This window comes from Poecilia formosa, unplaced genomic scaffold (genome assembly GCF_000485575.1).
Source record: "Poecilia formosa unplaced genomic scaffold, Poecilia_formosa-5.1.2 Scaffold154, whole genome shotgun sequence".
In the NCBI taxonomy this organism is placed as follows: domain Eukaryota; kingdom Metazoa; phylum Chordata; class Actinopteri; order Cyprinodontiformes; family Poeciliidae; genus Poecilia; species Poecilia formosa.
In genome coordinates, this window is record NW_006800093.1 from 737,887 (window position 1) to 879,101 (window position 141,215).

The 141,215-nt window shown below is 40.5% G+C and overlaps 8 protein-coding genes and 2 long non-coding RNA genes across 22 annotated transcripts in view; 3 read left to right on the forward strand and 7 right to left on the reverse strand.

The window, feature by feature from the left end:
- Positions 1-8,199: 8,199 nt before the first annotated feature.
- LOC103146253 (tetraspanin-11-like) lies at positions 8,200-18,042 on the reverse strand. Its single transcript, XM_016677340.1, has 7 exons — positions 18,011-18,042; positions 17,570-17,816; positions 14,309-14,383; positions 13,728-13,832; positions 13,151-13,309; positions 12,973-13,059; positions 8,200-9,188 (listed from the first exon to the last, which is right to left on the reverse strand). The coding sequence occupies exons 1-7, from the start codon at positions 18,040-18,042 to the stop codon at positions 9,129-9,131; spliced, it is 765 nt and encodes a 254-aa protein (XP_016532826.1). The 3' UTR covers positions 8,200-9,128.
- A 1,314-nt stretch (positions 18,043-19,356) lies between these two features.
- LOC103146209 (tetraspanin-11-like) lies at positions 19,357-30,366 on the reverse strand. 2 transcript variants are annotated; one of them, XM_016677383.1, is made up of 9 exons: positions 30,208-30,366; positions 30,062-30,096; positions 28,373-28,505; positions 26,532-26,723; positions 23,271-23,345; positions 22,690-22,794; positions 22,113-22,271; positions 21,935-22,021; positions 19,357-19,889 (listed from the first exon to the last, which is right to left on the reverse strand). In XM_016677383.1, exons 3-9 carry the CDS (start codon positions 28,457-28,459, stop codon positions 19,812-19,814), a joined length of 783 nt encoding a protein of 260 aa, XP_016532869.1. In that variant the 5' UTR covers positions 28,460-28,505; positions 30,062-30,096; positions 30,208-30,366; the 3' UTR covers positions 19,357-19,811. The 2 variants fall into 2 exon arrangements, with proteins under 2 accessions (XP_016532869.1, XP_007564091.1); XM_007564029.2 differs by lacking the exon at positions 30,062-30,096 and having other exon boundaries at positions 30,208-30,365.
- Positions 30,367-37,620: 7,254 nt separating this feature from the next.
- On the forward strand, positions 37,621-53,361 carry prmt8b (protein arginine methyltransferase 8b). Of its 2 annotated transcripts, none has more exons than XM_007564031.2 (10): positions 37,621-38,314; positions 39,715-39,939; positions 41,365-41,520; positions 43,372-43,435; positions 44,085-44,227; positions 44,548-44,635; positions 47,425-47,540; positions 49,800-49,950; positions 51,195-51,316; positions 51,852-53,361. In XM_007564031.2, exons 1-10 carry the CDS (start codon positions 38,246-38,248, stop codon positions 51,933-51,935), a joined length of 1,218 nt encoding a protein of 405 aa, XP_007564093.1. In that variant the 5' UTR covers positions 37,621-38,245; the 3' UTR covers positions 51,936-53,361. The 2 variants fall into 2 exon arrangements, with proteins under 2 accessions (XP_007564093.1, XP_016532838.1); XM_016677352.1 differs by lacking the exon at positions 37,621-38,314 and adding an exon at positions 39,084-39,212.
- Positions 52,674-64,284, reverse strand: cracr2ab (calcium release activated channel regulator 2Ab). Of its 7 annotated transcripts, none has more exons than XM_016677342.1 (18): positions 63,971-64,284; positions 63,258-63,340; positions 62,968-63,159; positions 61,875-61,986; positions 61,051-61,240; positions 60,810-60,974; positions 60,107-60,197; positions 59,669-59,764; positions 58,903-59,090; positions 58,729-58,800; positions 58,587-58,635; positions 58,419-58,501; positions 57,052-57,929; positions 55,872-55,953; positions 55,554-55,668; positions 54,467-54,568; positions 54,228-54,304; positions 52,674-54,105 (listed from the first exon to the last, which is right to left on the reverse strand). In XM_016677342.1, exons 3-18 carry the CDS (start codon positions 63,112-63,114, stop codon positions 54,018-54,020), a joined length of 2,535 nt encoding a protein of 844 aa, XP_016532828.1. In that variant the 5' UTR covers positions 63,115-63,159; positions 63,258-63,340; positions 63,971-64,284; the 3' UTR covers positions 52,674-54,017. The 7 variants fall into 7 exon arrangements, with proteins under 7 accessions (XP_016532828.1, XP_016532834.1, XP_016532832.1 ...); XM_016677348.1 differs by having other exon boundaries at positions 57,052-57,190; positions 57,278-57,836; positions 60,810-60,956; positions 62,968-63,340; XM_016677346.1 differs by having other exon boundaries at positions 57,052-57,190; positions 57,278-57,929; positions 60,810-60,956; positions 62,968-63,340.
- Positions 64,285-64,374: 90 nt separating this feature from the next.
- ccdc59 (coiled-coil domain containing 59) lies at positions 64,375-66,308 on the reverse strand. Its single transcript, XM_007564033.2, has 4 exons — positions 66,135-66,308; positions 65,292-65,622; positions 64,872-64,980; positions 64,375-64,790 (listed from the first exon to the last, which is right to left on the reverse strand). The coding sequence occupies exons 1-4, from the start codon at positions 66,280-66,282 to the stop codon at positions 64,626-64,628; spliced, it is 753 nt and encodes a 250-aa protein (XP_007564095.1). The 5' UTR covers positions 66,283-66,308; the 3' UTR covers positions 64,375-64,625.
- Positions 66,309-66,649: 341 nt separating this feature from the next.
- Positions 66,650-81,333, forward strand: mettl25 (methyltransferase like 25). Of its 4 annotated transcripts, none has more exons than XM_007564032.2 (12): positions 66,650-66,893; positions 67,489-67,659; positions 67,772-67,878; positions 68,030-68,590; positions 68,840-68,987; positions 72,682-72,779; positions 73,166-73,195; positions 73,713-73,786; positions 75,026-75,119; positions 75,467-75,541; positions 76,118-76,189; positions 78,318-81,333. In XM_007564032.2, exons 1-12 carry the CDS (start codon positions 66,677-66,679, stop codon positions 78,423-78,425), a joined length of 1,755 nt encoding a protein of 584 aa, XP_007564094.1. In that variant the 5' UTR covers positions 66,650-66,676; the 3' UTR covers positions 78,426-81,333. The 4 variants fall into 4 exon arrangements, 3 of the variants coding, with proteins under 3 accessions (XP_007564094.1, XP_016532836.1, XP_016532837.1); XM_016677350.1 differs by having other exon boundaries at positions 67,775-67,878; XR_001663612.1 differs by lacking the exon at positions 75,026-75,119 and having other exon boundaries at positions 78,318-78,337.
- Positions 69,651-72,675, reverse strand: LOC103146212 (uncharacterized). The gene is made up of 2 exons (XR_477095.2): positions 71,460-72,675; positions 69,651-70,235 (listed from the first exon to the last, which is right to left on the reverse strand). It is a non-coding gene; the product is annotated as an uncharacterized LOC103146212 (long non-coding RNA).
- Positions 81,334-86,175: 4,842 nt separating the features above from the next.
- tmtc2a (transmembrane O-mannosyltransferase targeting cadherins 2a) lies at positions 86,176-134,133 on the forward strand. Of its 2 annotated transcripts, none has more exons than XR_477096.2 (12): positions 86,176-86,643; positions 108,944-109,559; positions 118,388-119,216; positions 119,622-119,736; positions 120,372-120,457; positions 121,344-121,528; positions 121,673-121,751; positions 122,754-122,875; positions 124,471-124,552; positions 127,079-127,193; positions 130,359-130,418; positions 133,645-133,684. XR_477096.2 is itself a non-coding variant. In XM_007564034.2 (12 exons), the coding sequence occupies exons 1-12, from the start codon at positions 86,561-86,563 to the stop codon at positions 133,831-133,833; spliced, it is 2,565 nt and encodes an 854-aa protein (XP_007564096.1). In that variant the 5' UTR covers positions 86,181-86,560; the 3' UTR covers positions 133,834-134,133. The 2 variants fall into 2 exon arrangements, 1 of the variants encoding a protein (XP_007564096.1); XM_007564034.2 differs by having other exon boundaries at positions 86,181-86,643; positions 130,355-130,418; positions 133,645-134,133.
- Positions 134,134-134,242: 109 nt separating this feature from the next.
- LOC107837582 (uncharacterized) lies at positions 134,243-137,755 on the reverse strand. The gene is made up of 2 exons (XR_001663613.1): positions 135,731-137,755; positions 134,243-135,651 (listed from the first exon to the last, which is right to left on the reverse strand). It is a non-coding gene; the product is annotated as an uncharacterized LOC107837582 (long non-coding RNA).
- A 1,119-nt stretch (positions 137,756-138,874) lies between these two features.
- LOC103146218 (poly [ADP-ribose] polymerase 11-like) overlaps positions 138,875-141,215 on the reverse strand; it is a 3,190-nt gene continuing 849 nt past the window's right edge. The window contains exons 1-7 of the mRNA XM_007564037.2: positions 141,115-141,215; positions 140,928-141,039; positions 140,762-140,831; positions 140,600-140,663; positions 140,262-140,395; positions 139,972-140,123; positions 138,875-139,640 (exon numbers count right to left, since the gene is read on the reverse strand). The exon at positions 141,115-141,215 is cut by the window's right edge and continues 849 nt beyond it. Coding sequence (XP_007564099.2) covers positions 139,369-139,640; positions 139,972-140,123; positions 140,262-140,395; positions 140,600-140,663; positions 140,762-140,831; positions 140,928-141,039; positions 141,115-141,210 — 900 coding nt within the window. The 5' untranslated portion in view covers positions 141,211-141,215 and the 3' untranslated portion in view covers positions 138,875-139,368. The remainder of the gene's footprint in view (positions 139,641-139,971; positions 140,124-140,261; positions 140,396-140,599; positions 140,664-140,761; positions 140,832-140,927; positions 141,040-141,114) is intronic.

Below are 141,215 nucleotides of genomic sequence, written 5' to 3' on the forward strand. Positions count from 1 at the left end.
GCCAGAGTTACCAGAATTTCATTTCTGAATCCTATAAATGAATGATATACCCTGTAATATTTCCTCAGGCTCTCCTCCCCACCCCACTGTAAAAAAAAAAAAGAAAAAAAAGAAAAGAAAAGCAGTACAGAAAATGCAGGAACAGATGTTTAAAAATCACTTCATCTTGTAATCATTATTTGAAAATGCGTTCCACAGATGGGACACATCAGACACTCTGACCTACCACTACAACATCCAAAATCATGTTCAGAGGATAAATCTTGATTTATTGAGACGCGCTTTCGACTGAGCCAATGTTCAAAGAATTCCCAGACGCAAGGATTCTGATGCTTCCACAGCTGCACACCTTGAGCCTCGAACGCACCTCTCGTCTGCGGGAGAGAAAATTAAGCCTGACGCTCCAAGAGACGGATGCAAAGACCGCATCACCCCAACATGAAGCGACATGCATTGCTTATATTCCTAAACCCGAACAGTCGATATGCAAATGTACAGAATTTATCTCTGTACAGGCAAAGAAACAAGTGGGAAAAACTTCAACTGGACAGCTACAGAAAAGCAAAAGACAAAATGTTACACTTCGCCACATCATGGGGGAACTGAAAACATTTCCGACATCTACGGTAATTTTCTTATCCTTTTATTCATAAAAGACTTTGCAAAAGATATTTGCTAGAAATTACAAATGCATGTAAAAAAATTTTACCTAAAATTGTGCGTTGATAAAAAAAAAAAAAGAAATCGACATTGTCATGTTATTATCAATGTCAATTTCAAACTTATATAACACTTTTAAAAAACAGGCTTAAAACTAAACCGAGGTGCTGTACAAAAATGATAATGGGATAATAGAATAAGTTGATTATAGTCAACTCCATCACTTACATCAAATTGACATGTGCTTTGGATGTTCTCAAGAAAGAATCCATAGAGCTAACTTTTTAATACAAGTGCATTTCAACAAACAAGCTTAATTCTTCATTTAAAAATCGCAATCAATCAATCAATCAAATTTTATTTGTATAGCACATTTCAGCAGCAAGGCATTTCAAAGTGCTTTACATAATTAAAATAAAAACAGCATGTGAGAAAGAGAAAGAGATTTAAAAAACATAATTAAAACGTAAAATCACCGAAACAGCGAGAAAGAGAAAGACATTTTGAAAAAGATTAAAAAAAGATAAAAACATTTGAGGACTTCAGTTAAATGTCGTTTAACTGGGGCTCGTAAAAGGCCAATAAATACAGACAGATTTTGGACAAGTTGCCTTACGAATGTTACATGATCATGGGAAATTCAATAGGAATCTGTGTATTTGCATAGAACCAATTCACGGAAAATTTCATCTGAAAGAACTGTACAAGACCAACACATCTGAAATTCAATTACCGACATTCTAACTCGCCTTCATTCTTTAAAAAAAGAATGTGGTCAAACTAAGTTTGTTTTACCAACTTAGTAAAATATTTTCTATCTGCGAAAGCCTCGCTGTTTGAATTAAGTCGCTGCACATGCAGCAATCCATCCTCCTAAATAAGCATGTGGTTGATCGGTTGAGTGCACCTAGACGTTAGGTTTGCAGCAATACCTCACACTGTGCTGTGCAGGAAAAGCCTCCATTTAATCAGGAAGAAATTCAAAGCTGAACCAGGCTCACCGTGTGCAGGCACCTACTGTGATCGAACGGCGTTTTGAGATGACGGGACGAGTTCTGTGTCCAAAGCCATCAATAAAAAGTTGAGTGGAAGGAAAAGGTGAAACAAACAGCATGATCACATCAGGCTCTGGTGGATTGTAAACCAAACCAGATTTAAGAATTTCTCAAAGCATTTAATTAATGCTACTTTAATTTTCCAGTAGGAAACGTAACCCAAAAGAACCTCATCCCCACTGTAAAACATGGCGGGGGGACGTTGTCATGCTGCGGTGATGCTGTTCTTCAGCAGTAACAGGGAAACTAGCTAGAGTTCATGGGGAGATTGATGGAGCTAAAGGTAAAATCCAGGAAGACACAGTGTTACCAGCTGCAAGGGTCAAGCCACATGGACATGGCCCAGTCAAAGTCTTGACGTAAATTCTATTGCAAATGTGCGGCAAGAGTTGGAAAAGAACGTTCACAAGCGCTCTCCTTCCAGTAAAATTGAGGTTAGCTTATTTTGCAAATAAAGGGCAAAAATTTTGATTCCAACTGAGCAAAGACGGTGGAGACATAAACCTACAGCTTTCATTTCAGTAAATAAGATTTGACAAAGTGTTCACTTAACTTAAGACATTTGTGTGACGCACTTTTAACGTTTTAAAACCGCTCCACCTCACAACAACACACTGCTTTGTATTAGTCTGTCATGACGTGCAATGAAATCGGGGAACGAAATGACAAAACATCAAAAAGTTCAAAGGGTTATGAGAACTTAGACAACTCAACTTATCACTCTGAGCGTTATAATAGAGCGCCTTGTGTTTTTGAGTTTACTTCCTAAAACAGAAATGCTCAACACTGAGCTCAAATATCTTCAAGTCAAGGTCGCTCCCGTCTCACCAATGCCAACAATCTCACAGGAAGAAGTAGAGTTTCTTCTCACGCTACTTGGTTCCTGTGCCCCCTCATTTTTTATTTTTTTTTTTCTTGCGCATGATAAATACCTTCTCCCTCCAAATATCATAACCGCTTCTTCCTCCGTCTCTATTCATCTTCAGAGCATAAACAAACACGGGTTGACAGACTAATTTGTTTAGAAAGGTCTTATTCTTCCCAGTTTACGGAGACTGTTTAAACTGACATCGAATTTCTGCTTTTCTGGAAAACTGTCAGTCTTGTTCCTCCGGAAACGTAGATAGAGCTGGAATCATCTGGAAATCTGACAAACAAAGCACAAAGCACACATGTGCAACAGCTGTCGAGCAACCACACACGGCAAGCACGGGATGCAGACCCTCTCAAAATAACAATGTTCCTTGCTATATTTTGCAGATAAATGTTCCTAGATTATTCTGTATTATCGCCACTTCCTTTTTTTTTCCCCCACAGAAAATATTGCAAAACTTATTTTCCACACGTTAAGAACAATGACTTTACACCAAGTGTTAACAGATAAAAGCTGTTTAAAAAATAAATACCCAAAACATTTTCCAAATTAAAATTGCTCAAATGTCAAAAATTCTTGGGTATTTGAAATGCAATTTTATTAAAAAAAAACAAAAAAAAAAAAACACTGGCATATTAATATGCAACTTGCAAAAAAAATTAAATAAAATACATAAATGGAGATGAACCGGCGGGTGAATCCATTGATGGATGGACATTTGAGTGAATGGATAGATGAATGAAAGGGTAACATGTGGATGGACAGACGGAACAGCAGATGAATGAATGGAAGAGTATATGGACATACCGAAGAACCAAAACTATGGATGGATGCAATAACTAAAGAAAGAAGACAGGAATAGTCCATTTGCTCCTCTCATACTCATGCAGACCATGAAAATCAGGTGTCGTACTACGATTTTTTTTTTTTTTCCAAACTACGTAATAATAAAAAGACAAAGCAACGAACCCATACAGACACAATCAGTATATGTCAAACAGGCTACGATTTAAAAAAAAGGGTCCAGTATCCCCATTAAGCAAGAAGCACGACATTCCTCTGCATTTACAGATTTGCTGGCTACACATAGGCAACCAGAGTAATCATTTTCAGACCAATTCGTGATCCCACAGACTCTTCTCTATGATCATCGCTGGGAAGCAAATCAGTTAAGTACATTATAGAGTAAGCACACATGATCTCAAACCACAACTCACAGCCATCTATGTAGCACAAAGGACGTGTTACACAAACACCAAAGAGCAAACCTACACTGTGTTGAGATGCTAATTTAAAAGCCAGCTTTTTTTCTTTTTTTTTCTCAGAATGCATAACAGGAGTAATGAAGCACATCTTCTTTTGAACAGGGATCTCAACAGAGCCCCACTGAATCACTGGTTCACCAGAGAACCACCATGGTATGTGTTGTAGTGGCTCCAACATCACAGTTAAGCTGTGAAAACCTCCTGACCACCACCCCCCTCGCCGCACCCCACCCCCCCGACATCTGGTTGGCATCGCTCGACGCCCTCATCAATACGGCGCTCATCATCGTTATCAGACAGAGGACTCGTCATGAAACACTTTGTGAAGTTTGTTTGCCTCTGAACCCACTCTCCCATGGACGCAGACCCGCCCACACACAGTGAAACATACACATGCATATTCTAGAAAACCACAACTCTCTCAACTGCGGGGGAGCCGGGGAGTATGTTAGAAACACTGCGGTACTTGGGGTAGGCTTGCATTCTAAATTACTAACTCGTATTTAAATATCCCAATAAAACTCTGGGATTCGGCAGAGTCAATTCTGCCTCATTGGGAAACGTCTCTGGATTACTTGTGGAGTTATGCTTTCCTTACACTTAAAAACATTTTGAATTCCTCTTTCGGGCTTTTTTGTTTTGTACAATTTTGTTTAGTTTTTTTTTTCCTGTGGTTCTGATGTGTTGGTTGTTGATTAGCTAGGTTAGGAAAATCAAGAACATTCCAGAAACCACCACGGCTCAGGGCGGCCATAACTGCAAAAATACTAGAACGTGACATCTATTTTGGGGTTGAATAATAAAGAACAAACATACATTTTGCAAAAAGAGGATGGGTGTATTTTCCTATACTGACATTTGTGGTCAAAGATGTTAGAATAGCTCATCGTTTGCAACCCTAATGACAAGAAAAATACACCCTCACAATGTTATTGGTACTTTGTGTCACAGCGTTGTTGAAATTCAATACAATTATTCCACATTGAACCTTCTATTAAAACCTGCATTTTTAAGAATTGTGTCAATATCACATTACGTTAGTTGGATTTTTTTTTTATTGTTTTTGTCAAAGTTGAGAGCCGTTGTGGAAGGTCCAGACTGCAACTTGCAACCATTACAACTTTTTACTAGGCACTCTTTGTTCTGAATGGACAATAATCCCAAAAACACATTGAAATTCCTTCTCAATGAGGACAGCTTTAAGGTTTCAAATTATATTGATGCCGTGGTTTACATTTTCTGCATCTTGAGGAACAGTGCCGAGGTCATCTGAACAACTCCATCTCCTTTACGTCCCTTTTGATCCCTGCAGAGATCTCTCAAGCACATTAGTGGCCAGAGCTAACGTGTTGCAGGCCAGGGGCAAACTGGTCGAGAAGTGAGTCACAGTGTGGCGGTCAGTGAGATTTAAAGACCAAATCAAACACAGACCTGGTTTTGGTCTAGCCTGAACTGGACTTTGCGGTTTCTGGACTGCATAATAAAGTCCTTGGTACGTCGATGAGTCTGTGAAGGAGCGAGTGGCAAATGCAACGGTTGCAGGGCAGATAAATGGAAATTTGATCTAATTTTTCCAAAATCGCTCTTTTGTGTTTTTCCTTGAATTTCAAGCCGCCTTTGAACCGTTTAATATGTGGCAAACGTTATATGAATATTTACGTAAAGCTGGCTTCAGGCAGTGACCTAACCATATTTTCCCATTGCTCTCAAGGCATGTAAACAAGAACAATGGCCACAAAATTAATCAAATGACATCAAACAGATCTACAGACTCTGTTATAAGCTTCTCTTATACGAGAAAACGTGTTACAGAGGTTCTTTCTCGGCATATTATTCCACAGGCGCCCCAGCACTCAATCATCACGACTGAAGCCATGCCTCAGCACATATTGAATACAGGTGCAGGTACCAGGAACTGAAGAATGTTTTAAAATGCACCAAAAAAAAAGTATCATAACTCAATGGTGCTACAACAGGCTGACATGTCAAAGGCGCTCTTTGGTTTATCTGTATGTTGTCCTAGCTAAGAAAAATATACCGTCTCACCAATTAAAAACTATAGAACAAAGTGTACTTGAGCAACTTCTTCAGCTCTCCCAGTAAAATATCAGCCCTGCGGCGTCAGTGTGTTGAAAACAAGGAGGGTGTGCTGTGTGTACGCTTCTGATGCAAAGAGGCCCGCATTACATGGGAAGTGGTGAAATCTCCAGCTGCTCCCAATTCTCTTTCTGTTCTGTCTTGGCAGAGGGTACAGACCACATGCTAATGCGTACAGGCTCTCAGCTTGCTGTGTTTCTATCTTGTCAGTGGCTCTGAAGCGTAATATGAATGACATTCGCAGGAAACGGGTGACATCCTCCGACAGAAGATGAAGACAAAAGGGGACTGAAGCAGAAAATGCTGGAAAACATCCAGAATCTTTTAAAAGTGTGTCCCTTTTTTTTTGCTAAATGGGTGACAGTGACAGATGGCCCAGAACAGATACAGAGTCACGCAAGATATCTGGAGCCGGAAGGGAAAGAAGGAAGGAAAAGTTCCAATAATAGCAAGGTCAAAAGGCAAAAGCACAAGGCAAACAATGAGGATGCATCAAGTTTACTTTGTCTGAGAAAAGTCAATAACTGTCCTAAAAACCTTAGAAATGAATATCAATCATAGCGTTTCACACTGAATAATATGGCAAAAGTTTCATTATACAAATTTGCTGTAAAAAATAAAAAATTTAAAAAAAATCTTTAAAATGACAAAATAAAAATTGTATCTTGAAATTGTCAGCACACGCCAACAGGTTTCCTCACCTAAGGCAAAACATTCAGAATGATTTAAAACCGGTGATGGCTCGTCAGTAAATTTCCTTTATATTTTTTTAATATGTTTATGACCGTTTCATACATTCAGTTGTTCACATCTTTGGAAATTTTTTTTACATTTCAAATCACATTAAAGTCAAAAACATTGGTTCCTAATGGCCAAAAAAAAAAAAAAAAAAAAAAAGATGCTACCACCTTGTTTCACCATGGATGGTGTGGAGAGTTGGATAAAAAGCCATGCAGTGTTTGACATGTTGGTCAGAAATTCAGTTTTGGTCTTTATCTGAAAAGGCCAAAATTGAAACATGTGGAACCATCTTCCACATGTTTGCTACATCTCTGCCACAGCTGCAAACAGGAACGTTTAACGACTTTCTATTCAAGAGTGGCATGCATGTTCTACCTCATAAAATCCCAGTAAAAAAAAAAAACATCCAGGTATGTGGTTGTAACGGGTCAAAATGTGAAAAAAAAAGTTTAAAGCATTTCAGAAGGACTTACAAAATGTTCACAGCATTAAGTGTTAGGCAGGTTTGAGTAGGAAACAGAAAAAAAATTAGAATACAGCAAAAGCAAATTGCAGAAAACTAAATCAGCTGCAGAGCATGTTGATATTTCTTTTAGCATAGAAGAAAAAGGAAGATTTGCTTTCACAATAAAAGCCCCAATGGAAAGAAGTTACAGATTTACTATAACATTTGTAGCCAAACACTGTTTTCACAAAATAATCTGAGATATGAGGTGTAAAGATTATCCTCTTAGAGCTCAAGTCTCTAAGAGGATATTGCCATTGGTCAAGACACACAAACAGCAATCGCAAGATTTACAGAATCAACATCACTTTTTCGACAACTACTACGGTTTCAAAAAAGGCATAATAGTCCATACTAAAAGAACAAAAAATAAATAAATGAAAGGAAACAGGAGGTAGGACGGGGGGAAGTTTGCCTTGGTGCATGCAACATCTGGATGTTTGTTTTGCTGTATTGCACCAACTAAAACCAAGTAAACACATTTTAAAAAATAAAACAAAACCAGTGTATACAGTATGGATAGAGCAGAGAAGAGTTTTTAAAAAGAAAAACAAGAAGAGTTAAGGATTTCTATCACTTCTGAGAAGTGTTTTTACAATGAGATCAATCCATGCAAGGTGACAGATTAGGTGAAAAGGTGTTCTAAATTCAAACAAAAAGTCTTTGTCGCCCTCTAGTGGTTACAATGAAGACACTACTCAGACGAGAGGAAACAGGATTTTAATACCTTCTGAATTAACCCTGATAAATAAACTAATTATATTATTGTGCCAATTATTTTATTAACTACCTAACAGATATTTAAAAATATGCAATCATCTTTAAACCAGCAGTGGTGTTAACTTCTTTAAAAAGTTAATGCAACAATTTCTTTTTAACTTCATTTATAAGCTTCAAAACGATTATATTGGTCAAAAACTCAGCAGGAACTACATGCCAGAGTTTTACTAGTTCATTAGCAACAATACTGATAAATTAGTACCCTTAAATAAAATGCAACACTGGCAATGACAAACTCTTTTAATGAGATTAAATGATAATGATTACAACTACAGACAGTAACAATGAGGAACACGTTTCTAATTTAAAATACTCATATCTACCCCAGAAAGTATAACGATGACAAAAAAAAAAGATTAAATTAAATGAAACCCTTTTTTTTTTTGCTTTAATGTAAAAATGTAGATATCACAATAATTTCAAAATCAACATTTTATGAAATGAAACCAGATTACCATCCGTAATGTCTTTTTACAAAACCGTGGCTTGTTTTTAAATTGAGAGCTGCGTCCACTAGGTGGAGTTCTACCTTCAAAAATGTGTCAACATTTTTGCAAGAAATAACTTGCGGGCTGACTTTGGGAGTGTTGCAACTCTGACGAGTTAACTTTGATTAATCGTGTAAAACTCAGCATTGTAGTCTTGTTGGAAACATTTAGCTAACCACTCATAAATATACGCTTTACTATGTTGTGTTGTCAGATTTCCTTTAAAGCTTCAAGGCACTCGGCACATAATTATTCATCAACACAATCCTGTAAAAAAAAAAAAGGCACATTATGTTCCATGTCTTCATAAACAATGACAAGTGCAGCCAGTGTCTTTTATAAATGCTTGTTTGCTCTCAAAGACTGAGGATACTGTATTAAGAAGTAAGGGGGGTGAGGGGGTAAAGGCAAGTCTTTATTTTTGCATAAGTTACAGAAGGTAATCGTTCATCTCCATTTAAATCATGCATGTAAGCCAAATAAATATATCCTCTTTTCGTAGAACATAAGACTCAATGGCTTAATCAGTTTCTGACGGTGCTGCTTGTAAACTTCACTTATATTCTCTGATTGTTACTCCCAGGTCCAGATGTGGAAGTCGGGTGTCGGCAGGCTTTGCCACATCTGCATGTTACCGGTGGTTTTGTTGGGGTCTTGTACGCCTCAGTAAGGATCCATCTTAATCCTCCTGTGCAAGCAGCAGGTGAACACCATCCCACAGATCTGAAAACAGCAAGTGTTAAGTCAAATGCTCTCCATGGGAGACTGTGGGAAGATTTAAAGCTGTCGACTCCAGAGCAGTAAAGGGTTAAAAGGTGATGGTTGAAAGTATGAAGCTGGTTACTGTGGCAACAGGGGGATGGACCAAAGCAGTCATTACCGCAACATCAGCATGTGCGCACGAGCTTGCATAAAAAAAATAAATAATTTTTTTTTTTTTTTTAAATGAAGCCGGAGGTGGTGGGGAAGTGTGAATATGTATTCAGACACGAATATCTGCACTTTGATTGCTTCTTCGAAACCTTTAAGTAACTCGAGATATTCTGACTAAACTGCAACTTACAAGTTTGTGAAAATGAGATCCTAGTTTGCAGATTGAGCAGAAAGTTAAAATCAATCCATCGATCTTCTATACTAGCTTCTCTTTGCAAGATCATGGTGGGTCAGTGCCCATTTCGGGCGGCCGTTTGGCAGGCGGGGTACACCCTGGACAGGTCAACCGACCAGTCATGTCTTTGGACAGCACCAAAGTGCACAGAGAAAAGCTACACTTGGAAGAGGAATACGAAATTCTGTGCCGAAAGATCCTAGACCAAGATTTCCAGGGTTCTTCTTACTGAGGGGCAACAGTGCCACCGAGTGGGACACCGTATGTCCCTAGGTGCAAAAGTACTACACTAAATGACTATTACAGAAATAGTCTAAAACCAACGGTTGACATTTAAATCCTGATGATCAGGCAAGCCATTTTTGAGCCTCAAAGCCCTGAAAGTCAAGCAAGTCATGGATTGCCGTTTACATGGCATCTGTTTGTAGCAACTTTCAAATTCTGAGAGCAGAAATGCTTTACTTAAAAAACTTTTTTTAGGTGATCATTTTTCTGATCCAAATGGGCTCTAAAGCAGGGCATTTTGGATCATTTCTACTGGAATCCCTGACAAAACGACTCCACAAGATCATCATTGTACTTTCGTGATTTTGTGTTAGGCGCACCATAAGAGAGACGTCTGACATGCACTGACGTTCACAGCTACTTGTGTGATTTCATCCGTTTGCTGTGTTCAGGTAGATGTAAATTTGAGATAAAGGTGCACTGAGAGCAGCTGTAAAACACAAGTCAATACAATTCATGATGTGTAGAGTCAAACACGGTACATAGAAAAATCAATTCTATGAAAAAAATTAAAGTAAAAATCTCAGAATACTTAATTTGCTTCAGTTCATTTACTGTAGCTTTCCCCTTTCTGACAACAAAGGCATTTTAAAGCATTGAGCTGTGTGAAAACAGACAAACTACTTCCTATTAACTATGAGAATACACAATAGTCAGGTGTGCAGTTTTAACTAAGCCATTTACTGGCAGCCTTTTTTTTTCCCATGACTCCCCATTACAACAACATGTATTAGCAGCGTATTTTCGTATAAAGCCATGCAGATGCATGCTTTAAACAGCACAAAGACAAAAATATATAAAATAAAAAATAAAAAAAATAAAATAAATCAACAAAATGGATGTCATTCTGTGTGTATGCAGACTGCAGATTTTCTATCTGGCAAAGAGCATGCATGCCAACAAGGGCAAACATGCAGGCGAATATCCACACAGCACCTTCCAACCTTGTCTATCCATTTGATTAAAAGCACCACGGAGCTCTAGAGCCAAATTACAATGCACCAAAGTCCTCTTCCTCTTCCTTATAGAGCAGATAGATAAAGCAGGCTGTCAAGAGTGCCCCGGCGAGCTACAGTGAAACCAAACATACAAAAGAAAGACATTTGCAACGCACATAAGTCAGAATAATGTAATACAGTTGCTGGGTTAACATGAAACATAAAAAACAAAACAAAAAAAATTATGTTGCCATGTTAAGTAACAGACAAAAGGTTAGAGTGGATGAGAGATGACGTAAGGATGTGCCGCGAAGAAAAAAAACAATTTTTTGGAATGGAAAGGTTTGGATTAATAAACAGCAAAGTTCACACAAGTCCAACTCAAAAATCCATATTTCTAAACTTAAAGCAGTTCTGCAAACAATCTGGACAAATTCCACAAAACATAAAACAACAATGTTTTGAAGCAATTTTCTAAATTGTGCTCATTGAGTGACTAGGAAATCTTGTTACGCAATGGATCATTTTTACTAGCAGAAGGTTACTTAGAATACATTTTTTTGATCAGATCAAATTCAAATTTCATATTTGAAAAAAAAACAAACAAAAAAAAAAACGGTCAGACCCAAACAGGCATCACATACAGATATCATGTAGTAACATCTTCTTTGGCTCCAGTGTTTATAGATTTTCTCTAAGAGTTTGATGAAAAAAAAACACAGGTTGTAATATGGAAAAAGAAGTAAAATAATCCAACATTTAGGCAGCAGAAAATAAAAATCTGCTCACTCTGTGCTGTACATGGAAAATTATCAAATCAAATTTGTTTCCAAGTTCACCCCAATACAAAGGAACCCTGAGTATAGACTTGGAGCACGGCAGAGCACTTACCATGTCATTGCGAGAAAAATACATTTGTATTTTCTAGTGGAACAGTTACATACAAAAAATGACTGATAGTGAAGCATACGTTTTGATTGCGGACAAGTTGGATTTTTTATTTTTATTTTTTTTTAGCTCCGATTGCATACAGTGATAAATTTAAAGATAAAAAGTTTGCAGTGCTTTTTTTTTTTCTACACTACATTTTTCTTCTATACTAAAAAATTCTTTAGTACACATACTAAAGAATTCTGAAAAACCCGATGAATCGATCCCATATAAAGGGTTGCACATAGAATGTTCTTCATAATCAACCTCTTCTTTTTGCGCTCGGCACTGTCCATTTTGGTGCTTTTGGAATGAAACACTTTTTATGGCAACAGTAAATGGAAAGCTGAATTTTACTCATTTCGGAACGGAAATGAGTAAAATTCCATCGATAATGAAACATCTTATCTTTTGCCATTTCAAGTCTTCACTGCTTCGGATGCAATTCAGGCCTCGTATTTTTATGTTTGTTTTTTTTTGTTTTTTTTTCCATTACTGTTCTGATACTCAATTAAAACTGAGCAGACTGCAGAATGGGCCAGAAATTTTCTTTGAGAGCAAGAAAAAGGGCATGGTGGCCACAGACTAATAAGATGCTGCAGATCAACAGGAAAGCAGACAAGTTCCAAAAAACAAACAAAATACTACATAAGGTTTTTTTTTTATGTTCCTACTGACCACCAGCTTGAAAATCACTTCATCTTATAACAATAAAATGTAGCATTACTCTTCACCTTAAACATTTTTGTACACTAGAAAGTAAGCCTATTGGACAGAGAGTCCATCATTCATCAAAACAATAAAGCTCAAAGGATCCATTTGAGCACTTTTGAATGTTTTTTGTTGATGCTCTCATCAGAAGTGTTTTTGCATGGGGTAAACAGAATGCTATGGCAGATCAGAGTATATGCATCAAACAGCTTCACGGCGTTTAAAAGCAGGGCTCCATTTCAGCGTGGAACAAATAAAAAGGGGCCGATGATGAAGCAGACTCATCAGTGTAAAATGGAAAAACACTAATATACAAAGGTTTCTGACCTGCCATGTTAGATTTTCAGTAATGGAAAGATTAAAAGCCCGTCCACCAGCGTTGTGTAAGGTCTTTATTCAACAGAGGCCAGAGGCTCGTTATTTTAGACAATAAAGTCTGATTAAGGTCGATTTTTGTTGTTGTTGTTGTTGTTTCCGCGGACAGCAGTATTCCGCTTCTCTGCACAGCATTACCACACCGTCATGTTCTACTTACCTGAAGACAAGCCACACCAATTCCCACCGCTCCAATAACCAAGAGATGGTCAGCAAGGAACTGCTCCAGCTTAGTGATGCAACCACCCTGGAGAAGGTTAAAGAAGTCATTTACAAGAGAAGCCAATAAACAGTTAGGGTGGCACTCACCACCTTTCCATGAGGAGACGAACACTCACCTCCACTTTATAGATGTTGGACGGATGGTCCCTCCTGCCACAGTCGGCCGTGATGGTTTTACAGCAGCTGTCAGGCACCACCCTGCCCCCCGACCGCTCTGACCTAATGTACACACTCAGCGTCCAATCCTGAGAGTTGTTGCTGCCACAGCACTTGAACTGGAGAAGCAGAAAAATAAAGCAAGGGGTTGGCTGGTGTCGACCTAACGCATCGGAACATGAAAAACCGATTTAGGATAAAAATATATATGCATTTTTTTTTATTTATTTTTTTTTTTGGTGCAACTCATCTCCCAGCACCATAATTTTCTAGGTTTATATAATCCCTCCAATTGACAGCTAATCTTCTGCTTCATTAAGATTACACTGATTGAATTTCTGGATTGTGTTGGAACAATTACTTACGTCGACCACAACGACAGCCACAGAATCATGAGTTTTACAACGTCTTTAGGCAAAGTTTGAAGTTACATCCATGTAATTAACAGCAAGTGTACTTGGTTATGCTTGCTGACAGAGGAAGCAAGTGGAGACATAAACTCAACCACAGAGATTAACTTCCATATATCTCTCATACGTCTTGTTGCAGTCTGTCCACTGCGGATGTGATCGTCTCCTTCCCTGGCTGAGCATAATTCTCAGTCATTGTTTGGTTGAGGTGCTCCTTCAGTTCATCACTCAGCTATAAAAAAAAAAATATAAATACAAGGAGAAGAAGAAGAAGAGGCACAAAATGAGAGCAAAGAAGACACTTATTTTAATGAGTGTGTTCTATAGGTGATTTATTCTCAAACATGTTGAGCGTACCCAAAACGGCAAAATACTGAATCTTGGGGCAACAAGCACAAAGTTGTGGTTTTTTTTGTTTGTTTGTTTGCTTTTGTAACTAAAAAAAAATAGGATTAAGTTGAAGTCTACAATTTCCCTTGGATCTGACTGCATCTACAAGTGAAGATTCTGACAGCCATAATCAGAGATGATTCCTCTCCAATTAAAGAAAAAGAATTTTCTTTGAATTGACAAACAGAAAAATATTTTATTCTTGTGTTAATTACATGCCCCTAATCTGAAAACTCTTGAGTTTGTGCAGATATCTCTTTCGTAGTGCATTTCATTCCTGTACACCTTAAAGTTTCATCGTGAGCATTCAGAACTTACCCTCTGGTAGTAAACATAAGCCAGCACGCCAGCCACCAACTCAATCAAGAATATTAACAGCAGGAAGAAGAAATACTGAAAATTAGACAAAAGGAGAAGAGGGGGAAAAGAGAAATTTGATAAATTAGTCCCAGGATTTTAAAGCATCGAGACATTTTAGCGTCACAATCATCCACATAGTTGTCAACTGAACCAACTTCTCCGCAGCTCGAGCTGCTACAAATTGTGACGGCTCAATATAAACGTCCATCATCTGTCATTCGGTTGCATGCGTCACTTCTGACACAGATGGCAATGCTGCCGGAGAATAAGACGAGTAGGAATGCAGCCCGACAGCCTGTGGAATCTGATTTCTTTGGGGAATCGCGAAATGAGTCCTGCACGAATCCAACTGCAAATATACAACGTTTTCTTTTCAAATCCAAATAATGACTGTCATTTTGGTCACTAAAAGAACAAAAACATTCACACTGCTTGAAATATCAAATTAAAATTATTATATTTTAAAACCTGAACTTGTGAACAAAAACAAAAAGGCATCACATTGAAAGAAACTGTGCCGAACAAGTTATTGTCTATGTATGCCTAATGAGCAAGATAAAAACTGAACTTTTCTTGGGTCATATAATAAAGAAGACATTTATTTGTAAAATGGGCCCTGCACGTAACACAAGCACACAGAGCTAATTAGAGCCAGCTGTCAGAGCAGGACAAAGTGGTGTAACCACAGCTCTGCTGATGCCTCTCCAAAGCCCATTGTAGAGACAGACGTTAGCACAGCGGCCAACAAAATAACGCCAAACTACCGGTAGTAAACATCTGCAGGAATGCAACGGGAACTACTGGAGAACAACATGACCATTTTACCCAACTGTTCTCGTTTAGAATCAATTTGGCAAAATCAGGCAAATTCCACTTTACACTTCAGTGGGATGCAACTGTCAACGGATATTAAACAGCCTAGAGTTTCAAAAGAGAGTGTTTGGTGCGGATGACATCTGTGATTCTTTGTGAACTTGCGCTGGTTAACTGGTGGACTCGGGCTCATTAGACTCTCTGCATTGGTAATCATTTTTTCAGTGAAAGTGGATGAGCGATGCAGTGATTCAGAAAGAAACGTCACTTTATGGAACAAGCATTAACCAGACCGAGTGGCTCTTGGAGGAAACTGGTAGCTGAAGATTATGAAAAAGCTCTTTCGTGTGTACTATGGTGGCCAAATTTCTTAAAACCACATTTGGTATTGTGCAGCTACGCCTCAGATGATTTGCTTGAGCCTTACAGAGTGCAAGTAAAGACCTTTGAAGGCGAGAAAATTGATTTAAAAAAATATGAAGATAAAAATACAAAACAAAAACCGGGTTGCTCAGATGTTGTTCTATGTACTGACTGATTTCTACTCTCTGGTGTAACAAACCTGGGCAAAGGAAAAGACAAAAGTCACAGAAATAAACAAAAGTAAGCTGCCAGGTAAGGAGGGGCCAATATGTTTTCACACAACTGTGAACTGTAAATACTTAATTATCTTGCCTGTAGAAAATGGCACTTTGTTGCTGCAATGGTATCATTAACAGAAACCACAGTTTCTCTTGGTTACAAAAAAAAAGTCATTTTCTGTGAGAACAAAAATAGCAAACGCTACATCCAAGCATTATTCATTCCCCAATAAGCAGCGCATGGAGGCTGCTCATGTTAAAGCAAATAACACAACATATTCCTATAATCCTCTATACGTCTAACTCGTAACTCCTGCAAGCACCTTGCTCTCTTCATATTCCTGCATCCATCAACAGTTGATAGGCAGACCTATAAATAGACCTGCAGCAGAGAACATTCACCTCCCACCTGCTTCTGTCCCTGTGGGCCCCTTCCTTGTAAAATAATGAGGACAGTGAGAGCCTCGTCAGAGTCATTTGTTACCATCTTGTGACAGACCTTTAAAACAAGGTTGGCACAGAAGAGATCCGTGTTGTGCTCCTGCGCAGGTGTGATGTACCTATGCAGAAGCAGCACACATTTTTGTACAAGAGAGTGATGGTTTGGGTTGGAGGTGTTCACAGGGTAACGTAGGACCAATCAGCTGACGCATCAGAGGCAAATATCAATTACTGATGACCACCTTCTTCCTCCAATGACAAGTGGTAGAGTAGATACACTCTCCATCAGCATAAGAATAATAATTTTGGTTTTAACATCTCTTAAATCTTTATTAATCTTTTTTTCCATTTACATAAACTAATCTATATCCATGAATATACTGCCAAATCAGAAAATTAAACATCCAGCAGAAGGTTTTTAATGGCTACAATAAGTGTGCAGTAGTTCTGCATCTTGGCAAGAGACATTTACTCAGATACCGGTGGGAGTGCAAGTATAGATGTTTTTTTTCCATTTTTCCATTTTTTAGCGGCCTTACATTCGACAAACTCTGCATTAAGGACGTGATTATTTGGTTCTACAATTTATTAAACTCATTGGTGGCACAATTTCAAATTGTGCCACCAATTTGAAATTGGTGGCACAATTGTAGCAGATTCTACAATAGAATCTGCTTCAATATAAACGACATACCAAGTTTACTAATGATATTCATCTTTAACACCACCCATAAACTAAAACACACATTTCCCTTAGGAATTGTTTTACATTACGGATAAAAGCAAAGGACAAAAAAATTACATCTTCTGAGGCAGCAATATACTGTTGCATACGTTTCACGAGTGCAAATACGATGCATTTTAGCACAAGCATAAATGAGTGCAAATCAAGTTCACAAGTTACAATCTGTTCTCAAGCTGCTAAAAATGCTTAATAAGGTGGTCCATGTAGCAACTCTCATTGAATTTTAAAGTCAAATTCCTCCATTAAAGTCCCACAATGAATATAGAATTCCTGCTGACTGTGAGTTTATTCAAAACTCTGAACTGTACATATATTTCCAGTTTCTTATTATTCCATATGCATACGAGATAAACGTTGAGCTAATTATCCCCAAAAAAGGCCCACCCTCTTCTTTCCCTTCCTCTCATTCAAGTTTATGTCATCCCACATTTTGTCTGAGCTTTATATGATAGATTTCGCTAGGGAAAAAAAAGTAAATGTAAATGGTTTAAAAAAAAAAAAAGAAAGTGGACATTATTAAACAAGTTAGAAGCCACACAGAGTAGACATGAAAAACTAACCGATCCCCTCATATCATTGTGACTGGGAGGAAAGACTTGAACAGGAACTCTCATGAATGTCTTGTAACTCGTGTCTCACCGTGGAAAGGCAGCTTCTCTGTTCCCGGATAACAGCGCAGCAGCCCAAGAAGCCAGTAACAACCACTAGGCCGCCAGCCAGGATCAAGATATACGCTGAAACAGCAAAAGTGCTGGAGGCCAACAGACTAAGGTAGTCACTTTTCTCCACCAGGGTCCACACTCCTACACCCAAGACTGCAGCTCCACCCACCTGCAAGTGCAAAAAAAACAATGTAATCAGTGTTTCAAAAACGTGCCGCAAATAACTATACAAAAAAAAAAAAAAAAAAAAAGACCAGCATGATATAACAGCACTTTTTGTAGAAAAGTAAGAGTGCCATTGGATGAGTCAGAGGACAGCGGAAAAGTACAAAACGGGCCATAAATTAGGGCAGAGGAGAGAAAGGAGAGAGGAAACCTGAGGAGAAACATAGAAAAGTGGCACAAAAAAAAAAAACACCCACAGGAGAACTGAGAGTAAGGAAAGGGCATAATGACTACTTCCTTCCACACAATCATGAGTGAATGACCCAGGGAGGTTCTAGATCTGTTTTTCACATCTCAGGAGGTTCACAGGCTGACAAATAGGAAATGCCTCAGAAAGCATTTCACCGTCATCCTCCCTTCCTTTTTCAGTCTACAGCAAGATCTTCTTATTCACAGAAAGATATCGCAAGTTGAAGACACATTATTATGGTAAGGAACCCAGTCAGAAATAGCTTCACATCAAGAAAAAAGTACAATAAAAAGTACATTAAAATTTTCACCAAAAAATTGAAAGAAATCTGAAAAGTGTAGCATGCTTTTGCATTTATACCCTGCCACTTATCTAAAGATAATCAATCAATCAAATTTTATTTGTATAGCACATTTCAGCAGCAAGGCATTTCAAGGTGCTTTACATAATTAAAGAAAAAAATAAAAAACATTATGTGACATTAATAAGNGTTTGTGAAAATGAGATCCTAGTTTGCAGATTGAGCAGAAAGTTAAAATCAATCCATCGATCTTCTATACTAGCTTCTCTTTGCAAGATCATGGTGGGTCAGTGCCCATTTCGGGCGGCCGTTTGGCAGGCGGGGTACACCCTGGACAGGTCAACCGACCAGTCATGTCTTTGGACAGCACCAAAGTGCACAGAGAAAAGCTACACTTGGAAGAGGAATATGAAATTCTGTGCCGAAAGATCCTAGACCAAGATTTCCAGGGTTCTTCTTACTGAGGGGCAACAGTGCCACCGAGTGGGACACCGTATGTCCCTAGATGCAAAAGTACTACACGACTATTACAGAAATAGTCTAAAACCAACGGTTGACATTTAAATCCTGATGATCAGGCAAGCCATTTTTGAGCCTCAAAGCCCTGAAAGTCAAGCAAGTCATGGATTGCCGTTTACATGGCATCTGTTTGTAGCAACTTTCAAATTCTGAGAGCAGAAATGCTTTACTTAAAAAACTTTTTTTAGGTGATCATTTTTCTGATCCAAATGGGCTCTAAAGCAGGGCATTTTGGATCATTTCTACTGGAATCCCTGACAAAACGACTCCACAAGATCATCATTGTACTTTCGTGATTTTGTGTTAGGCGCACCATAAGAGAGACGTCTGACATGCACTGACGTTCACAGCTACTTGTGTGATTTCATCCGTTTGCTGTGTTCAGGTAGATGTAAATTTGAGATAAAGGTGCACTGAGAGCAGCTGTAAAACACAAGTCAATACAATTCATGATGTGTAGAGTCAAACACGGTACATAGAAAAATCAATTCTATGAAAAAAATTAAAGTAAAAATCTCAGAATACTTAATTTGCTTCAGTTCATTTACTGTAGCTTTCCCCTTTCTGACAACAAAGGCATTTTAAAGCATGGAGCTGTGTGAAAACAGACAAACTACTTCCTATTAACTATGAGAATACACAATAGTCAGGTGTGCAGTTTTAACTAAGCCATTTACTGGCAGCCTTTTTTTTTCCCATGACTCCCCATTACAACAACATGTATTAGCAGCGTATTTTCGTATAAAGCCATGCAGATGCATGCTTTAAACAGCACAAAGACAAAAATATATAAAATAAAAAATAAAAAAAATAAAATAAATCAACAAAATGGATGTCATTCTGTGTGTATGCAGACTGCAGATTTTCTATCTGGCAAAGAGCATGCATGCCAACAAGGGCAAACATGCAGGCGAATATCCACACAGCACCTTCCAACCTTGTCTATCCATTTGATTAAAAGCACCACGGAGCTCTAGAGCCAAATTACAATGCACCAAAGTCCTCTTCCTCTTCCTTATAGAGCAGATAGATAAAGCAGGCTGTCAAGAGTGCCCCGGCGAGCTACAGTGAAACCAAACATACAAAAGAAAGACATTTGCAACGCACATAAGTCAGAATAATGTAATACAGTTGCTGGGTTAACATGAAACATAAAAAACAAAACAAAAAAAATTATGTTGCCATGTTAAGTAACAGACAAAAGGTTAGAGTGGATGAGAGATGACGTAAGGATGTGCCGCGAAGAAAAAAAACAATTTTTTGGAATGGAAAGGTTTGGATTAATAAACAGCAAAGTTCACACAAGTCCAACTCAAAAATCCATATTTCTAAACTTAAAGCAGTTCTGCAAACAATCTGGACAAATTCCACAAAACATAAAACAACAATGTTTTGAAGCAATTTTCTAAATTGTGCTCATTGAGTGACTAGGAAATCTTGTTACGCAATGGATCATTTTTACTAGCAGAAGGTTACTTAGAATACATTTTTTTGATCAGATCAAATTCAAATTTCATATTTGAAAAAAAAACAAACAAAAAAAAAAACGGTCAGACCCAAACAGGCATCACATACAGATATCATGTAGTAACATCTTCTTTGGCTCCAGTGTTTATAGATTTTCTCTAAGAGTTTGATGAAAAAAAAACACAGGTTGTAATATGGAAAAAGAAGTAAAATAATCCAACATTTAGGCAGCAGAAAATAAAAATCTGCTCACTCTGTGCTGTACATGGAAAATTATCAAATCAAATTTGTTTCCAAGTTCACCCCAATACAAAGGAACCCTGAGTATAGACTTGGAGCACGGCAGAGCACTTACCATGTCATTGCGAGAAAAATACATTTGTATTTTCTAGTGGAACAGTTACATACAAAAAATGACTGATAGTGAAGCATACGTTTTGATTGCGGACAAGTTGGATTTTTTATTTTTATTTTTTTTTAGCTCCGATTGCATACAGTGATAAATTTAAAGATAAAAAGTTTGCAGTGCTTTTTTTTTTTCTACACTACATTTTTCTTCTATACTAAAAAATTCTTTAGTACACATACTAAAGAATTCTGAAAAACCCGATGAATCGATCCCATATAAAGGGTTGCACATAGAATGTTCTTCATAATCAACCTCTTCTTTTTGCGCTCGGCACTGTCCATTTTGGTGCTTTTGGAATGAAACACTTTTTATGGCAACAGTAAATGGAAAGCTGAATTTTACTCATTTCGGAACGGAAATGAGTAAAATTCCATCGATAATGAAACATCTTATCTTTTGCCATTTCAAGTCTTCACTGCTTCGGATGCAATTCAGGCCTCGTATTTTTATGTTTGTTTTTTTTTGTTTTTTTTTCCATTACTGTTCTGATACTCAATTAAAACTGAGCAGACTGCAGAATGGGCCAGAAATTTTCTTTGAGAGCAAGAAAAAGGGCATGGTGGCCACAGACTAATAAGATGCTGCAGATCAACAGGAAAGCAGACAAGTTCCAAAAAACAAACAAAATACTACATAAGGTTTTTTTTTTATGTTCCTACTGACCACCAGCTTGAAAATCACTTCATCTTATAACAATAAAATGTAGCATTACTCTTCACCTTAAACATTTTTGTACACTAGAAAGTAAGCCTATTGGACAGAGAGTCCATCATTCATCAAAACAATAAAGCTCAAAGGATCCATTTGAGCACTTTTGAATGTTTTTTGTTGATGCTCTCATCAGAAGTGTTTTTGCATGGGGTAAACAGAATGCTATGGCAGATCAGAGTATATGCATCAAACAGCTTCACGGCGTTTAAAAGCAGGGCTCCATTTCAGCGTGGAACAAATAAAAAGGGGCCGATGATGAAGCAGACTCATCAGTGTAAAATGGAAAAACACTAATATACAAAGGTTTCTGACCTGCCATGTTAGATTTTCAGTAATGGAAAGATTAAAAGCCCGTCCACCAGCGTTGTGTAAGGTCTTTATTCAACAGAGGCCAGAGGCTCGTTATTTTAGACAATAAAGTCTGATTAAGGTCGATTTTTGTTGTTGTTGTTGTTGTTTCCGCGGACAGCAGTATTCCGCTTCTCTGCACAGCATTACCACACCGTCATGTTCTACTTACCTGAAGACAAGCCACACCAATTCCCACCGCTCCAATAACCAAGAGATGGTCAGCAAGGAACTGCTCCAGCTTAGTGATGCAACCACCCTGGAGAAGGTTAAAGAAGTCATTTACAAGAGAAGCCAATAAACAGTTAGGGTGGCACTCACCACCTTTCCATGAGGAGACGAACACTCACCTCCACTTTATAGATGTTGGACGGATGGTCCCTCCTGCCACAGTCGGCCGTGATGGTTTTACAGCAGCTGTCAGGCACCACCCTGCCCCCCGACCGCTCTGACCTAATGTACACACTCAGCGTCCAATCCTGAGAGTTGTTGCTGCCACAGCACTTGAACTGGAGAAGCAGAAAAATAAAGCAAGGGGTTGGCTGGTGTCGACCTAACGCATCGGAACATGAAAAACCGATTTAGGATAAAAATATATATGCATTTTTTTTTATTTATTTTTTTTTTTGGTGCAACTCATCTCCCAGCACCATAATTTTCTAGGTTTATATAATCCCTCCAATTGACAGCTAATCTTCTGCTTCATTAAGATTACACTGATTGAATTTCTGGATTGTGTTGGAACAATTACTTACGTCGACCACAACGACAGCCACAGAATCATGAGTTTTACAACGTCTTTAGGCAAAGTTTGAAGTTACATCCATGTAATTAACAGCAAGTGTACTTGGTTATGCTTGCTGACAGAGGAAGCAAGTGGAGACATAAACTCAACCACAGAGATTAACTTCCATATATCTCTCATACGTCTTGTTGCAGTCTGTCCACTGCGGATGTGATCGTCTCCTTCCCTGGCTGAGCATAATTCTCAGTCATTGTTTGGTTGAGGTGCTCCTTCAGTTCATCACTCAGCTATAAAAAAAAAAATATAAATACAAGGAGAAGAAGAAGAAGAGGCACAAAATGAGAGCAAAGAAGACACTTATTTTAATGAGTGTGTTCTATAGGTGATTTATTCTCAAACATGTTGAGCGTACCCAAAACGGCAAAATACTGAATCTTGGGGCAACAAGCACAAAGTTGTGGTTTTTTTTGTTTGTTTGTTTGCTTTTGTAACTAAAAAAAAATAGGATTAAGTTGAAGTCTACAATTTCCCTTGGATCTGACTGCATCTACAAGTGAAGATTCTGACAGCCATAATCAGAGATGATTCCTCTCCAATTAAAGAAAAAGAATTTTCTTTGAATTGACAAACAGAAAAATATTTTATTCTTGTGTTAATTACATGCCCCTAATCTGAAAACTCTTGAGTTTGTGCAGATATCTCTTTCGTAGTGCATTTCATTCCTGTACACCTTAAAGTTTCATCGTGAGCATTCAGAACTTACCCTCTGGTAGTAAACATAAGCCAGCACGCCAGCCACCAACTCAATCAAGAATATTAACAGCAGGAAGAAGAAATACTGAAAATTAGACAAAAGGAGAAGAGGGGGAAAAGAGAAATTTGATAAATTAGTCCCAGGATTTTAAAGCATCGAGACATTTTAGCGTCACAATCATCCACATAGTTGTCAACTGAACCAACTTCTCCGCAGCTCGAGCTGCTACAAATTGTGACGGCTCAATATAAACGTCCATCATCTGTCATTCGGTTGCATGCGTCACTTCTGACACAGATGGCAATGCTGCCGGAGAATAAGACGAGTAGGAATGCAGCCCGACAGCCTGTGGAATCTGATTTCTTTGGGGAATCGCGAAATGAGTCCTGCACGAATCCAACTGCAAATATACAACGTTTTCTTTTCAAATCCAAATAATGACTGTCATTTTGGTCACTAAAAGAACAAAAACATTCACACTGCTTGAAATATCAAATTAAAATTATTATATTTTAAAACCTGAACTTGTGAACAAAAACAAAAAGGCATCACATTGAAAGAAACTGTGCCGAACAAGTTATTGTCTATGTATGCCTAATGAGCAAGATAAAAACTGAACTTTTCTTGGGTCATATAATAAAGAAGACATTTATTTGTAAAATGGGCCCTGCACGTAACACAAGCACACAGAGCTAATTAGAGCCAGCTGTCAGAGCAGGACAAAGTGGTGTAACCACAGCTCTGCTGATGCCTCTCCAAAGCCCATTGTAGAGACAGACGTTAGCACAGCGGCCAACAAAATAACGCCAAACTACCGGTAGTAAACATCTGCAGGAATGCAACGGGAACTACTGGAGAACAACATGACCATTTTACCCAACTGTTCTCGTTTAGAATCAATTTGGCAAAATCAGGCAAATTCCACTTTACACTTCAGTGGGATGCAACTGTCAACGGATATTAAACAGCCTAGAGTTTCAAAAGAGAGTGTTTGGTGCGGATGACATCTGTGATTCTTTGTGAACTTGCGCTGGTTAACTGGTGGACTCGGGCTCATTAGACTCTCTGCATTGGTAATCATTTTTTCAGTGAAAGTGGATGAGCGATGCAGTGATTCAGAAAGAAACGTCACTTTATGGAACAAGCATTAACCAGACCGAGTGGCTCTTGGAGGAAACTGGTAGCTGAAGATTATGAAAAAGCTCTTTCGTGTGTACTATGGTGGCCAAATTTCTTAAAACCACATTTGGTATTGTGCAGCTACGCCTCAGATGATTTGCTTGAGCCTTACAGAGTGCAAGTAAAGACCTTTGAAGGCGAGAAAATTGATTTAAAAAAATATGAAGATAAAAATACAAAACAAAAACCGGGTTGCTCAGATGTTGTTCTATGTACTGACTGATTTCTACTCTCTGGTGTAACAAACCTGGGCAAAGGAAAAGACAAAAGTCACAGAAATAAACAAAAGTAAGCTGCCAGGTAAGGAGGGGCCAATATGTTTTCACACAACTGTGAACTGTAAATACTTAATTATCTTGCCTGTAGAAAATGGCACTTTGTTGCTGCAATGGTATCATTAACAGAAACCACAGTTTCTCTTGGTTACAAAAAAAAAGTCATTTTCTGTGAGAACAAAAATAGCAAACGCTACATCCAAGCATTATTCATTCCCCAATAAGCAGCGCATGGAGGCTGCTCATGTTAAAGCAAATAACACAACATATTCCTATAATCCTCTATACGTCTAACTCGTAACTCCTGCAAGCACCTTGCTCTCTTCATATTCCTGCATCCATCAACAGTTGATAGGCAGACCTATAAATAGACCTGCAGCAGAGAACATTCACCTCCCACCTGCTTCTGTCCCTGTGGGCCCCTTCCTTGTAAAATAATGAGGACAGTGAGAGCCTCGTCAGAGTCATTTGTTACCATCTTGTGACAGACCTTTAAAACAAGGTTGGCACAGAAGAGATCCGTGTTGTGCTCCTGCGCAGGTGTGATGTACCTATGCAGAAGCAGCACACATTTTTGTACAAGAGAGTGATGGTTTGGGTTGGAGGTGTTCACAGGGTAACGTAGGACCAATCAGCTGACGCATCAGAGGCAAATATCAATTACTGATGACCACCTTCTTCCTCCAATGACAAGTGGTAGAGTAGATACACTCTCCATCAGCATAAGAATAATAATTTTGGTTTTAACATCTCTTAAATCTTTATTAATCTTTTTTTCCATTTACATAAACTAATCTATATCCATGAATATACTGCCAAATCAGAAAATTAAACATCCAGCAGAAGGTTTTTAATGGCTACAATAAGTGTGCAGTAGTTCTGCATCTTGGCAAGAGACATTTACTCAGATACCGGTGGGAGTGCAAGTATAGATGTTTTTTTTCCATTTTTCCATTTTTTAGCGGCCTTACATTCGACAAACTCTGCATTAAGGACGTGATTATTTGGTTCTACAATTTATTAAACTCATTGGTGGCACAATTTCAAATTGTGCCACCAATTTGAAATTGGTGGCACAATTGTAGCAGATTCTACAATAGAATCTGCTTCAATATAAACGACATACCAAGTTTACTAATGATATTCATCTTTAACACCACCCATAAACTAAAACACACATTTCCCTTAGGAATTGTTTTACATTACGGATAAAAGCAAAGGACAAAAAAATTACATCTTCTGAGGCAGCAATATACTGTTGCATACGTTTCACGAGTGCAAATACGATGCATTTTAGCACAAGCATAAATGAGTGCAAATCAAGTTCACAAGTTACAATCTGTTCTCAAGCTGCTAAAAATGCTTAATAAGGTGGTCCATGTAGCAACTCTCATTGAATTTTAAAGTCAAATTCCTCCATTAAAGTCCCACAATGAATATAGAATTCCTGCTGACTGTGAGTTTATTCAAAACTCTGAACTGTACATATATTTCCAGTTTCTTATTATTCCATATGCATACGAGATAAACGTTGAGCTAATTATCCCCAAAAAAGGCCCACCCTCTTCTTTCCCTTCCTCTCATTCAAGTTTATGTCATCCCACATTTTGTCTGAGCTTTATATGATAGATTTCGCTAGGGAAAAAAAAGTAAATGTAAATGGTTTAAAAAAAAAAAAAGAAAGTGGACATTATTAAACAAGTTAGAAGCCACACAGAGTAGACATGAAAAACTAACCGATCCCCTCATATCATTGTGACTGGGAGGAAAGACTTGAACAGGAACTCTCATGAATGTCTTGTAACTCGTGTCTCACCGTGGAAAGGCAGCTTCTCTGTTCCCGGATAACAGCGCAGCAGCCCAAGAAGCCAGTAACAACCACTAGGCCGCCAGCCAGGATCAAGATATACGCTGAAACAGCAAAAGTGCTGGAGGCCAACAGACTAAGGTAGTCACTTTTCTCCACCAGGGTCCACACTCCTACACCCAAGACTGCAGCTCCACCCACCTGCAAGTGCAAAAAAAACAATGTAATCAGTGTTTCAAAAACGTGCCGCAAATAACTATACAAAAAAAAAAAAAAAAAAAAAGACCAGCATGATATAACAGCACTTTTTGTAGAAAAGTAAGAGTGCCATTGGATGAGTCAGAGGACAGCGGAAAAGTACAAAACGGGCCATAAATTAGGGCAGAGGAGAGAAAGGAGAGAGGAAACCTGAGGAGAAACATAGAAAAGTGGCACAAAAAAAAAAAACACCCACAGGAGAACTGAGAGTAAGGAAAGGGCATAATGACTACTTCCTTCCACACAATCATGAGTGAATGACCCAGGGAGGTTCTAGATCTGTTTTTCACATCTCAGGAGGTTCACAGGCTGACAAATAGGAAATGCCTCAGAAAGCATTTCACCGTCATCCTCCCTTCCTTTTTCAGTCTACAGCAAGATCTTCTTATTCACAGAAAGATATCGCAAGTTGAAGACGCATTATTATGGTAAGGAACCCAGTCAGAAATAGCTTCACATCAAGAAAAAAGTACAATAAAAAGTACATTAAAATTTTCACCAAAAAATTGAAAGAAATCTGAAAAGTGTAGCATGCTTTTGCATTTATACCCTGCCACTTATCTAAAGATAATCAATCAATCAAATTTTATTTGTATAGCACATTTCAGCAGCAAGGCATTTCAAGGTGCTTTACATAATTAAAGAAAAAAATAAAAAACATTATGTGACATTAATAAGAAGATGAAAAGTAAAGACAAAAACATTAAAAACATGGAAGACATCAGAACCCGCACTCTAATCCTAATTTAGCCATAAGCAACTCTAAACAGGTGGGTTTTAAGTTGAGATTTAAAGGCTCTCAGTGTTTCAGCTGTTTTACAGTTTTCTGGAAGTTTGTTCCAAATTTGTGGTGCATAGAAACTGAAGGCTGCTTCTCCTCGTTTCGTTCTGGTTCTGGGGATACAGAGCAGAACCAGAAGATCTGAGGGGTCTAGACGGTTGGTACAGCAATAACAGATCTTTAATGTATTGTGGTGCTAAACCGTTCAGTGACTTATAAACTAACAACAGTATTTTAAAGTCTATTCTTTGAGCTACAGGGAGCCAGTGTAGGGGCTTTAAAACTGGTGTTATGTGCTCCATCTTCCTGGTTTTAGTGAGAACGCGAGCAGCAGCGTTCTGGATCAGCTGCAGCTGTTTTGATTGATTTGTTAGTCAGACCCAAAACAACTTTTGGCACCATTAAAAGCTGCAGATTGTTAGCGATGCAAAGACCGATTGCAATTATTATTATTATTTTTTTTTTTTTACTCAATTATCTTTGCAAAACAGCTCAAGCTCATAGTGCAATGGCTTTCTTCTTGCTACTTTCCCCTACAGGTCAGGCTTGAGCGTCATATAACTGTCCTGTCGGCAGATTTTTCTCAGCTGAAAACCATGCGTCCTTTTCCTTCTACCTCACAGTGATGCTCCAGTTCATGGTAATCTTTCGCTTGCATGCAAACCCCAAATAATCTAAATGATAACCTCACTTTAGGCTGACAATATGTACACTTTTCAAAACACGTTGTGGCTTTTTCTGGAGCTGTACAACCTGTTCTGTTATAGAAAATGCAGCATCATTTTGATCTTTCCTGTTGAAAGCCACCTACCCAAAAAAGAAAGTTAAACAGAAAGAGCAGGTACTTGAGGCAAACTGTCAACCAGTCTTCCTCGTCATCTTTATAAGCCATCGACATCTTCTTAGCTGTAGGTCGCTCCAGAGAACACCGACTTTATTCTCTCCTGTAAAAGAAAAGAAAAACAAACAATGGATGGAAAATGAGACATCGAAGTGTGGTTTTATAAATGGTTACATTTCTCCTAGGATCAACTTGTCACATATTGTAACTTGGTGCAGCTGATCTGGTCAGTTTGTGGCTTCTTCTGCACAAACATTTGAATTTGCATTTCAAACGCCGATTTATGAGGCACTGTTTACATGATCTTTAGCGCGTTTGACATGTTAACATGTTTTGTGCCGAGAAGCACAAAAGAGCAGCTTTGATTTGCTTTCCTCTTTCTTGCAGTATTCCCATATCACGGAAGGTATCTGATGCATTCATGAGCTCCAAGTAAACCAAGGGTAAAAAAAAATAATAATAAACACAAAATTTGCAGAATCATCTTTTGTTATGTCACAACATACGTCCCTTCATTATTCACAGCACGGAACAAGCAGTATCCCATTGAAAGATTAATAGATTAGACTGTGTGGTCTTGAGTCTGTAAATAAAAGGTCAGGGAGTGGAAAGCACTTAGATCCATAAAACTGATCTATAGTGTTTCCTTCAAATCGACAGCAGGGGGGAAAAAAAGGAAAAAGAAAAGATGAGAAAAACATAAGTTCAATAAGGCATCCAACAAATTCTAAAACAAGGACTGGATCAGTCAATGGCACCCTTAAAATAGAAGGGTTTTTGTTTGGGGTTTTTTTAATCAATCTATATTACATCGTATTTCCACCACAAACTTCAATGCAGTTTAATGCAAAAATACAAGAGTGCACTTTTGTGCATCCATCACATGAACCTAAAGAAATTACGAAGAGGTTTGTGAGGTAATGCAAGTGGAAATCTTTGAAAGCTACACCCATTATCTGACCCATAAGTATTTTTATACGGATACTGTTTACCAAGTTACAGTTAGGGGAAAATAATTAGTAATACTAGCTAACAGGGTAGTGTGGTGGCACTGTGGCAATGAACGTCCTGGGTTTGAATCCTGGGACCTTGAGTAACTTTTGTAGTCATTTAAACAGTTAGATTTGGTTACTGTTCATAAAAACATTTTACATTGCATCTTTATTCCTCTTAAAAGTCACAAAATACATTTGTTTTAAGAATTTTAATGTTTACCTAGTTTTTCTTCATAAAGACATGTTATTTTACCTCTCTTTTACATTTTCTTAGTTTGAATTTTTTCTCATGATTATTTTTGGTACATTCTAGACCCTCTGTTTTAAGCACTTTGTGTTACATTTGACTTTATAGAAAGTGCTCTATAAATGAAGTCTGATTGACTAAATAAAAAATGATCAAATAAGTTATAGTATCATATCCTAAACGTTACTTCTTTTTAAACAAACAGCTTTCATCACAAGGCCTCCCAGTCAGTGCTCTGTTCAAGACAAACGCTTTGAACCTGTTTTTCTACGAGAGAGAGAGAGAAAAAAAAAAGCCTTGCCCCCTCACGTTTTAGAACTTTGGCCACCCTGTTGTGTCTATCAACGTCGTAAAATGAGGAAACGTTAAGAAAATATCCATTTTGTTTTACGGCACAGGACAAACTTTCATACGCACTTCCTCGGACAACGGGACATACGCAGTCGAGCATCCTGGAAACTAAACACACCTGCGTTGGTGATACGCAGGATAAAGTTTAACAGCGTTACCACACACTTATCGAAAAACAAGCGTCCCATTCACACAACATGGACAGTACTCACCGTCTTAGCGCTGGAAAAAGGGCTTCGGGTTCCTGCTGTTCCCTCCGGAGCTTAGAGGACGCCGCTGCAGCGGTGGGCGTTTTGTCCGGTCAAGCTTGTTGCTTTCACGGTAATCCTATGTCTGCTGTAGTGGTGCGTTCGAGTGCAGCTCGAATTTTTAGATGCTATATATTTTTTTTTTTTTTAGACGGACGTGACAGTAGCGGAGCTGACGCACGTCCTATAAGGCAGCATTGTTTTGTTTTTTTCTTTCAACAAAGAATTATGCATTTTTATCAAATGCATGTGCTTGTTTTGAGAGCCACATGCGTTTAAATTTTGATTCAAAATAAAAGTGCTCTAATTAAAGTTCAAGACATCAGGGTCCATGATCCTAACCTCCTCCTATTCCTATTCCACTCTTTGTTGCCATTTTTTTTAAAGACCATCTCCAACATTTGTTGACATAAAACTGAATAAAACTAAATTTGGAGTAACATAAAACTGACATACACATGGCTCTTCTAATCGGAAGACTGGTCTGTGAATTGCATGCTGAGAATCTAATGCAGGATGTAGTCGGAGTTACCAGGAGGAAGATGAGCACTGGGCTTTCACTGTTTACAGGGTCACTCTGCTTTCACTGGGAGATGAAAAGAAATGAATGAAACAAATCTAATCATATGAATGTGCGTCCACTGTCCCCAGAGGATTGTTGTTAGTCTGATTTATCCACTTCCAGTTCAGTTTTGACATGGGCTTGGTGTCATTGTCCTGAAGGACCATCCAGTTTTGTCCAAGCTGTTGATCAGAGGTAAATTTGAAGAATTTAAAGATAATATATTTGTTTTTCATTTCTCCATCCACTCACCTGCAGTGAAACAGACTCTGAGCATGATGCTGCCACCACCTTGCTTGACATTTGGAACAATGCCAATGTGCTTTTTATACTTTACATAGATGAAGCTGCAAGTTAACTATTTTTTGGTGAACTGGTGAACACAGACAGAAATTTCTTATACTTGTTTTTGCCTTTATTGTGACTCAGATCCTTTAACACGGAGGCGGAACTGAAACACAGCCAGACTGGCAATACTGTGCAAAATATATTTTTAAATGAGAAGACAAGGCAGAGCTATATAAAGCAATATTTAAAAGACATAAAAATGAAAAAATGCCTCCATACCAACACCCGGATGATCACCGATTGTCTTTAACACAATAATCTTTGTCATAAGCAGACTTCCTCTTCCGCCAAAACAGACCCCATGGTAAGTATGTTTTTGCCTCATCTTCCCAGAGAGTAATTCAATATGTAAACTGTTAGGAGTAAATGATGGCCAAAGGCATTTGTGGTACCTTCGCTGGCGACAATCAGTCTGCCAAAACGACATTAGTTGGTAAGAATTGCAATCCATCAGGCTTAAATGTTGTTTCCCCCTCAACAAAACCTCATTCAGCCACAGTAAGAAACCATAAAAAACATGAGATTATTAAGGTTCATTGGTTGGAATTTGGAGCATGTTGGTTTTCAGTCTCCATGAATGTGACAGAATGTAGCAGAGGGAGTTTCCGCTGAAGCCAGCTCATTTCTATGAGCAGTCTGTTTCTGCGGGGGTTCGTTAATCACCTCAAGGGCTTTTCGTGTCTTGCTGATTCTCTGATTCTCTCTCTCAAAAAGCAGGAGAGTTAGAGATAGGGCATGACCGAGCGTGCATGCAAAGCGCAAAGCGCTTGAGAACAAAAGCAAACATGACATCCTTCAATTTGAGCAGACAAAACTCTAAGATAGGTAAACATAGAACAGAAAATGCAACGCACAAAATGAGGTTTACCTGTGGGATTTTTTTTTTTTTGCTTGACTACCTACAGTAGAAACTGCTGCTGTTAAATTCTTTTCTCTTCTTTGGTTTTGCTCGCTTCTTGAAGCAGGATTTGTTTTTAAAACTGTCCAGTTTGCTTAATGTTTTGCAGTGGCTGACCTCTTGTGGTCAAACTCTCCTGGAAGCAACAGAACATGTCAACCTGACCTGCCTTAAAACTGGGCCCCTTTATTTGCAAGGGATTATCAAGGCAATTATTTCCGCAACACGATCCCAAAGACAAGAAATCCTCGAATGGGAAAACTGACCTCGTAAAAAGTGTCTATTGTGCATCCTCTTTGCTGCTTTTAATTGACAGAAGAGGAAGAACCGGTCCTGAATGAAAATCACGGAATTCCCCCTAGGCTGTTGAAAGTAAATTAGAAAAACCATCTCTGTGAAAGCTTAGAGCAACGCTTCCCTCTCAAAGCTCAGCAAAACATACTAAGTACCAAAGAAAGATGTGAACTAAAAGCAATCTGTGTTTGAGAATTCGCTGTCAGCAGATGGAGCAGAGAAACATGGCACTGCACCAGACAATTTCTCAAAAGAAATGGGAGTCGGGATGAACCGGTGCCAGACTCGCCATCAGAACTCATAATTATTCTTTGGGGAGATTGATTTTTAAGTGCTTTACAAGAGAAAATGTGCTAAATTTGTATCGTCCTCCGAGGACGAAGGGGTTGCCGTGACGTCCCACCTTCTTCTAAAACCTGTGTGAAGATAGTAGTTTTATGTGAACATCTGTTTAGTGGGGTCCCATAAAATGTGGCGCCAACACGTGTGTGCTCGACGGCCTGAGATTAATTCTGACAATATGGTTCACTTTGTCTTGTGAAAGAGAAAGCCGACATTTTTACGTCTTCAACTCGAACATCAATCATCAAATCAAACATGCCCATCACTAATCAAGTTGCCATTTGCATCTGCCAATATGAAAAAAAAAAAGAAGCATTGACGAGTGACAACTCGTGCCAAGGTTGAATAAAGCCCCAAGCAGAGTCTGATTTTGCCCATCCCAATTACGCAGAAAAGGGAAACTCGGGAGGAAAAATGGCAATATCATATTACCTCAAAGTACAAAAACAGCACTGTCAATTCAACAGGCTCCAATTTGGAGTTTTATGAAGTCTTTTTTTTTATTTTTTATGATAAGCTGATTTTTTTTTTTTTTCCATTGCACTGTCAAATGCAAAAGCGTGTTTGTAATTGATTTCCCACGCAATAAATAACTGAACAAATTGCATAAAGTAGTGACTGGAGTATTGTTTTTCTTTGATTTAATGGTAACTGAAGTATATTGATAAATTAGATGCATTTTTGGGAGCATGGCACAGAGTTTGTTGCTTGCTTGCTTTTTCAAACTGATCAGGCATTCCAGAAACTTTTAGTAATTTAGGACTTCCGGTTTCCTCATCACCAGCTACATGCCAGGGAAAAAGCTGCTGCTCTATTATAAAATTACATAACTGTACTGAGACATTAACTGGGACCGTGTTTTGGTCAGATGATATTTAACTTCTGAAGCATCAAACACTCCTGAGGTCAGTTTAAAGATAAATATGTGAAAAGCCCTCACATGGCCAGCATTAGGTACAGTGGAGGATCTGTGATGCTGTGGGGTGATTTCCCTTCCAAAAGTCCTGGAAAGCTACTTGCACTTGAAGTCATTAGAAACTCATTGAAATGACAGAACATTCTGAACACAAATCATTCAGCCCTTGCCAGAAACCTGAAAATGATTCCAACTGGGTCTTTAAAAACATATTGAGCCAAAAATGCAAATCAATGCTTTTATCAAATGATATTTTTATTTTAAAGTTGTCTGCACCTGTAAATACATTTAGTTAAATATGAAAAGGTCTAAAAAATAAAAATAAAAACATCATTTTATCCCGTGGCCAGTTACAACATCTTCTATTGTGCATGAGTGAGCTCACCATACTTACAGTTTTTGTTCTTAATGGTTTAAAATAAAGCCTGACAGATTACATCCACACTGCCTTTGTCATGTTAACAGCTTTATTAAGCTTGCGAACCAGTCGATAGTAATGTGCCCACTGCTTTCACTCCTGTGTGCTCCTGCCTCCACACTGATTTGCGTGTGTTTGTGTGTGTGTGTGTGTGTGCTGTGAGTGTGAATGTGAATGTAACGCGTGGGCTGATGTTCTTAAGCTTTGCTGGTAATGAGGCTCACCAATAAGTATGACTAAAACCTGGTTTGTGATATTGGGTCTTATCTTTCATTACCAGGATATCAGGCTATTTTTTAAGGCAACATTTCTGGAGGGGGGGGGGGTTCCCTAAGTTCTTAACAGAATCTTTTGATATATTATTAAATGTGTGAGATGAATAGCGTGGATAAATATGCCTCTAAATGACTCTTATAAGTGTACATGACCCCGTTGGAAAGTTTTTGTGATGTAAAGAAACAGACTACAAGAAATCCTTGCAAAAATGTCAACAATTTCAGAGATATGTTAACCTGGTTACGTAGGTGTGTACTTCCTAATACCTAAAACTTTGTTAAAGCGCATTTTGATTTAGTTTCAACATCGTTTCTGACAGGGGTCTATCACTATCTTGTTTTAACTAAAAATAATTGATAAAAATGTTGTTTTTTCACTGCACAGGAACCTGAGAGATTAATAGCTTTGGTGCTTTCGGATGTGGCTTTAAATGATAAGGATTTAAAAACTTTCACAAGGTATAAATAGTGTGCGAAAAGTTGAATAAAAGCCCCTCATTGAACCTTGTGTTTCATGGATGCCTTGGAGGGCCACACAATGTGTGTAATGAGGTGGAAAATTGAATTAGAATGATTCAGTCAGTCGAACATGAGGTCGATGGAAGTTGTAAGAGAATATGCTCTGCAGATGCAGCGGATAGGAGGAATGTGACCTAAAACGGTAACGGTGTAAGGCAGAGGGAAAAAAAAAAAAAATATTATAGTGAATCACACTCCTTGAAACAAACTCAAAGCCTGCTGCACTTAAAGTCAAAGTGTGTTTTGATGGTGTGCATCTAAGTGTTGTTCCTGAAAGTCACCTAATGCAGCTTAACTGGAGGGAAAAAAGCAGCACAAATATTTCGAGTGTCAGCAGGAATAGGATGGGTTTGGTTGTTTTTTTTAATGTATCTATGTATCAGAAAAATGCTTTCATGCTTACAGATTAATAAATGCTTTGTGAGGCAGAGTTTGTTTATGTGGAGAACCATGTCATATTTCCTACTGGAAAGCCTGAGGAGTGTTTTTTCTTTAATATTCCCATTATTTCATAGTCTAAACAGCAGCATAATTCTCCTATGGGTGACATTCTTAGAACAGATTTTATGAAAGATATTAAATCACTATGTCAGTTTTTTTTTTTTCTTAGTCTGCAAACGCAAAATCACAACTATAACAACCCATTAAATGCTGCAAAAAATATTTGCCCTTGTAAATACAGGTTTGTCGACAGACGAATTTAAAGAATAACGACATAATAAAGGAAAGAAATGTCCTAAAAAGAATCCAACTCCCTTGACATAAAAGTAGTGAGACCTATATCCTTACTAGATTGTGACTCCCCAGAAATATTAGTTGAAACTTAAGACCAGTCCCACCCTTCTTTTTGAATTTTTGCAGTGGTATCGTAAAGCTCTGGCAATTTGCCCTAAAACTGTTAGACGGGACCGTGGAAATTGACAATTCGCTCATTTTGTTTCACAATATTCTGTGCATTTTCACAGGACCAACCTTTTATGGAGTTTAGTAATAATTGTAAATTGTGAATATTTGTGGTATTTTTATGCACTGATATAGTATTTCCTTCGTAGTTCTGTTGTACACCAGGTTTAAAATTAGCAGCAAAATCAAGTCAACCACCTACCTTTCACACCTCCTCAAAAACAATGGTGCTACTGTCTTTGCATGACTTCCTATTATTCATACTCGGTCTGTGCTTGATCATAACAAAGGGTAAGAAGTTTGTGTTTTTGTTGGGTCAGTAGAGGAAACAAAAACAAAAAAATCTCTGATAAAATCGCATATTTCACACTGCCTGGAGAGCGTTAGAGAAGGCCTTGGTGGTAGCTGTTAAAACTAACCCAAACTGTCAGCACAAACAAAGCATTAATTACTAGAGCTAAAATAAAGGAGTTAGGGCATAACAATGATTATCTAAAATTATAGGGAGGGAAGAGAAACAGCCATTTTAGCTTGACTTCCTGGCTTGCAGGCACTCAAGAGTGGAGGTGATTTTAAAAACAAGACGGGGAAATAAACAAAGATAATTCTCACAAGGTGGAGGATAGTGGGAGAAAGAATAATGGCGGATCCATTTAAATGATAATGGAACTAAAAACACACCTGAAATGTTACTGGTTGAAATGGTGAGAAGGACAGAAACCTCGCAAATCTCAGCACCCAAAAGGCCAGGTAGCTTCGGTCAAGAGACGTGGAACCGAATCTCCGTACCCAGCATCGCGGCCACACTTTTGCCCCAAAAGACTTTGGACTTGGAAAAAATTTGACTTGGGAACCTCTCTGGGGAACTCCCCCCCCCCAAGACCACTTAAACTGCTGGCCGCCCATCAGCTCAACTAAAAGTGACTGAAACTTAGAAGCACCAAGGGAGGGAGGCCATAACACCAACCCGTCTGGTGAGATGACCCATCGAGGGCAAAGAGGTCCCCACCAGAACCCACCACAGCTCCCCTGATGTGGGTCAGGGGAGCTGTTGGCACGATGCATCCTCAAGAGCAGCAGATCACCAGTAATGAATCCATCGCTCCACCAAGTGACCCAAGCCTCAACACAATCAACGCCACACCCAGGGGGTTCCCCTGTGACTCTCAAGGTCATGTCTACGTCATGCGTCTGTACAAATCCAGCGCAGACACGGAATCATGTGAAATGTTGCAATGTTGCTATGAATACAGGCATCTATTTATAAAGTGCATCAAAACTGGGGTTGCAATCAGGGCGTTGGAGACCCCGCTGGTTGCTATCAGCAGTCTACATGGATAAACATGTCAGTCAGTTTTGCTTAACTACTTTTGCTTTAAATAGTTATTTAATAAAGATAAAATCCCCGCTCCCCTAAGCTTCCATGGACACTCTCAACTTTGACATATTTTCTGCAATGCTGAAAATATGTCATCTTAGTGGTTATGTTTTGTACATTTGATGTAAATTTATAACACTGGACATTTTTCTTAGCAGGGTTTAAGTCTTTATTAGTAGGGTCAGCCTTCACAAAAGGCTCGAGTCTTGTGCCTTTTGTGATGTCATCAACACAAATACACTAAAAGCGGAATTAGCTGTTTCTGTAATTCGGCAGATTGACCAAAACTCAGTATATTAAAATCCGAACGTCTTGACTTAGCTGTGATTTTCAGTATTATTTTTGTTGTGGGAATAATCTCACTGGGCACTATCTTTAATCTAGTTTCTGTAAAAATAAATAAATAAATAAATAAATAAATAAATAAATAAATAAATAAAAGGAAGAAAGAAAGAAAAGAGCGAGCGACTCAGAGACCGATAGTTTTCAGAGTGCGTAGGAAGTCTGGCTCCGTTTCTTGTTTTGGCATCTTTTTTCTTCCTTTCTTTCTTGTCATATCACACCTCAAAGCGGCTTGAGGTTCCCCCGACGGATTAAGTACACTTAAACAGGACTTCCCCTCTGCGAAAGAAGATGGAAATAGCGCGACTTTTATCATAGGAGTTCCAGTTTCTTGGAGGCGCCGCATACGTCGTCAGAAGGAGAGCAGGAGTTTTGTTTCTGGGACGTTGCTGGATTTTAGGTTGTGGGGTGACACTCTGCATCTCGTCTTCCAGCTCGCACGGAGCTATGATGATGATGATGATGATGAGTCTCCTGCTGGCATCAAACCTACAACCTTCCAGTCGCAACACGGTGTCTCCAGCCAATAGACACCGAGTCCTCCCACACTGAGTCCTCCCTCTAAAACAACCTGTTTTCACATTCACACTACATGGATAAAAGAACATTTCACCGGCGCGTGGATTCGTCGTAGAACTTCATAACTTTTGTGTCGATGACGACAGGTTAAGCCGATTAGTGTCATGACTTTATTCGTCTTTAAAAGCCCTCAGTTTATATGTTCCGAGGCTTTTCGTGCCTTTTGACACGTCTTTACTACGATTTGAGGCACTTAAAAGAGTTTCAGCCTAAATCTCGCCGGCTCTCATGGGACTGAGGCATTCGTCGCGGTGTTTGCTGCTACGGCGGAAGATGGCGGAGGCGGACAGCACGGAGGTAGGGGACCTTGTGGTGTCCTGTACTCGGTTTCTCTCAGATTTCTCTCTCTCTCTCTTTTTTTTTTTTTTTTTTTTTTTTTTTTAATATACATGTAGTGACAACGTTTTCAGAATTATGTGCATTTTTAGTTTCGGCATTCAGTAATGTACGGCTACATCACTGACTCTGGGGTGATTTTTTTTTTTTTTTTTTTAGTGTCCTGCAGATGTTGGCGGAGTCTGCAAGTATATCCGTAGACTCGTGTAATAGCAACGGTAGTGAGCGACGTAGAGTGCAGAGAATCCCTTTGCTTTTGGGCGATGATCCGGGGTGCATGTCCGCTGTCCTTGGTGCTGAAACGGAACCTGCGTCTTTAACCGGCTTGTCCTAGTGGTGTGCAGAATTAGATCGCAGCCATTGCATTTCTAGCACTTTCATACACGAGATATCGCTAGAAAAATATATATATATATTTTAACGTGCGTTTTTAAAAGAGGGCTTAATGTGCACAACACTGTCTAGATGTAGCACAGGTGGGACAAAATAATAGTATATAGGGAGCCAAAACTGTGGAAATAATGCTAAAAAATTGATATGGCCACATATACTTGTGCTAAAAATTGATTATTTTTTTTTATCTCGGACTTCCCAGCTTGTATTCTGTTTCATTCATCCCTCATATCGACTTTTTTTTTTATCTCCCCCTGCAGTATAGTGCCAAATGTTTCCAGAAATAAACGAGGAATATATTGTACATAGCAGTTAAAAAAAATAGAAAAGAAAAGAATCATCAGTGGACATAATGATGGGCAAACCCAAACACAATAATCTACCGAGTGCAGCTAAGCAAGATTATTTTAGTCTTTTGTCCTTTATTTTTTGTTCCCTTTCACTTTTTGTCCTTGAACTCTGTCAGTTGGGAAATCCCAATCCACAGCAGCTTTAGGATCTTCTACTATTCTGGCATCTTTTGCCACTTTCAGTACGTTTAGTGTATTTATTTTGAGAGACTTCCATATGCTGAGTTTATCTTAGTATAATGCAATATAAAGATGTATACCATGCAATGTACTTTTCACTACAGAAACAGTCGCAGTTACTGCTGGATAGGAATATTTGTGAAAACACTTAAGTTCCCACCAGAATCGGTAAAATAAATGAATAAAAACTAAAAAAAAAAAAGTCAGTTAAAATATTTGCCAGTGATGCAGGAAAAAAAAAATCCTCTAAGATAGCCACCACTGCTACAGTTCATGGTGCTGAGTTTCCTTCAGAGCCTTCATTATGTCTACATATTTACAGAACCTCTCTGCTCGCTCTCATAATGTTCCTGCAGCTGCTGTCCCTTGATCGATCTAACATCTAAATTCTGACAGAAACCTGGCCGAGCTCATTTCATTCTATTTCTTCGCTCACAGCGGCAACAGCCTGTCAGGTCCCCGCTTTCCCAGTCCGCACAGCCCTCCCCTCTGCCGAAACCAGTGCCTACAACCCATCATGTGCCCTGCATTCCTCACACGCCTCATGTAGCAGCGCTCGCCACCTGTCCTGGACGAGGCAAGATTGCCAAGTTCGTAAGCCCGGAGGAAATGACATCAAGGGACTACTACTTTGACTCCTACGCCCACTTTGGCATCCACGAGGTACGCAGACCAGGCCGACAGCAGGAAGCATGGTCTGATTAGAGCAGAAGAATGACACCAGATGCTTCCTGTTAAACTTTGCCAACAAGTTTCATCCCTTAGAATCTGATTCTCTGACAGTGGGATATGTCAAAAAACAAAACAAAACAAAACAAAAAAAAAAAACAAAAAACATAATTTTACTGCTTCCATGAAAAGACAGGTTTTACTTCATGCCTTTCACAGAGACTTGGAAAAAGTTTTCATTCTTTTGGACACTTTCAACATTGTGTGTTTGGCTATACAAGTAAAAAAACTTTAGTTTATTTCACTGGGACAAACATGAAGCAGGGCATAATTGCAAAGTGGAGGGAATTGAAGCATAAATCTGAAAAGTGTCCAAAACTAACATTACCTTAAAACAATCATCCCTATCTGGGAGCAAGGCGGTGGCAGCGTCATCCTGTTGGAATGCAATGAAGGCTCCTTCCAGAGTATAGATATTCTGTGTCTAGAAAACAAACGACTGCATTTTGTCTGCAGAAAACCTTGAGTTTGGCAGTTGCCAAATGACACTGGGAGTTCAAACCTTTTATGACTTCTGTAAGCAGAAAATCAAACACCAACTGCCTGATTCACCCGCAAAAATGCACTTCATAACCTCATAATCCAAAACGTTATCTTAAATCCGACAGAAATCTACAACAGCGCACCTGTATATCCACCAGCTGCCGAGGTATATGCATTAGTGGTGACATGATGAGGAATATTGGAGGGCCGTTGAAATATCTGTCTTGATGGAGCATGTCTCGGTTCACAAAAAGAAAGGGCTTTTCCATTATTAACTAGCACGAAAGACCCCCAGAGGCTGCATAATAGTCCATTATCAGCACTCCATAAGTGAAAACTATCTCTGCCTGTCTCTCACAATAATCTGCAGTGCACTACAGGGGAAGTAGCCTAACTAATGACCTTGATGTGTGAGGGAAATATGGTGAGAAAGTTTGGGGACATATAGACCCCCGCCTCCCTTTTTCTTTTCTTTTTTTCTTTAAATGGTGTCCTTATTTAGCATGTGGGTCAGCTTTTTCGTGTGCTTGCAGACAAAGAGTGTGTCCTGATTAAAGAGTTCAAAGCAAGATAGGAAAGAAAGTGGGATCTGTGCATGAGCTTAGGGAGATAGACATCAGGCAGTCCCCAAAGGCTTTGTGTTGTACTCCTGTCTATTTCAAGACGCCCTGACTGTCACCAAGGCTTCTGGCCTGGATTCTGTTTGTTTGTCTGTCTCCACACACACATACAAGCAAATAATGTGCTTACATGCAAACTTGTGTCTGGTTTTGTAAGAATCAAGCTATTCCTTGAAGCGTGTCGTTGGTTCGGTGTTGTAAAGGCTGTTTGGGTAGTCAACATATGTTACTGTTCATATCATCATCTCCAACACAGGAGATGCTGAAGGACGAGGTGCGGACGCTGACCTACCGCAACGCCATGTACCACAACAAGCATGTGTTCAAGGATAAGATCGTCCTGGATGTTGGCAGCGGCACAGGGATCCTCTCCATGTTTGCTGCCAACGCCGGTGCCAAACACGTGTACGGGGTGAGGCGAATAGATCCACCTTACAGTCCACAAACAGATGCCGCAATCCAACACTTACCGCGTTTTTGGTAAATCCCGACAAGGAAGCACGAAACTCAAAACGGCTTCGGAAACTGTTATTGGCCATGATTCAAAGATCAGTCGTCCACATTACTGTGTAGACCCACATACTGTGTTAAATTAGAAGGATACACAATATCGTATACAAAAACAGGATATACTAGAATATTGTATACATTGTATCTGTTCAATTGCAGCTATTTAAATTAAGATTTTCATTTAGATTTCTCAATCAAATTTATTTGTACAGCAGCACACGTCAGCAACAAGGCAGTTCAAAGTGCTGTACATCATAAAAACAGAAAAATACAAAGTTATAAAACACATTTAAATAGCATGTGACATCATATATCTGAGGCTAAATATTAAGGGGAAGGTAAAAGACAAATTCTCGTCTAAATATAAAACGAGAATGCGAGAAAAAGTGTGCCATGCATTTTGGAGTCGTCTTAGAATGATCTAGTGCAGCAAACTGCCTTTAATTGTCCCATACACCATGCAGCGATTTCCAAAGCTTGGTTTTGTAACTTAACCAAGTTTTAAACATTTCTACAACTTAATCGCTGACCTGTCTGCTGTGTTCCTTGGCCTTCACGACGCTTTAAGCTCACAAAGTACCGACAGGGAGACGTTACTTAGTAATTATGAAGGAAAATGACGATGCTGAATTTGATTTTGGGTTGTCAAGAGTAAAAGGTCCCATTTATTTCTGTAATATGACAAAGTGGATATTTCTGCGAGACACTTTAGACGTATTTGCTAAAATGCAAAAAAAAAAAAAAAAAACTATTGGAAACTATTTAGAGAAAATAAACTGAATATCGCAACATCAATGTAAGAGTTTGTTTTCCTATGACCTGCTTTGCCGTTTTGTGAGTGAATCTTTCCCAATGCGAAGCACCGACTAAATGATCGCAGATGTTTATTATGGAGGGACTCTATCTGAGGCAGACGGTTAGGTACATTTTGTCAGGTTTGATTTATCAACTTCATTACGCTTAACGACGGTTACATCTTGTAGCAGACAGAATATTAGTTTTTAGATGGATTAGAGGAGTTTGATTAAATTCTGCCTTTCGGTATTACCGCAAGAGGTGCATGTAAGCGTCACTGTGCTGCTCCGACGTGACGAAATGTGGCGTCCTTCCTGGTGTTGCTATGGATGGATGCTGCCCAAATAAGAAGCAAGAACCATTCATATAAATGACAAAATATTAATGCAACTTAGCTCGCTTCAAAACAAATCTGTGGGGAATTGCTAAATTAAACCTTTTTATGTATTTTTTTTCTCCAGATTCAGTGCATTTTCTAGAAGTTTTAAGTGTCAAACACAATATGGTAAACAACAGTGAAGTAGAAGGAAATCTATGAATCCACTTCAATACATGTCTAGTTTTCTTTTGCTAAAAATGAAAATGGAGGAGTGCATTGTTTCTTTATATTGAGATCCCTCAATGAAATCCACTGCAACTAATTTGTCAGAAGCGATCTGGTAGATAAAATTTGTCTAAATTGGTTTGAAACGCACAGTTTTATTCATCTGTGTACCAATTTATACTTTATCAACCACTTCGAATTTGAATAAATAAACCAGAAGTTTGTGGATAGAATGTCTGCCGAATGCGATGGAGCTAGAGGGGTTCTGCAGAGAGCTCGGCGTCTCCCACGTGTGCATGTCTCATTAAAACCATATACCCACGCGTTGTGTAAACACTTCAAGAAACATTTGACAGCTTCAAGAACAGACTGTTGTTTTATGCCCAGTGTGTGATCTCGCACTTGTTCCTGCAGATCGAATGCTCAAGCATATCTGAATATTCAGAGAAGATTATCAAGTCCAATCACCTACACAACGGTGAGTCAAAGGTGATTTTCCATTTTCCAGTGCTTAGATACCCATCTGTTTGTGCCGCGGGACTGTGCAATGGCGTTGGGGGGGTTAGAAGGAGCGTGGAAAATCGTTTGCATATTTCCATCATTGCGGTCACGCTCGACAGTGTTAGTCACCGTTCTTGATGGCTAACTGGCAGTTTGTTTCCGTTGTCTGACAATCACGGTCTTTGGCATCAATCTTGGCTCCCTCAGAGGGGTTTATTTCCATTGTTAGCCCACCCTGTGCAACGCAGATGGTGGACTGGCAGGAGAAAGTGCAGTTTTGCACCTGAAATATTAAGCAAAAGTCAGTGAATGCTGTTTAATTGTGACATGTCAACTACTTTGCTTGTGAGATAAGGATATCGTTTTAAAAAAATTCTGAGGAAAAACAGTACCAACTCCTCTACTGCTAAGACTTGATAGCTATTTTATTACTTAATAAAAATTGCAAAAATATATGGTTTTATAAATATGTAACGCAAGAATCAAAGGCATGAGAAAACAAGACATTAAAACCATTTTACCCCGGGCTACAAACCCAGCACGAATCTCTCTTAATGTGCATTACGGGAATGAAGAAATGTGGAAGTAATTTGTCTCCTGCTGCCTTGTTTCTGTTCACGGTGCAGTCATTACCATCTTCAAGGGCAAGGTGGAGGAGGTGGAGCTCCCCGTGGAGAAGGTGGACATCATCGTCTCCGAGTGGATGGGTTACTGTCTCTTCTACGAGTCCATGCTCAACACCGTCATTTTCGCCAGGGACAAGTGGCTGGTACGACCGCAATCGTGGCGCATGCTTGACCGCGAGGCTTTGCATGTTGGCATGTTCGCCCGCGCGAACGGACAAACGAGGCCGTTGACACATAAAGAGACGAGACGGCGATTAAGTAGAGGGCTTTTGCCGTGTGGCGTGCGTGCCCAGGTGCCGAGGGTTATGCGTGAGTGGTTTTGTTGCCTGCCTCGGTAACAGCTGGAGGCCTTTAAAGCCGGTACATGTGATCCTAGATTACATGCCAGGTGTGCGAACAATGAAAATGATGGATGGCCTTTTGTGTTTGTTCTCTGGATACCTGAAGTCTGTCTTTTGTGCAGAAGCCCGGAGGCCTGATGTTCCCGGACCGAGCAGCTCTCTATGTGGTGGCCATTGAAGACAGGCAGTATAAGGATTTCAAGATTCATTGTAAGTAATTATTTAGGATTTGCTAACGGCCATGTGATTAATTCTCCCCGTTGCTATGCGAACGAATGACTTTGATGGAGGCGAAGTCAGTGCAGGAGGGAATTGTCTTCGCTTTAGAACTCTGAGACTCAATAAAGAAAAAAAATATTGGTCTCTTGGAGCCTATCTCGAGCTTAAACTATGTCAATATTACTTACATATTCTGTATTATCATCTGACAATAAATCAAACCTTAACTTCTCCTATTTAAAGTCTGTTAAGACTACCAAAATAATTTCTGTTTGCTAAATACCAGAACAAGATTTTACACGTAGTAAAATCATTTATAGGAAACGTCAGGAACCAGAACCTCTCTAATCTGCGTTTGCCCAGCCTTTCAAGTTGGGAGACACAAGTAGGATGTTTTTTCTTTTGAGCTTCAATCACCAACTTGAGGCACAGCTGTGGGTGTAGTTTCAGGCAAAGCCTCAAGCGCTTCCGTTTCTGTTGTGACACCATGAGAAAATCAAAAGCAATGCATTGGGAGCAGAACTGTGAACGTAGCTCGGGGTCATCCTGTGGTCAAGTGTCACACTCACCCGTTTAAACAAATATGCAAAAATACAATTGGAGTCAGAGTGCCAGCCACCTGGGGAGAAAAAAGATACACAAAACCTTTGACATTTCCATGGAAATTACCATGATAAAAGCTGATTCACACTTACATGTATGTAAATGTCTGACTTTGAAAAACATAATAATTTTTTCTGGCATTTGGCAAAAAGCTGAAGCTTTGGCATTCGTAAATTTAAGGTAGAATATTTTATCCTCTTAAAAATGTAAATACGCACTCGTGACAAAAGATAAAACATAAACAAAATGTTAATTAGTATTTGAATCAGTTTAAGTGGTTTTCATTTTGTCTTTGTTGCACACATAACTTCTATTTCATGGCATTCATGTTCTAATCCACACTTAAAACATTTGCTGCCAAGGGTGAACACAAAATATGTCCCAGGGTGTGCAGCAATTAGCGTGGCTCAGTGTAGCAAGTAAACGGGGAAAAAATGTGAAGGAAAGGAACAGGTTTGTATTTTAGTATTTGGCGGAGTGCATCATAGTGAAACTATGAGAAAATACGATGTTGGAGCTCCAGGTTAACTCGTCCCTTTGCTAGCTCCTGCCTCCATTTCTTGTGTTGAAAATCACTCCTTCCTGTTTTAATTTAAGGCACCTTCACAACTCAGACTCAACTAGAACAGGAGTGTTCTATTGTTGTTGTTGTTTTTCAGCGTGACTGAAATTAGGTCCCGTCTTTTTATGTAGCAAATAATCGTACAGGCGTCTATTCAGAACAGATCGCCTGAGGTTCTACGGAGCAAAACAAGGCCACCGTGAGGATTGCAGAGGACAAAGTACTTTCACCTAGAAACGTAGGGTTTAAGTCCCACAAGAAGTGTCCTGTTTTTAGTGTCCACTACGCTACGGGTGTGTAGGAAGCTGTTAAGGACGTAGCGAATAATATAGGACAGCCATGTTTCTCACATGAACATGTGATGAACCCCATTTACACTAATAAAAAGCCAAAAAGTTCATTTTATACATCTTTCTTTTTTTTTTTTTTCAAAACATGAAACTGAGATTAGTTACACCCACAAATATGCAGTTCAGTAAAAATGTTTTGGGAAAATTAGAATATTGGATGTAAACAGTCTGTGGCTCTGCTTGATAAGGAAAATCAAGTTGCTACGTAGTAGCCTTTAGCTCTACTACATAGTTGGCTCTTGTGTTTCTCGTCTTCCTTTGCTACGACTTGTCATTTGGCCAACTAAGCAAAGTTATACAATGGTTCTTAAAGCTGGTATTTGTACCTTTTGGTTATGTGAGCAGGAGTCAAAGTCCTTCAATGGAAATTAAATCCGAATTACCCTGATTCCCGATCCCTTTTCATAATCTGAGAATCCGGGTGTCGAGGTTTCATTAACCGCAAGCCATTAACGGAAGTAAACATTTAAAATACATAATTTCCACCGAATGAATCGCATTTTGAATTACATTGTTGAAATGAACAAACAGATATTGATTGCATTGGCAAATTCATGCCGCCTGGGGTTAGCTAAAAGAAGAAATCCTTTTGGAGATTAGTCCTCAGTGTCCCGCAGAGCGCCCACCCTCTGAATGTGCTCAAATAGCTGCCGCAGTCAGAGGTCCGGGCTTAAACCTGTGGTCAAGATCAAAGCGCTCATTTTAAAAAGGTGCCACGCAATCTGGCGTCGACGCTGGATGACTCCTGCCGAGTTCTCCATCCGCCGCACAGGTGGCCCACTTTTATTACATCTAAAAACATCAAAAAAATCGAGGCGCAGTCGTTTCACGCAAATCCCAAAAGAATAGAGAAAGCTTCAGATTGTTATTTTTAGTAGCTTACGCGTTGGTGTTGCGTTCCTCAGCCACACGTTCTCAGCGTCTGGCCTCCTGACAAAATGAGGTGGAGTGGAGGGACAGAGGGACTGGAGGAGGGAAAGGTTGTTTGGTGTATTTTCAGTCCAAATTAAAATAAAAAAACAAGGCTGCCAGACATACTGGAGGAGGCTGGAGTTTATTTTAATGATGTTTTTTTTTTCTTTCTTTCTTCACTCTGAGCTTAGATAGACACAAAAACTGATCTGGGCTGAAAGGCTTAGAGCAGGAACCAGTAGAACTAAGCAATACAAGCATGCATTGAACGTGCAAAAAAATTATAAATAATAATAAAATGCATCCTTTGGAAATGTGTGTAAAAAAAAAAATTTTATTATTTTTTTATGCAGGGTGGGAAAACGTGTATGGGTTTGACATGAGCTGCATTCGCAACGTGGCCATCAAAGAGCCTCTGGTGGATGTGGTCGATCCAAAGCAGGTGGTGACTAACGCCTGTCTCATAAAGGTAGGTGTGTCTATGCAACGCTTCCCAGAAAGAGTCGCTGGGCATATTGTTTAGTCTTTCAAGTCAAATTCTGTCACACGTTGACAAAAAAAACAACAACACACAAACACACACACACACACAAACCCCCCCCCAACTATTATTCTGGCACACATCCAGGTGGTATCTTTTATGTGCTCAAATTCTGGAAATTCACCGACAGATATCACTTCCAGCATCTCTGAGCGCCTGCCGTCTGCCGAGGCTATTTTCTAGTACATAATGGAGCTTTCTGGCAAGTTGTAATAGACTGCAGGTCTGTTTCCTTCCTCCAGGATACAACGCTGGCTTGTCTTTCATCTCCCAAATGAAGAGAAGATGAGAGCATTCAGAGAGATTGATAGTTTTTTTGTTGTTGTTTGTCCACTATAGCTTCTATCAAAGCTTCCTCTTTTATTGCCTTCTTTCATCTGCTTTGCACCATCTATTTTTTTTTCTTCTTCTTCGATTTGGATTATCCAGTGCTTTTGTCTTCTTAGCCTCTCTGTCTTGCTTCTCACTTGCTCCTCCAACACTGTCTTTATTTTTAAAAACTCATGTTACAGATCAACATGAGGCGAAAAGAAAACGGCATTATTTTTTTTTTTTTATGTCAAACAAAGTATCTTTAACTCTGATGCTCCCAAATAAAATCTGAGGTAAGGAATTATTAGAAGTCCGTCAGTTATGATTAGCATAAATCGGGCTGTTCTGTAAAGGCCTCAGAGATTTGTCAGAGAACAAAGCATCATGCAGACCAAGAATCATCTCAGACGACTCGGGGAATAAAGTTTCGAAGAAGTCTAAAGCTAGATTAAGTCACAAAACAGTACACTGAGCCTCAAACATCTCACAAAGTACCGTTCAGTCCTTCATTTGAATAGTGATATCTCTGGAGGAGATACACAGAGGTCAGCAATTAGTTGCGCACCACGCAAAGTTGACTCTTATTGAAGAGTGGTTCAATGAAAGCAATGTAAGAAAGAAAACTTAAAAGAAATGCTCTTTAAAGTTTCCCAAAAGCAATTTTGAGGACAACATTTACACTGCTGTGTGTGGCAGAAAACTAAGAAAGAGTCCATCATCCTGAATACGTCGTCTCTAGAAAGTATTCATGCGAGTTAAGTTGCATAAATACAAGACTTGACCGGTGCTGGTCACAGATGCCGTCTATCCAGTCTGAGTGAGTGTACATTATTTTTTGCAAAAAGTGGCTGGCCTTTTAATTGTAAAGGTTGTGTGACAAAAGACTGCGTCAGCAGCAAAAAGAGGTTCCATAAAGTGTTGACTCCAAGGATGGAGAGGGAGAAAAGCACAGTATATACGCACCCACTTTACAGACATTTCCTCGTCAACGATTTTGAAAACCACTTCTGCTTCACAGAGTTTGAGTTGGCCCGCCACTTTTATTCCCAATTAAACAGTTGAAGCGTGCGGTTTAACGTGACGAAAATGCGGAGAAGTTTAAGTGGTATGAATACTTTTGCAGAGCCCCATGCGTGTAAATCCAGAGCTCAGCTGCACATCTCCCTCCCATCTCACACTATCCTAATTTGTGCCGTCAGTCATTCTTCACAGGCTTAAATTACAAAGTCACTCCCATGTTTTTTTTTTTCCTCACCTCCCCCATTTTACTGCATAAAGATACGGTCCTGGTATTACTGGAGAGGACAAAGGTGTTAAATCACAATCTGTCATGCTGATGTAAAGCTGCTTGGGCGGAATGAACAGGTCTCAGTGTAAAAAAAAAATCACGTAACTCATTATCTGCCATGCAAAGGAGGGACGTCAACTGCTCTCTCTCTATTTCGGGGCCCCGCTGAGATGGTGCAGCAGGTTGCTGAAAAGTCCAAGATGTCTCTGAGGCAACGCCAGCCACAAGGCAGGACTTGAATATAACACACACAGCCCCAGAAAACCTCCCTTCCAAGAGGACTCAAGGGAGGACGCCCACACAGCATGTGTAGTGCGAACATGCTTGATAATCCAGCCGTGATTCAACCTGTGGGCTTTTCGCGCGCAACAAATTCGCACATGAACCAAAAATCGTGGTGAATGTCGACGCAGCTCTGGCACGTTCACGCGCGCCGCATGTGCGAGGGAGGCGGCGCAGCGCTGGCGTCTTGCGTCCCACTTGCTCCAGCATCGACCGAATCGGTCGAAAACGACGGGGGCAGGCAGTTTATTTATTATTATTATTTTTTTAATACTGCAAATATGGTTTCTGTGTGTGTTTTCAAGGAGGTGGACATCTACACTGTGAAGCCGGAGGACCTGTCCTTCACCTCGGCTTTCTGCCTGCAGATCCAGCGCAACGATTACGTTCACGCTTTGGTCACTTATTTCAATATGGAGTTCACCAAATGTCACAAAAAGACGGGCTTCTCCACCGGTGAGACTGGAACAAACTCGTTCCAATATGCATTTGTCATGTTGGAAATAAAGATGTCATAAAATCTGAAGTCTTCACATGTTAAATACTATATAAGATCAAATTGGCTTGACTAGTTTTAGCCCCACCCACTGATTTTTATGGAGCAATATCTATAGAGCTGGTTAAAAACTCTGATTATTTGAACACACATTTAAGTAATTTTACACTAAACTGTGGAACCTAAAATTATGCGAGAAACAATTATTGCGCCATTAATTTAACTATTACTTTATTTGAACAAAAAAAAAAAATGCATATTTTATTTTATTTTTTCTCATCAAATGAATTCACTCAAATTAAACACTGGAATTTTCAAAAAAAAAATGTAATGTGAGATTATGTGGCAAAATAAAAACACATCCTTAACATACGTTTAATTGCCAAATATCGACTGATTTTTTTTTTTTCTTTTTAAACCAAAAACTAAATTCGAAGATACAAGGGCATTTAAGTACCATTGGCTAAATTACGCCAACAAGTTCCTCCACTTCACCAAACCTCCTTTAAAAAAAATAACACAAAGGGAACTTGCATCATCTTCCAAACATGTGTTGATGACAGAAACCCCTGGTTTTCAGCTTTACGCGTACTCCTACATGCTACCTGGTGACAATACCTTCAGCAGGTTTCGCCAGAAATCATCAACCTGTTACTTGCACGTTCCGAACCACCGCCTTGCAGCAGTTTCGCTAATCGCTTCACCTTCCCCGCTTCCTGGCCACGCTCTGCTGAAGTTACGCAAATCAAACTAGTGTTTGCTGCCGGCGGAATCACCACTCGACTCTGCGTAAGCCGTTATGTAAGCCTGTTTTAATACATTCACGTACCAGTTGCTTACATAATGTCGTGTAGAGGAGGTTCTATGTTTGGCTGTGTCTGTTGGGGCCGAGGCAGAGCATCACTGAAGGAGTTCTCTCCTCTCCACCTTTATGTTTCTCCCACTGGGTGAGTGGATGTCAGCCAGTATGTTTTAAAAAAAGAAAAGAAAAATTTCCATGTATACAGGCCCAAGGCAGTTTAGAGCTCACCAGAACCGGTGTGCAATTTCTTCGTACCCTTACTTCCCTCAAGACAATATCCCCCTCTCGGTCTTCCTTGCCTTCTTTCAATAAGTTAACCAGTCAAATTTCTTTCCCCTGTTTTCTTTCCTCATTTCATTTTTTTTTTTTTCTGAGTTACATTTTTTCCCTTTTCTTCCTCAGCTCCAGATGCTCCCAGCACACACTGGAAGCAGACTGTGTTTTATTTAGAGGACTACTTAACTGTCAAGAAAGGAGAAGAGATATTTGGCAGCATCACCGTTAGACCCAATGAAAAGAACGTGGTAAGACTCAAAAGCGCTGATGTTACTCAGGTCCTTATAGAACGCTACAATAATTTACATACAATTATATAGAACTGATTATGTGTGGAGTAGAAGAACTTGAAGTATTTGCTTTTCGCCTCTAGAGATTTAATATTTCTTAGCTCAAGCTCAGTCGGATGGGATTAAAGGTCTATTCCAAACAATTTCGCTACAGATTCTCATTTGTATTCATGTCTGGACTTTGATTGGGCCCTTCTAAAGCTCTGATGTTTCACAGTGTGCAGACTTTAAAAGTGTTTTTTTTTAAGCTTTACCCATCTTGTTAACTCTGACAATATATAAATGTATATATATATATTCCAGGCCAATGTCTTTTAATTAATGGCTTGAACAATTTTATGTTGTGTTAATTGAAAAATGAATGAGTCTAGATGTCATTTAGCTCATTGCATTTGAGTCAGCTTCTATGCTTTTACTCATGTGTGTGTGTGTGTGTGTGTGTGTGGGAGTTTTGCTTTGTCTTCAAGTAATTTCACTTCACATTTTTTTGCAGCGCGACCTGGAGTTCACCCTTGAGCTAGATTTTAAAGGACAACTATGTGAAGCTGCCATTTCTCACGACTATAAAATGCGCTAGCAGCAAGCAGAGGCACCGGCGCAGGTCCCCCCCTCCCCCCCCCCGGACACAGCTGGAGGACGAAGGCTGTCCAGGAAGCGGTCCAGCTGATCAGGGTGGGAGGCAAACGGGTATCTTTACTGGATGCCGTCAAGTCTGCATGGAAGCGATGCAATCAGGATGAGCGTCGAATCTTCTCGCAGCAATAGTGTCGTCACAGATAGAGCCGGTCAGAAGTTTACATACGGCCGTTGCCTATACAGATCCTTTGTTTGAATAATTTGAAATATCTGAAAAACAACAAATAAAAGCTGGGTCTACTCTTTCCGGTAAGAAAATTGTTGAAATATTCAGACAAAGTGATGCCACGAGCTTGTCGATGTTCACCATAGTGGAGTTGCTGTTTCTCTGCAACTTGTGATGACACATGTATCCAAATGATGGACGTGTGTTTGAACCCGCATGTATAATTTTGACCCAGCGCAAATCTAAACTTGTGGACCAAATTTTTATTGTTTAAAAACGACAACAACAAAAAAATGTCGATCTAGCTATCCTCGACACAACCTGTGGTGCTTTTAACATGATTCGTTAAAAGCGCCAAATGAGCATGACATTAATTCGAAAGATAAGCGTATGTAAACTTCTGACAGCAATCGTAAAAATAATGCAACCCCATTGTTGAATGTAACGGCGTACAAAAAACATGACTTTTGCCTCGTTCTTAAGAGATTCTTTGATTTATTTTTTTTTTTTTTAATGAGACAAAAAGCTTTGGAATGATTATTTACCGTGTGCAAATTGGAAACGTCAAACGTGATTTCAGAATCTAACAGGATCTTACCGTATAAAGCAGTCTCTAGGTTTATACGGTAGGTTTATATCTGTGGTTTCAGATAATAATAATAAAAGCAAGTAATTTAAACTCAAAGCAAATGTTTAAATCAAGATCAATGGATTGTAACAATGACTGGGAAATGATATGCTTACTGGCCCCTTTATCCTCAAGTCGACGTCACCACATATTTAGTTCATTAAAAACTAACATGAGATGTTGCATTGTCAAAAATAGTAATAATGTCAAATTGAACGTAAGACTAAAACTGGAAAAAAAAAAAGTAAAATCCAGAAATTTGTGCCTGTGTAGAAAGTTTTTACCTTTTTTAAATTATTATTTTTAAATGCCATAACCTTAGGTGTGATTTGTAAACGAGGAGACTGGATTTGCATGGGACTCCACAGACAGGCTCTGTTGTTGTTTTGCATAGAAAGTAAGATGAGTCATCATTTCCTGTTTGTGGTTTTTGGGTTGTGGAGTGAGGGGCGGCGGGGGCATGGGGGAGCAGGCGTTGGCCATCAATTCCAGAGATATAGAAAATGCTGCTTCACACATTTCTTTTATTGTCACCAACTCAGAACAAAATGTGTTTAGGCTTCAGAAAAAAAAAACCCCCGCAGGAAAATGTCTAAGACAACAAAGAAACACTGATGCAATATGTCTTGGGTCATTCTTTTGAAAAATAGGAAGACCCACGAAAATTGAATAAGACACAACGTTGGATGTGATGATGAATAAAATGTGAAATAAAATAAAATGTGTGCGGTTTCTCTTTCCGTTTTCTCCCACTATTTTTTTTATTTTTATTTTTTTCAGCAGAAGATGCATCAAAAAGAGAACATATCATTAATAAAGGTTTTCAGGGTGATTTTTTTTTTTTATCACACATATTACCAACTAATTTACAATTAGATACTTTCTAAATCTCAGACATTGCACTATTGTGATTAACATGTTTTTTAACGTGTTATTTACATGTTTTTCATTAAGGTAGACACTCTTGGAGCTTCAGTATTTCACCAGTTTTTTCTTCAAGAAATACAGTTCTTCACACCTACATTTTTATGTTTTTTTTTCTCGCTGAAATAAAAATAGTTTTTTTGAAAGAAACCCTTTTAAAGTGAGGTTTCTACAGCAGTTCAACATCTAATTTACTCTTTTTTTTTTTTTTGCTTTTGTGCAACTGTCAGAATCTGATGTAGGACTCTGTAAATTGCTGCTGTCAGAAATTCAATCTGTCCTTGTTTTTGCAAGGATGGGTGTCTTCACTTGCAGCAGGCTTTCTTCTTAATGGGCTGAGCACTGAGGCTGACTGTTGTGTCTCTTACCGTGTCCTCCTGCTCCATTAAAATCCTAAAAACACACAGAGCAGGAAGAGAGAATGAGTCAACAGTGCCATATCACCCCCATTTTCACTCCAGCTTCTCCTGAGCAACTGGATTTATCACTAAGGTGTTTCAAAGTCACTGTCTTACCTGGCCAGGTGAGTCAGGGACTCGGTCACATTTTTGCCGGTGTAGGTGCTGACCTCAAAGAACATCACCTTGTTTTCCTAATAAAGATGAGCAAAAAAAAAAAAAAAAGGATGTGAAACCATGTGACGTGTGTTTCTTTTTCCACATAGAGACAAAGCAGAATTTTATTACACTGTTTCTTTACAAGTAAGAAGAAGAAGTTAGAACGTGTATTATCCTGGAGGCACATGTAAACTTACAGAAGCTAGTTGCTCTGCATCTTTAAAAGACACCTCCCTCTCTCTTGTCATGTCCATTTTGTTGCCCAGCAGGAGAATGGGGATGCTCTCACCTGCTGCCTCCTGGGAAAATAAAAAAAAAAAGGGCGCCACTAGCTTACGCACTGCATTTCTGTGAGATGGACTAGATTTAATCAAAGCTTGAGGTGGAAGCAGCAGTGTCCCAACCACTGGCCTTGAGGACCACCACCTTCCCCCTACGATTCCCTCCCAGACCGAATCCATAGGAAGTTGGTGAGGCTGTTTGAAAATGTTGAAAATAATGCCAGCATGTGTTTTAAGCAGCTGACTGAATTCGGGCTGCAGGAGCAGACAGCATGAGTAAATAACTGCTGCTAGCATTTGATAAGCTTGCTACAATGTAACATTTTGCACAATATGTACTTTAATTCAATTTGATTAAAATACATGTAATAACAGTAAATAACATTATTCTAACTATAGCGTTCTCTGTTTTAAGTAACTTAATTGGGCCAAAAAAAAAAATATTGTTTTTAAATATTAATCTTGGTGGTTATCAGACCACAAGAATCCCCTTTTTTCCACATCAGAATATAAACAAATAAATTTGTTATAGATTGGGTTATGAGGACACAAGAATAGCTTTGATGGTGCTCAGATCTTTTAAGTAAAAGATTAATGAGCAAGTTTGTGTTGTATGGTGAGAAACAATAATTTAAGGGCTACTCACTCCCATTTGGTTATAAATACCTAAAAATTTCCAAAATGACAGACTTTTTTTTGCTTGTTTGTTTGTTTCAAAGCTATAGTGAATATAGTGAATGTACTTTAAAGAACTTCAACATGTGAAGTCTTTTTTTTTATTTTTTCTGGACATTTTTTGAAGTCCTAAATTTATTTTAAATTCAACAAAGTCCAATGCTTTCGCGGGTTTTCCTGACTTATCGTTCATGTTTAGGCCCCTGGAGTAAGCACAGTAAACCATGTGTCCTAAAAGTCATTGAGAAATAGAAAGAAGAACAAACGTAGACCTGAAAACAACTTGGAACAGCCGGTTGCATAAAGCTTCCCGGGTTAAATTCCCCACCTGGACATTCAGGAGCCAGGGTTTGACAGCTGCGAAGCTCTCCGCCACCGTGACATCATACAGTAACACCACACCATCGGCCTTGCGAAAGAACTGCTTGGTCATGCTGCGGAACCTGGGTAAAGGTTGGAGCAAACTAGGTTGGATATAAAACACGGCGCTTGACGTTTACACCGAAAATCTACAGTGTCTCACAATCATTTGCTTGGGGGATGCAGCCGTTCATTAGTAGCACTATTAGCATTTAAGTTAACTAGCTGATGGTTTAAGCGTCTGTGACAGATCTTGCAATACTTCTGCATCTGAAAATGAACTCACCTCTCCTGTCCTGCAGTGTCCCAAAGCTGCATTGCTATTTGCATATTGTCCAGTGTCAACGTCTTCACGCTGTAGTCGATGCCTAGTGAGAAAAAGCTTTAGCATGTATTCCATATTAAAATATTACACTGATGTACCAGTTACATAAGAGAGCACGCAGTGCTGACCGCACTTATTGGCACGGCTAGTTGAAGAGTAAAGCAGTAAAACATATTCATCTCCTATTGCAGCAGCTTAATCTCACACTGAAAATCTTCAGTAAAATACAATTTTTTTTACACTTCCAATTATGTTAGAGGAGGAAAAACAAAAATCATACTAACATTGTTTTTTTGTACCAGCTGGGAAATAAAAAATTGATCATCTTGCTGTATATTTCACAGGTCCCTTTTGATGATAGATCAGAATTTAGTCTTACCTATAACGACATGATTTGTTTTGGATCACAGCATCACAGATCCCCACAATACCAGAAAGTCAGAAATATCTGCCTTTCCACGTATTTATCTTTTGTTTACTGTTAGATCAATGTCTGATCTGATAAAAAAAAAAAAACAACAACCTTTTATCATTTAGATGGGTTTATTTTAGAATTTCTGATCACCTATAAAAAGTATTTTAAAAAAGGCCACAATTACCTCGATATAAAGGACTGATTGGGATACCAACAACTAAGAAAGAAAAAAAAAAGCAAATAAAACAATTTGAATGTGTAAACGATTGACTGACTGTAAAGTGTAAATTGCTTTGGAGTCCTCAGACTTGGAAAAAGCACTATACAAATGCAGGCCATGTGCAGCATGGAGTTATTTTGTGTTTTTTTTTTTTGTTTTTTTTTTAAACAAGGGATGCTAAGAAATGTGAGCAGCATTGCATATGCTTTGATTTACAAAAGATTCTTTTCAAGAACGGCCACCAGAGGACCTTCGAGTGACTTGTACCAGAGAAAAGAGAGGGAATGAGGATAACTGAGGGTGAAGGATGAAAGCAGGCTTAAAAAAATTCACAAGGAGTCACTTAATCTCCTGTACAATGTGAGTCGGGGCTCTAAGACAGGCAGTGTGACTTCATAAGCCCTTCCATGTGATACTTATTCACCCTCAGATCTTCTTTGTTAACGTCTATAAGCACACGACTTCTGTTTGTTTCATGGTCGCAGCATTAATGTCTTTCTTCTCACCCACAGTAGCCGTTGTGGACGGGTGGAAACGGCCCTCACAAAAGGAGCGCAGCAAGGACGTCTTGCCTACACTGGAGTTCCCGACCAGGACGACCTTAAACAGACGATCCGGGGCAAACACGGCGCTTTCCTTTGCTTTCTGGGGATAAGAAAAATGTGTTGTATTTGTTGCGCAAACTAAAACTCGTAATGACTCGTTTGAGACAAACTGAAGCAGTAGACTCACTGGTTTGGCCTCCTTCCCGACAGGCTGGCATCGTGGAGACACTGGAGTCTTCTTCACTTGGGATTTTTTAGTAGAAGAAGATCCGGTAGGAACAGTGGCGAGTCTCGAAAGAGGCGTCGCACTGAGATCAGGACTTGTGACAGCACTGGTTTCAGCCTCGCTATGAGCTTCCTCTTCATAATCATCTTCTTCCTCCCTGAGCTGGTGCAGTAACGGCTGGGGTCCGCCTTGAAGAAGGTGCGGCAGGTGGTCTTCCTCAATCGAGATGACCCTGCGAAGCGGCCAGCCGTCTGTCGGCTCACCGAGCACGTCCTCGTCCTCTTCACTCGTCTTCCTCTCGGACTCTCCTCTGTTTGAGCTCTCTCTGGTTTTCGCCACCACTTTCCTGTCGGCGGCGTTTTCAGCCGACGTCCTTCTGGGCTTTGGCTTCACGTCTTGTTCTCTGGCTGGGCCTGGGCTGACGATACCGTTGGCTAAGGTCGAGGCTTTCTTCGCAGCAGGTCGCTGCCGACGTGCAGCGGTGCGGGCGGTCGACGCTGCGGGGGCGTCGTCGTCTTCACTACAGGAGGAGGAAGCAACAAACACGATTTGAAGGTGCTTTATGGGCAAGGCCTCCAGAGACTGGAAGGACCCTTCCACCAGCAGAGGGTCTCTTTAGGAACAGAGGAGAAACAGAAGACACACTGAGATGACTGGCACAGATATCTGCAGGCCAAAATCCCTAGAATGCTTCTGATCTGCATATTGAAAAAAATGTTTTATCTAAACTGATCAAACCAGTTTTCCTCTGTTTTTCCTCACTTTTACAGAGCATCCCCAACTACAAACTCACACTACACAAGAACAAACTTCAATCTTTTTATTGTCATGTGTAATTTTAAAGGAGAAGGAAAATGTAATGTGAACGTGTAAAATGTACTTTGTCATGGTTTCCCCACACACGACCCCAGTAATTGAAAATCAGGTTTGTGCATGTAATGCAACAAAAATGTGGAAATGTTTCACGTTTTGCAAGTTCTGCATGAATATTTATTTATTTTTTTTTACTTCATAAAATTCTGTATATTCTTATGTTATAAGAATATAACATAACATCTTAGGTGTTTTCTCACAGTAGTAAATATGACGACAAATGAATTACCTTTTTGCTGGTTGACTTTCATCATCAAATAAGTCAGCGAGGCCCTCCATCTGCTTCTGCTTTTTTCTGAGTGAGGTTCGTGGCTTTATTTTTTAAATAAACACAACAGGTTACGTAAGTTTATCTTCAATCAGTGTGGTTTTGCAAATATATTGATAAAGAACTTACAACGGCGCAGAATATGTCTCGCTCATCCTTCAAGTGTTTGTTCACCTCTCTGGAACGAACATGGTTGCTTTTATCTAGTCAAGTCTCATACATTTAAAGGAAAGAGACCAAGAGCCGGATTTGGGGAAACCGCCGGTCTCACCTGAGGAGGTCAAGCTGCTTCATGAGGCACTGCTTCTCCCTCTGGAGGCCCTCGGTTATTCTGTACATTTCCCTTAAACGGGACGAACATCACCACAGACTTCTCAGTCAGAAAGAAAATAAATCAAACCAACAACGAGAGTTCAACCTTGGAGAATAAAGAGTTTCTACCTACATCTCTTTCTCCTGATGCAGCCTGGCCGCCTGCTCCTGCAGCAGAGCCAGGTGCTCCTGAGCCAGAGAGAGCTCCAGGCTGGTGCTCTCCAGCGCCCTGGACAGCTCCTCGTTGGTCGTTTTCAGCTTGACATTCTCCACGTGGCTCTCCTGCCTCTCGCTATTCAGCTCATGGCACTGGAGCTCTAACTGCCAAAAAAAAAAAGAAAAAAAAAGAAAGTGTTTTTGTTTTTCCTAATTACCCAGACAAGTATCTGCAGCTAAACATGGAGCATAGATATGGTTTTGTCTGCCTTTTGCTTTTAAATGCAGAATAATATTTAAATTGTATTTATCAAAGACCAATTCTTGATTTGTATGCCATTTCGGTTCAGCAGGCTACCTATGTAATTGAACCAGAACAAAGAAAGAGTCAAATCCTGAGTCAGTCAATTATCCTAGAGCATGGCAGAGTTCGTAGGACACAGCAGGAGAGATCTCAAACAGCTTTCTGCGGCTAATGTTTTCCTATCAATTAAGAACAAAACCCTTTGAATAAGTCCAATGACATCACAGTCCTGGCAGCGGTCCCATCTGAAGGTGCCACAATTAGAGCAAATGTGGAGAAACGGCCACAACTGCTTGCCAACAGGAGGCATTTTCCTTTTATTGTGGCAGCAGCTGTGTTTATTATGAAATAAGACGCAGTCTCCGGTCCTCCAGGTGTCCAGCACTGTAACTAGGCTTGCCGGGGATTAACGTGCAAGGTGCAGCGTGCATCGACGTACCCGTTTCTGTTTCTGGAAGAGCTGCTCCAGCTCTCGCTCTTTGGAGAACAGCTGGTGCTCCAGCTCCTGGCTGCGCACCTGAAGGCGCTCCGAGTCCTGCAGGTCGGATTAGAAACGCTCGGAGGTCACAAGTAGGTAAAAGCTAAACATAAAAAACCCAACCTCAAAGATATGCGCCAATAATTTTTTTTTTTTTTTTTTAATTGATTTTTGTATCCATTTTCAAATTCAGGAAGATGATGATTTTGAAAATCTCTTACAAGGATCACAAATAGTCTTCATATTAGTTGGAGATACTTCTTTAAAGAAAAAAAAAAACCTAAAGTTTATAAAAACAAGGTATGCTGAACAGGAAATCATTTCTCCATTTTTTTTTTTCATGCTACCAACAGAGAAGCAGGTTTGAAAGTTTATTCCTCTGTATTTGAGCTCCTGCACCTGCAGCACAAGTCGATCCTTTTCATTTTTGATCTGCGCCTCCATCTCTTCGTACAAGTGGCGGATCTCGCTGTCATGCGTCGCCGTCTTCCTGGAATGAAGAGATAACTATAGTCATTTTGATTGCATCACAAAAAACAACAACAAAAAAAAAACAGACCGCTCTCTAGTCTCTGCTTGATGGGTATTAATAATTATGTCGACACACTTACAGACTGATTTACAGAAATTTGCGCCCCTTTGGGGAAAAAAAAACAAAACAAAAAAAAAACCTCGACTCTAAACAGCTAATTAGCAAAGTGTAAAGGAGAAAAGCTGCAGTGTACCATCTGGTGCCATGAGAAATTCTATACACAGTTGATGCTGGCTCTGTTTGGAAAAACAACTGCAATTTTACATAATCCCCCTACTCACCCAGAGAACATTTTGTTCTGCTAAACAGAGGAGGGAAGGAGAGAACAGAGCGATTATTATTTTGTTTTCACTACACGATCAGGAATACCAATGCTTTCTTGCACTACCATCAGTCATAAATCGATTGTAGGTGAATTGACACAGATATGGAATTACTTGTAAACCCAAACTAATAATCAGTGGATTTTAAATGAGAGGGAAGTAAAAAAAAGTGTTCCTTTCCCTTCAATTTCCTTGAAAAAGCCTCGTATAAAAAAAAAAGAAAGAAAAAAAAAAAGGATTTTCTTACCTCTGTAAGGCACTTTCCATCTCCTTCTTTTCCTGATGGGCCTCTTTGATTTGGTATGTTACCCTGGCCAGAAATTCCTCAAAGTTGGACAGAAGGTGAGGCTCGTCTCGCCTGAGCTGGGCCCAAAGGTTGCGCACCTCACCTGGACTGGGGAGCAGGGATTTGCTAAATGCATTTGGACGATGATGGGCTTTGTTAATAAATGCAAAGCGGCAACAAGACAAAGGCGGACAAAGCTTACTCCTCGAACACATTGCTGGCTCCGAGACTTTCCAGCAGCATGCAGAAGTGCCTCTCTTCTTCGTCCTCTACCCCCGACAGCCTGGCTTCCCACTGACTCTGGTAAAGAGCCTCCTTAGCCTTCAGGACGGGCCCCGGGGCCTGAGTTTGGTCATCTGTGACAGAGATTCTCCGACCGTGCAGGAACTGACCTGAAAAGTACACCCAAACAAGTTTCAAAGTTTGAACGCACCGGGATGCACTCCAGTATGCGAGTGTGTGGGTGATCCATTTCTGAAACGCGTCCTTCGGGGATCTGCTGTTGAAGATCTGCGGATCGTTCCAAACTTCTCTGGTGTAAAAGCCGATTGTCATTCAGTTTCAGGGTTTAACTGAATCGGGTTCACCACGGCTTATTTAAAATCCACTCTCCCCACACATCTCCACGCTTCAACACCCTCCTAATGGCTTTCAAACATATGCTTTGCTGGATTGAGTTCACGCTTTTTAAACACATTCTGAACTCCAGAATGAACAGACAATCCAACATAACATTTTCGGGCCATTTTCACTTGCGGGCAGCGCAGTTTTTCCTTTGCCCCTCTGTAAACAATTACACGCCTCAAAACAAACAAACAAACAAACAAACAAACAAAAAAAACACTAATGAATTTTTATGCATATTTCCCATAAAAACAACAGTAAGAGACACATTTCGTTGCTCGATGTCAACTTGGCAGTAAGGTTTATTCATCTCCTTCAGCTCTGATAGGACTCTAAGCTGTGAATGCCAAACAGGATCTCTCTGAAGCAGAAAGGAAGTTTGTTGAAGGAGAGGAAACGTACCGAATCTGGAGGAAAAGGCCTCCAGCGTGAGGTAACCGGCACGGTCCGTATCCAGGGAGTCAAACACATCCTGGAGCTCCTCGGCAGATAGGGGCAGCTCTCTGTGGAGCCTCTGTTGGGAGAACAATGTAAACAGACGGGACTTTTAAAATGCTGGAGGTGAGCTCTACCAGAAACTGTTCCTTCCTGAGGATGTTGTAAAGTGACATTAGAGGCATTTCAATCTGTTCCCAGGGACTTTCGACGCTTGAAGATCCAGGCAGAATCGCCTGAGAACGCAGCTCTTTCACAGCTATTCTAGGTAATGTTCCTGCGTCTTCGTTAAGGTAGGTGTGTGAGTGAGCTTTATGATGCGCATAAAGCTTTTCGCCGGTGGTACTCCTCCAGCACTTCTACGGCTGTTTGGGTGCACTGAGAGGGCAACGTGTTCCCCCTCAATCATTATAAATGGGGAAAAAAAAAAAAGAATCCAGAACACAGCCAGATGGGGTGCCACCGAGTGTTTCCTGTTCGTTATTCGCCATTATTAATGCCAATGAGGAGACTAAATTGTGTCGCCGATAAAAGCGTGAACGCATCACCTATTGTTCATCTCAGCAGAGCTTTAAAGGCATCCACAGATTGTTCACATTTTGGTTTTTTCATCCTAGAGAAACAATCTTTCCAACGATTTGTGTTCACACCCCTCAAACCTTCTTCACATCGTCGTGTCGCGGCTACAAACTTCAGTGTATTGTATTCTGAGGTTTTAAGTGACGGACATGCACAAAGTGGAAGACGGATTGGAAAATCGTGTTACAAATGAAAACTTTAAGTGTTTTCATCTCCACTTTCTGCTCCCCCCCAACTCCACTAAATAACCAATTGACTTCAGAAGTTCCATATTCACCAAAAAGACTCAAGTTGGGTGCATTTTAAACTCAGCATTAAAAATCCTATTTACAGGAGACACACCAAACAAAAATGGTAAAGGAGTACGAATACTTACCCAGATATTGTCATTATAATCGATTTGCTAACTAACTTCTGATAGACTTTATCTGTATATTTTTTTTTAAAGAGATTTAACTTTTTTACGTTCGCAGAAACACACCCTCATATCGGTGCGGGTGATGAAGCCTTTCCCCTCCACGTCGCAGGTCTGAAAGAACTCCTTGGTCTTATCCAGCAGGGCGATGTGACCCCACTCCGACCCTCTCCGTCCACAGCCGTTCACCCCGACTTCTTCTTCCTCCTCCATGCCCGCCACTCTTCAACGACACGTGTGGGGAAACGGCATTCACCTCTGGCGGTCGTTTGGGAAAAAGAAAGAAATCTTCACTTCACTGGCTCTCTCTCACACCCGCACTCCCACCCCCCACCTCCCAAGCCTTTTACAGTCACCATGATCTTGGAGGTAAAATGCAGCACCAGAATGATGAGCCTGGAGACAAGCTGTGAATGTGCTCCAAAACTAGGAAAGGGTTCTGTATTAAAAGAAAAGAAAAAGAAGTTAGATTTCATGCTTCGTTTTTGCCTTGCAATGTCTTAAGGTGTTAAGAAAGATGGACTTTTTGTGAAGGAATGTGGTTACATAATCATGCAGCTATACTGTAGTTCCTTTTTTTTTTTCCTTCAGCACAAGAAACGAGCAGCTCAGAGGCACATAAATGTGGTGTGAAGGATCGTATTAGTTCCCCACCACACAGAACACAAGACAGGATAATGCCTGTAAAACTGTGGTGCCGATTTCTCAACAGGTGTTGCATCTCTGCTTTCAAGCGGCCATTTTGGTTTGCAAAGTTGTTCAGTTCAGGTTGGGAGTGTAGTCTCACTTATTCTGAATCATGTAAAGTTCATAAAATCAACATGAAGCGTGCACTTTGATTTATTTGAGAAAAATGTGGCTTTTTGGAGAGATGTTCAGCTTCACAGAAAATTGGAACAATGCAAAAACCAAAAGAATAAAAATAAGAGTCCCTGCACACGCAAAATTTACCCTAAATTTCTTGAATTTAATGTTTCCAACCCTCAACATCATAGGCAGTTATTTATTCTCACACTTTCAAGATGGAACTCTGTCAGACAAACTCCAAAAAAAGAAAAAAATGTCTTACCTTTCTCGACTTGTTAGCGCAGAAGTCTGTCTCTAATCTTCATATCAACAAAGCGTTGAGCGTGCTCTGCATTTAGGAAGTCCTGTCTTACGGGGAGGACTGCTCAACAAGTCATTCTGCAACCATGTGATGTCATGAGGAAGCAGCCCGAGGCTTTTCGGCCTGCGTGCACATACAGAGCGGGGCGCAGGTTTAACTCTAGTTTCTGTAGGCTGAGAGCATTTAATCTGGTTGATGACAGCAAATTAAAATCACGGCTGCTTGAATGTTAATGATTTAACTCGCAGTGGAAAAGTAAAACCACTCGCCAACGGTCAACTGAGGAGTTGACTGTTGGTGTGTTGTTGGGGAAAAAACAAATAATGATTTTGTGTTAGTTTGAAGATAAAAAAAAATAAAGAAGTGCTTTTTTTTTCTTTTATTTTATACAAGAAACAAAATTTAAAAAGGAAAAAAAAAAAACATCTCCACACCACAGTGCCATCTGGTGGTTTGACAGTCCTTCTACACAAATGTTACAAAATAACCTGAAACGAGATGTAAATTTTCCTCAGTTACAGTTGAGAATTTGTCATTTCAGACAAACAGAGGGTAAAATCACAGCCTTCCTTCAGGTTTTAAATGATGGTCAGTTAAATCAGTTCAAGCAGAGGAGTCATTTATCGGCTCCTTGGATCTTCTGAAGTAAATATTCCATTTGAACGTTCAAGTTCGGCTGTCCTTTCTTAGTCTTCTGACTCAGCAGGCGGAACGTCTCAACTTTCTTCTGCTTGTACCTGTGGATGGCTTCTTCTCTCTGCTGCTTGTTCTTCAGGTACGCCTGTTAAACAAGAAATCGAATGAAAGTCACAAAAGGTCAGCGAATTCATCCAGCATTAAACAAGCAAGGCAAATGCGTCACCTCTTTCTTTAGTCTCCGTTTTTCTTGAATGTTCTCAAATTCCTCCTTCGTCTTCTGGTAGGATGTCTTCCTTTGAATTTTCCTTCGCATGCGGTTGCTTATTGGAAAGCTAAAAAGAGATATAAACGTGATTAACATCTTGTTCAGAAATCAAGAAGCACCTATTCTATGTAATGTAGGCAAAAAAATTAACGTGATCTCTTTTTTTTCCATCACACCAAGTGGAAAATCTTAAGTTCATGCCAACCCCACATACAGTAAACCAAAATTAAACAAGAAACATTTCACATTTATACAAATAAATGATGCCATTTATATGACAAATGCACTACATCCAAACTCCTTGAAAACACAGAAACATAAACTGCTGATTGTCAACCCCTGGTATGGGATTTGTGTTTCGACGGATCAAATTGTCACCTTTCTTGCTCCGATGTTGTTGGCTCAGGATTCCCAGAAGCGGAATCCGTCAGCTCAGATCCTCCAGTTAAGTCTGTACCAGGAACATCAGCGTTATTTTCAGTTCCGTCCTTCATCTGCCCCCTCATCCTTAGCTTGCTCCTGTTCACTCTGTTTTCCCAAGCCTGTTTCCTCAGTTGCTCAGCCTCCGCCAGGTACAGATGCTTGAGGTGTTCTGGGTACTCCTCCTTGTACGCCACATTGGCCTTGGGGTTCTTCTTACGCTCCCTTCTCAGCAGTTTGTTGTACTCGTGTCTGATTTTCTCCTTTTTCTTAAAAGCAAACCCTTGACCTGATGGTGGGGAGAGGGAGAAAAATCAGCAAGTTTTAATGCTTATCCTGAATTTCTTTAGGAGAGGTGTCAGAATAGTTTTAAAGTTTGGAACAGAAATCGGGGATATCCAATGTCTATGTTAAAACAAACACACATCTAAAAGCTACGAACACACCACCTAGAGAACCTGAATTTGAAACTGGTCTATATAAATGAATAGTCATGTGTTAGAATGGCCCAGTAAAAGTTTAAATTTAACCCAACTGACAATATGTAGGCGTGTAATTGAACCTCAGTTTCATCAATATTCAAAAGAAATAAAAAATACATTCATGGATATACACTGAAGTTTTTTGATTGGAACGTAACCAAGTATGGGGAATGAATTGAATACCTTACCAAGACATTGTCATTATACACGTTTATATCTTATTTTACGAATTAGTCCAGATCTACATTACCCAATAACGGTTAGCTAATAAATTAAGTAACATAGCGTGGTGAAAAAATAATAAACTAGACACACATACCTTCTTTAATGCTGCCTTCAAAAGTTTTGTTGTGCGGTATCCACTTCTTTTTCTTGTTTACCCCACCTGACGCTTTTCCTTCTTTCCTAAAATTGCCATCTTTGATTTGAGCTTTGTCGTTTTTCCTTTTCTGGTTCGTCGGCGCCATTTGAAAATCAAATTATCACGAAAAACCGGACGTTTATAACTCTTTCATGCTACTTTAGCTAGTTATTCTCAAGCCGCACGCTGTTTTCCTGCTGACGCTGCGTGATGACGTAGTTCAACCAGGCAGGAATAATCGATTACGGATAGATTACGTTCTTCACAAATACTACTGTTGTTAATTACGAGATAATTGCCATTTAAATGTTAATGAAATATTTTTCTACGCTATACCAACCCAAAAAATGTAAGCTTTTATATCAGGAAAATATAAAGAACAAAAGCTTGAAAAAAGAGCTTTATGTCATCGACTACTGTTTTTGACTACCAACGACTTGTCGTTTGGAGAAGGAAACAGTACACATGCTTTTGAGGTTCTCTTTAAATCGCTTTTCAAAATGAAATCCTCCTGTAGGAGCCTTACAGAAATTCACCGGTGGATAGATGAAGTAAAGCGCTTCCTGTCGGTGACTCTCGCCATCGCTAATGCTCACACAGTCGAGTTTTACACACACGACGTGTGGAAGCGGTTCATTGCTGTGACGCCGCAAGAGGTCCTGGCAGCAGTCAGTTCCGGTAGCGAACAGGAGGGGGAGCCAGAACACAAACAAAAGGGTAAATACAGACAAGACGTCAGAGAAACTGTGCATAAGTATCTTTTTCTCACTTTGTTACGTTAAAAAAAACGTATTTTATATGATAGCGCATAAATGTTAAAGAAATTAATTTTTACAAATAAAAACCTTGACATTCGTTTTTCTTTCCACATATTTAAGTCTGAACATTTGGACTTTTGAACTGTTCTGAACTCCTTACTTCTTCCACAGAAGATGTATTTGAGTTTACAACTAACACCCATTAATTTTGACACATTCTCTCACCTGGACTGTGAGTCTCTTTAGCTCTTCCAGTTATCATGACCGTCTCTTACTGGTCACTGCACAATAGGTCAACTGGAAAGGAGCTGAAGATTCTCCTTCGTTTTCAGCAACAGATAAGCAGATAAATAAACTTTCAGAGGAGCTATTATGCATAAAGGTTTCATTTTTTTTGACAATATTAGGACGTGTTTTATAATTATAAACAAAATTAGCAAGCAAAATCAATAATTCCTAATTGGCTGCAACCTTAATTGACATTATCATAGCCGCTCTAGCTGGGAATTATTTATTCAAACTTAGTATGACTTTGTGTTTTTCCTTTACAACAGAGCATTCCAGGACCACATTTGGGTTTTGCATTCATTCAAACCGGCTGGTCGACATCCATGAGCTGCTAGTGGCGGCCAAGGCCCAATCCCTGCCTGGCCTGGGAGTGTGTGTGAGCAGGGATGAGCTGCTGCAGAGCCTGAGAGGCAGCGAGTCGGAGTGTGCAGAAATCGGTAGGGCTTTATCCTAATGATTCAAAACCAGCAGACGACGATTGTCCACGAACGTTCAGCTCAGATGTTGAAGCTTTTTTTTTTTTTTTTTTACCTGGATTTCTCTTTGTAGCAGATAAACTGGAGCCAGACGAGTTTATGAACTCAAAGAAATCCCACGAAGTCCAGTGCATGTCTAAGGTGGTGGCTTGTTTGGCCCAGCATTGTGGAGTCAAACAGGTAGAGTAATGCAAGTTTATTCATGTAATCATTTGAAATAAAAAGCGAAATATACCTGACTTTATTTTTTTTTTTTTATTGAAATTGACTTTTGAATGATTGTAAAGAAAGAAAATGTAAAGAATAAACAAAAAAACTTATTGAATTCCAGGTGATAGACGTGGGGTCGGGGAAGGGCTACCTGAGCTCCTTCCTGTCGCTGCAGTACGGCCTCCAGGTGTTCGGCATCGACTCCTCCAGCATTAACACGCATGGTGCTCAGGAGAGGAACAGGAAGCTCAAGAAGTTCTCACGAGCGTACCAGAAACACTCGAAAGCAGCACGGACCCAAGCGGAGGCCCAGTCCTCGCCTCAAACGGAGACGGTGGAAAGGAAACCTGGGCCGAATCGGGACAGGGACGCTTTGGCGGGAAGTGGCTCTCAGCAGGATGTGGGGGCGTCGGTCGACGCTCCGGCTGCAGAAACTCAGTCGGCGCTCGGCCCAGAAGCAGGGGAGCTCTTTCTGAGCGCTCTGTCGGCGGACGTGATTCAGCCGCCGTCCCCCAGAGTTCCTCCAAGTCAGCTCAGCGCGGAGGAGAGGGAGAGGAGGAAGAGAGAGAACCTGGAGAAGAAAGCTCGGAGCAGAGGAGAGGGCGCCGACGGCGTGTTTTCGCCACTCACGTCTTACGTCACGTCAGAAACTGAGCTGCGGGATCTCATCACTGAGCTGGAGGTGAGGAGACAAAAAAAAAAGAAAACATTCTGAGAATGCATTTATTGTGTGTAAGGCAGAGGAAACCTTATGGGTTAGTAGCAAACTTGACTCCCACAGCAGCGGGATTTAATTAAATTAAATTACACCTGCTGGAGTGGAGAGCGAGTCAGTGGCGTGACTGCCAGTGTCATCGTCAATAAATTCTACCATCGATCCTCACCCGTCCTCCTCTGCCTCATCCTCTGCGTGCTTTCCACCAAACTCCAGGAAGCCGTCATGGTCGGCCTGCACACGTGTGGCGACTTGGCTGCGAGCACGCTGAGGATGTTTGTGGCGAAGCCGGAGCTGTCGGCCGTCTGCGGCGTGGGCTGCTGCTATCACCTGCTGTCTGAGGAGTTTAACCCGAACGGACAGGGTAACCACACACACACACACACACACAAATCTCAAGGAACGCCTGGGGCCAATCAGCGCCTTGATACCCTAAATAAAGCAACAAAATGGGAATAAAACACAGAAGAAATGTTCAATTCAAATAGAACATGAAAATATGTTGTCAGTTTTACATTAACAATATAAAAAAAATCAAATCACAGCCTTTCCTCAATAAAAAAAAAAATAAAACTGAATTTCAGGCAGTTCAAGGTCACACTTGACAGCAACGCTCTTCGGTGTTGATGGTGTTACTGACAGTAGAAGACTCGGGTTTTGTAAGTTTTAGTGTTAATTTGGTGCAACAAATTAAAGATGGAAGAAGCACAGACATGTGAGAGGCTGTAAGAAAACACCGTTGTCAATTTTCATTGAAGCTGCCGGAGATCAAGAGAGAGCAAGACTTTTAGCAGAGAACGGGAAAACAGAACAGAGCACAACGAGTTTTGCTTGTTTTAACCTTTTGAGGTATTAACTTCTGCTTTTTGTCAGTGAAGAACATGCTAAACGTGTAAATCTCTGGGGTAATGGTGCATTCTCTCTAAGGAAGACACACAGACAGCTGTCCTAGCAATACTAACTGCACCAACTGTGCTGGTGATGATGGCTAATGCATTATGCTAGTTTAAAATGCTAGCTTTTGTGCTTTTTTTTTTTTTTTTAATTATGCTAAATTCTTCTGAAAAGAAAACCTGATTAGAACGGTTTTGCTTTTGTATCTGGACATTTTGTCGCATTTCGCCGCGGCGTTTCGTTTCAGGGCTCCTGCACTCTCTGATATTATCACTCTGAACTATCGCCTTCCTTCATTTCCCACAAGCCACATAAACATTTCAGTGTGGCTTTTGTGGGAAATAAGTCAAATATTCCACCGAGAGTGAAGCGACTGAGCCAAGTTCCTAATCTGCAGGGTCACGTTGAGCACCGGCTGCTGAAAGTTCGGCATTTCAAAACCTTTGTACTTGTAGAGGAAACCGAGTCAAAGGAAAACCGTTCTGCAGCTTCCGCGTGTGAAGGAATTTGTTGTTACTCGTCTTTTGCGCTCTGGATTGAACTCGTCTCGCTGCTTCTAATTTGTGAGCCCGATATCTGCCGGGTTTTGTATATTCCTCCAGTTTCCAGTTTATTCGGTGTGAAATTGTCTTCATGTGCCCTCCTGCTGTTGCAGCACCTCGCCCGACATCTTCTCATCAAGTGCTTGATTTTCCACGCCAACATCGTCAGAGCTCGTCTGAAACAGCAGAAACCAGGAGCAGAAAGGGATACCATGTCAGCCAATTAAAAACAATCCTTTCCACGCTTTGCCACGTCTTTTTTAACCGAGGCCTTCGCCCACTCTTGCAGCGTGGGCTGCAGGCCAGCTCCCATGGTGGCCCACCCTTTCTTAAGAAGGATGTAGAAAGCTGAAACACTTCATCGCACAGGGTTATGTGTTTATTTAGGCTGCCGGTTTGGAATTCATGCAATTCCGTTTAAACGACACTCTCCATGGAGACTACCTCATGTGGGATCAGTATAGCATTTCGCAAAAGCAACACCACCTGCTCGCACAGGATAACAGACATTTACCTTCTTTTATTGCTTTTGCGCCAATTAAGCATAACATTATGAACATTCGGATTATTCTGTGTCGGTCTCACTTTATGCTTCCATAGCAGCTCTGACTGAAGTTAGCAGCTGGTCCTCGTTTTGGAAGCTGCCAGGTGGGAGCTCCGTGTTTCGTACTTATTTGTCCAGCAGAGGAGTCTGCAGCAGCGTTCACAACCTCAAGAGTCAGTTTTACTCTCAGGCCAGTCAAATAAAACTCAGTTAGAGCCGCAAATGTCACACGTCCTTTTGAAAAAAAAAAATAAATAAAGGGCACCTTATAATTTTAGATAAATATTTGCTATAGATTTTTTTTTTCCATTTTTAAAGAAGCACAGTTTTCTGTCTATTTTTCAGATTTAAAATACAGATTAAAATAAAATTTAGTAAGAGGATGGATTTTTTTTTTCTCTCGGGGATGGAAAATATTATGTAAAAATAAAAAAATGCACAGATTCTAACCTAATGACCTATCGTTTTTATGTGGAAATTCAATGCAAATATTGCAAAAACTATACTCGAAAACTGTTAAAAAGAAACTGCATTTTTTAATATATAATTTTAAAAAATACTAGCTGGTTCTTTTTTAATTTGTGGCCAAAGCTATTAAGAACCACTGTGGAAGATCCAAAGAGCCACTTGTGGCCCCAGAGCTTCATGTTGCAGACCCCTGGAACAGTACATACCACAGATGTTTGGTCGGATTGAGATACGATTAATTTTGTACCAAACCAATGTCTCAGACTTATACTTCTTCTCAAATTATTCCTTAACGATTTTTGCCATTTTCCAAGAAGGGTTGGCACACTGTAGGCTAGTCTAACCGGACAAGTTGCTATGTTGATGGTCAAAACCTAAGGTCTCTTACTTGTGGGAGGGATTACATGCTTCCGTTGTACTTGCAGCTATGAATAGTCCATCATGGTATCCAAGGAATAAAAAAAAAAGCAAAGAACAGAGTGGTGTTATTATTTCCAGCAAGTCAGCTCCTAGACTTTCCTGGCTAATGGCTAACCAGGCTCCACCGCATTCCGCGTGGTCTCACTTGCTCGGCTGGTCCGCCTCTAAAGCAGTTGGTTTTGCCACGACAAGCTGTCACAACAAGGTTTTTCTTATCTCCACGTAAACCAAACGAGAAAAAAAATAAATAAATAAAATTTGCGAACCTGGAGCCAAAAATAAAACGCTCGGTATCCGTTTTGCTACAACCTCCAACAGTCGGACGGACGGGGAGGGGGAGCAGAGGGCTTCTCCTTTCCATTTGTTTCTAAGCTTCTGTGTCAGCAGGTCATACGCTGGGCTGGAGGTTGGGGGAGTTAACCGTGGCTGCTGATGTGATTGTGTGTCCGGAACAGTTTAACCTGACCGCAGCCGCACATGAAAGCAGCGTGCTATTAGTACCTCCTTACGCCGCATCCTCCTGCATGCACCGTTCCTCGCCCTCAGTCACTGACCCCTTTTAGAAATGACATGAGAAGGATGTCGGGCCGTCAGATAGCAACACCCGCTACCCTCCCGTTTGAAATACGCACGTATGTGAAGGCTCTCGAAACTCCCTTGCTCGGAAATATGTGGTTCATAACGCTAAAAATAAATATAATAATAATTAAAAAAAACTTCTACAACCTCACAAACACAGTAGGTTCTTTTTCCACATATGAAGTTTCCCTCAAACTGCTTAATTCTTGTTAGGCTCACGCGTGTCATTATTGTGAATTCTGTGTGTTTTTTTTAATGCAGATTTGAAATGTTTTCTCTTTTAGGCTAGGCACCTCAGACTATGTATGTGTTTTTTTTTAATGAAGTTTAAAAGCAGAGCAGATTTGAAAAAGTTTGCCATGTCTGCTGAAAAATCAATTTACAATTTAGAATTGAGCGATTTACTGCAACAATAAATCGCAATAATATACATCGTCGTTTTTGATTGCAGTGCAAGTGAAAAGGACTCTTTAGGGCTGCTTGATGTAACGCAAATATGCACAGATGCAAGCTGTAATTTAAACGAGGAATCACATCAGTGGAACAACATTTCAGAGCCCAAATGCTCAGTCAGCAAACTCTTGAGTTTATCTCCGTCTCTTCCCCGTCAGAGGAACCGTTGCAGACTGCGTGTGGTTTCCCCCTGAGTCAGTACCTCCGCGATCAGTCCTGCTTCTGCGGCAGGAACGCCAGGATGTCAGCATGCTTGGTGAGTGCGATGACACAGAGAAATGTGTGCCGTCAGGCACGTCTTTGTTAGCAGAACCCTCAAAGCTGACGGCGAAGAGCGGCGACGAGCCAAGACCGTTTTCATCACCCGCAGATGAAGCTGATACTTTTTTAATTATTATGTTTTGGGGCTGCGGGTGAAGGTCTGAAGTCTATGGGCTGGTGAAAGTGGGGGGGGGACTCGGTTCTTGTGGTCGGGGAGGGGAATGGGCCGTCATCAGCATATTAACTTAGAGGTGGTCATAAGGTTTCAGTTCAGCACTGCTTTGTTTTCCCCCTTGTGTCTAGAGAAAAAAAAGGTTTCCCCCCTACCAGAACACACTTCGTTATAACAATCCTTTTTTTTTTTTTCCTTCTACAAAACAGGCACTGGAGCGAGTCTCACTTGGCCAGGGTGTAAGTAGTAAAGCATTCCCTACTTATCACTCTCAACATGTTAAACTAAAAGTCACCGTCACACAAGAGTGGAAACAACCGTTGCGGATCCATCACTACGTTTAGCTAAACAAATCCATCAGCTCATTTCAAACCACAAACACGCACAATTAATAACCTCCCAGGCTGCTCTCTATCATTGCCGTAGATCTGCATGCATTTAAACAATCAGTCCATTAATGCTGCTGCTGTTGTTTTAAGTCGCTGATTGACTTTGGTGTATTTATTCAAAACATGGAGCGAAGAGGCTGCGGGCCAACTCCCGACACATGATACCCGCTGCCATTAATATGGAATGTTTATAAATATTAATGCAATCACAGAAAGATTGATTATTACCCGCTGGAGCCGAGGCACGAATCCAAAAAGCAGGCTTGATTGCCTGCTTGTGTTGCATTAAGTTTCGGGGAAGTGTCAGAAATATTCACCCACCGTTTGGAGCGATGTTACAGTAAACCGCTTTATCCTTTTGCTTCAGATCCAGATGGAGTCTTTGTTCTACCGTGCAGTGCTTCACGTAATTCTGAGGGACCACTACAGCTCCTACAAAAGGTAACGCAGAGCAATTTAGGACATTTCGTGTGACCGGCGGTCATGGCAACAGTGAAAACTGTGAGCGGGACGCAGAGCAGAGCAGAGCAGGCGTCGAGCTTTCAAAGCGGACCCGAAAGGTTTGCTTTTACTGCGCTGAACCAAAAAGGAAAACTTTTTGTTTCTGGTTTGTTTGAGTTCAAATGAACCGAGACTTGCAAACAAAAGCCACATGTAGTCAGTTACGGAGCGCGCCATGAATTATACCAGACCGTGGAGTTGAAAACAGCCCTGTTGAAACAAAGATTAGCTTGGAAGCGTCGACGGTCGTCTGTTACGTTGTTAAAATTATAAACAGCTTCAATGACATAGAAATGTGAGGAATTATGGGCTGTTTAGCTTTGATCTAAATGCTCATCATGTCACTACTTTAAGGTATTAGCCAGATATGATCTCCCTCGTGTTTGCAGTACCACAACAGACTATTATCATTCCAGCCTTCAAAACTTTGAAGAATTTTATCAGTATAAGCAAGTTGAGCTAAAAATAATAGAGCCCAGTACCTCTAAACGTTAATTCTACTTCTTCGTTTTGTTAGTAGGTCCAGCACAGTCATTCAATAAGCACATACAGAATTTAGTAAAAAAGAAGTTCAGGTGTTTCGAGCCTCGTGCTCAGTACTTAGAGCTGTGAATGTGTGCAGATATGGCATTTTGCCACTTCCTGTTTGGAAATGTTTGCTTTGGATATATGCTTTAAGCCAATTACAGATTATGGATTAGGTCTTAATTTCGACACATACGGTTCAAATTAAACCTAATTATTGGAGCATATTGCAAGGTTTCCAAAAGTAAAAATAAAAGTCGGGTATTTTTATGCCTTTAAAAGGCTCCCATTTTCAGTTTATGTGAAAATGCGGCTTCCCGCCGCAAGATTTCATCCGGGAACAATTGAGGGAAATGCAGCTGACCTCAGTTCAGTCCTTATCAAGTGTTTGTGCTGCAGACAAGATCAAATATTCCTAAAAGACACCGAGCCCTTCCTGCCCTCTGAACCTCAGTTTAACGACAGCCATTAGCACCGAATATCCATTACTCCCCCTCCCACGCTAGACAGAAGCTATTCATCATTGTTAAGCCCTTTGGTAGGGCTTGATTTCCGAAGTGTGATTTAAGGCGAAACTGGCGACACATTGAAGGAGTGACAGGTTGGTTTGTTCGAGCGTGCCAGAACTGAGAAATGGTGTGTTTACTTCCACAGCGAGAAGCGGGTCGGGAATGTTTATTCCAAAGCAAAATCATTTGTGGACTACGTTCGGCGAGCTCTGCACCGATTGGAGCTGGATGACTCAAAGGTCAGACGCACGATTACTACAGCCATCTAACAACGCTTAACCCGAAACAAACTCCCGGAAAACAGAGCAAACATCCATTTCACGTTGAGATTTGAGATTTATATCTATATATTGGAGCCGAGGTATTATTTCAGCAAGCTGTAACAATGGTTCGTAAGGCTGGCGAGCGAAAAAATCTGGTCGCCCCAGAATAGCAAGACGTATTTTTATCTGTTTCTCACAAGTACTTAAAATCTTAAACAACTTAAAAGCCTCACTCACTATCTTCTCCCAAAACCTTCTTTTAAAAAGAAAATTATTTTAGCTACATGTTCCACACCCTCATTGTTAGACTTCTTCCTCTGCAGCTTTGTGACAGTGACATTCAGAGCTACCATGACGCGTACGAAGCACGGATGGACGAGATGCACGCCTTTAACATGGTAAGCAGACGACACCCGAGGTTTCGACAGAGATTCGTATTAAAAAAAACAAAAAAACAAAAAAAAAAGGGCTGAGAGTTTGGAAATGTGATGCCGTGAAACGTATAGAGCTCGGACAAGAAGCCTGCAAACCGTTCACAGCTCGTATGGCATCCAGGGGGTTTATTTCTGTCGTGAACGCGGTTCCATTTCCACCACAAAAAATTCAGGGAATTCGGTGTAAAGTATTTTAATTCCTGCAAATTGTGAATAAATTATAGATCTGTGGGGAATTACGTGACTAAAATTGAACTGAGGAGGAAAACCAGCCCTGGTTTTGTTTTTCCCCCGAGGCTGCTAATTATGGTGTCAGCCACAATACAAATTTACTTTCCGGACATAAAACACTAATTTTTTTCCTTTTTTCGGGGTGATTGCACACTAGCAACAGGATGGGAACAAGTCACGGAGCTGTTTTATGTCAAATGTCAGAACAAGACATGAGCTAAAGGGAGTGACTCACAGGAACATTTAAACCGCGTCAAAAAGCTCCTTTCAGTAACCGTAGCTTCACTCCACACGTCTTCCTCTCTGCAGTTGAAGGTGACCCTTGCTCCGTGCATCGAGGGTCTGATTCTGCTGGATCGTCTTTGCTACCTGAAAGAACAGGTAATGGGTAATGTATCTGTCTCTTTTAGGTTACGTAAAACAGCAGTTGTTTCAAATATCTGGCCGCGAGTCTTTTTTTTTATTACAACGGATGAGTTTTGATTTACTCTTATTGGCAGAATTACCAAACAATATAAGAGGCTTTCGCATAAACTAATCAGTTTCATCAGTTTCAGCATGTTGCCCAAGTTTTGAAGCAGTAACCCAAGACTACCAGACTTACACCAACACCAACCCTTCGTTCTCCAGGTCAGACGGTCATGAGGCTTGGGCGTGACTAGTTAAATTAAACTCCATTTTCTATGCACAATGAAGAAATGTAGATACTTACAGTTAACTGTTGAAATAACAAGGGAGAAAGTCCAAATAGTCTTTTTACTCATGAGAAATGAATGATTCCAAAAATGCATTTCATAGCTACTCTGTATGTTTCTCTGGTATTCAAGAAAATTCGTTGCAATCCCTGGAAAAGTCATATAAAAACCCCGACAAATAGTAATAAGACAACCTAAAATGATGATATTACCATTAATTTGAATACATCTAAAGTGGAAAAATATCCTAGGGTTAGATTCCCCCCCCCCCCAATTACTGTAGTAATTTAGACAAAATGAATCTAACTTAAGCATTTAAAATGCCTACTGTTTTTAATCCGATTGCCTAGAGACATTTAATTTGCATTTCATGACTTCCTATTTTTTACTTGACATAAAACGTCCTTCTCTCTTAGCCACTTGAACTGCACAAGTAAGATAAAATAAATGATTTCTGGAAAGTATGTAGCTGTGCATCGATTCCTTCACTGTTATGATGTGACTGCAGTGAAAGATTAATACATCTCAGGGCTTTTGCATTGTGCCAGAAATGTGAAGGGTTCTGCAATTTCAGTTTGGGAGTTTGATTCAGCTTTGATGTTGCACATGAAATCAGCATCAACGTTGCAGAGCCAAGGACACCCAACACTCGTGTAGATCGGTAACAGATCTGCATTGTGAAGTGCTTCATTGGGGATCTTTGGAAATAAATAAAAAAGAACAAACAATCCAACAAATTAGATGAAAAATAGAGCAACAAACGCAGCTGATTTGATTGCGCAAGCAGTGCTCCAGCTCTGATTTGCTTTCATTACGTTTCAGCTGGACTCATCATTTGTGATTGGCTCTTACAGCCCGTTGATTGGGATTTGAAATACGCCTCCCCAATGATTAAAGCGAGCATGCGGAGATGTCAGCCGAAATCAGGACCGCCGACATTAATATAGGTGTCAGCCAAATTGAACGCAGCCTGCAGTTGCGCAGTCTTCTGCTTCCGCGGCCAAACACAACAAGCTAATCTTTGCTCCGAGTCGTCGTGAGGCGATGCAAAGTCTCCGAAAAGCTTTGAAGTGGTGAATACATGCGGTTAATGTGTCAGATGGACTTCCTCATTAGGGTCATGTAATCAAACTACGTAACATCAACATCGCCGGTCTGGGCTGAAGGCTGTCCCTCGAGGACGAAAACAATGATGACAGAAGAACAGTAATGTAATCCATGTGGTGATGAGTTCGGAATCACGCGAGGCCAAGCTTACACAACCCAACACTGACAGATTGAGGTATTTAGTACATTTTCTGTTGCATTAGTTGTAGACACGACAAACGCAGGCAGTGTTCTTCCACACAAACAGGAGTTCCCTCGAAACCGATTTTTGGAGTGTTCTCTAAGATAAAAGACCACACAGAACAGAAATTTTACTTGATTTTCCTTTACAAAAATAAATAAAATCTGCAATTTTCTACAAACCACGAATGGGGCACAACGAGCAAGCGGACGAAGGTGTTCTGTTGAAAAGAGACCAATTTTTTCTTTTTTTTTTGGCAAATCTCAGAGTGTGTTGGAAAACTAACACTGAACCACCCTGAACACCCAGCACCAACGGTCTGCGTCTCCGGTCCTCGAGAGCCGATGTCCTGGAACGTTTGGATGCGTTCCTGCTCTTACACTTGAATCAAAAGACCGAATTACCTCTTTGGCAAGTTTATCAAAGTCCTGGTCAAGAACCATCCGTTCGACGCTTCATGACCAGGACTCATGGTTTATACTTTAGCCAGGCATTTTTTGAAATGTGTGTTTCTCGTGTCCTGTAGGAGGATGTGTCCTTCTCTGCATTGGTTCAGCTGTTCGACCCCCTGCTGTCTCCAAGATGCTACGCCGTCGTCGGACTTAAAAGTCATTCTACGAAGCTAAGAAGCTGAGACACTTATACACAAGCACCTGGAGATGATACACTTAGATTGTATTTACATACGACTGTCGGCATATTTGTCTTGAAAACAACTATTGAAGTGCATTATGACCTCAACTTTAATTAGATGCTTTGATTTTCTGATGGGCCACATAAATGAAACATTTGCAGTTCTCCATTACTTGGAAATACTCAGAAAACTTGGAAGATCTGTGAGGCCTGTGTGATTCGAATGATGCATTTTGCAGCCTTTTGTCACTGGACTCTTAAGAAAACTTGTTTTTAAGGACCCTTCAGGGAATTGGGGGTATTTTGGGATTTGAGTGAACTTTGGGCACATCTGGAAAACGCATTTCTAGTTAAGGTTGAGAAATAAGTTGAGCGAGGCAGAATGCGACTTATTCTCTTCTTTCCTATTGGTTTTATAATAGGTGCGACTTGTACATCTTTGAGCCATTGGAATCATTTTGTTGAGATTGTATGTGGTATGCCAACTCATATTAGCACACCATAGTGAAGTAAAAGGAAAATATTTCATGTTTTTTTTATACTAATAAAAATTATGAAAATGTAATAATTTAGATGTTGTATTTCATACTAGACTCCACTTGTGTGTAGCTTAATTTCGACATAAATGCAGCTGTGCTGTGGAGGACTCAGATGTTTGCCGAGGGAACAAAGCAAACGTGTGAAAGAAGGACCTTCAATCAGATGAGACCAAAATGATATTCTCTCAACAAAATATTGTGGCGGCAGCATTATGCTTCGGGGATTCTTTTCTGCTAAGGGAAAATTGAAGCAGATCAAATCTGATTGGGAGACGTATTGGGAAAACTAAAGGGTGGTTGTGAAAAGAAACCTTCGCGGAGGATAAAGGCTCGAATGGAACGGCTTAGATCGAAGCATATTCGTGTGTTTTAAAAGTCTAGTCAAACCCTGAGACTAAATCTAATTAATATTTTCCATAGACCTGAAAGTGTATGCTTCTATATGCTCTTCACTTAATCTGAATCAAATCAATTTTTTTTTATCCAGAAAGCATTAATTCTTACAAAAATAAGAAAAAGTGGAGATCCTGAACTAATGAAGCCTGAAACTGTTCGATCTGCTAGATTCAGATTGATATTAACCATTTCCTCCTTTCGCACACCTCAGCTGCCGGCACATCTGCAGCCCATTCACAGGGTTCTACGCCCCACAGCCTTTTTCAAAAAATTTTTTATTTTTATCCCAGTTAAGACGGATCGTGGAGCTCTGGGATGTGTCCGGGCCGAGTTCGGGAGCTCCGACAGCCTGCCGCAGCGGACAGACTAGAATGAAAGCAAGTCACAGATGTGAACGTGGCTTGTGTTTTTTTTATTTTGGGAAAGGGGTCGGGGGGAGTCCAACACCGCTTGGGGTTTTGTTTTCGCTGACTGAGTCACATCCTGTCAAACCTGCCTTGATGGTCACACGCATGTTCGTGCAACACTCATCCAGCCTCTTTCAAATGTCCACGCCGGGGGAAAAAAGAAAAACAAAACGCTGCACACCAATCTGCTGCCAGTGTACAATGGGGCGGGTAGGTAAACTCCAATTTCCTGGCATCGCACTTAGCAGATGGCAGGAAAAGGCTCTCAGGATGTGGTGAACGCTGTGAGACACAAATAGTCCGAATGAAGAAGGCCGTACCAACCTACAAGGACTTTTCCCTGCCAGGTAGGAATTGGAGGAAGCGGAAGGGAAGCGAGGGGAGTCCGTCTTACGTATTGGCTTTTGGCTTTGATGAGACTTTCTCACAGAGCTGCTTGAATCCAGGTCTCTGTAATCCTCTCTGATTTGCAAATTCATCTCCAAAAATCCCTAAAGCCCAGGGGCTTCGTACGTAAAGCTTTATCTGATTTTGTTAGAGTCTAATTAGAGTTTGGAATTGGAAGGGAAAATAATGGGATTTATCATCTCAACACTGCCAAAAAAAAAATCAAGGTGGAAAAAGTTGTAGAAGAAGGATACAGGATGCTTTGTATGAATATTTGAAGAGCCATCTCCATTTGAAATATATCTCCTCTCAACCCAGATTCCTTCCAGGAAGTGTGTTCGTCATGTCCTCTTTTATGTGTGACTTTTTTCTTCTTTTTTTAGGGAGAAGTGTGGTAGCAGGCTCCCATCAGAAAGAACGGGGCACCATCTGCCTGTTCTTTCACTGGCACATTGTCTTCGCTGCTTGTTCAAATGTCTGCAGTCCCAATCAGCTTGTTGCAGATTTAAATAACCATTATCTGTCATTTTTATCTAACAGATTACTCTAAATGTTTGGGGTGGGGGAATAGGGGGGGGGTTCCCAATCTTTCCACAATTTTGATTTGCCATACCACACATGCCAGTGTCATTTATTTGGGGATTTATGTCATGAACAAAAACAAAGTGGATTAAACTTCCATTTTTTTTTCACCAAAATATTGGCCCAAACCATTTGGGCCAATACCTCTGGCTGCATTTTGAACCTCCTCTTCCAGAACTGTTCGCCTCGTATTTAACTACATCCAACTTTTCATCAGTTCTAAGCTTCCCTGGTCCTGCGCAAACTTTTAAATGAAATTACTTCTCGCCACATCTCTATAAACACCAGATCTGTGGAGGGCAAGATTAATAGTTGTTGTGTTTCAGCTACTTTACTGATCGATACTCCCCCTTGTTCAGCCAGCAGAACGGACATCTGCTCAGGTTGAATACAAAACGCATCCTTGCAAGTTTTTTTTTCTTCCTTTTCTGTCTGTTTTCCTGTCTTGAAGAAATAAGTCATGTTAGATCGATCTAAAACGTCTTGTGATAGAAAACGGGCACTTCAAAGGCAAATGTGACTGGAAAGCAAATTCGAGTAACGTATTTGAAACTCGCCTTGTGAGTTCACGTTAAAAAAAAAAAGTGTAAAATGAAGGCTGAAACATCAACTGTTGAAACTGAGATCAGTTCATTGGAATACAAAGCACTAAAGAAAATGCAATTATACTTAAAAATGTATAAAAATTTAGCTTTTCTCCTAAGCTTTCTTCATAAGGATTGGCATCACATTTGTTTCCCCACTCTAATAATAATTAAAAAAAAAAACTTTCAAAGCCTGTTTGCGACATTTTTCTTTGCTTTCATGAACAAAACAAAGGACCCCTTCTCAAAAACACCACGGCTTTCAACAGTAGCCCATGTTAATTAGCCTCGTCCTCCAAAGTTAGCTCCTAACCCAAACATTCATCATGTTTCGGGACGAAGTTTACTTTCTTTGTCTTCCTGGGCAGAGTTGGGAAGTGGCGGCCGCGCTGGGGTGGATTTTTATTCGGAAGCAGATTGCAAGCGGCTGCTGCTCTGCTACTGATATTAATGGCATCTATTTTTGTGAGACCAGAGCAGAGCGAAGCCCCGTCCCTCCAACCCCAATCGTCCGTTTCCTGTGTGATGTTTATCTACTGGGGTGGAGATGCCGCCGTTCCGGAGCGAAAATCGTCGTGGAAACAACCGCTGCTCGCTCTGGACGACTCATGTTGTGAAGATGGTCACTAATGAGAGCAGCAGAAGGGTCAGACGTGTGGTAAAGAACATACAGATAGAAGAAATCTGAGCTTTAATTTAAGTTTGCCGTAGAATCTGCATTCATTCAGATCTGTTTGTGGTGTTCATTTGTTGATAAGGTATTATTTCTGATAGGCTATTTGGGTTTTATGTATTTTCCCTCAGTTTAACATATGGTCCAGATTTTGAGACTTAGAAGTTTTGGCCATTCTTACACCTCGGTAGCTGCTGGTCTTACATTTGTAATAATGTCACAAAGTGCTTAAAATGTTAGATTTTCCATTTTCCTTAGTCACTTTTATGCAACACGTGTATGATTTCTACACAGAATGACACTGATAATGTAAGGCATATTCTTTTGGGGATTCTTTTTTGTTGATAGTTTGCAATCTGCTTGCATTTTCTATGTCACTTTCCATGAAACATGGAAATTTTCCATTGAGGTAAATAATTTAAAGCTAAAGACAAAATTTTAATTGTTCTTCAATTTAAAAATCTAAATAAATGTAATATTAGCTAGTATATAAACAAGCTACCTGGTTTCGGGAAGCCATGTTGCTTTCTCGCCTTGAATACATTTTTTTTGCAGTTGGATCAACGGCAGAAATTGCTCTCCATGGGAAAAAGGTCGTAAATCTAAGTACAAAACATTAAAGATTTTGGTGGTCACATGACAAAAAGTAACACTAAAAATGTATAAATAATTTTCAAAGAACTGCATCCAAAATGGCTGTTTAAGAAAACTAAGGCTCTCATTGTGCTTTAAGTCTAATTTAACACTTGATCCTTTCTTTGTCGTTTACTAAACTTTATTTTGTGGATGAATTGATCAGGTTGCCTACATTATCTTGCGCGTTGTTTTTTTATTTTTTTTATTTTTTATGCCATATAACAAATTTCCCTCAGAGCGACAATAAAAGTCAGAACTGAAATAAACTGGTCTGTCTCTGTTCTGAATCATGGTTTGATTGTTTTGGCTGTTTGGGTTTTTTGCCTGACTGGCCAGTTCTGTAATCTGTCCAGGACCATGAGAGGTGATGATAAGCAGACTCTTTCATCTTTGACATTATTTCAAGCATTAAAGCTCAACAGGACAGCTGTTAATAGGTAAAACATGTAAAACATGTACATTCATGTCAAAGATGTCACACGCAGACATAAGAAAAGAGATTGGACTCAAGTCAAATATGCAACAGGGTTTCTTCATGAGCAGAACAATATATGGTTCGAATAAGGACAGACACTTCCTAAAACCACATAGATTAAACAAAAATATATTCTCATAGTCTGTTTTGGTTTTTTCAGAAATTAGTTGGTAGATCACACTGGTGTCACAATGACATAATGTAATGCTGCCTGGTTAGGAAAGAGGCATTTTACAAAAATAAATGCATCAGTATATTGATTTCTTCAGTAATCTTTTCATCACTTATGCAGTTTGCTGCTACGTGGAAGACTAAAATAACTAAACGTAAACATGTTTGCTCATCTTTTAGGTAACTTGTCTAGAAACATAAATGTAACCCATGAGGTCTTATTACCTCAGAACACAGATACATTCAAATAAAGTCACCTACACATCTAACAGTCCGGTCCAAAAGCACTGCGACCGTTTCTCCTGAGAAACCCAACAGACCCCACGAGGTCGAGGTCACGCTGTATTCTGAATCGGGTCACTCTTACAAACGACTCTAACCTCCCCTTCGTGATGCTCCGTCACCGTCTCGGTAAATTCTGAGCCGACACCTGTATGCGCCACACAGCCGTCATCAACCATCTGTTTCTGTTTCTCCAAAGCTCTGCGGTGCATTTACGCCCGCCGCAGCTCCAACTGTGGGACAGTTTTCCGGCCGGCTGGTAGCCAGCGGGACCAGGTTGCGCGTTTCCAAGCCGATGCCCACATACCTGCAAGCCATAGGCTGAAAGGCGATGGTTCATTCATCATGCTCAGAACCCCCTCTGTTTAGCCTCTGCACAGAGACGACGGGGTAGGTAGAGGGAAAATTAATCAATATTTTTAATTCGTTATACGAATGCGATAATGTGAAGCGAGGTCTTCTCTGGCTCCTCAGCATTTGATTTAAATTGATTATGAAGCAGGAAAGTGCCCACGGCTTTTTGCTAGTCAATGTAAAGTAACTATACGGATTCATGGAAGTCTATATATTCACCGGGAATAATTCTAGTCGGTTGAGGTAGAATATGAACCACTAAGTCAGTGGTCCCCAACCTTTTTATTACTGCGACCGGTCAAGACTTGGAAATTTTGTTGCGGCCTGTGGGTGGGGGTAGGGTGAAGAATGGGGGTGGATGAAGTCAGATCAGGCTTCTGCATGTTGGTGTTCCCAATAAATACTGAATATGCCCTATTTAGGTTGTCTTGGCCTTTTAATGGCACCCTGTAGGGTTTTCCCTGGCTGGGAACGAGAATACAACCTGCTGAATGTGACAGGTAGCCAATCAGAAAGCGCGGTGACGTCAGAACAGAGGGGAATCCCAAACAGCTGACATATCGCGCAACTGAGAGTCCGGTGGATATCGGAGATGATATGTGGAAATGTTTATTATTAAATCTAAAGGTCATTATTATGTTTATTTAGTTAAAAATGTTAACTATGAAAAAACACAGTCACCTCCAAATCATAGTGCGGCAAATAGAGCGGCTGCTCCCGTCGTCTTTTATCCATCGCCTTTTCTTCTTGTTACGTCTTTTATCACTTAAAATGAGTCCACAAACTATCACTATTGCTTCTACATCGTCATCCGTTTTTGGTTATTCTAAATTCCCGCTGTGTTGGGGGTTTTACTGGATTATCCTCTGGAATCGGTTCGTGTTGCTCCTGCCTTGGAGACACGAACCGATCGAACCTGTTGTTCTTTTATCAGCTCTGTGGTCACAGAGGTTTGGAGAATCGGCCGACAATCCTTAAATCTTGCCGTCTAAACCAGACTTAAGACTAACAAGCTCTACTCATCTCCTCTCGACCATTGCCCAAACGCTCTGACTCTGGTCGCTATGGTAACGTTTCTATATCCCTTCAAAATAAGATACAGAAGTGTCACAAAAACGAGCATTTTACTTTCGTGAAAATTTTAACTCACGATAATGACTAACGGGAGCCCTGAGCTCGTTTCTCTGCAACGAGACGGTTCTTTCTGGGAGTGATGGGAGACAATGACACCCGAAGTGTTGCTTATATCCACAGCCTGCTTGGTCTCAACATGGCGAAGCAGCTTTAAGCTTCATTCCCTCATTAGCAGCCGGTCGCCGCATGTTACGCAGAGCGGCTTGTAATGTTTGACTCACCTACCGGTTCGGGATAAATCCATCCTCCTGTCTCTTCTCTGGGCCTTTTCCCCTTTGCAAAGAAACTTTCCAAAGACACCTGATCTGTTTCTAACTCATTTTGCTGCTTGTGGGCTCAATGTTGACACCCAAGTAACCAAGACTTCCAATGATTCACTTCCTGCTAAAGAGCCCCCTGGTGGTTGAAGAAAAACCCACATATAAACAGCTTGTAATCCGGAAAATACGGTAAATGGGAAAAAAATCTGAATCCTCTGGTATTGTTCAGGGGACCGGACCAAATGTGGAGGCGGGCCGGATCCGGCCCGCGGGCCGTAGTTTGGGGACCACTGCACTAAAGCTACAGATGGACCATTAACAGAGACTCGAAGAAAGGCAGAAAATATTACTGATCTACAGAATACAGCCGAAAATGTACGAAGCAAGATATTTGGGACAATAACAAGAATATGGCATTCCTAAATCTTGGTCTAAACAAGCAAGAAAATAATCAAAAGATGTGACAGGTACTTGGAGATCTAGTTCTACAAAGTGTGACCATCCATAGCGGTCTGCCACGTAAAATTGATATAAAAAACACTGGAGTTGGAGGCTGCAGTGTAACATTGTGAAATGCTTCAATGGATGTAATGTTTTTGTAAGGAAACTGTATGAAATATCTTATTTTCAAATATGTTCGCAATACATCACAGACTACCTATTAATGTGGCATGGATTTTCTAACATTAAATGCTCAGCTTTAATTGTTGAAATTGGAAATAATTCAACAACATTTTAAGTGAATGAGATATGATTTTTAAACCTGTTCCCTAACCCCTCCTCTCTCAACATTTGCCCCACAGCCGCCTCCTGCTGCTTTTGTGTACGGTGTCGTACCGTAATACGGTACTTCCAAGAACAATCTCAGTGCGCATGCTCAGTCTTAGCTGAAAAACCACATGCGTCTTCCTTCTCCAGCCTCTGCTCCAGCACCAGAGCAGCGAGAGAGAGAGAGAGAGAGAGATGCGCTCATTGACTACACGGCAGCAACGAAATGCGCACAGCTCCGCTCCCGGTCCGGGGATAGCAGAGCTCTGACCCCTGCTCTCTTACCGCGATGGGTTAGAGGGGACATGGCAAACTTTGACACACTTTGCTTGACACAGGGGAATCATGCCCGGAGATCCGTGCTGCGGAGCGGCTCAGCTCAGAGCACAATAACAGAGAAGTGAGAGAGAAGGAGAGAGAGACACAGAGAGAGAGAGAGAGCCGATTCTATTTTCTGACTGCTTCTATTCCGTTTTTGACTTTGAGAGATGATCACGGAGCTGGTGTGCACCGCCGTGGCTGTGGGTCTCTATCTGAACACGCTGGACGCAGATTTCTGCTATGATGACAGGTAGGGTTCGCCCACGGAGCGCAGCAGCATCATCGCCCGCTCCTTCTTCTTCTTCTTCTTCTTCTTTTTTCTCTCCTGTCAGTCGCTCTGCGTTTGGAGGGGACGACTGGTTTGCCCTCACCTTTGCTGCTCACATGTCTTTCTGTAAATATGTATAAATCATAGATTTTTGTTGTTGTTGTTGTTGTTGAGTTTAAAGAGAATGGCTGATTTTTCTGTGGTTTACTGAAAGAGGAAAAAAAAACTAACTGGAATGTGTTATATTGCATTTTAAGATAATATAGGATTTTTCTTTGTTTAGAGGCAAAACTGAAATCCATTTGTTATGTTATATAAACGTATTTGTTACATATAACAAATACGTTTTAACACGTTATGGTTATGGAAGCCCACAGTAACATTTTTGCTGCAAAAAGTTGTGATCTACATGCAGCCTGCTGCACAACCAGTGATGCTCTTTGTGTTGAAGCTGCTCAAACATGCCTGCTTCAACAATGCCCTGCACTCTGGGGAATAAAGCTCATTTAAATCAGAGTAGGTAGTTTTGCACACAGCTGCAAGAAAGATGTCCACATTTTTATTTATTTATTTTTTTTCCTTTTTTTTCCGTGGAGGTCCAATCAGAATAAAAAGTTGCTAACATGATGAGCAGGGCCCTCTGCTATACTAATCATCCAGTTTAAGTAGATTTTTCTCCAAGGCAAAGCAGAATTTGACAGCTCAAATATAAAGGCGTGTCTGAAAATGTGTCAAGGTTAAAGAGGTTCTGCTTACTGCCCTAAAATTTAAGCAAGCTAAGAAGTCAGCGTAATTCATTGCTGATCTCTTCTATTAATGGGTGTTCTCTTATTTAAATAATTATCATAAGCATGTCATATCACCTGGAAATACTGATGTCAGGCCTAACAATACTGAGCGGTAAATTGACCAACGCTGATCATCTCTGCCATGGCACCTGTTAGTCCGTGGGCTGCGTTGGTTTCCAGGAACTCTCCGGAACAAAGGGTGAAGTAGAAAGTGAATATTTCATCGTCCAATTCGCTACATTATAAGCATGCTGCATGGCTAAACACCAGTCAGGGTGGCTCATTCAGCTCATGATGTTATGCATAACTGCAGTATCGTCTTATGCATGTGATTGCAAAGTCTTTTACAGTAAAACAGAAGAAAAATCTGAAAAGAGTTACAGAAGACGTCATGGATAAGTCGTACAAGCTTTGTAGCACAGATTACCAAAGTTGGGGTGGTAAGGAATCATCGAGTCTGACATCTTGAGATGCTCTTGAGGAATCAAGTAATTAACAAAAATTGCCCCGATGAAAATATATTTATGCTTTTATGGTCTTTTGGTGAAAAACTAACAAACAAAAAAAAATGATTAGTGTTTTCAGTCTCCTTCAGTGCTGTCCTGTGGTTGGGAAACTATCAGTCTTTCACAATATCCCTTTCAAAGAACCATTTGGGAAGGTTTTTTCTATGCTTACCTGGAAGGCGGATTACTCTTCTGATCATACTTGTCCTTCCATTATAAAATGTGAAATTACTAATATCCAAGCTATAATGTCTTTTGATGTACGAGCAGTGAAAATGTTGCCCCTTTTTACCCCCGTATTCTTGTGCTCTTCAGTCACAGGAAGCTCTCTGGCCAGCGTCTCGAGACACCCTTTAAAGGTCAAACTGCTCCACACTCTGCTGAGGAAAACTGTCTGTGACCCCACTGTAAGTTTGTGGAGTCTGAAGAGGAAGAAAGAGGGATGATGGTATAGTTGAGGATTCCGTACGCTGTCTTTGGTTACTTCACACCTCATCGTTAATTCCAGTAAAAACGCCCAAAGGTTATTCATCCATCAGCATCGTCCACCCAACTCCGAGCCTGTCAGAGACGCAGTTGGTGACAGATTACCTGGGGCGTCCCTCCGCCCACTTTAGACTACACTCTCGTTATACCCTCTCAGGGAAAGTTCAGAATCCGCCAACACTGAGTATCTATCAAAGTCAGCATTGTAATTTGCACTCTGGGGGACAGACATGGGTGTTTTGGTTCAGCACTCTCAGACGGAGGAGGCTGAATACCAATCAGAGGTCTGACCTTCCGTGGTCGTTCATCAAGCGTCGTCCTCTCGTGGGGTCAAGACTTCTGTGCTCCCCGTCTCTTCCCTCGGGAACCTTAGGAGAGTTATGAGCAAAAGGCTAAGGCGAGAGACAGATTGAAATGGAAGAGAGTCCAACTAATCATCCTGTTCAAGAGCCGTCCAAACTGACTTACTTGATTGTAGATATCCTTTTTTTATTCCCCACATCAGTCCCTTGCAGGAAGCTCATATGATCTTATCTGCACTTTAACTGATATAGTCAAATCCTTTTTACAAGGCACATCCCTCTGGACAAGATGGTGAAGGAGATAAGTCTTTATCCAGGCGGTCGGAGCTGCGGGAATGTTCTGGCTGGTTTCTGCTTATTCAATCATGTCAAGTGTTTTTCCTTGGCATTGCGGTGGGCTTGGCCAAGAGCTGCCTTGGCCAGCCATAATCCCAATGAAAAGCCTTTGCGTGTGAAATGACTAAGTTTTACTGAAGCTAAGGCAGGACTCGAGCCAGGCTGTTTTTGATCTGTGGGAAGAAATGAAGACATGGTCTGCTGGTTTACTGATAGGCTTTTCTTGAGTTCAGCCCAAGGAACAGGCAGCTGCGTTTTGCTCATTGTTGACTTGAAGGTTGTGGTTTATTTAAAAGAGTATTTGATCTGTGATGTTAAAATCTTCACAATATACGGAAAATCAGCGATATTTAAGACACACAACACGACTGCTTTTATGAAATGCACATTTCAACTAATAAATGCATGGCTCTGCTAAGAAAACCAAAGCATTACTAACAGGACTCAACATAAACGAAAAGAAAGAGAAAGGAAGAAAGAAAAGAAAGAAAAGTTAGCGCTGTAAAATTAAATGGATCCTGTAAATGGCTCTCTGCATTCAAAGCCGTGTCTCGAGAAACATCTGTGACCTCGGCAACATCAGAGTCCACAGTCGCTGCCTGCCTCAGACATACATTACGGCTCCCCAGGGGGGTCAATAAACGTATCTTAAATCTCGGTCTCAGAGGAGCAAAACTGTTTTAACTCTCGGATCAAAGAAGCTTGATTAAATTAAATATGCCACACACAAACGACACAGCACTCAGAGATGAGCGACTTTATACAAGTGCCCAAATCAAGATGGAGATTGAACACAGATTGCGGGTTCCAGCCATCTGCTCTTTCTCCAATTTGGCGTTTGAGGTCAATCAAGATGTAATCAAAAAAAAAAAAAAAGAGAGACCTTTCACTGCAATTCAAACCATAGTTTATCGACTTGGCACACTAATGGGTTGTGTTTGTGTCTTAATTGTGCAAACACTGCTTAGACCTCTGGAAGATTTACACATTTCAACATCATTGCTGTGTGTTCTACCAAAGAACACAGGCGAATATCCAAGAAAAGCCTGCTTCTCTTGCCTCCCTCTTTTGTCCTTAGTGCAACCTTCATTTCACCTCTCGGATAAGTCTATGCTGAATATATGGCTATATGCTCAGTAACGAGATGTTCATAAGTTTGTTTTTGTTCCAAGCCCCAAGTCATGTCTCTAATAAGTCTCTAATAAGTCTCTAAAAGGAACGTTTCTTTTATGGGTTGCATGCCATCAAGCCTACTTATTACGCCTCATTGCTATTGGTTATAAATTATGGGTCACAGGATTCCAAAACACTTTTCCTGACAAAATTCCATAGTTTTCTAAAGAGGAAAATTTCAGAGTTCTCGATCCTTTTTAATGACTTAAAATATATTTTCAAAAGTTCATCGTGAACTCAGGGCTCGAGCGTCCGCAGTGGTCAGGTTTGAAAATGAAACCAAAACAATGAGACCAAAGGGTCCAAATAGAAACGACCGATTAATCTACGGACGGAGGGATGATGCAACATTTAGACAGTGGGTAACGAAAGCTCTCCGTTTCAACATCAGCTGTCTGCTTTTGGCCTGGTTGGGAGCACTTGATGAATAACGTATGTTTACTGGCTGCAAAACCAGTAAACAGAGAAATTTTTGTGGTCAAAGTTCAAGTAAGTACCGTGGCACTATGCAAGGCTCATTGAGCGAGTCATCACAGAGTACGTCCATTGCCACATCTGTTCTCAATGCCCCTTATGTCTTTTTTAAGGTTTATTCTTGATTTATCTATACTTACTAGACTGGAGTGGATTTCTTTAATTGCATATATCCATGCAAGTTGTTAGTTTGTCTTGGAAAGTGCCATTGAGATGACATTTCTTTCAAATTGTTGACAAATAAATTGAAATACATATATATATATAATGACTGTTAATGGCTCCTTAACTGGCCAGAATCTTACAATAAGATACAGCTTGATTAATACTATTAAAACACTCGATGCTAGTATTGCCGATACTCTAACAAAACCTCAGATGTCACCTTAGAAACGCACCCCGGACAATAATAGGCAGCCACTCACTGTGATCAGCTTCAGCCTTACCTATGAAGGCTGCCTGGAATCCCATTGCCTCCAGTGGAACAATTATCTAAACCCCCAGTTGCGCTGAGGCTATTTGAGTGCACTATTTGTTAGGAGCAGATAAATATTGAGAGATAAAGTAAGTTAATAAAAAGGGTGAGCTCAATTGCTTTGACAGAATTATGCATGTTGTAAAATTAAGGTGAGACAGCATGTCAAGAGGATTTTTCTCCCTTACCTCTTTAAGATCGCCCGACGAGAAAACTTGAGTGAACTGTGCGGGGCGGAACGCCGATGAGAAAGCTATTTATGAATTACAATTTAAGGATGTTTTTTTTTTGTTGTTGTTGTTTTTTTTGAGCATGAGTCTTAAGCAGATTTACATACACAAAGGATTGCGTGTCCACACAAAGAAAGAGGCAGACCTCATAAAAAAGCGTGGCACGGGAGTAGTAAAAGGTTTTCTGGTGGAGAGTCACCATCTTTTGTGCCGTTTTCGTTGTATTTAAACATAGACATGTGGTTTTAATTCGTGGTTATAAAATAAAATAAAAAAAAATGTTGCTATTGCTATCGTGTGTTTGTAGTATAAGTCTCTTTAGATTTGGGGTGGAGGGCTTAGACCATCACTGAAACAATAGAAAGGCAGGAACAAAGGATCTCGCCTTGATTACAAGCAGATTCAACCAACACAAGCTTTGTGCTCAATTCCTCTGACAATGTGGCTTTGGGACTTGCTTTCATCGTGTAAAAGGAGGGTTTAAGATCCACTGTGCATCTATTGGGAGTATTTACATAGCATCTCAGCTCAGTATGTTAGGAAAGAATAACAGTGTCGCCAAGAACAAGAGCAAACACATCTTTGTCTGCTGCTGGGGCTTTATATTATAATAGCAGACAAAATGTCCTTTGGCAAAATTAAGTCTTGCGAGACTTATTCATGTTAAACAGGAAGTAATGAGGCATGTTCAAGGAGGTGATTTTACTCAATGTGTTTGGAACATTGTCATCATTTAAAACTCCCTTTACAATGTATGCCAACTTCAGTGTGTAACTTTAGAACATTGAAGACATTTTTCTTTCCTGCAGTTGGAGATCCTTTATTTAAAAAAAAAAAAAAAACTGTTTTAAAATGCGTTGATTTAAGATGGGGTTGATGATTGCTGATTCAGCCGAATATTTCATTCTGCCTTTTTGCTGTGAGAATGTAAAAGAGCAGTCGCTTTACTGTTACTAAATAAAAAAAATTAAAAAAAAGCAAATACAGCAGAACTTGGAGTTGACATTTTAAATTGTCTTTAGAATTTCACATTTACGATCAGCTTCACTAACTTTTAACAGGAATCTGTGTGTACGTTTCAAGATCTTTCAAGTATTTTTCCAATCAACAATGTTTTGTTGTTTGTTTTTGTTGCTTTTTTTTTTAACTCCAAAAAGTTGGGATTATCAATTTGACATCCTTTGCTACGCCTCATTCTTGTCGCTGAGGGAAAACGCGAAAAGTTTTCCTTGACCAAGTAATGAAAAACAAGTGATCTTGACTTTTTGACAACTTGAGTGTCTAAATTTGGAACATCTCCAGGACTTTCAGACATTATATTTTCCAAATAAGTAGCTTTATGAGATGCAAGATGATCTTAAATAATAAATAGTTGTTTCCGCTGGTTTTCATCCACTGATATTGGTCAGAGTGTTCTACTTAGAAAGATTGGGTTTGTTTATTTTTAGGTTGCCACTCCTCGTCCCCTTGGATCTTAGTGACACATGAAGCTAGTTAAGGGTGTTGCTCACCCCTGGCTGGCCCTAGTGCTCTGCCGGCCGCAGTCGCCCTGCTCAGCTGCCAAAACACAGCCACCAAACCTCAGTCTCATGACCCCCGTTCTATACAAACCGTATGTGTATTCCTAAACATTGGTATCCACAGACGGCAGCACTTACACAATTTTCCAGCTGCCTGCGACATGCACATTCCACGGGCTTACATACATCACGTCGGGGTTTTTTTTTTTTTTTTTCTTTTTCTTTTCGGGTGGATGAAACTTTCCAAACTCCAGATGAAGTGCTGTCATTTCAGTCGGACCAAGTTTCGAATCTGGCCAACTTGTTTGTCATGAACTTCTGTAACCGAGAGCTTTAATTGTGTAAAGGGGATTAGAGTACAGTTTCCACCACAGTGCACTAAAAGTAGCATTGCAAGCAAAGATGCTTTTTGTGGCATTGGATTACACTTAGCATCTGGCATTCACTTTCTCTTTATAAACTGGACCTGAAGCAGCTTATAGCAGTTGTGGCGTAATAGAAAACCAAACCCAAGCCGAGGATCAGACGAGTCGTGAGAAGTTACCCCTTTCTGATCTTTTGTAATCAATAACCGTAGAGTATCATCTTTCAGTGACTGCAGTGGATTTTTTATTTTTTTTTTCCCCCTCCTCTTTAGCCGGGAACAGCTGCCACAACATAAACTCAAGCATGTCACACTTGACAAAGCGTTCATGTTTCACCGCACAGCATCACTTGTGAGTGCGAGAAGTGAGTTCTGACAATCAGCAGCCAGCCTGTGAGAATGTGAACGCAATCCGTTCTTGGATGTGGAAGTGTTTTTTGGGGCGGGGGGTTTTCATATGTGCTGACCGCTGACAGCCTTTTACCCCTTTTGAGGCTGTCAGTGGTTGGCAGTTTAAACCATCAGGTGGATGGATCATTCTCGGCCTTCAGTATTGCGGTCGACCTGATAAATGAGTTGTGTGGGATCGGGGATTTTTTTTTGGGGGGGATTTGGTGGAACGTTTTAGTAGGGCGATGCGATTGCTGCATGAGAACGTTTTGACGTTAGTCGTACTGGGGTGTCTTTTATCCGTCATAAGAGAGTCGAGCGCTGTAGTGAAGCGTTTGAAGAAAAATGAAATGATTGAGAGCACTGCATTTTTTTTTTTTACATTTGGCACATTACAACCACAAAATTCTATGTATTTTAATGAGATTTAACTGACAAAAAGTAGTGCATATTTGTGAAGATGATGGTGTTTATTCCTAAACGCTCTCTACTGAACAATTGAGGGCCTTACAGAACAGTTGTACTAATATTGAAACAAATTATACTCGGGTAGAAAGGTGACCTCTGAACTTGTTTCACTACATTTTAATCAGGTGCATCAGAGAAAAAGTGTCTGAAAACAAATGCACTCTACACTTTTTAGATTTTTTTTTTTTTTGGTAAAGCACTTCAACATAATGCACAATAATTTTCCTTCCACTTCCACCATTTAATCTGTACAAAATACACCGAGGTGTTTGGTCTCGATTTAACAAAACGCTAAAAAGCTCATGGGGTGTAAAAACGTTTTATGAAGTGCTTCAACACGCTGTATGCACTGAATATTGAGGGCAACATACACATTTTGTCGTGCAGAAAGAATCTGAGGCCATTCTATTAGCAGTTTTTCCTCAACTGATACAGAAAACAAAACTTCCAACTCTGCATATTTTTTGGAGAAATGCTCAGATTACATCATGTACGTTTTCATCAAACGTCGACGCTACTCAGATTCTCTGAAGGGCTATTTCACACAGATCTGGCATGAGGAGAGACTGGTGTAGTTTAAGGTATCATGAGAATGTCTTTTTGGACCAAATGTCGATGTTTCGTCTTGGACCTTCGACTGATCCCCAACAGGAAAATTGTTCAAACCATATTTCGTACTACAGCAGTAAATCACAGAGACGTGAAGAACGACACACACACACACTCCGCTTACAAAAAAGGCCTCGGCCAAGATTGAAATCCGCCTTACTCGGAGGTGTCAGTGCTAACCACTGCATTCATCATTGTCTTGAAAATGAGGCTTATCATTATACCCTATTAGAAGATTTGCAAAACAAGACTTGCAGTTTAAACGCTTTGGCTGCTTTGGGTGTTGGCACAAACACGGCCCGCACATAAAGTTCGAGACAAATATTTTTGAGCCGTCATCATTAGCCAAAGAGGGAACTTTTCCCCCCGCAACATGCCTCGCGCACTTAACGAGAGACATGAGCGTTTTGCTCGCGAGAGCACAGAGAAATATTTCCAAACACACCTATCATGAAATGAGTTCAAATCTTAACGCCTTTCGAGATGCGCCGAAACTCTGGTTCCTCCCAGCGTGGGATTCTAATTTTTAAGTGCCGAGAGCCTCACAAAAAAAAAACAAAAAAAACCCACCTATGGAGATTCATTAGCTTGGCAACTTTGGCTGTAAACCTTGACTCAGTGCCTCTGAAGCCCTTTCACTCTTCATGCGTGGCTAAACGCCGGCTTGTAAAATATTCTAATATGCATAAAGACCTCTGGGTCAAAACTGAACCAGCTGGAGAGCGCCTCGTGTGTGTGGTTTGGGGAAATCAGTTTGTGATTCACACCTCATAAAAACGCTGGAGGTGGAGAAGGAAAGATACGGTGTGAGGCTGGAGGGATTTAAGTCTCCTGGGAGATCAAATGACAGCCCTGCTTTTTTTTTACCTCAAAGGTACAGGTGTAGTGTTGGGTCCTTAGATGAAGTGGCAGGGGAGTGATTGCTCTGGCGCTCTGCAGTCAGAGTTTAATTGTCTTTGTCAAATACCCACTTGCTTGCAGGATTTGAAAAGGTCAAAGGCCGTATATATCAAAACATGCCCCATCATCTGTTGGGAGCTTTTAATTTGATTCCAATTGTTGTGCCGGAGAAATGAATTACCCCACAGAACATTTCTACTTTTGCATTAAAGGTTGTGGTTGTTGCTGGACAAAATGTAAAAAAAAAAAAAAAATCATGTTTATCTATGGAACTACATAAAAGGTAAATGTAGTAGAACTACATTTACTACTAGTAAATGTAGTTCTCATTTACTACACAAAATCTTACCAAGTAATTTTGGTCTGGTTTCTAGTGCAAATATCTTAATACGCTTGAAATAAAACAATTTAAATGTAACTGTTTAGCAAGATATAGAGGCTTGATCGAAGTAAATAATGTCTTACAATTGGTGAAAAAGTACTTGTTCCATTGGCAGATAAATTAACGTATAACATGGGGAAAATGTCTTGCTGCAAGTGAAATAATCTGCCAGTGGAACAAGTATATTTTTCATCAATAATAAGGAATTATCTACTCAAAACAAGCCTTTGTATCTTACTGAAAAGTTACTTGTAAGTCAGTTTTGACTTATTATAGAACGTTCACTTCCTCCCAGTACTACTATTGGTGCCTTCTGGTAAAAAAAAAAAAAAGTCACTCAATCATTCTCTCCTGTTAGCTGAAGGAAAATAGGAAGAAGCTATGCTGCTGTAGATTCCCATCTCTGCTGTATAGATTAGCTAATTTGGAGGTCACCGCAGAGTGTGACCGAACCGGCTGATCCACAACATTGTGTGCATTTCATCAAACGATAGTGATTTGCAGACGTTTCCCCTCCCCGCCCCCCCAAGGCTGGCTCATTACCGCGAGACCACAGCCCATCAATCCATTACTGAGGTGGCTGCCGATGCCAATTTAGCATCATCAGTAGAAAAAACAAACCGCATCTGTATTACAGACAGAAAAGATGGAAAATCAGACGTCTTTCTCTCTCTCTTTCCCTCTCATATTTGTCTGAGACGAGAGCAAAGTGTTGAAATGATCACTCCAGCAGGTTTGCTGGTGTGCAAGATCATCCAGATGCTCCTAGGAATTTATTTGGAGTTGGTGACGGTCGGTAAATGAGTGTCAGTTAGATCCAAACACCTTAACGTCAGTGGTTTCCAGTCGAGTCCCTCGGTTGACATAATTCGTCAGTCACATCAGAGAATGTTTTCTGAAATAACAAACCGATCTTTCTTGTTTTTGTTAAAACTAGCAGATTTTCCAAAGCCCCCCGACATACCATCTGAGAGAGTATTTCTAGCTTTTGCATGTTTAAAGAAACAGTAACATGGAAAGATGCGAGTTGACCAGTTTCGAGCTGCCATTGCATTGTTACATAATTTGAATTAAAAAAAACAAAAAACATTTTTGTGTGACAAGCAGATATGAAACAAATTTTAAGTATCAGCTGCTGTCACATATTTGAAATATCTCAATACTTTGTGAAACACTTCAAGTTACAAGCATTGGGGTGAAGAGTGTAAAATTTACAGGGTGACAATTCAATACCCCGTATGCAGTCTGCTTCCAAATGATTATTACCTGAATTACTTCCAATGACGTCAGCCACTCTAAACACACTCCTTCAAGATTTTCTGGTAGAGGGCAGAGTTTACGGTCCCATAAAACAAGTTATATTTAAGCGATTTGTTCATAGTCTTACATTCATTGAGCTACTGACATTCAACAAAAAAAAAAGTGATTAATCGCAATTAATTGAAGAGAGACACTAATTTTTTTTCTCTTATTTGCCTTTCCAACCAAGTCATCTGAAAGCAGCATTTGCATGCAGCATCTCCAACAGTCTGCTAAGTCATGGAGTCTTAACTTAAACTAAAACCAGACATCAGTCTTCAGATTCTGTTGGAAACTCTGCTCCTATCACCCGTTCGCTGGCAAACAAAACAAGCAAATATAAAAAAAAAAGGATGTGGAACTCAATTCTCCATACAGAAGTCAAGATGTTGCTCCCTTACGTCATGTCTGTGTATTCTCCCAGTCCATCGCAAAGAGGGGGGTTTATTGTACTTTATGGGCCATTTTATGGTTTTATACTGAAGTCCCCTGATGCACTTCAACTAGTCTGTCTATTTTTGAATTCCTGCTGATAGTTTAATCACTATTCCACTGAATAGCTTTCTATTTTTATTCCACTGGTTGTTAGCGGTTTATAGCGTCTAATAAATTAAGTCTGTAGTCAGGTTCATAATAAAGTTTGCTCTTTAGGTTCTTCTAGAACTGAAGGATGTCGATACACATCCAAGCGGTGGTCAACGTTCTCTCTCTGTCTAAAAGTTAAGGGTCAATTGGACAGGGGTTGGGCGAGTTCCATTAGTCTCAATATTAAAGTTTCATGAAAGCAAATGGTCGTGTTGTAACAAGCCGTGTTCCAACAGATCACAGATCAAAATCTTAAAAGAGCCCAGATAATTGGCGCTGGTGTTTGAAAAGAAGACAGATTCGGTTTGAGTTGCCCTCTACGACACCCCTCTTTAGCCGCCGCTTCTTTGCGGCTAATGCTGGAATGTGACAACTGGTCACGGCAAAGGAAAGAGGGCCTATTCTGGATTGGTTACAGTTCCTTTGAGGACGTTAGCGTGGCTTTCTCAGGCATTACAAATGCTGCATATGAATCAGACCGCTGAAAGCTGTCACAACGCAGAATGCCACCCAAGACTGTGGCATTCAGTGCGCAGATTTAGATTCTCTACATTCCCAAAATAGCTTCTTTTTTTTTATTTAGCAGCACCATCCGAGTTGTTTCAGGTAGAACAAGAGGTGCAGTTTTTGGTTTGTTTGGAGAGGACAAAAGTTTCAAGATTCTTTCTTCAGCAGAAAACATAGACTCCTTAATCGACATTGGATTTGCCTCTACCGAACTAGAGACAGCATGATTTATGACTACTGTAGCTTAACTGCAGCCAAAGCAAGAATTGTGAAGGGAACACTGCAGTTCAGTATGTCACATTCCTTGTGAAAAAGATTTTCTTTTTCCTTTGGCAAAGGAAAAAGATCTCAGCTGGATGTCGTCATGATCTGCCATGCTTTTGACTATCGTTAGGAAAGGAGGTACGTGACACCCTGGAGACTCTTTGGTTGATGCTTTGCCTCGTCCAGGTGTTCCGTATTTTTAAATGTAAAAATATGACGTGCACCAAATTAAAACGGCTACGCTGAGAAAACGTGAGCTGGAAATGTGTCTGCCGCGTTTCGGGCTCCTACTTTGATTCTCGTGTGTGAGGACAGAGGGTAGTGGTGGGTTCACGGTGATGAGTTTGGGGACCTGGGGGAGCGCGTCTTTATAGGTCACTGTGCCAGCACCCACAGCTTTTTGGAAGTAGGCCAGTGGAAGCAGAAGGTGGAATTAATTAAAGGAGGGAACAGGGGAGGGGTTGTACCTGGAGCTTGAGGACGTGACAGGTTGGATTGTGGTGAAGAAGTAGCAATGCCACTGAGAAATGCAGCACTTTTCATTGCTACTGCATGAATATTCAGATTATCCAAGCGTAATTTCTGTGTGTTACATGATACATTTAGGCATTTTTAAACGTCTACATCCTCAAATCTGTATGTATAACTTTTACACCTGCTTTTTTTTTTTTTTTTTTTAGAAATACCGTTGGTTTGACATTTTTAAAAAATGGTCCCAATGTAGATTATTTTTGCACATTACGGCGGAAACAAGCCACAAATTAAACAATGCAACACTGAATGAATTCCATCAGAAGCAACACGTTTTTATCAGAACCTGGCTGCCATTTTAAATACATTCTCCTCCTATAAACAGCCACAATTCATTAATTTCGCCCCCGTCAATTTTTAATCGCGCGTCCCATTTATCACCGTGTCTGCAGGCGACTCTGGGAGGCCACCATAATTACACGTCTACAGTCAGACGCCGTAATTAACTGTCAAGCCCGCGCTGGATGGAAAATTGAGAACTGATTGGTCTCTCATTTGTCTTTGGCGCAACACGCTGAAGGAGTGGGTGGATGGAGGGTGTAGAAGTCTGCCTCAGTTCACTGATAAGGCTTGGAAAGAAAGTATTGTGCAAGAAAAAAAAAAGTGAAACTGCTTCTTGTCGAATTGTGAACTTGACTTTTTAATTCAACCGTGAAACGCATCAGTTCTCGACTTTTAAACGTGACTGTGCTTACTTATTTTACCTTCGTATTACATTCAACTTCTTTATAGAAGGTGAGCGACATTCTCAGCTTGCCTTAAGTGATTGTATAAACACTAAATTATCAGGACGTTTCATTCTCTTAAAATGCACACCAAGTGAGGTTCAGCAACCATTTGCTTTATTAGTAATTGATTTATAAGGCTGGAAATTCATCAACGCCTTTTATTGACAACATCACTCAGGAAATGCTGCGGTGGGCCACGCTTCCCGTTTTAACTTGGGCGGCAGAACGCCTTAAAATTTGTGCGCTCAGTTAAGTGGGAGCAATCAATCAGTTGCGCAAATGGCAATTATTCCGCTGATAAATAGAAGTGATGGTCGGATTCCCGTTAATTTAGCATGCACTCCCACCGCCACTAAAACGCGGCGCGTTCAAAGGAAATGATCAAGGTACTGAGTTGAGTTGACAAAGGGTAACAGGAAATACAAATCCTTCCTGATATATACAAATATGGAGGGACTTAACCTGAAAGCCTTTTAATGAAACCTCGTACTAACCCGTCTGTTGCCATGGTACCAGAATCTGCTCACACACAAATTAATTGATGGAGTTAGGATTTTTTTAACCATCACTTCTACTTAGTGACCTTTTAATCTACTAGATGTAAAAAATACCACCACAAACAGAGTTTAAAGTCAGAATTCTGCCATTTCTAAATTATTAATAAAGTCGCATTTATCTTTGTTTGGACTGGAAACCTGTCCGAGCTTTACTCAGAGTGGCTCAATAAACATAGTAAAGTTCTAACTGATTCACCCTTTTCTCCTGTGTGATTATTGGTAATTAGTAGAATATTGTTTACCATTTTCCACATTCATACTTCTAGCTCTCTCGGGGTGTCAGCAGTGGTTCTATTCCCTTTGTTACTGTGGTGAACGATATAAGAAATCCACTACGAAAACTTATTTTTCAGTACTGAAGCATGGGGCTTTATTCAGGTATCACTGTGATTAGTTGAATGGGACCACAAAGTCAGAGTCAAGGTTATTTATTTCCCTTATTCGCATTATTAATTTTTAGATTCTGATCCAATTTTTTTTTTTTTTTTATGTCGTGCTCTTTCATGGGCCACATATCTTTGCCTTCTCCTCTGCGTGAGTCTCGGTACCTGCTTGTTTGAAAATGCCAGGCTCTGGTCTAGTAATTTTGTTAATCAAATTCGCTCTGCCGCTCTTTTATGATCCGTCGTTTTGTATGGCTGTACTACTGAGGGCTTCTTCTTCATTCTAGTGTAAAGTGATTGCTCCACGTTTGAAATTCACCAGATCAACACAGAGAAATGTGCCAGAGGTCAGGAATGTTGTATTCATACGTCTCGATGACTCGCGCTCTTAGCCGTTAGCTGCTTACTTCTTTTGTCAATGAGGAAATGGCTTCATGAAAGCAGGTCTGCCACCTAACAAAAGAGACGCGGCGGACTTCCTGACATTTAGATCGGACCGTTTCCCTTTCTTTGAAGGCGAGAGCCCCCTGAATGAAATGCGCGCCAAAGACTCTGATTCAGACAAATCAGGGACGTGGAGGAGGCTTTATCTCCATCAGCTGTGAGCCGACCTGTTGGGGCCTGATGGTGATGAAGCTGGAACAGCAGGCCTTCAGTGATGAGGAGTAACTATTACAAAGTCTGTCAGTTTGATTGCAGTAATTATATACTGGAGTGAAGAGGATAATGTCTGTAATTATCCTAAATTGTTGATTGGAATTAGGTCTGGACTTTGACTGGGCCATAAGCTTTTTTTCCAAGCTGTTAAATTGTAACCCGTGATCTGGTTTTTAAGTTGCTGTTCAGCTGGGAGGTGTGCCTGGATTTTATTTATTTAGGGGTATCAGAGTAAAAAGGACTAAATACAAATTCTGTACAATTAATTGTATGCTACTTTGTGATTATTTACCACATCAGATCCCACTAAAAACTAATGATTTTTTTTCTTTTTTGGAATGAAGTGCGAAAACGTTTTAGCAAGGCTTTGTAAGTGTAATTTAAAAGAAACATGCAACTTACATTGTTAAAATCTAGAAATACAGAAAAAGAAGCCCATATTTCCAGCTAAAGATTCCAGGCTCTTAAAAGTCTGGAAAATTTGGGAATTCTCAGACAGCCTGAACATATGCAAGAGTTCTGTATTAGCTGCATCTGTTTTAAGTTTTAGAAAACATGTCCTTCAGCTTTTCTTTCCATCTTCGCCTCTCTTGCTTTTGGTTCACCCACTGGAACCTGCTGAAGCTGCACAATGGGCCACTTTTCATCCCGAAAACACATAAATCTTTGAAATTTTGCAAAAGAAAACCATAAAAGGGAAGCGCACGGTTTAGAGCAGTAAATATGAAATCATTTTAACCCCATGTCTCATTCAGATGCTACACCACCAGATAATATACAGAAACATAAAATCTTTCCAGCTTTTTTCCCCCCCTCCCTTTTGTCATGTCATAAGTCCCCAGCATTGTAGAAAATCTGTCCAACGGCAATTTATCCTCATGCACACATCTCATACGATGGAAAGAGTTATTCCGTCTGAGCGAGGCAGAAAATCTGCCAAGCTAATGCTCAGCGTCATCCTACACGCCACAAGAAAGGAGAGGGCAGACAAAGCTCGGCGTAAATCTTTCACAAGCAGGCAGCTGGCAGCGAGACAGCTTTGTGAATGCGTTCGAGACATTTACGCATTTTCCTCCTCTCCCTCCACATCCCGCGCCGCCTTTGCGTGGGACCAAGTGTGGGAAAGTAGAGGTGCCACTTCTGGTCAGGGCATTGTTTCTGCCGGGGGGGGCGTGCGATGGTAACGTGTGATGTTTGAACACGCCCTTAATGATCACTTCCTGCTGCCAATATACAAACCAAACAGATACAAAAGAACTGATTGTAAAGATGTTTTTTTTTTTTTTTTTTTTTCCTGAAAGTTTATTGTGCGACTGGGTTACAATTGCTTCACGGGGCAAAGAAAACGGGCTTTGAGTGGGCGAACGAGAGAACAGTGAGAACTGGAAATCATAACACTCGCGGTTCTGGTGTCATCCTTCTACTGAACATCTCACGTCTCTACGTTGGCTGTCGCTGCGCCGCGGCCGCGCTCTGGCAGGATCATAACCGCCGATAATCAGCCAGGGAATGAATCAGTTCGACCCAGCTGCGTAATGGCTTCATGCATAATTGTTCACCACTAAACTGTGATGGATGGAAGACACTCTTGGATGAGAGCTGGTACCTCAGCAGGAGGTTCATAGGCGTTTTTTGTTTTTTTTATCCGTATGTGTGGTTTTATTAGAAAATGACATCCACCGTGGTGGTGTGTTTTATTTTATTTTTTATTTTTTTTACCCCTGACATCCCTTCACGGTTTGAAAAATGAGGAACAGTGTGATCACTTTCTCACCCATTCGGCTCCCCGTCCCTCCCGTTAACGCCGATCTTGTCTGTCAGATCTGGAATCTGAATCCAGATGATCATTAAATCATTAATTTATATTCATCCAATGAGAAGGAAGTTAGGAACCTAAAAGAACTTGATTTCTTAAGCAACTTGTTGTGCTTTAAATGAACAAAATGACCCCCGACACAGACGATGGATTACATTTTTGGCAAAGCTGATTCTCACTCTAACGAGAAAACAGATCTCATCCGTATAAAATGTTCCATTGACCTATAATAAGTGCAAAAGAATTGCCAACGATACTTATTTAGTTTGATGCAACCCCAGTTTCTGACTGCAATGTGTTGTAAATATTCCGAAAACCATTTCACAGTTAAAATTTTAGGCCTTCGTTAATTCCTCCCTCCATCTGCCTGGATACAAGTTTTGTGTAGCTGCGTGCAGTTATGTACGTTTCTGCAAAAAGCATCAGTAGCGAGTCTTTCCGATGGTGCGCCAGTGTAACGCCGACACTGTCTGAACCGAGCCGCCTGCTCCTGCGTTATGGCCATGCCTTTAATTGGAGCTCAGTTTGCTCATTGAGGAAATTGAAGTTAAATAGAGCTTGGCCAAATGGGGTCTGGTGCAGAAGGCTTCGGAGCGAGGCAGCTCCGATTCGGATCGCGACAATGAAAGACGAAAAGGAGAGAAATGAACATTAAGGCACGATTTAGATAAACAAATGACATTTTTAAATGAGGCAGATGTGTCGGATTTTAAAAAAAAATAAAAAAATAAAAAATACGAGGAAGAAGGCGATTGTGGGACGTGATAGAGGATAATGGGTGAGAAGTGAAAAGGAAGAGAGCTGATGATTGTCCAGGAGACAACGCTCTGGCCGGTGTCCATTAACAGTGCAGTTGTAGGATGATGAACTAATCCATCTCATTGACCAGAGATTATATTTCCCCCTTCGTAGAAGTTGCAAAAATGTTGAAGTTTATGGCAGCGGGGAGGAGAAAGGTCGCTGTTGTGTTTTGCAAAGAGTGTTTTTAGCACCGACCTCTGAAGTCTTTAAACTCTTAGAAGATGGAGCAGGACTATGAAGAAAAAAAAAACAGGTCTATGTTAATGTACAGAATTATAATGAAGGTGCAGGACAATAGAGGCAAAGTCCTAAAAGGCAATGAACTGGTTCTTTAACTGCATAAAAAGAGATTCAGTTGATAAAATAAAGATGTTTTTATATTAGAAAAAATAAAACAGATCATCACTCTTTGGATCTGCTGATGTTGAGATTATTTTATTCAACTATTGTTGTTCCTTTAAATGCAGTTGTCCAGTTTTTGTTTGGAAATGCAACACGATTCGCACGTAAGAAGTTCCAATTTAAGCAAAAATGATTGTAGAAACAAACTGTCTTCAGGTTTGAACACGTCCTTTTAAACTGGCTCTATTTTCATAATTTTTAGGGATTTATTAAAAAAAAAAAAAAAAACTGCGTGAAAAGAAAAAAAAAAAAAAAGAAAATTTGCATTCAGTTTAAAAAGCTATCATACGGTCACTGAAATCCATTTAAAGAAGAAAAAAAAAAAAAGCCAGCTATGTGGAGGCAGCCCTTGGCACATGAACACGTAAATCACTGGTTGTGAGATCAGTGCCTGGGAGCCAGTGGAGTGCCTCATTTGCATACTGAAAAGACAAATACCCAAACACTTTAGACAGATTGGATATTTCCCTGCTTGCAGCAGTGGACTGGTGAACAGCAACTGTATCAGAAATGGACCTAGAAAAAAATCTGAAAATATCCCCCGTCTGTCTTTTTTTAAACCTAAAGAAGAAAAAAAAAAAAGTGGAGAATTTTACCCCCCTTACCTACAAAAAAAAAAAAAGAGAAAGAGGGCTGAAAAGACCAAACACGTCCTGTACTTTAGGGATTGTGAATGGAGTCCCCTGCAGCCCGCCTGCCCCACATACGGCGGCTGAATACAAAAGACCCCCTTCTGTAAGAGCAATCACTACAGGAGGCCTCTTTATCTGCCCCGCTGCAGCGACGTGCCACAATGAAGCCATCAGTGGACGCTGTGTCGCCGCGCACGCCCGTGCGCACAAAAGACGAATGCGTTGCATGTAACCATTTATTGCTTTAGTCTTTACGGGCACATGCACGAACCCGCTCCGAAAGCCTCTCAGCTAATGAGTTCTTTTCATCCTCCAGTGCCGGGCATGGAGCAAGGAGGGAGATGAGAGCTCGCCGTGCCGATTTGAATATTTAAATTATTTACTGGCACCCAACAGAAGGGAAGCAGCGTGACGGGTGAATCCCGGGTGTGTTTTGGTGCGAAAGTGCGCCACGTCGTTGCCTGAAAGGTCCAGGGCGGGCTGGATGTTTTGGTTTGGTTAGGAGACGCCAAAAAACGTTCAAGACGTCGTCCAAAAAAAACCAATAAAACTTTCACTGTTCTCGTATACCGTGTCCTTCCACTCTCACCGCGTTTTCCGCACTGTAAAACACCGTTTTTTAAATTTTTTTTTTTAATATATATATAAATAATAGCTCACGGAGGAAAAGGAAGAGACTTTGTAAACTGTATGATGTAGTGCTTGTCAGTTCTCTGGAATATCAGCAGCGGAACAGTTCCTCAGCAACAATCCTGGGAAGTAGGGCTCACGTGACTCCTGAGCTGTAGGCGAGCAGAGGAAAAAGAAAAAAAGAAAAAAAAATTGGAAGAATTAATTAAGCAATAATTCCTTTGGCACAGACTCTTCTCTAGCTGGTGTGGATCTTTATTTTATTTGTATTTTTTTTTCCCCTCACTTTCACATCAGTGTGGTATTTGTCTGCCTTTCCTGGCTGAGAGCTCAGTGTTGCCCCGTCCGATTTCTTTTCAGCACTCGGCTCTTATTTACAGTCTCCAGACAAAGGAAGTCCCTGACTGGCCTCCTTTTCTGGGCCGCTTTTCCATCTCGGGGTGTGACAGGCACAGACAAAGAAACCATCCTAAATGATAATCAAACCCTGGAGGGCAGTTTGATTGGTCAGTAAAACAAAATGTGTTGCCTGGTTAAAAAAAAACAAAAGAAAATCAACAATCGGGTTGCATTGTGTTGTTGCAAATTGTTCCTAATTGTACCTTATCTCTTCTTCCTGCTGCTTCTAATTGGCTTATCGGCAATCACATCAAGAGCTCTGGTGCTCCTTTCACTGTTGCCCTACAATTTTGTGTATTTTATCCCTCGGATGGTGTTAAACTCCTAGAATTTGTAAGCTGCTTTAGTGCTCTGAAAAACCATTCCTGCTCCCTGAACTTGTTTTTTTTTAATAGTTTATCACATTATGTTTAAATATCTTATCCGACACCAAAAGGGAGTATTGCTTCATTTTTTTTAAGTGAAAAGTGGGTCATTTATTACAAAAAAAACAAACAAAAAAAAAACGTTGCCTCGTTGTGAAGCAGAGTGGTGGCTGCATTATTCTTCTGGGACAATAGGGAAGCTTATTAGTGTTGATGGATGGAGGCAAGACAACAACATGTAACCTCAAAGTCCAGACCTAAATCCATTTGAAAGTCTATTTCGCAACTTTAAAATAGCTGTTCACAGATGTTATTCATCCAATTTGATTGCATTTAAGGTTAGAGCAAAGAGGATCGGGCACTAGTTTTAGTTGCTAGACATGTGGCTTTGCACATCTAGCAAAGGCGAGGTATAAATAGGTATAAATACGACTGCGTTCAGATTTCTCTGTATAGGCTTTGTGCTGCTTGCATCGTACAGCGATGAATTACTTCGTTCATCTGTAAATCCCAATAAAATACACAGAGTTCCGTGGTTGTAATTCGAGCCAAGGATTGTGGGCAACTTTTGCAAGGCTCCGTGCCATATGCATCCCCGGGGCAGCGGGGATTGATCGGTTCGCAAGGTTTAAACAGAGGAGCCGGTTTGTGCTACAAAATCCGACCCTGTTGACATCAGCCCGAAAAGAACGAATCGCCATTTTTAGGCTGGAAACGAGCCTCCGACTGAGGTGGAGGACTTTGACAGGCGGTTGAGGGCGGTTTGGTCTGGCAGCAGGGAGAAGTTCCTCCAGTCCCGAGGTGCTCAGAGTTCAGTCATTGGTCCCCCACATCAAAAATGAGACAGCTGGGGAAGTTTGAGCTTTTGGTAACGGTGCATTCCAAAGGCTCTAAAACGGGAGGTGTCTGGCAAGTCCCAGTGGGAGGAGGCACTGTGGCACACCCAGGACTCCAGGGAAAGATATGGAGCCAGAAGCTTGGGAATGTTTCAGAGTCTCACAGAAAGAGCCAGAGTGCCTGAACGGACAAAGTTATCCCCCACCTCCCCCCCAAAAAAACACACATCTTAAATGTTGGGACTCAATTATTGTAAAGTAATAAAAACCTCAATTTGGGTTCATTTAATTTTACGAGTCACTCCGCTTGTACTGGTCCTCTGTATTTTGTTCTCAGTTCTCTTGAAGCATTAGCCACTTCTTAAACAGTCTGAAACGAACTTCATTTGAATAGATTCTTACTTTCAGCTACCTTAGCCAGCTCAATCGAGTGCAGTACGCGACTATAAACTGACTGTCCAAGACAAACAAACGCAGTTCTGCACAGGATTCGCCAAAACAGCTTGCAGCCTTCCCATTCATCACGTTTCAGCCAACCCCCTGGTGAGCCTCATTTGTCGTGCGCCGTGAGTGTACACAAATGTTCGGTAATGATCCGTTAATTATGAGGATCCCCCCCCCCAAAAAAAAGCCTGTGGGTGTGAAACCACCTGTCCGTGTTCATGCTGGAACCGGCGACATGTGGACACGCAGTGGGAGAGCATTCTTTGATTAGTTGCTAAATTTTGCAGCTGGTTTTAAGACATGTAGCTTCCTAATTCCTCTTAGCCGCTATGGTGATCAGAAAGATGATGCAAAAAAAAAAAAAAAAAAAAGATGGACAAAAACTTACAAAAAGAAAACCCTCCGCAGGGAACACAGAACAGAGCAAAAACCTCGGAGGGGGGGGGGTTAAATACCACAAGGCTGATTAGAGGATGGGCTGCAGGTGTGAGGAGAGAGAGAGAAATGCACAGAAAGCACACAAACAGGGGAACTTGTAGGAACATGAATATAACATTAACAAATAATAACTAGACATAAGGAACACAGTTAAACTAGAGGAACTAAGAAAGGACCGAACTAAAGTAAAACAGAAACAAGGCTGATCTAATCAAATAATGAAACTAAGGCAACCAAAGAACAGTAATCAAGACCAGAATCAAACCCAAAACAATCCATAACCTGACATATTCTACATTAAACCTACTGATTGCTATTTTGATGACTCAAGAAGACATAATTTAGCACAAATGTTGAACAAAGAGATTTTAGTATCGGTTTTAGGGTGTTTTACCTTTGTCCATATTTATTGCAACTGCAAATATTTCTAATTAATCACATTTGTCTTCCCTTCAAGTGAAGGAAAAGTGTAGGAAACAATATTTTCAGCCACCTGACCAATGGTGCTGGCATCTCATGATGTAAACTCTAAGCAGATTGGAGGGGGGTAATCTTATCAAAACATTTCAGACCCGTTTAATGTTCTTTTTCTTTTGCTTCCTCAGTCGAGCCATCAAGACAAACCAGGACCTTCTGCCAGAGACGCCGTGGACCAACGTCCTGTATGACGATTTCTGGGGGACGCTGCTCACCCACAGCGGCAGCCACAAGTCATTCCGCCCGCTCTGCACCCTCTCCTTCCGCCTCAACTACACCCTGCACGGCCTGCGACCCTGGGGCTACCACCTGCTGAACGTCGTGCTGCACGGCCTGGTCACGGCCCTGGTCACGGCGCTCAGCCACTCGCTGCTCGGCAGGGGCTTGTGGAGCCTCCTCGCCGGCCTCCTGTTTGCCTCTCACCCGGCGCACACCGAAGCGGTCGCCGGCGTGGTCGGCAGGGCGGACGTCGGCGCCGCTTTGTTTTTCCTGCTGTCTCTCCTCTGCTACGCGAGACACTGCGGATTACGGGGTGACAAATGGAGGGCTTTTCAGAGGAGGACATGTGGCGGCGGCTCCGTCGCCAGATGCTGGGGCTGGATGCTGGGCAGCCTGTGGTGTGCAGCTGCCAGCATGTTGTGGAAGGAGCAGGGTGTGACTGTGCTGGCTGTGTCGGCCGTGTACGACCTCTTTGTGTTCCAGAAGCTGCGCGTTCGCCAGGCACTGCTGCTCCTGTTAGGGAAGGTAAATGAACTCTGGCTGCTTTTGTTTGTGGGGTAATTGTGTGTTTGTGAAAATGAGAAGGGGTAATTAGGAAAGCCATTAACTGGTGCTGACCCACAGCTGGTGCCTGAACATCAGGCTTCTCCTTAACTCGGTCCTTATCGCGGTAACCCCTCACGTATAGACTCTTTTTCCACGTTACCAAACAGACAAATCAAACCATCTTTCACCAATTTGCTAAACCCACTAGCCTCTAAAAATGTACTTTCACATCTTTTTTCCTGAAACCCCATTCATTTTCCTCAATTAATGAAAGCAAAGCTTTCTATGTCCTCGGGGCGTTGCCACCAACCTCATTTTGCTGCACGAAAACAAACATTTAGGCTCAGAAACATAAATTTGTATCCAAGCCTTAGACTGCACACGCTTTTATGGAAGAGGAGGACGTCTTCTTGGATCGAGACGTTTTCTCGTATTAAGGTGACAAATGAATCACAGAGACAAACAACACCACATGCCTCTCAGGTGCTTTATTTGGCTCATTTGTCGGGTAAAGCCTTCCAAAAATACACAGTCGCGGCCCACGTGCTTCTGCTGCAGGAGCGCTCTGCAGAGATTCATTCCCCTCCCTTCACAACTCAAGGAATTTGAGGAGGACATCCTTGGCACAGTGACTCATCTGACAAGAAAAATGTGCGATTGAGCGTAAAGCCTTCACACACAGCCACTCCTCATTTGATTAGGGAAAAAGTCTGTTGCCAATGGGTATGGCCCTCGTAAAACAAATAAAAAGCATGATAAAAAGTCCTCTTGGGTTTACAGAGCAAGGGCAGTCTGGCTATGGGACAATCCTTGTTTTAGTGTTTTCCTCTTTTGGATATCTCTATAACTAACCTATTTTCCAGGGATCATTTCGCAGCCTATCACAAACATCTTAAAAAAAAAACCTCTTGCCTCAATGAGACTTCGCTGTACCTTGGCAGTGCCGATAACTCAGGGCCAAACTACGCACAGTCATTCGCCTAGAGAGATCCAGCGGATCAAAAAGTTGTTTTAGTGCATTTTTATTTTCTGTGTTTGGCCCAAATGACTCTGCTGCTCCCCCCTTACTCACACACACACACACACGCACACACACACACACACACACCATCGCTACTCAACCTTAGAAAATACAACACCTGTCTTTTGAATCGTACCGAGTCAGAGTGCTGCAAAACTACTTATGAGTAATGATGCATCCAAAGGAAAATGTGAAATAAAATATCGCAAATTGGATCATAAAGTATGACGGAGGCTCAGAAGCCCATCTTTTGTAATAAATTTTCCTTTTAGGGTCCAGCAAAAAGGATGCTCTGACACTTTGCGACCCACTTGGCAAATTTCAACTGGTTAAACACCAACTGTGTAAGGCTGCAGGAAAAAAAAAAATAGAGAAGTGAGGGAAACAGTTGAAGACATGTGGGTAGCTTCACCACATCCTTGGCTACAAGATACATTTCTGACAAGGACAATTGTCAGCTTAAATACTAATTTATCACCTTCAGATGCACGTTTTTCAGTTTCGGTCCAAGTTATGGACTTCGTGTAAAAGTTCTGCCAATCCGTTGCGTTAAAACTTAAAACAGGTCTGAACATTTTCTGACGCAACACCTGTCCTTCAAATCATTGTGAGCCACAGCTGTGGAGGAGCTCATAGAAAATGTAAGACATTCAAATATAGCAAATTCAAGATGGAGAATTTAGCGCCACTGGGTGGCCTGATATGCAGATTTCAACAGACTGACTGCCATCTGCATAACCTTGTAGAAAAAAAAATAAACATAATGTGAAAGCTGGTATAAAAAACCTTAAAAATTCTTGAAGAAATTTCATAAACCACCTAACATTGATAGTTTATATGTAAAGCTGTTTGATCAGGTTTGTGGTTTTTAAATGCGCTATGTGGCTAAAATCGACAGTTGCATTTGGACTGCCACCAACGAAGGTTTGATCATATTTACAGATGCATATTTCACAATTACCAACTTAGACGTATCAACAATTTAAGAACATGGAGCAACAAAGGCTCAATACAACAAAGCATGTAGGCTTAACAAAAGGACAAAGTTGGTCTGGATGCATTTGGAGAAATCTTGTTTACCCTCAAGTTGTAAAAACCGTGTTTAAATGAACCTGGTTTTATCGCTCCTGTATCGGGCAAATAAAACAAAGTCACGGCAACTAAAAAGAAAAAAGAACCACACCCAGAGCAATCAGGTAGGTCATAGATCTTAACTTTAGAGCTCAGTCGTGGTTTCCCTGCTTGAAGTGCATCCTGGGCGAGCTCCTCCCTGTCCAGATCTTCCTCATTTGGAAGCTAGATCTACATTTAACAAATATTCAGCGAGAGAGTTTGAAATAGAGACGTTTGAATGCAGGAGAGATTCTTTAAACACAGCAGGTTTCCCACTTCCTATCGAATGGGCACTCAGAGAATTAACTTGTTTGGTTTGCAATGTAGTGAAACCATTTATCTTTTTTTTTTTTTTTGTCACGCATGCATACCACCTACACCGCTGCGCCGCCCTGGGTGGTGAGCCACATCACCCATATCAAAACCCGTCACTGACAGCTCTTTTCAGAACATTTTTATCTATTCTCGTATATTTTAAGACCCAGTACAACTGGAAATAACCTCATCGTTTGGCCAGACACGGTTCTGTAGCTGTGAGCTGCATCCTTGTGCCAGCCTGTCGGATCTTCCAGCCTGTCGGATCTTCCAGCCCGACCCCCTGGTGTATCCGACAACACTGTGGGCACATCTGGCTCATTTATCACTCTGGCGGTGCCCTCCTCAACTGCCCGAGTCCCAGTTATCTTGGCAGGGAGCTCATTACGTGCTGAGGCCAGCCATGGAGCAATGGTTTCCTTGATTATAAGCCAGATGTCTGGGAAAGCATGGGAAAACAAAAGGAAGAGGGGTATGGAGAGACAGACTTAGCAGAAGAGGAGGAAACTATGGACTCATTTCCCTTTTTTCTTTATCTTTTCTTTGTCAGTCGGTGGCCCTTATAGCGCTTTGGGAATAGATTGTTTGCTTTCACCTGCTTTCTATCCTGCCAGCCAAACGCAAGTCAAGAGAAACAGCAAACGTGCATGGAAACTTCCAGCATTTTATCATATATTTTTTAATGCAATCAGGAGAATAAACAACCCAAGACATGACATCCCGACGCTGCTCTGGTGGATAAACACAAAAAAGAAACACAAGCCATTGGCGGCGCAGGGAGAACAGATGTGCTACCTACGAAAATGTCAGTTCTCGCTCTGTTTACTCTCTAAACAGACAGATTAGATTTCAAATAAGACAAGATGAAACGGGGAGAGGAAGTTAGAAAGTGACGGATGGCAACGGATAAAGGTGAGATGTTATCGCCGCGGTCTGTTGAGAAAACAAAACGCGCCCCGTTTGCTGGCGTAATGAGAACATCTGTTTTTTTTTTTTTTTCTTTTTTTTTTTCTGGCTGCTTTGGTTTCTTAGTATAGCACAAAAACAGACTGATGAATGATGCTCCAGACATTAAAACGGGGCTTTGGGTTCGTTGGTGTTAAGAAAAACCCATGACGTCTCTGCCAAGTCTGGTGTGTTAAACTTTGGCACGTGTGAAATGCATTTCATTTGAAAATCTGTGTTTAAAACCTGAGCTTGAATTTGAATTAATCCCTATTCTAAAAAAAAAAACAAAACAAAAAAAAATACACGTGTCTGATTATAGCTTTATAAATGAAGCAATGCGTTTCACACTCGTAATCCAAAATGAGAATAATGAATGTTTTATCAAGACGTAAGGTATTTTCTCACTCTACCTCATCATCCACTCTTTTTCGGGACAATCTCCCCAACAAAGTTGGACGTCTAATGTTTTAGCAGGCAGTGTAGGAATCTGACATTGTCTTTGCCAGTTTAATTTAAGCATCAGACACTCCTCCTTTCTCATTTGTCTCAATGAGCGTTGCAGACACGCAGATTAAGTTCGGCTGACGGCTTGATGGATGCCGGGCCAATTATCCTGCAGCAGAGGCATTCAGCTGTGAAATGATGTTCTCAGCTGCAAGTTCTGCTGCATAGTCCTTATTTAGCGAGCGTTCGTGAAAGGCAAGGAAAACACACGGTTTGTGTTCTCTACGGAGCGGGGAGTGTCTCGAGTCTGATTCAGTTAAAGCTCGCACCGTGCAATGTTGTCACGTAATTCTTGGCGCAGTTGGAACCAAGTTACAACTTCAGCTTTAAGCGGGTGTCATTGGGATGGTTTGCGATAAAAACCGAGATAAAGCAGTGCGTAATGGTGAAGTGGAACAAAAAAAAAAAAAGGAAACGATTTAAATTATTTTTACAAATAAAAATTCCCAGACAGTGTGGCATGCATTTATCCTCAGCTCCACATGCCCTAACAGTCCTCAGTAAAATCCTGTGAGAATTGACCTGCTGCTTTGAAAAGCCGCCAAACCAGTTCTTTTACAGAACAAATTAAAAACTGGATGGAGCACCAGCACTGTTTTGGTGGAAAATCCATTAAGAGGTCCCACTAACTACACTAAAATCAGTTCTGTTATTAGAGTTTTTTGTAAACCACAACAGACCCAAATCCTTTTGAGTTTACATAAAAGAGACACTCACCACAAATCAAAATCATTAACATTTTTTTTTTTTTTTTTTTGCTAAATTAAACCCAGCAGTTCCGTAGAAGCACATTTTCAAATCCTGCACGATCATATCAACATCTGGTCTGAGACCGCATTCATGCTAACCCTCATGATGTTTTACAACCAGAAAACAGACTTTTTTGCAAAACCAAGACAGAAAAAAAAAGTAGTTTTATGTTTTCATTTGTGATGTCTTTAATATATCTTCCTACATTTTTGTCCTGGGTTGCAACCAACATGCACAACTCTGATCAATACACAAATCCATTTTTCTGCATGTGACGCCATAAAAAAAAGGTAATCAGCAAGTACAAATTTCTTTCCTTTTATAGTCATGTTTGCGTCACTCTGCTTCTCTATATGCTCCAAAATTGTGTTGAGCATCAGTTCAACCTGTGACCCAATCCCTGCCATCAGCAACACATCTTTCATTAGGATAACTACAATATACTCTGTATACTTCTTTCCATTTCGGCAGCAACCGCGCCGTTGTGTGATGACTTGGAAGACTCCTGCCAAGTCAGCACAATCCAGGAAACATCAGACCGGTGCAACCCTCATGGTGTCTTTCATCATAATAACTAAACGTATCACTGGCAAGGCCTCAAATCAGAGCTGTGTGTGTGTGCAGGAACTGTCTTGGAAGCACTGAAAACATTTTCCACATGCAAGCCGCTTGCTCTCTGCTTTAAGGTTTCCCATTAAATGAAGAACAAGTTCCTCAGTTTAAACTTTATGAATAAGGAGTTTGAAAGCGCACCCTGTGATTTTTTTTTTTTTTTTTTTTTTTTTTTTTTACTTCAAGGAGTTATGAACGGTTTATATTGGACGTGCCTCGAACAAGAAAACAGAAAGATCGCCTCCCCGCTGCGTTGCGTCAGTCCGCAGCCATTTCAGATGGTGTTTGCATGATGTCAGACGTGGCTTGCCGTTTCCTCTGACAAGTTTTAAAACCTTCCCCAGAGTACGGTGTCAACAGGCAGACCACACACTTCTGGGATCAATAAAGCGAGAGGGAATAATGACTAGCAGAGTTCGGAGATAAAAGTGGAGGCCCGCGCTGTTGGTTTCGAAAAACTGAGCGCAAAACGGATCAGCCAAATGAAAGAGATTGTTGAGAGGATAGTCCTTTTTATGGGAAATGCAGCAAAATTAATTAAATAAATTGTGAGATGCAAAGCAGTTTTATAGGCTTGAACGTGTTAATTGATCCAATATGGAGCCAAAGTGCCTGAATGTCTGAAAGTAAATCTCTAGGAGAACAAAAACTATTGGAAAGCTAAACAACTTCAAAACTAGAGGATCAAACTCAAAGACTGCTCTGTGTATTATTAACCAAAAAGAATAAAAAAACAAAACCTAATTCAAAAGACAATATTGGTTTAGGTATGATAAAAAAAATGAAACCCACAAGACAATTAAACCCAAAGAACATGACATTTCATCTACAGATTCTACACCAGAGATGCAAAGCTACTCAGAACTTTAACACTAATGGTTCCAGTTGTTAACAGAAACCTCTTTTCGCTTTATTGGCCTGTTGCCTCTACGCTGAGTTAATTAGAAAGCTTGATTAAAGTTAACTGTAAATATCCTCTTTGTTTTTGCTGAATTTGTTGGGTCGCAATCCGTTCGAAAGTCAATTAAAGAGCAATTTAGGAATTGACAAGGCAGCGAGACGCTGCACGGACCTCATTGGGCTAAATACCACAAATTACTCTCCTGCTGGAATTGGCTTATCTTCCAGTACAAAGCAAAATTGGATTCCTCAGTCAGTTTCCTCCATTGACTAAGAATATAGGCTCAACCGTCAATAAACACATCCACCGGTTTGTGCGCCAGACACTCTTTCTCCCTGCTTTCGTACAATAGAATGTCAACGTAAATATCCAATGTCTTTCCATTGTCACTTTCATGTTCAGAATGTTGAACTTCTAGAAACAGACATATTATGTCTGTTTACAAATGATTTTCCAGAAGTGGTATGCGATCCTTTGCTGCTTCTAGTCATTCATAGACAAACCTTTCCAACAGTAAACTTGTCGGAGGGGAAAAACGGTTAAACAGACACCAGTAGGTCAAGTAAGTCTGCTTAACCTCTTATGGTTTCTGTCACTGTACACATTCAAGCATGCAGACTGGAAAACAGCGCAACACCTCTTTACTCCGAGGCTAGGAATGAGGGATGAGTAAGATGAAAGGGTTAAGGATGATGGACAAGATGAGAAGGGGGTACATATGAAATGTGAGAAGGATGAGCTGGGTGGAGATGAATGAGGGATGGATTAGATGATAGGACGGGGGGTCGGGCATGATGAGAGATGAGAAGACTCTTAAATGAGTGACGAAGATTATTTGAGGGCAAAAGGGTTAAGATGAGAGAACAGTAGGAAGAATGAGGATCGAACGGGGTAAACGGGGCGAGACGAATTAAGAATGATTGATAAAGATGAATGAAATGAGAAGAGGTTGGCTTAAAGGATGAGGCAAGTAGAGAAGATTGAGGGAGAGTGGAATAAATAGAATAAGCAGCATGAAAATGCCTGTGGATGACGGACTGATGAGGTGGAGGAATGAGGCTTGAGGTGAAAGAATACGGTTTAGAAGAAATTAGAAATTAACAAGATGAGTGTGATTAGAATTGACTATTATCAGAGGAGTGGGAATCAAAGAAGAGAAATCCCCCAAATGGCAAACTGCCCTGAATGAATTAACCAGCTAAGTGGTCAAGATATGGTCCTGATTCTGACCCACAGCTGAGAACAGGACAGACGTACTTAATAAAAATGTCTCCTAACTAGGTTGTGCTAAAAGGAAGCATCAACATCACCTAGTAATATATGAGATTTCATTTGAGTGCACATACTCACAGCACCGGTTCCCTGAAGACAGGTTCAAGCAGAGTTTACAGTACATTCATGCCTGGAAATGAAATAAATAGGCTATAAAAGTAGGAAGCTAGCAGCACGGCTGTAATCACCATCTTTTATAATATCTTTTATTCCGGCCCCTCGGTGGGATGGATCATGAATAGGAATTACTTTTGCAACAGGGGTTCTCCAGGTTTTCCCATCTCATTTGTTTTTGCTTGAATTAAAAATAACTTCTTTTTTTTCCATCATTAGCAAAAAAAAATGTAGGTAATAATCCTTGGGGTGAAACGATGTATCATGACAGGAGATGTTGGGACGATCCGTTCTTATCTCTTATTATCAACAGAAAGTTGACTTCTGCAAATTGGAAACTAATATCTGAAACTTTTTAGGTACAAACTGTCTAGGTAGTGATTAATTCCTGGGTTGTGACGTGGTAGTTATGTCCGAAGCATGAGATGTAAACTCCACCTACACACCTGCACAAAATAACCTCATTACACGTCACATTTAACAGTAATGCTGGCGGGCAACACTAATAAGGCTTTGGGGTGGAAAAAAAAAAAAAAAATCCTCCCGTGCATGCAGTTTCGAGCACAACTAGGTCAGAACTGGAGGAGTGTAAATTACTAATATGTGGAAAGTTATTAAAGTCTGACACTTTTCTTTCTGCTTTGAGTACTTTGGGATTTTCCCCCTCGTTATGCGTAGTGAAACCTCGCCGACTCGAAGGAATTTATTGGCGAGGCCGATCTAAAGCGCACTAATCTTTTCCTGCACCGAGTACTCGCATACTCAATTTAAAAATGATTACTCCATTAAATAGCGGCTCATGTTGCTCCTTACCAAAGTGCTAACCACTGCGGTGCACGGCTGTCCGAGAGCGTCTTTCAACAGTTTGGGTTTGTCACCATTCCCATGTCAACAGGGCGATATTTTCTCTGACAGCGATAACGTCAGAGTATCCCATTGTTACAAAGAACAACGTGTTATTTTCCCATTAGGGTGGTTAGAGGGAGAAAGCAAACAAAAACATTTCATTAGGTTTTATGCATTTTTTTTTTTTTTTTTTTACTAAAACTGTGGATTGAGGAACAGAGTTCTCTAGAGTTGCACAAAGAAATGGATTTCTACTGGATGTCACCTTGCTTATACATTTATAAGCATATGAGAACGTGATTCATGCCTTTTTCAAGTTTTGACCTAAACCAAGTGTATATAAATATATGTGTGGGTGTGTTTTCTTTCACATATTTATTCAGTTGTTTCACCTTTTCGTTTCTCTTTCAGAAAAAGAACCTAAGCGTTTTGCTGAGTCTCTGCACGTTGGCCTGCTGGGGAGTAATTCTGCTGTCAGTCCGCCTCTACTGGATGGGAAACAAGCCTCCAAACTTCTCCAACTCAGACAACCCAGCAGCCGACTCTCCACATTTCCTCACTCGAACGCTAACATTCCTCCACTTGCCTGCTGCCAATGCCTGGCTCCTGCTCTGCCCCGACAAGCTCAGCTTTGACTGGTCCATGGACGCCGTGCCCTTGGTCAGGTCCTTGGCCGACTGGAGGAACCTTCACACTGCTGCCTTTTACTGCGGGTTGATCCTCCTGGCTTTGTTCGGCTTCCGCGGTGCCACTGTCGCAGCGAAGGAGACCAACGGGAAATCCCATCTTGCAAATGGAAAGTCGGTCACGAATGGGAATGGTTACCATGCCCCTGACGCAAACCAAAACACGGATCTGCCAAAACCCACTCTCAATGGGTCCGCTGTACCTCACCGCTGTTACTCCCACACATCCCTGCCCCCCACAGAAAGCTTAGTTGTGTTTTCACTAGGAGTACTGGCATTGCCTTTCATCCCAGCCACCAACTTATTCTTTTATGTGGGTTTCGTGATTGCAGAGAGGGTACTTTACATCCCCAGCATAGGCTATTGCATACTAGTTGCGACAGGTGCACGAACGTTGTATGTTAGACTGAGGACTAGAGCCTGCAAGGCTGCGATGTTGTGCCTTTGCATCGGACTTGTGCTACTGAACGGGCTCAGAACAGTTCAAAGGAACAGAGACTGGAGCAACGAAGAAAATCTTTACAAGTCTGGGATCCATGTGAACCCTGCAAAAGGTGAGAGGGTCTTCAGTTCTCAGGATGTCTGCTGACCCTGTATGTATGAGGTGCCTTGCAAAAATGTCTGTTTTCTTTAAACATTTTCATGTTTTGTACCACTACAATCACAAATCTACTTATATTTTTTATTGGGACTTCTCCTGCATGTTTGCTTTGACCCAATATGGCTTATAGCAGAAATGTGTGTATGTTTTCCTTTCAATTCACGCTACTTTGTGTTGATCTATCATATAAAATCCATCGAAATGACATGAATGACAAGGCATGGAGTGTTTTACAGGATTTGAGAAGTGCTGCAAGGCAGTTTAAATGAGTCCAAGCTGAAGTTGGAGATTTTTCAGCAAAGACCAAGAGTTTGTTTTCCCATTTTGTGAGCGTTTGATTGACATATATCTCCCGTAGCCTGGGGAAACCTGGGAAACGTACTGAAGAACCAGGGCAAGATGGAGGAGGCGGAGAAGGCATACCGAAATGCTCTCCACTACCGAGGGAACATGGCTGACATGCTGTATAACCTGTGAGTGTTCAAAAAAAAAATGTCACACCTCCTCTCTTGTCAGAGTCGTGACACAAATAAGCTCTGATTCTGTGAGGAAGCGGCAGCATCAGACCAAGAGCTGCAGAATAAAAGAAAGGCAGAAAGAACTTAGAGGGTGCAAACTAAAATAGATCCAGTGCAGCAGTAATAGAGCTGGTGAGACACACAGCAAGAGTGTGACAGACAGGAAATAACTTTTGTGTGTCCCTCGAGGCTCTTTGTACCTTCTGCTCCTGATTTGATCAGTCTTGTTTGCCGAGCCTGTGGGAGAACACGAAACAATTTCTAATCCAGCAGGCGTCAAAGGTGCCGAACCACCCGACGGACCGACGCTGTTCTGCTCCCGTCTCTCTACTCCTCCTCTAAAAGTTGTGGGCATCAATAATAAGCTGCCGATTCAACAAAAAGCAAACGTGTCATGTCATTCTAAGAGACAGAGAAGCTGTTTGTGCATGATAGATGTTAGGATATATTGTATGGTCTTTGCGGATATTTTGCTTCCAAAATCTCACTTATCTTTTTTTTTTTTTAGAAACCGTCAATTAAATTGGAGAAAACCTGTGAAAGAGTTTGCAGTGATGTAAAGTTTTTCATACTTTTCTGTTTTCCACCAGGGGTTTGCTGCTGCAGGAGAGCGAACGTTTCTCCGAGGCGCTGCAGTATTACAAGCTCGCCATTGGGAGTCGACCAACTTTGGCATGTAAGCCGAGTCTCCTTTTGCTGCTGCCATGATATTGTAAAAACATGCAAGAAAAAAAGCGATCTTCGATAAACCGCCTCCTTCCCGTTTGGTTTGGATTCGTCAGGATTGATTACACGCCAGCCAATAATCTCTTATGAAATGCCGCGACTCTCCGGTTTTCAAGTTGAACCGGTCGCTTTGTCGCCAACGACGTGATTTAAAAGCCCTCACTCAGCTTGACGGAGAAGTGATCACATTCAATCTCACACCCGAGTGCTCACACACGAGATGATCGTTTGTCTTTTACTTTACCAAGGGCGATGTTAAATAAAAGAAGAGAAATTTCCCTTCAGCACATTCGGTGTGATGAATTACCTTTGAATCTTTGTGAGCTTTATCTCTTCCAGGTGAATGCATTTCTATCCCCCTCTTTTCCTATATGTATTTAATCAGCTTTTTGATCTCTTCCTTTCTGTCGCCATATTATTGCTTTTATCCATGGCACTTCACTTTCTGATTGAATAGGCATTTTAAAAAAAAGATTTTACTGTGATTCATCACACTTGATTTTATACATTGTATAACTTAAATAGAGGGCTGTGTTTGAGAAAAGCGCTATATAAATAAAGTGTACTTCCTGTTCTTGTTGCTACCATTTATTTCAGTTTCATTTCTTTTTCTCTTCAGGAATGCCGGGATGTAGTTTATTATGTTTGTTTCAGTAAAAAAAAAAAAAAAATGTAAATAAAAATTCAGGAAAAAACATGCTTTCTTTACTTTTTCCTAGCAACAGATAGGGTATTCATTTTAATGAACGTTCTGGTGGTTTGTTTTCGGAAATCATTTCCCTTTTAATTTTCTATTTAGGCTTAACCCTTTCTGGTCTCTCGACTTTTGCACGCAGCGGCTTACTTGAACACAGGAATAATCCTCATGAACCAGGGCAACCTGGAAGAGGCCAAGCGCACCTTCCTCACTTGCGCCGACATTCCAGATGAAAACTTGAAGGACCCTCACGCCCACAAGAGCTCAGTCACCAGCTGCCTGTACAACCTGGGGAAGCTGCTTCACGAGCACGGCCAGCAGGAGGTCAGTCTTGCTGACGCATTTGTATTCAATAGCACCGAAAAGACTAAAAGCAAAACTGCTAAAAGCATAAATAATTTTTGCTTTATGCAAAATGAAGTCTCAGCTTTTAAATTGCTTCCCCCCGCCTCCCCTCTTGTGCTGCAGGAGGCTCTGTATGTTTATAGAGAAGCAGTGCAGAAAATGCCAAAACAGTTTGCACCACACAGCCTTTTCAACATGATGGGTGAGTTACAGTTTAAAATGTGGCGTCTTTGTTTGCAGTCCGGTGTGTTAAGGGGTTGACATAGTATTAATTGCAACAGGGATTACTGCTTTTAAATGAGAACTCACTGTGATGCGAGTGCAGCAATTTAAGGTGGAAATGCAAAACATTAACAAAACAAATCGACTGGACTCGATGCCGATTAAAATATGTGGACACACTCTCCCCCCCCATAGAAAATGATTTAGGAAGAGCTGTGTTAAACCTTGCTTCCCCTTCTGTGTTATTCTAACACTAATTACATTACTCAAAGCTCATCCTGGTGACATAGTTGAGATTTCATGGGAATTAAATTCCTGGCACAGAGTAGAGGAGGATTAAGGAGTATATTTAGTCAGGTGGTTTGAAGGTTTTAGGGAGCGACAGTGTTTGTATTCGTACAGCGATGGCTAGCGGATACGTTTTCAAAACTTGATGTCATTTAACTGGTTCGTTGTTACAGACACGGGATCCATCCCTACTGCCGAGTCTTTGGATTTGTATACAGCAATGTTAATGCTAGAAATTCAGGAGTATTGTTCTTAAACGGGGTAGTTTTATGGTAAGGATGAAAAATATATATAAAACAATTACTCACCATTGGGTTGTCTCAACCAGGATTCCCTGTTCATGGTCCAGATTGTTGGGAACTGAGATTTCCCGATAACCAATCCCAGTATCAGTATTTCGTTAAAATCAACACCGTCGAAAATAGAACAAGAGGATCCATACAGGGATTCATTGAAGTCACGGAAGAGTCACTCTTAACATTCGTCTTGACAAACTGCACCGATTGGTTATTCCACAGTTACTATGGGGTAACTAAGCATAGTGAGTGAATATGCAAGATGCTCAAAAAACACTTCCATCTTCTAAAAATAACTTTTTTAAAGTTGTTGTTTTTTTAAACTTCTATGACTAATATTTATGTTAGCATCTCACGTAAAATGCTAACTGTCTGCCCTGGTGTGTGGTGCGTTTCAGGAGAGGCCTATATGCGGCTGAACAGGCTGGAAGAGGCCGGTTACTGGTACAGAGAGTCCCTCAAAGCAAAGCCTGACCACATCCCTGCCCACCTCACCTACGGCAAACTGTTGTCAATCATTGTACGTCCTTTTGCAGACACACAAACTTACACCGGCAATACAGATGTACTAAACATTATGATCATCCCAGTGGTTAATAAGGCCAAAGGGTCTATTACTTTAACAAACTGCTTCGTAAGAACTGTATAAGTGTACGTTGAAATTTCTTTGGGAGTTAAGAGAGTCCAGATAAGAAACGCTTATTTTTAACCGAATATGTTCCTGGTGTTATTTTTGCAACCATGTTTGTTAAGAGATATCCTAGACAAAATGGCCAAACTTGGAGCGGTGACGTTATGCTCATTTCCTCAGCTTCCAGCTTCTCCGCCATGCTACGACAACAAAAGCAAGACGTGACGACAGATGTGTTCACAGCTGAGCTGGGTTTAGATCGGGGGGAAATGAACTGTTTGCTCTTTGCGACCCCCCCCCCACCCGTGAAGATGCATGACCTCCTTCCTTCCTCAGCCCTAGGCGCAGAGCTGAAGACGCGACAAGCCTCTGAAGCTGCGCGCGGACTGTTGCGTACTCGCAGCTGCGATCTTTCAGGCCTCGATCCCACAGCTCCGTTGTTAGCGGAGACCTGAGGATAGCGAAAACTTGTACTTACACGTGTGTCGCCTCGAGTGGCCGGACATCTGCTTGGCTTTCTGGGATTCGGGGTGACAGAACACACATCCACGTCCTCCGCTACGCAGAATGAGAAACAAGAGGATGGATGAATCTTGAATCAAACACCAGATGACAGGCTTATAATGGAATTACTCCATTTCCTTATTAAATCACTTCGGTTTTGGCTGTAAACCCTCAGTCAATCAATGACACTGTTAGCGTTGGGAAAGTTCCACCTGAACTTTTGCGCTCCTGGACAGGATTTCCCCAGAGTACAGCTTTGTTTTCTCATTTTTTATCCCTAGCATTTGCCTGCATACAAAGACATTTGTTAACCTAATGAATTCATCACCAAATTCCCAGAGATTGTCATAAAAAAAAAAAAAGAAGAAGCTTACTTTCTCCTTTCACACGAGCCTGAAACATTTCATAAAATACTCCGACGGACGACCTTCGGTTTTCATAGACAGTTGGAGGAGAAATTTAGAGAAATTTAGAGAGAGCAGCCAAAAGGAATTGTGAAACAGGCCATCCACAGCTAATATTCCTCCTCATTCATTTAGACCAAGTTCAGACACAGGAGGAAGCTAATGAGGCAATGTTAATATGGACGGCCCTCTCATTTCCTATTGAATGGCAACCCCACTGGCAATATGGAAGCAATCAGTGCCGAAGCATGAAGCAGAAGTGCTGCAGAGGAAGCTTTTTTTCCCCTCTCAGTTTCAATGCTGCTCTACACTTGTAAACAGAGATTTTTTTTTAAACAGTTGCCAAAAATGCACAATTAGAACTAAATTACATAATAATTAATGGTTTTGTTAGAATCCTGATAATTTATGCTCTATTTTTTTTTACCCCCACCAGGAAATCAGCCTAATTATGCAAAATATGCACAAATATGAAATGTAATATATGTTTTTGCTCTATCCTCCTCCTGATCATACCGAAACGGAAACATCTAAGCTTAATTACTCGCCGCAACTTGTCTGCGTCTCTCCTTTCAGGGGGAGAAAACCGAAGCAGAGAAATACTACATGAGAGCAATTCAGCTCGACCCAACTAAAGGAAACTGCTACATGCACTACGGTAAGAAGCAGAAGACACTTATTAATAGGCACGGCGAACCGCTTTTCAAAAAGGCGTTTCAGATCCGTCGCTCACATTTCCAGAAATATCTTCACAGTTTTCTCAGTAGTTGACAGCACGTTGTCTTTAATGTGATGAACTAATCTCCCATCAAACCTAAAAGTGAGGAGATTATTTTTTTGTGTGTCTGTTAAAATACATTGAAGGTCTTCACACTTTTTCTTTCCAGAAGATTTAACATCTTGTTCCGTTATTTGTAATACCATCCCTAATAGTTACAAAATGCCATGATTTTCTCTGGGCCTTGGCTTTGTGTGACCACTGATGATTTCATTCCCTCCAATGAAACTGATAGCCTCGAAGTTTCCAATTTGTTAAAGGCTTTTTTCCCCCTGTGATCTACAGTTGACAAAGCGATGACGGAGGGGAGGATTTGTTTGTTTGGACCTCCACTCTTTAAATGTACTCTCTGAGATGAGTTTTAGTGGTAAAGTCACATCACATCCTGGCTGCAAAGTGATGTGCCCTTCTTTGATTTGGAACGTGTGAGCTTACAAAAGCAAACTGAATTAAAATGAGGATTAAAAGAGTGACATTTTTCCCGCTTTTGAAGAGGAAGTTGGATTCAAATCTAACAGGAGTAGGGGGATTCTGTCTCCCATTCTCCTTCGGGCCAGAGACTGTTATTGATTGAATTCGAGGTTTATCTGCAGCCCCCTTCACAGCTAACAACACAAAATACTCTTAAGTTGATGCTTGCAGCTATTAAAGCGTGAGCCGTTTGAAGTTTTGCAGACAGCGCGGAGATACAGTGTTTACTGTAGGTTAGACAGAAAAACATGGCGCGGTGTTGCCCCTCCGCTTCCGTTTCATTCCAGACTGAAGAAACGGCCTCCTTTGGTGCTCTCTTTGGTTAATATCTCCAGGATATTCGGAGGAAATGAAAAGCGTCCTCATGCTGAAAGCCCCGTTGTGCAATGCCCTCTTTCTCCACTTCCTTATCTCCCTCCGTCCCTCCCGCTTCTTTCCCCTCGTCTGATATCTTTTCGTTTAGCTTGGTCGGTAGCAGGAGGTCTGTTGCTGTCTTTGGAGCGAGCCGTTTCCTGCTCCGAAGCCCTCGCGCTCTTTGCTCTAGGTCTTTTTTTTTATTTCCCACCATTATCTTGTAGTCTCTTGCTAAAGGTGCTGTTTTTTTGTTTCGTTTTTTGTTTTGTTTTCTGGGCTGTTTCATTTCTTTATCTGCAATCTGTCTGCTGCAGTTATCGGGGTTTGCTGGATGAGCATCAACTATGAGTTTGTAGTGGATATCAGTCCACAAAGTCTCTCGAAAGATAAATGCGCGGGCGTGCACGTGGGAATGAACTCGAAAAGCTCCTCTTTTCCGGTCACTGCGCCCTGCGACACATTTTAATGCAAGCAACCCCCCTTCCTCCTCTACGCTACCCTTTGTGAAAAGCCTCACCAGGTGGCGAGACTACATGAATTACCTCCATCTCATCTTTATTCTGGAACAACAGCGAACAAAGCAATCACAGCCCCACATTTTCAGTCTTGTCTCTCGTTTTTTTTTTCTCTTCCTGTCCTTCAAAGTCGCCAATCATCTGGGGTCCGTCTCTAAAAGCTTCCCCCCCTTCTTGGTTTATTTCGACAAGTAACTCCCGTCACACCGAAGCAGCATGGTGTACCATGATAATTGAAAGCCTCCTCCCCCGAAGAAAAGTAATTCAAAGAAAAATCCCCCGCGCTTCAGAAAAAGAGGTTATTTTTGCTCGCTAGCTGAAGGAAGCTATAAACGTCTTAAAGCTGTTGAGCTTATATTAGTGCATGTTGTGCCCGTAATGACAAAGCTATACTTTTGGGAGGAGGAAATTAGCAGTGGTGTGAGCAAAAGCTGCTCATACTTTATTAAGCATAATAGCTCTCTTCTTTGTTTTTCCTAATTCTTTGTCATTTTTAACAAAAATTATCTAACCTTTTGAGTCAGTTACTGTACTTATTTTTCTGGATTTGGGGAAATTTTGTAACCGCTCCTGTTTATTTATTTTTTTGTCAGCAAGATTACAAAAATGTAGTGATGTGGTAAATATTGTCTATAAAAGTAGATACTTTTATAGACATAGTATTTTTTACTATGGACCTCTTTTGTGTCTGAAATAAAGATTGATTGATATCTGTTTAAGTAGATTTGACTAGGAAAATGTGATGCCTAGCAACTGTTCAGAATATAGCATTTTTAAAAATTATATGTAAAAAGAGAAAAAGCCTCTTAAAATGCATATTTTGAACAGTACTGCAGCTGAAATGCACTCGACAAACAGACCAAGGCATATCAAGGATTCAGTCTAATTCAATCACAGGTGTTAGGTTTAGGGTAGCATATTGGAAACACATTTATAAGTAAAACCACCATCAAGGAGCCATGGGTTTTACTCATATTCTTTGATTATTTATTCTATATTTTTGTAAGTCTACCTTCTGTTCTGTTGAATAGAAACAAAAAACAAAAGGTCCTTTGTTTACCTCCAGGTCAGTTCCTGTTGGAGCAGTCTCGTCCTAAAGAAGCAGCGGAGATGGCTGAGAGAGCTGCCGAGCTGGACATGGATGAATTCGATGTGGTCTTCAACGCTGCTCACATGCTCAGGTCGACTGCTTGTAAACAGAAACATTCAGGGGGGGTTAGGAGGGTGGGGGCTTCCCCACCTTCGGTGAATGGCAACATGTTTCCAGAAATGTCTTGGAACTCCATATCCGTCGCCAGCTCCTCTAGCATTTGTGGGTTTTTTCCCCCATTGCTGTGTTTTTACAGCGTCATTTAAAAATAAAAGTCGTACAATAAACATAGGCTGTAAAAGATCTATGCAGCTTCGGTCCGTCTTAATGAGGTTTCACCCCGGGACTTATAAAGAGAGCCGTTGGAGAATTTTCCTTCATAAGTCTGGCAAGCGCATCCGCAGGCAACTTATAAATCCTAAAGAGTGTCAAAAGGGACTTCACACGACCTCCCTCTCCCAGCATCTCCGTAGCAGAATGGAATATTGGAATGATGAGCCTTAATTCTTTTCTGCTCGACATATCTGCTGAAGTCATTACTGCCTGCCGGCATCCCCTCTCGGAGCAGAGGATTTGTAACAAGTCGACATTCTCGGAGGTTGGCTGTGGGTTTGCCGCTGAAAGCACCGGAGTATATCTAGATGACAGATTAGCCCTGCCGTGTTCCGACTCACTGGTTCTTTCAGCCGCGAGGCTTCATGACATCAATCCAGAGTGATTAGGGTTTAATGATGTGACAAACACCTGTTAACGCCAACATGCGTTGTGGAGACGAGCTGCAAGCCTCGGCTTGTGCAGATTTTTATCCAAAGTCGTTAACGAAACTGGAACACCCAACGAAAGCCGATATGTCTTAATAACATATTTGACCTAAAATGAGAAATTCGAGCAACGCGAATGAACAATGAGAGCAGTAGAAACGAGTTTAGATTTTCTCTAAAATGCAATAAAAGTGATATCTCTTCTTAGGGATAAAGAAAAACGCCCCACATTTATCCCTTCTTGTAACTGCTAAAATTAAGCGCAGTGGCACACGACTAAAAGATCACTAGTAAGCATTTCAATGAGTTTTGTCTAGTTAAAAACAACTTATTTTAGTGGGCTGCCAAAGTTTTTGAGACATTATTGTACGATCGAAGGAGCTATCCGAGACCTTCAAAAAGAAGATTGCAGCGTTGTCAGGTTGTTGAAAAACAGTTTAAGTTGAAATCGGTCATTTCTGAAAGAAGTCTCCGAAAACCCTAAAACATCAGCTGAATGTGGCTACAGTGCATAATGTGAAAGTTCATTTCTGTACAGTCAGAAAGAATCTTTTAAGGGAAATGTGCAAGAAGGAAAACTTTTCCTCTCGAAGGAAAACTTGAGTCCAAAGACTGAAATTTTCCCAGAGAGAAGACCAGAGCTTCTGGAGTAATGTTCTTTGTAGATTTGTCTAAAACTACCCTTTTTTTTTTTTTAGACCAGTACAGAGGACATGTCTCATAAACCAACATCATGGGAAAAGAAACTCATATCAACTGCAAAGCATGGAGGTGAACGTGTCATTATTTCGGATGGCCACATTTACTTTCGCCTTCCTGAGTCTTTGTGCTCTTTTAAAACGTTGAGAGCTCCAACCCAAGCGAACTCAAGAAGCTGAAGCCATTTTTTGCTTACGTTGGAGCTTTATGGATACAAATTGCATTGCCGGGAAGGATTTTTCTTATTTTTGCTTATTAGTTTTGGCGAAGCGAACTCTTCGTGTAGTCTCTGAATGTTTTTCTACGTATGGAGCGCATGAACTGCTGCAGACTAATGTATCCGGCTGTGACATGTGAGGGGAGGACTCGTCGACGTTTCAAGGCTTCTTGGCTCCAGTCGCATCTTTACATCCGTGGGATCAGAGTGAATGCTGACCGACTCCAGTGTTATTAGCAAGTGCTGCAACACTTGCTAACAACACTTTGTTTCATCATAATCGGCCTTACTGAAGTCCACAAATGCAATTTTCTAATCACTTTACTGAAGCTAAAACTATTTAACTGCTTCATAACATATCAGTTCAATGTTAAGCTCAATATTTAGAGAATTACACATTTTATTTAGTAGTTTCTGTCTATCCATACGTTCATATTCAGATTTTTTTATAGCCTTTGGAAGCTCACTAAATGATTACGTTTATAAAAGCTGGGTGACTGGCAGGGGATACCCTGTACATGATTTGTATTGATCAGTATTGAACTTATAAATGTTATTCAGATGAATAGATCCTCTCTTTTGTTAATTAACCTACATTTTTAATGATCAACACATTTTCGCCAATCTTTTGCCATTTTTTTGCGGGTGGAGGTGTCCCAATTAGCACGTTCGTGTGTCAATAACATGTTCTCGTGATGCGCTGTATGTAGTGTGTAGTTCGGTGCAGGAAGCAACTTGGCTGAAGATAAGAACCGAGTTATCTATATATAACCTCAATTTGATCAACTTTAGGGCATAAAGAGAGGAGGAAGAGAATCCCAGTGAGGATCCAAGTGCAAACGCCGAAAAGGTTCACAGTGTACCAGAGGAGAAATCTGCTCCGGAAAAGCAGCCTGTGTCATATCTCGGATGTATTCATTCTGTTTCTTAGAATTTATAAAAAATTGATATGGCAACACCGTTCATGTAACTCAGGGTTGTTAAGATGAATGAAGCTAAACACAGGCTGAATTTTGGATAAAAGACTTGAGCTTTTGAGGCTTTAACACAGTTGCAGAGCTACAGAATAATCAAGATGAAAGCATATTCATTTGTCAGAATGACTCAGACCTAAATTCAGCAGTGATCATCTGTAGAGGAGCAAAGAGTGGTGCAAAGGAATCACAGAGTGAAATATGGCAACACAATGATTCAAGGAAAGTATCGTTTTCCTTCCACTTTTCACGCACGCAGCACTTTTGTTGTTGTTGTAAATTCCAATAAAATACATCACGATTTCCAACCGTAACATGACAAAATGTGCAGATCCTTTAGCTTAATTTAAAAATAAAAGGATTCTTATGTAGATTATAACCAGTATGCATTTTTCTGACTGCTGTTTTGCTTTCAGAATAGCAATAGGAATCAATTTTGTCCAACTCTGTTTTAGTTGCACACCGTAGAGCAGAAAAAAATAGGTAATACTGTGTGTTGTTTGCGTGACAAGTAATGCATGAATCCTGCAAAAATAACACAAGGCCGGGGTTACGGGTATTTTATTTTATTTTTTAAATCTGTGTTCTTCTTCCTCCTCAGACAGGCCAATCTAAATGAAGCAGCAGAGCGGCAGTATAAACGTGCAGCTAGCCTCAGACCAGATGTAAGTACCCGGGCCTGTTTGCACTTATTATGGAACTGCTGCGCACACGTCTGCTCTGTAAATTCAATTTACAACACCATGCACTTTTCCCCCCCGCCCGTTCCCTGCCACCCCCCTACTCCCCTCATCTTTCTGACATTGTGGTACTGTTGTTCCAATAAGGCCTGAGCAGAAAATAGAAGCTGCTTATTTCTGCGAGACGTCGTCTGGACGTGCTTCAGCAATCACGACTACAGAACGTGCGAGAGAGAGAGAGAAACGGGTTTAGCGGTTATTGCCGTCCGACGTCGAAGTCAACACTCGATCAGGTCAAAAAAAACAGACGGAGGAGCCTTCGGGGGGTGGCCGGGGGGTGGGGGGGGCCATATCACGTCTCTTCATGTCCGCGCACATGGCTAAGGAAGTTTGGAGATATTGCATCCCGTTTCTGACTTGTGTACATCGGTCACTTCAAAGACGGAGGGTGTGTGGAGGTGGAGGTGCGCTGGAGGAGAATTAATTTAAAATCGAGGGGAACAAGGCCTGGAGGGGGGTGGAGGGTTGGGGGGAAAGCTTCTCGCTGTGATTTGTTATGGTCGTCTGGTTTGCGATTATGGGCTCTGTAACTTATGCACCGTTACAGTGAAAAAAAGCTTTGACCTTCATGTCTCCACTGCATTAACCAGTTTTATACAGCTGCGCTCTTTGAAGCCGTCTCTTCAAACCTTCCTCGTCGGTCGTTTCTCTCCAACCTTTCCTCTCAGATTAGTATAAGTGCACCAGATGCCCCCTGAATGATATTTTCCATTATTTCAGCCTGTTAAAAATTTAAATGTGTAGTTTTTTTTTTGTTTGTTTGTTTTATTAAGCAACATAATCTTATGAGTGAATTTAGCCCAGTTTAAGGCTAACGCATCTGCATTTTCCCAAATGAAAATCAAATTCAGATTATTATTTTTGTTCATCTGTTAAAAACAAGTGGTCTGAAACGTATTTGAAAGCAGCCTGAAATCCCTCATGCACACTCTGAGACACACAGAGGGCTTCTCTCGTCATTTGTCAGGATGGGGGGAGGGAGGGGGGGGGTTTGTCTCTGACATTTTTCCCTGCACACATTCTGCCTGGTGAGCGACAGACTCTCAAATATCAGCTTAATCCAATAGGTTTCAGGTCATGAAAGATTCAGAAGTTGCTGTACGTGCAAAGAAAATGTAATGAATATGTAAGTGATTTATATATTCTTTTCCCCCCCACTGGAAAGGTTTATGTGCCCAAAAATATTAAGCATGGTCTAGATACTTGGTTTATGTTTTGATCTTTGGCGACGACAGTATATTCATCAACTGTATTCAGGGTGGGTGATTACATAATATTCCCCCCTTGCCCCCTCCCTCCACTTTGTAACATCAGCATGATGCTACCTCTCCCATTCTGGACAACGGGGACAGCGTGTCCAAGTTTCAGCCTCATAACTGTTATTTTCAGGTCAAGTTGAACAATTTGGACATAATCCTTTGTGTTCGTCCGTCTATTTTGTGTAATACTCTAGTAACGCTGTGCAAACACAGTCCAGCAGCATGATGATACACTGCAATGTTTGGCATTTTGGTCTTAAAAAGCCTCATCTTGACTCCTTGTGTCATTTGACTATAAAACTTTTGTCCAGAAGATATTGGACTTGTTCAAGTTCTGCGAATGTCAATCAGGCCCACAGGTGTCGATTTTAGATCAGGCGCTTCATTTCTGTTCTGCACTCTTGTGAATCTGTGGAAATGTGAAATTGGCTTCTCTGACCGGCAAAAGCTAAAGCTTCTGGAAAGGCTCTCCAAAAGCCTCAACCCTCCCTTCCTGTTGAAAATGTTCAGAAATGACGGATCTGTGCCAAGCAGCCAAACAATTATAATCAGAACTTCACACCGTTTGGCTTACTGGTTTATTCTTGTAGGGCTCGTTTATGTCGTTTTTGCCTGTAATTTCCATAATGACCTGCAATGGTGGTTGGCAAAGTACTTCACTAAATGGAAACTGCTCTTAAAACATCATGTAATGTCCAGTGAAAAACACTTAAGGACTTAAATTCTGCAAAACAAGAAAATCTGGCTTCTTTGAGGCGCTATTTAAAGGGAACGAGGGAAACGCTAACGTCTGTGGAAGTTCTGAATACACGTAATATTTCAATCCCGGCTCTCCTTCTGGACGTCCCACAGGACAGGTTTCTGCTGTTTACAAAGGCGGAGGAATCCACATTTATCTGAATAAGTGCAGTTTGTCTCACCTGTGTAAACAGTTTAATGTGAGGAACATTAAACAGAACAAAGTTCAGAAGAGCTCTCACGCTCAACTCATGCGAATTGAGGAAAAACCAACGGGCCTCTAGCTTGTTTGCGACAGTCGGGCGTGAAAAACAAGGTTTCGAGATCAGTCGGGGGGCGGAAAGTGGAATGTTAACCTGGTGACACGCACTCCTTGAGAAGAGACCAACTGTTGTGCTTGAGAAGGAAAATGCGTGAACTAGTTGCCAAATTTCGACCCATGCATCATGCTGGGAGTGTGTAGGGGCCCGGGAGCAAAGCCAGATCTGTGTAGTAGGAGATTTGCGTGCGTTTGTCAGCTACATTCGTTAAGGACTTTGTAGATTCTCAGTGTTCATTCACTGTTTAAAACCCAAGGGATTTATTCTACAACCTAAAATATATGGTTCTTTGATTAAGTATGGCTCATACATAAATACTGTGCTCTAGCTCATGCAGTGTCTTATAGCCGCCTCTCTGTTTGGTGCATTACTTTGATTTTCAGCCACTCCTGTTACTGTGATGTTTCACTATGGCCAACACTGTACATCTTGAATTATTTTACTCTTAAGTAAATTTCACCACTGCAAACAAAAGCTTGTTTTCTTCAAAACAATAAAAAAAAAAAATCTAAATTTTCTTTTGTGAAATCTCTTAAAGCTGTTGATGTGATCCAAAAAAAAAAATCAACAAAAAAAACCCGCTGCCACATGTAAGGAATCCGTCTCCTACGAAAAGTCTGGCCAGGTTCCTAAAGCGTGTATCTCTGATAAATAGCTGCGTCAAGCGTAGAGTTAAGAAGGTCAAGTTTAAAATAGTTTTTCCAAATAAGGGTGCCAAGTTCGGCAATCCTCAAACGCAACGCCTCACATCACTCATCATTTCTAAGGCACCAACTTTGTCTCTTGTGATGATCCATCCCTCTTTTTCCCCCTCCCCTCCCTCTCCTCCTCCAGTACCCAGCTGCTCTGATGAACCTTGGCGCCATCCTTCACCTGAACGGGAAGCTTCCCGAGGCGGAGGCCAACTACCTACGAGCCCTTCAACTCAAACCCGACGACGCCATTACTCAGTCCAACCTGCGCAAGCTGTGGAACATCATGGAGCGACAGGGGCTCAAGACGAAGCAGAGAGAGGAGCCCTAAACCGAGACGACCTGCTGTCTCGTCTCTTGGCGGCGCTCGAAGCGTGGAGCGGAACGGAAACAAAATACTCAGTCGAGTTCTGGGACGGTCGAAGTAGGTGTGTTTGAGGTTTGACGGCAAACTTCTGCATCACGCCACAGTGTTCGTTTGGTGGCTCAGACTACTAAAACTAAATCTGATGGTTCTTTTACCATAAATGTGACACAGCTCTTGTTAAAAGGAGGAGACAAAAACGGAGAGATGCACCGAGAAATTGGCTAGGGACGAGCTCCGACCAGTGGTGTCAAAAAAAAAAAAAAAGGTGATTTCAGGCTAATACTGCTGCTCACAAATAAAGGCTTTAGTCATGGTAATTCAGCTGAGCTTTTGAAAAAAAAAAAAAAAAACCCCTCACAAATACTTTCTTTTCTTCAAGCAGTAAACACGTAGGCACTAACAGCAGCACAATTCAGGTTGGAATCTGTTGCTGTGGGAATTAGGGAGGCATCAGAGGAAGCTGAAATTTTGCAGGAAACTGTATCAAAGGGAAGAGACCTCAGCAGATACCAGGTGGACTGGGGTGTAAACATGGACGGCCTCTTTGAAATCTCAGAGTTATGGAAAAAAACATAAATCTATATTCTCCAGGACAGTGGTTCTCAATCTTTTTCTAGCTTTCCGAGTACCTCCACGATCGTTGACATTTTTAAAACGGTAACACAACAAGACTTGGACTTTCTTAGTTTGTCAGATTTCTTCTTGTAAGTATCAAAATAGAAAGAAAAGACTTTCTTATCCGAGAGGCGGTGAGTGTTTTGGTTGATAAGTGCAGGTTTCGTACATTTGCTATGAAATCCAACATGACTGCCATGAGTTTAAGCGATCGATAAGCAGTTTACATATAAAAGAAAATGTATTTGCAAAGAACTTTGCTTTCTTTGTCCTTTTAACACGTTTTAGACAAATATAAACTATAATTTGATGCTTCCCAAAAATGTAATCAGTGTTTTAAATCAATCGACAAAAGCTATATGTAGTATATTTAAAGAATGGATCAATTGGGCTGGTTTCTCAGAAGACTAGCATTTGGCTCATGAAGGAGACACGGAGTCTGAAGATTTGCAGTGTGCCAGTGAGTTATATTCACGGTGGAAGACAATGATTATACATACTTACAAATTCAACAAGGCAGACAGACATCTAAAAGGCCATATAAATAAATAAATAAAACAAATATGCACAATACCAAGAAAGAAAAACAAAAATGACAAAACCCAAAATAAATTAATCCCACCGTTGACTAAACCCACACCCTTCAGTCCTTTGACCCCAAGCTGAGGTACACAGATCCCAAGACAAGTTGGCTTTGGGTAAGGTGCTTGATCGGTCCAATATGGAGAATCAGGAGTCAGGATGAAACAAAAAGTATTCTCAGGCTACAAGGAGCCTCCTACCATCCTGGCAGGAGAGCGGAAATCTTCACACATAAGTGTAATCTTTTCACATAAGTGTAATCTTTTCTTATGGCTCTAGGCCTGGACATTTAGCTCGCCATCTTCTGGCCTGTATAATTAAACAGGACCAATAAACATTGAAATCCAATTCAATCATTCTAATGTGTACACAAATCCATATTCAATATATAAAGTTCATTATCAATCCAATCAATATACAATTTAGAAAGGTTAAAACTTCATTATTCAACCCAGTGTGGGTTAGTTCAGTCCCACACAGCCAAGCATAATGCTACTCGCTACGTCAAAACAACACTCACCAGATCCGCCGATTGTTTTACACATAACTGACATCTCTCCTTGCTGGTCTGGTGGTAGTCGGCTCCTATGATGTCATTATAGATAGACTATTTTTATACAAAATAAAATAAGGCGAAGAACATAAAGAACGACGCTCGACAAACCTGTAGCTCTGCTCCCCCCCAACGCATCTAGTGTTCAAACTTCCTGCTCAAATTAATATAGCCAGCCGATAGGCTGCAATACTACACGTGACCTTGGAAACTGAGCCGTGATTGGTTGCTTCATAGTTTCGAGAGAGCGACACTACTAACAGGATTATCATGTGATTTAATAAAGAGTTGGAGAAGCCGGAGAAAATTAGTAGATGAAAGCTAGAAATTTACACCCAGGTTACATATACTTCACATTTTGACACAACAAAAACAAATAGGGTAAATATAAAATAAATGCATCATACATTATATATATATATTTTTTTTTATCCGGTCTTGTTCTGTAGGACGGGTTCAAAAAATTACAGAAAAGTTTGAGAACCGCTGTTCCAAGAGATAACACATGGAGACCGCGCTTTACAGCTAACAAGGCTAGCTGCACTAATCGTGCTCATACCTAACACAAAACACTAAGGACATCCGAATATTAACTGTGTGATCATATAGTAATTAATTTATATATAGATAATAAACTGACCACTTAGGAATGGAAAGACTAGAAAAAAAATTAATAAGCCATGAGATCAGTAAAGATTTTTGTTAGTAGATCAAAGCTCTACAAAAAAAAATTAAGAGAACAACAAAACTCAAACCACAATAAATAAATGAATCACAAACTGCAGCATTTCCATAAATACTGAGTTGACTGTAGCTTTACTGTTACGTGCAACAGTAGCTTAAATGAGGGGCTTTCTGAAATTGTTTTACCTGAAGCGATTTTGAAATGTGTCGCCATCAAGTGGTGTTTTGTGTCACTATCTGCTTTTACACAAAGGGAAATCTACATGTCCATCATGGAAAGAAACGTATTTAATCATCTAAAGGGAGCATAGCATGAATGTAGCATCTTGCTTCAGGCTTTGTTGTTTTTAGCACAAAGCTAACCAGCATTTTGTTGGTTGAATTGCATGATGGGTGCCATTCTCATTCCTTTTTTTTTTAAATGTGAAAAGAATTTCTTTTAAAAACAAAACAAAAAAAAAACAAAACTATTGGTCCTGAACATATAATGCTGGAAGAGAACAAGGCATAAAAAGAATGCAGCGAGATTTTTTCTTAACACAAAGATTCACACATGCACAAAAACAAACAAAAAAAAAACACAAAAGAAAGCCAATCCAGTTGAAAAAGTAAAGATTTGTCAAATTTTTAACATTTCAGATAGAAAAACAAAAACGTCTCAGTGGTGCCAAAGCCTGTAATGAGTTCTCACGCCTTTCGGTGCCAAGCAGGATCTGTAAACACTCGTGTTTTGTTTGTTGTGTCAGACGGTGTTTCATACTATGTGATCAAATGAAATTTAATTTATTGATAATGTATTATAAATGCCAACTTTGTGCCATATCATCTCACCCGTTTTCTTTCCTCCAATCAGACTGCAGAAGGCGACATGACAGTCATCTTTATCTTTAGTGTTCTTTGTTGTTTTTTTCCTCTCTGCTCAGGGATATCAGGTTGTGATTCCTGTTACAGAGCTGAAGGTCTGTGACACAGAGAGAGAGCTTCTTCACGTGTTAGGTGTTCTTTGATGATTGTGGATGTTTATTTAATTATAGAACACGTCTAGCTGAAACCGTCTGTTGTTTTGTAAGAAGTACAATGAAGATTTTTCCATAATAAAAGTAAAACGATTTTTCGAGTGAGAGTGTTTCTTTCTGGAGCTTAGATGGAACAGAAGAGCGGGGGACACAATTGAACAGCTTTTCACGTCTTGATTCACGTCGGAAAACAGTTTGAAAAAAAAATCTCAGTTTGCTATGAAGTACCGCAAAAAGAAATATACAGCAGTATTTTATTCTACAGGTTTATATAAACAGATTAAGCCAATTAAACCTCTAAAGTGTGTATAGAAACACATTGATCCATTGGCTGAACAGCTTCTAAGAAAGTTAAGGAGAGACAAGCTGATGAAAACATGACTGAGATCTTTGAAATCTTAGTCCAGTTTAATTCCCCTACAAACAACAGAGCATAATGACTGACATTCAGTCAGTGACACACACACACACACACACACACACACATACACACACACACACATGCAGATGAGCTAATTAGAGATGGATACGGAGCCATTATCGTCATGTTGATACCATCAAATCCAACAGGCATCAAAGTGTTTGTAGATAAAAAGGCAGCCTTGGAGAACACCAAGCTGTAAATATTTAAGAAGAGATCAAACATCACTCTGTTAATAGCTTGGAAGAAACTCTGAAACAGTTTCAAAGTTTCAAACTTTGTTGTTTTTTTTTTAAGCCCAAAATGTTTGGGTATTTAATCAAAATGTAAAAAAAAAAAAAAAAAAAAAACAACAACCCAGGATGGAGTATGAGGTTTTCATTTGCAGATAGAAAGCTCTTACATGAATAGCATAAAATTCTAGCTCGTATATAATGTTAGCAGTAATGAAATGGTTCTGAATTTAACAATATACAAAAAAAAAAACAAAAAAAAAAACAGAATAGCAAGAAACACAAACAAAAAATGGATTGTGATTTTGTTTTAATTCATGTGGCGTATGATGGGAATAAATAAATAAAGTCTCATACATAGTTTCTCTGATATTTGCTTATAAAAGTGAATGAGATTGTAGGTTTTGTGACATACGTTTATGCACAGCTCCTTCATGATGCAACAGCGCACTCTGCTGGCAGTTTTTATGAAGTCCATCTAATTTGATTTATTTTACGTCTCGTTTTTACATTAAATTCTAAGGTATCAATCAGATACGAATTCACATTAAACTCTATTTTTGAAATATTTAATCATGTTAGCTAGTAGGGTGGTAACTTTAAGAGTCTTTTTTATATATTATTTCAGATTGCAATTCCCTTCTCCCCTCAGGGGTTTCAATTACCGTACTACTTCTAATCAAACACACATTTATGCTGAAAAATCTCTCTCTATATATATACGAAGATTGATTTTTACAGAATATCCTTTTATTCTTCAGAGTAATTACTGCTATAAACTAAAGTGGGGAAGTTTAAGCTTTAGTGTTTTCTGCTCTCATTACTTCCTTTGGAGCCTTTATTGTTTTCACCTGTCAGCAATAGAAAAGCAAAAGGTAAGCAGATGTATGATTTTAATTTGCATTAAAAGACTGTACAGCATGTTGGAGCTTAAGATTTTGTTTTGTGGAATTGTCAGAAGCTGTAATATGAAATCTGCAAAATCCATCTATTTATGATTTTGGTAGAAGCCAGGATCTACCTAATACTTCAGAAAGCTTAAAATAAATAAATAAATAAAAGATTGATAATAATTCAGGTTAATGACTTATAATATAAACATGCATCTGCATGTTTCTTCCAGACATGCAGTCAAGAAGCAGGAGACCTTAATGGATCAAAAGAGGTTAAAACAGGAATGAAGCATTGATGTGGTTCTGCAACAGTTTTCTTTTGAATCTCTGAATACCTAAATCTTCATTTTGTGATCGTAACATTTTGTAAAATCATAAACTTCTAATGCAAATACAAAAAAAAAAATTATATAATAAATTAGTTATAAAACAAACGGTTTCCACTGTAAACGATTAAATCTGGGCTTCAAATGAAATGTGTGCAGCTTTTCTCCTAAACAGACTAAAGTTCATACTCAATAAGATATTCCGGATATATCTGATTTGGATCAAATATGATGAATATCATGGGATCGTCGAGATCATCCACACAGCTGTCGTGAACATTTTCAAGACTTCCATGATCTGGTTTACAGAAATAAAACTCTCCAGGTTTTGATTTCCCAACCATCACCCGAGCAAGAAAGATCACTTTAGTGAGTTTACCGTTTGTCAGAGCTCTAGTGGTGGTACTGTATGAGTTTGCAAAGAATGCATAAGTGGTAAAATATATCCCTGCAGAGAGAAAAAGGGGGAAACATTATTAGATCACCTTAAAAACAAGCAAACATTTTGTATTGAATTCTATTCACTTTAGCAACTACATTTAGGTTAGGATATTCCTAATCCTAACCTTAACCAAAGCTTAATTCACACCATACCTCTAAATCTATTGAGTAAAGCAAATAAGTGAGGTTGAGGTCCTCACATTCTGCAAAAGGCCCCACTTCATTGGTGAAAAGGGTGAAAGTGGTCCTCTATATGTAATATATACAAGTACACACACACACACACACATACACGCACACACACACAAACATACAGGTTTGTATATTGATTTCATTACCTTTGCCATAAAGTTTCCCATGCTGACCAGCCAACCGTAAATCAAAGTTATTTGTGCAAATGCTGGCAATATTTTCACTGTCAGTGCCGTGGAAAAGCCGTCTTTCTTGAATGTTGTTGGTACCCTTAAGCCTCATCAGTTGTTTCTTTTTTCTTTAAAAATAAATAAATAAATAAATAAATAAATAAATAAATAAATAAATAAATAAATAAAAAGTTTGCTTTGTTTGTTTTCAAGCTAGAGGAGGGTAAAAAATATATAGTGCACTTACATCTGAAGACCTTTCTTACCTGCAATACATTTCCCAGAGGTCCAAGTTTTGTATCCTGGTTATTGATACGATGGTCTCATTCAGGAGTCCATTATGTCTCGCATAATGAGCCACATCCTGATACTCTGGGGTGCGTTTATCCAGCGGGATCAGCTGTGCGACATAAAGGATGCAGAGGTGTAAGGCGTGAGCAGAATAGAAGGTTAAAAATGCACAAGTATCATTAATGTACCATTCAAATATTAAGTTAGAGAAAAATATCTGCACGTCAAAAAATGTGGTCCTTGGAGCTACACCAAACAAGCCCATGTGTGTTTTACCCTGCAGTGTCACTTGGAAGTTTTCTCAGTTTTTTACCTGGTAAGGAGCTGTGGCATCGAAATGTTCCCAGGTAACAGGTGGAGCACAGAAACAGGAACACCTGTGGAAGGAGCAAAGTCTCAACTACGGCCATGGTTTCACTTTCATTTAGTGTAAAATCAAACTGAAGTGACAGAGTTATGGTAAACTGGACCCCACCTATTCTCAAGATTAAAGTTGCGCTGGATTCTTCTTTGTTTTCCTGTGGTGAGGTCCGTCTGCAACATCACTGCACGGGAAAAAACACACACGCATTTTAGCCAATTTTCACTAGCAGCAAACCAAAACTGAGATTAAATGGGTGTTCACACACACACACACACACCTGAAAAATCTATTTTGCTCACGTAGCTGCCGGCATCTACAAGCATAAAGGATTGGTCACTCAAATAGAATTTCTCTATATCTTCGCTCCTTACACGATTACTGGGATCATCCTGAAGAACAAAAAGAAGAACATTACCGTATTGATCAAACAACAACTCTTAAAAAAAAATGAGATAAATGTTTACCTCAAATCTGTGCCACCTCCCACAATCTGCCTGGTAATACCAATGCCACGGAGTGTCAGATGTGTCCATATTTTCGTCTTCATTTAGAGCAAACATTGTGC

Coding starts and splice junctions, on each gene's coding strand:
- LOC103146253 (XM_016677340.1), bottom strand. CDS start 18,042: ATGCCCTTTCCTTACTCTCAGTTCTCCTGTGG. Junction 14,384..17,569: donor AGAGAAGCTGCCTTTCCACG/GTGAGACACGAG, acceptor TCTAATTTTCAG/TATTTCTTCTTCCTGCTGTT. Junction 13,833..14,308: donor CTTATGTTTACTACCAGAGG/GTAAGTTCTGAA, acceptor TTTTTTTTATAG/CTGAGTGATGAACTGAAGGA.
- mettl25 (XM_007564032.2), top strand. CDS start 66,677: ATGAAATCCTCCTGTAGGAGCCTTACAGAAATTCACCGGTGGATAGAT. Junction 68,988..72,681: donor GTTTAACCCGAACGGACAGG/GTAACCACACAC, acceptor CTTCCCCGTCAG/AGGAACCGTTGCAGACTGCG. Junction 72,780..73,165: donor CCAGGATGTCAGCATGCTTG/GTGAGTGCGATG, acceptor TCTACAAAACAG/GCACTGGAGCGAGTCTCACT.
- cracr2ab (XM_016677342.1), bottom strand. CDS start 63,114: ATGGAGGAGGAAGAAGAAGTCGGGGTGAACGGCTGTGGACGGAGAGGG. Junction 61,987..62,967: donor TCACCCGCACCGATATGAGG/GTGTGTTTCTGC, acceptor TTCTCCCAACAG/AGGCTCCACAGAGAGCTGCC. Junction 59,091..59,668: donor TCTTCCAGAAACAGAAACGG/GTACGTCGATGC, acceptor TTTTTTTGGCAG/TTAGAGCTCCAGTGCCATGA.
- ccdc59 (XM_007564033.2), bottom strand. CDS start 66,282: ATGGCGCCGACGAACCAGAAAAGGAAAAACGACAAAGCTCAAATCAAA. Junction 65,623..66,134: donor TGAAGGCAGCATTAAAGAAG/GTATGTGTGTCT, acceptor CCCCACCATCAG/GTCAAGGGTTTGCTTTTAAG. Junction 64,791..64,871: donor AACGGAGACTAAAGAAAGAG/GTGACGCATTTG, acceptor CTTGTTTAACAG/GCGTACCTGAAGAACAAGCA.
- tmtc2a (XM_007564034.2), top strand. CDS start 86,561: ATGATCACGGAGCTGGTGTGCACCGCCGTGGCTGTGGGTCTCTATCTG. Junction 119,737..120,371: donor GCTGACATGCTGTATAACCT/GTGAGTGTTCAA, acceptor GTTTTCCACCAG/GGGTTTGCTGCTGCAGGAGA. Junction 122,876..124,470: donor GCAAACTGTTGTCAATCATT/GTACGTCCTTTT, acceptor CTCTCCTTTCAG/GGGGAGAAAACCGAAGCAGA.
- prmt8b (XM_016677352.1), top strand. CDS start 39,099: ATGATGGGCAAACCCAAACACAATAATCTACCGAGTGCAGCTAAGCAA. Junction 44,228..44,547: donor TCGCCAGGGACAAGTGGCTG/GTACGACCGCAA, acceptor TCTTTTGTGCAG/AAGCCCGGAGGCCTGATGTT. Junction 44,636..47,424: donor TAAGGATTTCAAGATTCATT/GTAAGTAATTAT, acceptor TTTTTTATGCAG/GGTGGGAAAACGTGTATGGG.
- LOC103146209 (XM_016677383.1), bottom strand. CDS start 28,459: ATGTCGATGGCTTATAAAGATGACGAGGAAGACTGGTTGACAGTTTGC. Junction 26,724..28,372: donor TGTTTAACTTTCTTTTTTGG/GTAGGTGGCTTT, acceptor TTGCACTTGCAG/GTGGGTGGAGCTGCAGTCTT. Junction 22,795..23,270: donor CTTATGTTTACTACCAGAGG/GTAAGTTCTGAA, acceptor TTTTTTTTATAG/CTGAGTGATGAACTGAAGGA.